The sequence below is a fragment of the Meriones unguiculatus genome, chromosome 17 (genome assembly GCF_030254825.1).
Source record: "Meriones unguiculatus strain TT.TT164.6M chromosome 17, Bangor_MerUng_6.1, whole genome shotgun sequence".
NCBI classification, from domain to species: Eukaryota; Metazoa; Chordata; class Mammalia; order Rodentia; family Muridae; genus Meriones; species Meriones unguiculatus.
The window spans coordinates 71,423,821-71,567,999 of NC_083364.1; positions in this window are offsets into that span (position 1 = coordinate 71,423,821).

Here is a 144,179-nt window from a genome sequence, read left to right on the forward strand (position 1 = left end):
GGAACTGAGGAAAACATGATATTTAAAGATATCTGAAAGGTAAGTTTTCATCTGACTTTTCAGTTTTCCAACTTGAACACATGAACTAACCTAGGGGCAATTAGGAAGAAAGGCATTCACAATCTTGTTGTCCACACTGCTATGAAGGTAACATTATGAATTAATGGAGTACTTTTCTAAACGAAGGGAGAGGTACCTTTCTTTGCTCATTTGAGCACCCTTATGTCCCAGCACAGTATCTAGCAATGGGAATGGAGTCCACGATGTTTGATGGGTGAATGGATGAATAAATAATTAAAGGAAAATGGTGAAGACTCACCTTATCTGTTCATAATTGGACACTAAACATAATGTTTCATAATTACAAGGAGGCAGATTTAATTTCTTTGTAAATATTACCAGTTAACTGGAAGAGTCTGTCTTGAAAATATCTTCAGCAGAAAATAAGAAAGGTGTCTAATTTTAAAACAAATTTGGAAATTAACTCATGCAGAAATATTAATTTTTCTAACTTCCACTTAATCCCTCTTTAAGTACAGAGTACCTTTTATTATCCATATCTTTTAAACAAAGATGTTTTATTTCCTCTTAGTTAAGTTACTGAACTTACATTAAAAAATGTCTTCAAAATGTGAAGAAAATTTAAATAATTTCTTTGTTCTTCAGACAAATAAAATCTAAGAGTACAGTTTTCAACCTGTGCTCATAGTTCTTATCCTTGAGGGGAAAGGAAAGGGGAGAAGCATGTATTTGACCTACCCACACATATTTCTACTTTCTCACTTTATACCATGTAACACAGCCGTGAGATGGAGTTTTCCTGGGGAAGGAAGACGAGGTAGGAGTTAACTTGTCTACTTTGGTTTAGCACATCCTCTTTAACGAGGCTCCTACCTGTGTGCCACAGTGAGTTGGTCCAAAACTTTGTAAATGCCAACTGACTCAGAGAAGGTGATAAGGCAAATGGAAAAACAGCTCTAGTGAAACGGCAGAAATGACACATCCCCTTCATTCATTACTAGATTTTCTTCAGAAGTAAAATAATCATAGACAATTCTGCAGGACAGAAAATGCAGTGTATATCCCCAAAACAATGTATTTGTTCATTCCTCCACTATATAGTAAATATCCTTTTTAATTAAGGTAGTAATTTAGATGTGAATGATACTGGAGTTGTCTCCACATAAGCTTTGTGTAATCTAATGAAGAAACATAAAAACAAAACAACAAAAAAAGTGTGATGTTAGTTAAAGACAAATTATTTGAACAATAAGATGATGTCTTGGTGGAAAAAACAAAGAATTTTAGATAAACATTGGTAGAATGGTAAATAAAATATTGGCATGTTCTGATGACATTTTAAACTCGAATAGTTATTGCTTGCTACCATTGTCTTTAACTTTACTGCATGGTGGTCAAGAGGGTTTTTTTTTTAACCAAAACACAGAAACTAAATAATAAATTCAGTGTAAAAACTATGGAAATGGGGAAGAATATGGCTGTAATAACTGAAAATTGTATCTGAAAATCTGCTTGGATGACTACGTATACTAAGACTTAATTACCTGATTTAGAATGTGCTTATTTTTGATACTACATGAATATTTTCTAAGACCAGCAAATTCAATTCCCAAAGGAAGTATTAGAAAGAGAATGTCTTGATTTATATTTAGGAAGCTTTGAGTGGAATGGAACCGACTTTAGGGAATCTATAGGACAACTCACCCTCAACTTCGTGGATCTGACATGCAAAATGGTTTTGTTTTCTACTTTTCTCTAGAATATAAGGCTTTATCTTCACCTAAATTTCCTGACTCATATTTAGAAAACAGACTTACAAGGTCTATGAAATACCATTTTCCCTAATTTAAAGAGAATTGTAAAGAAATCCTTCAGTATTTTTTCCATCACTTTTTATAATTAAATGAAATCAGCATATTCAATAGGTTGAGTATTATTTTTCTACCATTAGTCTGTATATGACTGACTTTTATACATATGCTAATACTTTTTTAAATTTATTTTTAAATTTTGCAATGTTATTAGCTTTCAAATTGAGCAAAATCTTTTAGAATCCAAAAGATGTCTCTGTTTGGTAATTTAAGCCATAAAAATTAAATATATATCAATTATTTAAAAGACACTTGAACGTTATTAGAAAAAGAAATCAATTCTGAATAATAATCTTGGTGATTATTTTTTGTTAATTTTTTAAATTCTAATTATTATTGTTTATTATAATTTATTCGTTTTGTATCCCTGCAGCCTCCTTTGTCTCCTCCTAGTCCCTCCTTCCCTCTTCTCCCTCTATTCCCCTCCCCTAGTCCACTGATAGGGGAGGACCTCCTGCTCTTCTATCTGACCCTAGCCTATCAGGTCTCATCAGGAATGGCTGCATTGTCTTCCTCTGTGGCCTGGTAAGGCTGCACCTTTCAGAGCCTACCACTGAGTTCATGCCAGAGACAGCCCATGCTCCCCTTACTAGAAACCCCCTGGGAGACTGAGTCAATAGGCTACATTTGAGCAGGGATTCTATGTCCTTTCCATGCATAATCCTTGGTTGGGCTATCAGTCCCTGCAGGGCCCCCAGTGCCCAGTTATTTTGGCTCTGTTGGTCTCATTTTGGAGTTCCTGTCCCCTCCAGGTCTTTCTATCTCCCCATTCTTTCATAAAATTCCATACATTCTGCCCAAAGTTTGGCTATGAGTTTCAGCCTCTGCCTTAATACCTCAATCAGTAGAGTCTTTCAGAGGTCTTCTGTGGTAGGTTCCTGTCCTGTTCCCTGTCTTCTCCTGCTTCTGATGTCTATCCCATTTTCCCTTTTGAATAAGAATTGAGCATCATTCCTAGGGTCTTCCTTATTGTGTAACTTCTGTAGGAGTATAGATTTTAGTATGTTTATCCTATATTATATGTGTAATAACCACTTATGAGTGAGTATATGTCATATGTGTCTTTCTGCTTCTGGGTTACCTCACTCAAGGTGATCTTTTCCAGTTCCCAACATTTGCCTGCAAATTTAATTATTTTCTTGTTTTTAATAGATGTGTAGTATTCCACAGAATGGCTAAGATAAAAAACTCAAGTGACAAAACATGCTGGAGGGGATGTGGAGAAAGGGGAACTCTCCTTCATTGCTGGTGAGAATGTAACCTTGTTCAATCACTTTGGAAATCAATCTGGCATGATCTCAGAAAATCAGAAATAGTGTTAACGAAGGCTCCAACTATACCACTCCTAGGTATATATCTGAAATATGCTCAACTACATAACAAGGACATTTTCTCAGCTATGTTTGTAATAGCCAGAATCTGGAAACAAATACAGAAATTGTGGTAAATTTACACATGGGTGATTAATTGTTTACTGCAATTATTTTTATTTTCTAAAATTAGTACCCTCCTTGCCTTTCTTGGTATTTCTTTAAAAAAAAAAAAAAACTACTTTCTTAGATAGTTCGCGATATCATTTTGATATATAGAGTAAGATAACAACAGGGGAGAAGAAGAGAGAGGAAGGACAGAATTGGGAGGGGACAAGGTAGTGGGGTGCAGCTGGGATACAAAGTGAATAAACTGTAATAAATTTAAAAAATAAAAATTAAATGTTGGGGAAACACGATAAAAATTCAGGCTATGTAATTTTTTTAAGTAAGATAACAAATTTCAAAAGTACATGTTTAAAATCTTTCTGAACACCAGTGCTGTTTCCTCCTTCTAGTGAGGTCCAGTAACACATACATGCTATCCTGTCTGCTTGCAAAGCTGAGACAGAAAGACCAGGAATAAATACAGTGTCTGCCTAGGTCAAGAATAAATACAAGGACAGCCTGAGCAACTGCGTGATGATGGATCTCAAGATAAAAAGTAAAAGGAGCACAAAGGTACAGCTTAACAACTGGACGTCTTTCTAGTATGTGTAAGGCCAAATAGGGTTCATATGCCAGGCCCATTAAAAATGTAAAAGAGAAGTAAAGAAGAGGAAAGGAATAAGGGAAGGGAGAGATTTAGAGAAAAGGCTAGAGGAAGAAATAAAACAGCATGAATTCAAGTAAGGAGATTTGTTTAATATGAATAAGGTAGAAACAATGGTCGTGATAATAAATATTGACTCATCCTTAGGAAGTAATCAATTCCAGTTTCTTAGACTCTGATAAAGTATAGGTAACCTGGGAAGCTGAATTAGAACAGTATTCAGTATAAATTCTGTTTGCTATTTTATGCTTCCTCATTCCTCCTGTGCATCTCCAGGTGTAGAACATAAGCTGTGTGGTAAAGTTAAAGCAAACAATGTAATAACAATCAGTCAAGAGTTCAGAAACTCATAAGGTCATCTGCAAAATCTTACATACAAGTAATATTATATAGACTTAATGGGTTATATCTGGAAACATATACAAAATAAATATATGCATACAATAACAATTAGTGAAGACAGAGGTCATGAATTTGAAAGAGAGTGCAGATGGATATAAGAGGACTTTACGGGAAGAAAGGAAGAGGGAAAAAGGTGTAATTATTATATGATCTCAAAAATAATTCAGGATCTTTGCTTAATTCTGTACTGTGTCATTATTATTATTATTATTATTACTATTATTTAGCAAACCTTTCAAATGTCTAGAGAACCCCTTTGCTCTCTGCTGTGGAGTAGAGTTTTGGACTAGGATGTTCATACTTCCATATAGATTTTCTCTAATGTACAAAGGTTCAACCGAAAAGTTGTTCAGATTTACAGAGTTGGAAAACTGATGCATGCAGCTAAACACTGATTACTGACAATTTCCTGTGCTCATAATATACGGTATTAAAGACTCCTTTAATGATGCACAGTGGTACTCAGCCATCTCTCCCACTCAGCCATGTGATGTGATGCACTGAGCTTCTCAGGGCTTTATTATAAGATCCATTCTGTGTTAGATTATTTCACTCAAATGTAAGCAACTGTAAGTGATCTGAGAATGTTGATGCTGTTTTAAAATAAATCATACTGTTCAGTAGGTAAGGACACTAAGAGTATTTTTAGTTTCTATTTTCAGTTATGATTAATTTATCAGAACATAGTCCCATCATAAGATGAAGAGCATCTACCCAAGATTCTGAATTTGTTATGGTATAAATTTTGTCCATCTAAAAAGTCCATGTTTTGATACCCTAACTTCCAAATGTCCATAATGCAACAGCAACAGTTTTAGTGTGTCACCCAGAAAACTGTGTGTCAAAAAGACTCTGTACAATCTCGAGTGTGATTAGCAGGTAGTAAAACCTTTAATATGTTATGACTAATAGAAGTAAGGTCTTTAGTGACATGACTGTGAAGAAAATATTAGAATCCCTGGTCCCTCTCTCTCTCACACACGTATTTCCATAGCAGTGTTAAGAATGACCTTTCCCCATCAAGTGTTCAAAACTAGAAGAGCCCTCCAGTAACAGGCCAAAGGAAGGAAACATCTAAGACTAACCCATGGTAATTCCTTCCTTTAACATAATTGTCTCATGTATTTAGCTACAGTAACAGAGAGTTGACAGAGAAAACGTATTTATACAAAGGAGCTTCAAAAAGGTAATGAAATAATTTAAGGTTACTAAAATGGATTGTTAATACGGTTAGAATCTGTCCTCAGAAAAAGACATTTGTACAATCAAAAATATAGCTGGAACATGCACACACAGAGACAAAAGCAAGCGAGGGACACAGCAAGGTTGTGTCTGTCTCCAGAACAAAAATAGACCTCAAAAGAAACCAGATGAGAAAACTCCTCAATCATGCTCTTGTAGCCTCCCTTTCTAGAACAGTAAGGTATTTGTTTCTCTTTGAACTTCTATTCTCTGGCAGTTTGTTATAAACCTGTATAGAATAGAATCTGAAAATAAGTTATTAAAGCCTAAAAATTATCCTGCTGAAATGACTCAGAGAATGCACAGCCCTTTCACAGTGTACTTATTATTCTGAAATAATGTTGTGTTGTTTATGCAGTTATAGTATTATTATCTCATTTTCCTGATACCTTTTCCACTGGTTTACATAGTTTCACAAATTAACATTCTTAATTTGTTCATCATTGGTGTCTTTTGGCCTTGTCCTTCTTAGCTACGAAATGAACTCAGTAAAGCAAAAGAGCATTCCAACCAGTCTGTCTAATCTCTGCTAAGGCAAGAACAGCCTAAGTATAGAAAAGTTATTATGAAACCATAAGAATTTATAATTGGAACTATCTAACATGGGCAATCAGTGCATAAGACAAATATATGTACATAGTGTTTTGATTTATGTTAAACTTGTTTTAGGACTAAAGCTTTTGGAGTATTTGGCATCCTCAGTTCTGACTTGAATACCTAATAATTTAGATGTTCTGGTACCACATAAATTCAATTTTTATTTTCTCTGCAGAGATTTATGAAGACTATTATACATGTATATTGTATAGCTAACTATCTTCCGAGAACCCTTCATTAGCCTTCAATCTGTTTCATTTCCAAGCCAGATCGCGTCTAACACGTAGAACTGATGGCATTGTTTATATTCAGACTAAATTCAGACCTCCTACTAACCCATCCTTCTAGCTCATGGATGATTTTTTTTTTTTAACTAATAACTGGAAAATTGTGGTTTTAAGATCCAAATGAGCTTTGGGTTCAATTTGTTGGCATTCGAGAAAAGCGTATAATGGGTTAAAAACTCTTCTTGATATTAATCATGTTAATAAGCTTTCACATAGATTCTACCATCTACAACTTAAAAATTTGCCCTATATCAGCAGACATAGAACCCGGCAAGGCAATTGTTGCTGGAAAAATGCCCCAGAGAACAGCTGAAAAATTTCTATGCCGTGTGGAAAAGATGATGTGCTAGAATCATTTAATTTGTTTGATTTATGCCTCTGATTTTAAGTTTTACATTAAGTGGGGCCATTTGAGGAGATGTTATTTAAAATTAATATCATTTGTATAAAATCATTGTTGTTTGATATAGTAAGTCCTTCTATTAAAAAAATTTCCAAATACCATAAAAAAACAACTAACGGCTCCTAGAAACTCAGAATCATAGATGACACCTCATATTATGTGAAGCAATTTTTTTATTTTAATTAGTGTCTCACGTAGTCTGCCTGCACCACCGAGATAGAGATATACTGAACAACAGATTTACACACTGCCTTTAGTATATATGAAAATTTGTTCAAATACAAACATAATGGTAAAGCCATTTAAAGAAGGTTTAAAGTAGCACTAAGGCTGAGGGTATAGGTCAAAAGCTGAGCACTTCACAGTGCACAAGAGGCCCTGAGTTATAACCCCAGTAATATACACAAGCCTGTTCCCCCCCCCCCCGTCTCAGTACTAAAGGGAAAGAAAATAAATACTGATTTTCAACACAGTGAAGTGGTTTAGGACTGACCTGAAAACAAATATATACAAGTAGCAATACACAGAGTGATCACATTGCATTTATGTATATTTATACATATATATCTATTAAAATTAATAATAAAAAAGATCATGAATCTTATAAAAAGCAAGGAAGGGCATACAGGAGAGTTTAGAGAGAACAGAGAAAAGGAGGGAATGACGTTACTAAAATATCAAGAGAAAAATAAATATTTTTCAAAAGGTGGTTGTCACATGAGCCTAGCAACATAAGTTCAAATCCAGGAACCTGTGCATAGGTGGAAGACGAGAATCACCTCCATAAAACAATGCTATGGCCTGCTGACCCTGATACACATGCTACTAAAAACTTGTAAATACTAATATTTTGAAAACATGTATTTTAAAACAAATAGTATAAATTTGTAATAATCAATGCTTTGTTCAGTTATAATAAGATATTAAAAGATTTTTTTATAAACTGAAGCAAAACTGAAATAAATTCTCTCTCTCTTTCACATACACAAATATACTATGTCTCTATATTGGCCTATACTCTCTCCTGACATACTTGAACAACTATCCCTTTATGACATTAAACCCAAAGTCTTTTTTAAATGTGTCATAAATTTAAAAATGTGATATATCCATTATAGCTATATTTATCACAGTACTTTTCCTTTCTCCTTTCAGAACTGACATATTATAAGTTAATATCCAGAACATTTTTCAGCTTTGCAGGTATGAGAAGGGAGGTGAAATGGGTTAGAGTTACTATTTATACTAAAAATGAATGAACATTCTGTGTCATTTTTCCTAGAAAGTCAAAAGCCTCATAAAAAAATGGCTGTATTTTTGTCTTGAATTTATTTGCTTCTCTTACAATAAAAAGAAAATTTTAAATATTTTCAATCATATAAATTTCTCTGTATAATACATGTATGTATATGAATATATATAAAGATATATATTACATTCATATTTCACAAAAATATGAGCAAAACCTATAATGTGTAATTTCAATTGAATTTAGACTCCCAAGGAAGCAAACTGAGATATTTATAAGTAATAATTAATATTAATATAAAAATAAAGCAAAAACAAACATTAATATAAAAATACATTGACTTCTTTAATTGTAAGTATGTTGTATGTCTACTCTCTCAAATTTTGGAGTTTAATAAACAACCTTGCATGCCATCTTGTCATCAGGAACCTGCAGGGGAAACAAGAGCCAAGGTAACTCAAGCAAAAGAGAAATTAACAGAGAACCAAGTACAGCTAGGATTGGGCAACAAGCTAAGTGGCTGATTATACATTGTCTTTCTATTTAAACTTAGGAGAAATCAAGGAAAGAGTAAGTAGAAACACTATAAAAATTAGTAAACAGACTGATTTTTAAAATGAGCTGTATTTTGCATCTATGCTTCTTCTCTTGAAGTGGCTGCATGATAAACTGGCTGATCTGAATGTGATAGTAATGAAGAATAACTTGGCACATGAGAGCCTCATACTATGATGTTTTATGATGATTAAAGATGCTCTCATACTGGTTATCCTTCAAAATTTGGTTGTTGTAAGATCCTGCTAAGGAAGATACCTTCCCAATTATAACAAAGAAGAACATGAATAAATTGGCCTTGTATCCAACTAGGAGCACCAGGACATCTGGCTAGTGTTCATAGTCTCAGAAAGTGTTATACACACTATCAGAAGAACATAGAATCAACAGTCTCAGCCTGTGAACCAAAATGATTATCTGCCTGTAGTGTATGTCCATGGATACAATAAAAGCATAAACGTTCTTCAAGATCCAGCTATACCACTCCTAAGCATATATCCAAAAGGTGCTCAAGTACACAACAAGGACATTTGCTCAACCATGTTTGTAGCAGCTTTATTCGTAATAGCCAGAACCTGGAAACAACCCAGATGTCCATCAACGGAGGAATGGATACAGAAATTGTGGTACTTTTACACAATGGAATACTACTCAGCAATCAAAAACAAGGAAATCATGAAATTTGCAGGCAAATGGTGGGATCTAGAAAAGATCATCCTAAGTAAAGTATCCCAGGAGCAGAAAGACACACACAGTATATACTCACTTATAAGTGGGTATTAGACCTATAAGATAGAATAAACATACTAAAATATATAGGCCTAAAGAAGATAAACAAGAAAGAGGACCTGGGGTAAGATGATCAGCCCTCACTTAGAAAGACAAATGGGATGGACATTGGAAGTAGGAGAAAACACATAACAGTACAGAAGCCTACCACACAGGGCCTCTGAAAGACTCTACCTAGCAGTGTATCAAAGCTGATGCTGAGACGCATAACCAAACCTTGGGCAGAGTGCAGGGAATCATATGAAAGAAGGGGGAGTTACTATGACCTGGAGAGGACAGGAGCTCCACAAGGACCAAATATATCTGTGCACAGGGGTCTTTTATGAGACTGTTTCTCCAACCAAGGACCATGTATGGATATATCCTAGAACCCCTGCTCAGATATAACCCATGGTAGCTCAGTAACCAAGTGGTTTCCTTAGTAAGGGGAACAGAGACTATTTCTGACATGAACTCAATGGCTGGCTCTTTGACCTTTTCCCCCCACCCCGAAGGAGGAGCAGCCCTGCTAGGCCACAGAGGAGGACATTGCAGCTAGTCCTGATAAGCTAGGGTCAGATGAAAGGAGAGGAGGACCTCCTCTATCAGTGGACTTCGAGAGGGGCAAGGAGTCGATGAGGGAGGGAGAGTGGGATTGGGAGGGTACGATGGAGGGGGCTATGGCTGAGATACAAAGTAAATAACCTGTGATTAACATAAAGAATAAAAATTATAAAATAAACAAATAAATATGTTAAAAAAAACAAACACAAAAGTTATGGAAGTAACCAACCACTTTAAATGGGTTTTATGGTCCATTCCCAGAGATGAAATCCATCCCTGTCCCTGTTAAATGAGACCAAGAACCTAAGAATAGATAGGGTCCTGGGCACTAGAGAAAAAAAAAAAACTTTTATAATTTTGCTATATTATTATAACAATAAAATGACATATCACAATATCAGCACATCAATTTATCATTTGGTGTTTATCAGAGAAGCTTAGTTTTACTTTAATGTTGTAATAAACACAGAGACTGACAGCTGGACAAGATAAAGACAATGTAAAGAGCAAGAGACTCTAGGGACTGATCCTGAAGTGAAAATCTGTATCACACCCTCCATTTCAAGGATCAGCAATCTAGGAAGAAGAGTGAGTAGAGAGAATGAAAAGCCACATGTAGTGGGTGAATTCAAAGAAACAGCAGTTTCCAGATATAACATGGTAGAATTACATACAAACTTGTAAATAATTTGTCAACATGCTGAGGATATGAACAAGAACAAGCCAGACAAAATTCCAGCATAGAGGAAAAGAATGGATATAAAGTCCTACTCCTGCAAAGAAGGATTTCAAAACTGACAACTTCTAGAAGTGAGAAAATCAGTTTCTTTAATTGAGTGATGCTTGGTATATGAACCACAACCCAAGAAAGACCAGCATGTTCAGGACTTGGGGTCAAACACTAACTTGAGTCATGATTGTGGTGCATGTGTGTGTGCACACGTATGTGTACTTTTAAGAGAGAGAGAATAAAAAATGAATTTGGATAAGTAAGGAAGTTGTGGGGGGGGACTATGGAGGAGTTGGAGTAGAGACAGAATATGATCAAAATACATTTTATAACATTATCTTTCTTTGTTCAGTCTTTGTGTGGTTTAGATATCAGAGTAACTATGGCCTCACAGAATGAGTTTGGCGATGTTCCTTCTGTTTATTTCTTGTGGAATAATTTGAGGAGTGTGGTATTAGCTCTTCTTTGACAGTCTGGTAGAATTCTGCATTAAAACTATCTGGCTTTGGGCTTTTTATTTCTGTTTTTTTTTTTTCTTTTTTTTTTTTTTTTTTTGGTTGGGAATACTTTCATGACCCTTTCTACTTCCTTAGGGGTTATAAGTCTATTTAAATTGTTTGTCTGGTCTTGATTTAACTTTGTTAAGCAGTATCTGTCAATAAAATAATCTATTTTGTTTAGATTTTCCAATTTTGTGGAGTACAGCTTTTGAAATAAGACCTAATGATTCTTTAGATGTTTTCAGTGTCTGTTGTTATGGCCCCTTTTTTACTTCTGATTTTCTTTTTTTTTTTTTCATTCAAATCATATTTATTTTTAACTGCTGCATAAAAACGAACATTTTACATATCAATGGCATAAAATGTGACATTTTCATATGGTTGTACATTGTGTAATATAAATCAGGTTAAATACTTTTCCTCAGCATTAATCATTTCTTTTTTTTTTTTTTTTTAATTTTTTATTTTAGAGGAGGGCTTTGCAGCCAGTCCTGAAGATACCTGATAAAACAGGATCAGATGAATGGGGAGGAGGTCCCCCCCCCCATCAGTGGACTTGGAAAGGGGCATGGTGGAGATGAGGGAGGGAGGGAGGGAGGGACTGGGAGGGAATGAGGGATCTGGACACGGCTGGGATACAGAGTTAATAAAATGTAACTGATAAAATAAAAAACTTCTGATTTTCTTAATTTGGATACTGTCTCTTTGCCTTTTAGTTGGTTTGGCTAAGAGTTTGTCTATCTTTAGTTTTTGTTCTCTTCACTAAGACACACACACACACACACACAAATATACTAAGATTTTACATTGGCCCATACTCTTTCCTGGAATATTTGAACAATTCTCCCTCTTTGACATTAAACCCAAAGTCTTTTGAAAATGTGTCATAAATTTAAAAATATGGTATATCAATTATAACTGTATTTATCACAGTGCTTTTCCTTTCTACTTTCAGAACTGGCATATTATAAGTTAATATCCAGAATGTTTTTCAACATTGCAGGTATGAGAAAGGAGGTGAAATGGATTAGAGTTACTCTTTATACTAAAAAATGAATGAACGTTCTATGTCATTTTCTACCCACAAGAACTGTAGGAATAAAGATGGAGGCGAGATTGAGGAAATGGCAAAGCAATGAGTGGCCCAACCTGAGTCCCACCCCATTAGAAAGAGCCAACTCCTGACACTATTAATGATACTCTACTATGCTTGCCAACAGGAGACTAGCATAACTGTCTTAGGAGAGGCTTCACCAAGCCTAAAAACAGATGCATAGACCCACAGCCAAATAAGAGGAAGAACTCAGGTCCTCTTGTAGAAGAGTGGGAGAAAAGATTGAAGGAGTCAGAGGGGTCAAGGTTACCAAGAGAAAACCAAAGAGGAAACTAACCTAGGCCCAGGGGAGCTCAAAGAGACTAAGACACCAACCAAAGAGCATGCATGGTCTGGACACAGACTCCCTACATACATGTAGCAGATGTTCAGCTTGGTGTTCATAGGATCCCCTAGAAATTGGAATGGGGGGGCTCTCTCTGACTCTGTTGCCTGCCTCTGAATCTCTTTGTTATAATTGAGATTATAAGAAATAATCTCTGGCTTCAGTTGGAGAGAAAGTTTAGTACTGCTTTGACTTGAAGTGCTATAGGGAGCTGATACCCTCTCTGAGGATAATGGGGGTTTTTGAGGAGGTGGCTACGAGGGTGCGACTTGGAAGATAGAAGGACAGTGTCAGCAATCATCAAGCTGTAAAGTGATTAAAAAAGTTGGGGAAGAAAAAAGAATAAAAAAAACATTGTATGAAATTCTAAAAACACTAAATATATACACTAAATAGAATCATATCCTGCACATCATTTCTTTCAAAGTTACCCATGGATAACAGTATATACTTGTTTAAATTTCAATTATTTAATAAGGAGGTTCCCCTAAAAAAGAAGAAACCCTTTTAATATAGCTGTAAACTCTATGTTGCCTCTTCACTATGTTCTTACTCCCACAAAATATTTTAAATAATGAGCAATAAATTTATTTAATTTTGAAGAGGATTTTTAATCCAGCAACATGGCTACTCTGGCAAGGAATCAAATCCAAATATGTTCTAGGTCAATGGATAGTGCTGGAATTCAGGGCACACCACAAATCTTTAATCACTCTGGCTGGAATACAGAGACACACCTTTAGAACACACCTTTAATCCTAAATAATGACCTTTAATGAAGAGCAAAAAATGTAAGATTTGACAAAATGAGTCAGAGATATGATACTTCTGACCCTCCTGAGAACAGATAGGAAATAGAAGCCGTTTAAGGAGCAGAGGGTACAGAGAGAAGAGGAGAGTACAGTACAGACCTCATGGAGACTGAACAGACATTTCATGGAGACCATACTGGAGAATTCAGCACAGTACAGTTGGGTGCAGTTCAGTTGAGTGCAGCTGAGTTAGTTCAGTTCGGTTTCTAGAGTTCAGAAGTAGTTTTTCCAAGCAGAGCAATTTAATGAGAAACCAGTTTGAACCAATCAGCTTGGAAAAGAGTTCTGAACCAAAATATCTCAGTAGAATCAGCCATCCAGAGTTCAGAATAGACCTACACACCTACAGATACTTAATATTTGACAAAGAAGCCAAAACCATACAATGGAAAAAAAAAAAGACACCATCTTCAACAAATGGTGCTGGTCTAACTGGAAGTCTACATGTAGAAAAATGCAAATAGATCCATATTTATTATCCTGCACAAAACTAAAGTCCAAGTGGATCAAAGACCTCAACAAAAAATCAGACACACTAAACCTGTTAGAAGAAAAAGTGGAAAAGAGCCTTGAACTCATTGGCACAGGAGACAACTTCCTGAACAGAACACCAACAGCACAGGCTCTAAGAGAAATAATCAATAAATGGTACCTCATGAAACTGAAAATCGTCTGTAAAGCAAAGGACACTGTCATCAGAACAAAACAACTGCCTACAGACTGGGAAAGGATCTTTCATCTATATCTGACAGAGGGCTAATATCCAGAATATATGAAGAACTCAAGAAATTAAAAAGCAACAAATCAAGTAATCTGATTAAAAATTCTCAAAAAATGAATATCAAATATCGAATGGCAGAGAAACGCTTAAAGAAATGTTCACAGTCCTTAGCTTCAGGGAAATGCAAATTAAAACAACCCAATATTTCAGCTAACACCCATAAGAATGGCTAAGATCAAAAACTCAAGTGTCAAAAACAAACAACAAAAACAAACTTAAGTGTCAATACATGCTGGAGAGGATGTGGAGAAAGGGAACCCTTTCATTCATTGCTGGTGGGAATGTAAACTTGTACTACCACTTTGGAAATCCATCATCTACTTCTTCCACATGCTGCCTGAGGTTTATTTATGTGTAGTCGTTTTGTCAATATATCCGTTGGGACTGGACTTAACAACTTTGTATGTTGGTTGGTTGTGGTTTTCTCTAATGGTATCTGTTCTTTGCAAGGAGAGGTTTCCTTGATGAGGAATATGCTTATATCCTGGTATAAAAATATACTTAGAATGTAGTTAGGAATTATGCTGGATTAGTAGACTAATGGTTGTAACTTAACCCTCTATTATCCATGACTTCACTAGCCCTACATAGATTGGCTAGATTTCCAGTACTATGCTTGATTTCTTTCTTGTTGCATGAGTTTTAAGTGTAGTCAGAGAACTGATGGTTTCCACCAATGTATGCTTGTCACTACAGCACCTTTAAGGTTAACATGTCATACTGGCCATTATTGTAGTTCATAGACATCATAGCTAGGCAGAATCGTTAGTTGCTTTCCTCTTTTGGAAGCATGCATGTCTTCTAGTACCACAAAACTAGTTCCCAGTAAGGAAGCTTTCAGATCTTTGCCAGCTCAGGAGTTACTAGGTGGTATATCTGAAGTGCACAGGATCTTTAGCAATAGGCCTTCGTCTTCTGCGGGGCCACTAAGAATGATATGGGAGTCCTCACCATATGTCAAAAGGGTGGTATAGCTGAGTCATTAATATTTGGCTTTTTGAGATGTCTTCACACTGGATTTCATAGTGGTTTTAGCAGTTTACAATTTCAGTAACAAAGAGGATTCCCTCCTTCCTATAACCACCCCAGCATTTGCTGTCAGTTGTTTGTTGATTTTGTATTCTGACCAATGTAAGATGAATTTTTAAATTGGGTTTGATTGCATTTTCCTAATAGTTATTGATCATTAATATTTTTTAGATATTTCCTATCCTTTCTTTTTCTTCTTTTGCAAACTCTGTTCAGGTCTCAGGCCTAAACATTTTGGAAAGGATCATTAGTTAATTTGGTTCTTTGTTGTTAGAATTCTTTATATATTCTGGATATGAGTCCTTTGTTAGATATATCGCTGGCAAAGATTCTATCCCATTCTATGGACTTCCTATTTTTCATTTAATTATTTTTTGTGCTATGAGGAAGACGTTTAGTTTGATAAAGTTCCCCTTGATAATTCTTGGCCTTAACTCATAGGCAAATAGAGTTTTATTCACAAAGTCATTTTTAATTATTATTTGCTTACAAATCTTCCTCATTTAATGAACTATGAGTTAAATAAATAAATATAAATAAATAAAGCTTCCCCAGTTTAAATGTTGTTTTATTTCCTCAGAAGAGTGAATGATATGAGAACCATTCCTAAACCTTCTAGCTCTTTCTGAACTCATGTTCGATGGTTCAGCTCAGCTGTTCTGGCCTTCATTCCTCTCCAAGCTGACTGTCTCAAACTGGCTTCTTTTGGGTTCTGACTGAATTGCTCTGCTCAGCCTCAAACTAATTCTCAAAATATGTTTTAATTTTCTGGAACCTTCTCATGCTCTAGCTTGTTCTGTCTTCACCTGTGTCTAGCTTGCTCTCTCTGCAACCTGTCTCTGTAAGACTGTCTCAGTAAATATTTCTCCCCTCTCTTCCTGTGCTTCTTTGTGTTTCCTGTGCCTCTTTTTCCTGTCCCATTATTGTGAGAGTTGGGCTTAGCCTATATCTGACTCACTCTGTCAAATCTTTGATTCATCACTCTGTCTGCCACTCAACTAGATGTTACTTTCAAACATAGCAGCTTTCTTCTATAAATTACCTTCATTGTTTGGGATTAAATGTGTATACTAAGAGCATGTCTGTGTTCCAGATTATACTGTAATCCAGAGCATGTCTGCATTCCAGCTGGATCTCCCAGACCTAGAATGTATTTGGATGTGATCCCTTGCCAGAGAAGCCATTTTGCTGGATTAAAATTCCTCTAGACCCAGGTGGAGAATGTATTAATTTTCCTTGACAAATGTAGAATGTATGACTGAGAGTAACTAAGGCAGATGTATTTTATAAGATGTTACATTTTAACTACCAGATTAAGTATGCAAACAGCCATTTCCTTGGGAGCTAAATACAATGCTGTCTCATATATTAAGCTGCCACCTCATTCCTGTATATAAGAAAATGTACCATCATTCGTAGAAGTGGAAAAGTCATCATTGATCGTTTCACTGACCACTCCTTTCAATCTTTCAATACGTATTCTGTCACATGCCTTTTACAGACATGTAGACATTTAGTATTAACGATTATACAAAACTATAGGGCAAAGTATCTTGCCACCACAAATTACACCAGACTCCAGACTAATAGCTGTTAATGCACACAAAGGCATTAGGAGAGGAGTTGTCAATCTACAGACTGAAAGCCAAATTTAGCCAGATATCTGCTTTTGTTAATAACTGCATTTTACAGTTGATCTTAATGAGTGGCTCTTTTGGTGCTGTAACACCCAAATTTAGTAGTCACTGGAGATATCATGATTTGATAAATAGCCTGAAATATTTACTGTCGGAATTTTCAGGGCAATTTCTACTAACCTCAGCATCAGATATTTTATAATCAGAAGAAGAAATTGGTTCCTTACAACAATCCACGTATTATATTAGGTGATACAATTTTTTCTACAAAAACATTTTTACCTGTTCTTGCTGCATACAAGAATCACAAGCAGTTAACACTTACAGCTCAGAAAACGCATCAATAAATGAGTTATTTTTAAATATTTTCAAAAATTTTAAATAAATAGGTATCTTTGTCAATATTTAATCAACTTGTTTTTTATGCAATTTATTATACCCTTTATAATCCAAATATCCATCTGCATGCTTCTACCGTTTCTTCCTTTACTATTATGGCATAAGAATTTTTCCATAGAAATAAATTTGCTTGGTTATTACGCTGTTGTGTTCTGAGTTATTTTATATGAAAAGATTTATTATTTTTTTTGCTAAAAATAGAAACTCTGGAGTACTTCTAGTTTTGTCCACTTTACACTATATATATATATTTTTTTTTTCTAAAAGCAGCAAGTACCAGAATGTGAAAGCAACTTCCTAAAATCTATCATAAAGGTTGAAAGCAACCGTCTATGTTTATGGGTTGATAAACGATGATGTTTGTTGTCTGGGTCAGTTGGGTTCATTTGGAGCCAGTGACTTACCCTTCTGCTAAACTCTGTTAACAATTTCTTACAGTACCCATTTCTTCTCAATGTGATGTTTTCTACACTGTTCAATAACGTGAAGCCCACAGACACACACATACAAATGACAGTCTGAATACTCACAGGTAGGAAGCTAACAATCACATACTCACAGCTCATACATCAGACAGAAGCACATAGGGACAGACACACAGAGACATAGAGACAAACATTCAGAATCATAAAACAGACAGACAGATGATGAAAGACACAAGATTGTAAAGTAAAGAATTCAAATCTGGACTCACTTTTGATTAAACAACTCCAAGGGGATATGCATTCATTACTTTTCTTTCTTTAATGAGACTCTGATACATTATTGGTAACTCAGACTTAATCATCAGTACACCATAATCCTCAAGCAGTAGCTTGTACATGCCAGGTAAATAACAACTATTATGAATCACGTTATATTCTTTACTGTAGAAAGGATTCAGGTTTGTGGAGTGGCAGAGATATTAAAATGCTGACCTATTCAAACAAAACGCATTCATTACCTGGAGAAAAAAAGAAATTGCAACACTCAAAGAAAAAACATTACTGCTCATTTTCCAGTTTTCATCTACATCAAGCATTGCTCACCCCCTGCATTCATTCTTTTATCTAATGAGTATAGATAAAGTCATTCACATTTTCCTCTGTCACATGAACAATATTATCCCTTCTTGATTTACCCAGGAAATGTAGATAAAGATACCCAAGTTAGACATACACATTCCCAGTTGGAAACTATCATGGTTTCTAATATCATCAGAAACAACAAATATTTGAAATAAACAATGACAAAGACAGCAGTGAAGAACAGCAGCTCAGCAGTGAGAGAAGAGGGACTGACATTAGGCTGTACTGTGGACCCCCAAACCCCAACATCTGTGTTCCCAGGTGAAAGAAGAGCCTACTGGGAAACTCCAGGGACCAATTTCAGGTCACCTGGCTAATCTGGAAAAAGTACCCAGGCTCCTGCCCAGCACAGCCACAGCCCTAGGACACCCACACAACCCCAGTGTCTGTGAACACCTTCTCATACCTACAACCTCAGGCATTCACTATCACCATCACGTGGAATGGTTACCTTCTGGTTCCTGAGATGTGTGGCTCCAACCTTGGGCGCCCACTCTCACTGTCCCATGAAGAAGATACCTTCTGGGTACCAATGGAGCACAACTCCAACCTGGGCTTTCTGACCCAGGGAAGCAGCCCCAGATGCTGCTCCAAAGCTCAACCCAATCTCTCTAAGGAGAGCAGCAATACCTCTGAGTTCACAGGTTTTCTAAAAAGACTGCGCCCTGCAATCACAATGTCTGAGCACAGTGTCTGGGCTTAAGAAACTCAGAGCAAGAAAATGAGTAGCAGGGCATCTGACTCCAGGACTTCCCTTGGAAAAAGGAGGATCCCCAAGCTCCTGAGGAATCTACTTCATCTCCCAGGATCATACAACTGAAGAAAACCTCAGGCAAGCTGCTGAGATGTACCCACCAGTCCAAGATCATTCCCACCAATCAGAGGAGCACTCCTACAGGTACATCAATCTTCCTGACCAGGGCTCTTCCTGCACTACTGAGAAGTCCAGTAGGCAACAGGATTTAATAGCCAACTCCAGAGACAAACTATAGCTAAAGGTCAGCAAAAAACACTATCAACAAAAGCTAGAACAATATGATATCCCCAGAAAAAAGTTATCCTATGACAAGCAACACTGGATACACTAACACACCTGAAACACAAGAAAATGAAATTAAATCTATTCTTTTGAAAAATATAATGGAGGAAAGGAATAAAATCATTAAAGAAATACAGGAAGGTACTTTCAAACAGTTTGAGATCTTTAGAGAGGAAATAAATCACTGAAAGAAATACAGAAAGTACTAACAAACAGGTGAAGCAATTGAACAAATCAATTAATGAAAGGCAAAAATGCAAACAAATAAAAAATCAGCAAAATAGTTCAAGATATAAAGTTGAAAATAGAAATAATAAAGAAAGCACACACTAAAGAAATCCTGGAGAGGGAGAACTTAGGAAAGAAAAGAGAAAATACAGAGGTAAGAATCACCACTGGTATACAAGAGACAGAGGAAAGAATTTCAGGTGTAGAAGATGCAATGGAAGAAATTGATACATCCATCAAAGAAAATGTTTGGACACTGAAGAAAAAGAAGGACGCTGAAGTAGCCATTCTAATATATAATAAAATAGACTTCCTACCAATATTTTTCAAAAAAGATGAGAAAGGATACTTCGTGGTCAATCAAAGAAAGAATCCACCAAGATGACATTTCAATTCTGAACATCTATGCCCAAATACAGGATTACACACATTTGTAAAAGAAACATTACTGAAGCTTGAACCACACATTGATCCCCACACATTACTATGGGGAGACTTCAACTGCCCACTCTTACAAAGGGCAGGTCAATGAAACAGAAGTTAACAGAAAAATAATGACACTAACAGATGTCATGAATCAAATAGACCAAATAGGCATCAACAGAACTTTTCACCCCAAAACAAAAGAATACACTGTCTTCTCAGCATGTTACAGAACCTTGTCCAAAACTGACCAGATAGTCAGTCACAAAGCAAGCCTCAAAAGATACAAGATGATTGAAATAATCCCTTGTTTCCTATCAGACCACCATAGACTAAAGCTGGATATCAACAACAACAAAAAATAACAAAAAGCCTGTACTCAATGACAACTGGGTCAGGAAAGAAATTAAAGACTTGGATATCTTATAGGAATAGAAAAAAAAGGTAGATTATTGAATCTACTCAATTTAGGGTTTTATTTCTTATTCCCAAATAAGTTTAATTTTAACTCTGGTTTCAATCCGGATATTGCATTGCGATACTTATTCTAAGTATCCTGTCTCAACTTTCTGTAAACAGGCCAAAATAAAGCAACTAGCCACAATGTTGTGCAATGGGAGGAGCCAGAGGACCAGAAAGAGGAGAGTTGCAGAGGGCAGGAAATCAGTGGGAGGAGAAAGGGCAAGAGGAGAGCTAGGAGAGAGAGTTAGAGGAAAGATCTTGGAATGATGTGGAGATGGACTGGACATAATATATCACTAAAAACAAGCATAATATGGAAAATCTAAATGTTAGGAAACTATGAGGGCTTGGAAGTTTAAGAGGGAATAACTACTGCCCAGCATTGTGTTCTAGGTTAACTAAATAAACCCAGTCTCTGTGTGGTCTTTTGGTTATACAGCTGTTTAGGAGAACAGCAAGCATTACTAAAAGATAAAACAACAGTAAATATTAAACACCACTATAACAGCACAATATAACCAAACATAGGGGACACAATGAAAGCAGTGCAAAGAGGCAAGATCATAGCATTAAGTGGGCAGAGTGCCAGAGATCTTATGAAAGAAGAGGGGATAGAAAGACATGGAAGGGACAGGAGCTCCAAAAGGAGACCAACACAGCCATAAAAAATGAGCCCTGGGGGTCTTGAAGGGAATGATACCCCAACCAAAGAAATTGCATAAAGAGGTCCCAAGTGGGTCCTTAGTAATGGGAGCAGGGACTCTCTCTGACATGACTCAGTGTCAGGCCCTCTGTTCACCTCCCCCTGGTGGGGGGTGATGTAGCCTTGCCAGTTCACAGAGGAAGACAATACAACCAGTCCTGATAAGACCTGATAGGCTATGGTCAAATAGAAGGGGAGGAGGACATCCCCTATGTGGACAAGGGGAGGGGCATAGGGGGAGAAGAGCAAGGAAGGGTGGGAGAGGGAGATGAGGGAAGGGGCCACAGCCAGGATAGAAACTGAATAAGTTGTAATAATTGATAATAGAAAAAAATAATAAAAAATTAAAAGACCTAAACAGAGGATTCTCAACAGAGGAATAACAAATAGTGGAGAAACATTTAAAGAAATGCTCAGTGTTCTTAGTCATCAGAGAAATGAAAATCAAAGTGACTTTGAGATTCTATCTTACACCCGTCAGAATATCTAAGATCAAAAATTCAAGTCATGACACATGCTGGCAAGGATATGGAGAAAGGGGAACACTCCTCCATTGCTGGTGGGAGTGCAAACATGCACAACCACTTTGGAAGTCAATCTGGGGCTTTCTCAGAAAATTGGGAATAGCGCTACCTCAAGACTCCTCAAGCGCTACCATTCCTGTGCATATAGCTTAAAGATGCCCCACCATACAAGAAGGACATTTGCTCAGCTATATTCATAGCAGCTTTATTTGTAATAGCCAGAATCTGGAAACAACTTAGATGTCCCCCAGCAGAAAAATGGTTAAAGAAATTGTGGTACATTTACACAGTGGAATACTACTCAGCTATTAAAAACAAGGAAATCATGAAATTTTCAGGCAAATGGAGGGAACTAGAAAAGCTCATCCTGTGTGAGGTAACCCAGGAACAGAAAGACACACACGGTATATGGTCTATTATATTTGGATATTTCCCATGTAATGTAGGATAACCATACTACAATCCATGGGCCTAAAGAAGAAAAATAATAATAAGATCCCTGAAGAGTGTGCCTAATTTTCATTCAGAAGGGTAAATAAATTAGGCACTGGAAGAGTTTGAAGAAAAGGAACATGACTGAAGCCTACCATAGCGGTCTTCTGCAGGGGACTGAAGCAGTTGCTGAGACTCACAGCCAAACTTTGGGAATAGTGCAGGGAAACTTATGGAAGGCAGGGAAAGTAGGGTGGGGAACAGAAGGATAAAGAGGTACAAAAACTTCAAAAGCAGACCAACAAAGCCAACAAATTTTGGCTCATTGGGCCCTGCAGAGACTGATGAACCAACCAAGGATCATGCATGGAGAGGACCTAGGGGCCCTGCTCAGATGTAGCCCATAGGCATCTCAATCTTCATATGGGTCCACTAGTAAGGATAGCAAGGGGTTGTCACTGACATGGACACTTGCCAGCAATTTGATCACTTCCTCATGGCAGGGTGGCCTTGCCAGCCACAGAGGAAGAGAATGCTGGCTTGATAGGCCTGAGTCAGATGGTAGGGGAGGAAGGCTCCCCTTTCTGAAGACTAGGGGAGGGACATAGCAAGGAAGAGGTTGTGTGTGGGACTGGGAGGAGACATGGGAGGAGGCTACAATTGGGATGTAAAGTGAATAAAATATAAAAAATAAATTTTAAAAATATAGAATGACAAAGTAGGGTCTTTTAGACTTGTACTGTAAAGTAGTTAATATCTCTGCTGTTTCAGTAATATCATTGCTTATTCATAAAATAATATTTAAAGTTTTGTATTATCTACAATCAAATGAATATCATTTCTTGGGAGGTGCACAAGTCAAGTTTTTGAGTCTTTAATTTGTTTTTCATTAACAATGTCTTGTGTTCTATCATACATTATACCATTCCATATTAAAATAGTTAAACTTATTATTTTACGCTTGTATATTCTATAATTTAAGTAGTACATAGCATTCTGGGAAATCACAAGCCAATGTTTATTTTTAGGAAATATATCCAAATTTACATACTGCTCTGGGAGAATAAAGTATAAGTGTTGTTTCGTAAATTCAGATAAAAAACAAAAAAAAAAAAAAACACTTTTTTTTCTAAAATGTTCAAGGTGAACTGTAATGTTAAGAATAAGATATTTGGAGACTGAGCTGCCATGGGCTACATGTATGCAGGGGTTCTAGGTTAACTCCATGCATGGTCCTTGGTTGGAGTATCAGTCTCAGAAAAGACCGCTGTGCCCAGATATTGAGATCTGCTGTTCTCCTTGTAGAGCTCCAGTCCTCTCCAGGTCTTCCTATCCAAGTAAGTTCCTTAGCAATGGGTACAGGGACTGTCTCTGACAGGAACTGATTGACCTACTTTTTGATCACCTCCCCCTGTGTGGGGAAACAGCCTTATCATGCCACACGAAGACAATGAAGTCAGTCCTGATGAGACCTGATAGGCTAGGGTCAGAGGGAAGAGGAGGAGGACCTCCACTATCAGTGGACTTGGAGAGAAGCATAGGAATAGATGAGAGAGGGGCCGAGGGAGTGGGCTACAGCTGGGAATCACAGTGAATAAATTGTAATAAATAGTAATTAAAAATAACTTGAAGAAAATAAAAAAGATTAAAATATTCCATAATTGTATGGTAGAATACATGCATTTTTCTATAGAATTGCTCGGTATGTTTATTTCACTCCTAATTTGAGATATGTTATATTATTTATTGATATTTTGCAACATGTAGACAATAAACTTTATTTACACATCTTTAAATTTATAAAACAAATTTTGGTTTACTGTTCAAAAGTACCTCAGCTTTCCATTGTTTTGCTGTGATTACCTTACACATCACATAAAGAGTCCAACATCTGATAGTTACAATCACAATAACATATAAAATGTCATTAGCTAATGATTTTAATTAGTAATTCTTAAATATATTTTATATTCTGACACCTAATCTATCCTTTTCACCCATATTTATCCCATTACTTAATAGTTTGCCATTTTAGTTTATTAAGTTGCTTAATGAATCCAACAATAAGCCAGTAACATTTTTTTTTTTAGACAGGCTTGCAGTGAATAAAAATAACAAATTTATTTTTCACTCTATAATCAAATACCTCAGGCTGAGTGACTTATATACAAGGAAGGTTTATTTTCATCACATTCTGGAAGCTGAAAGATAAAATGAAGGTACCGCATGTGTTGGCTTTTATTGAGGGACTCATGGTGGAAGATGCCACAGTGCTAGAAAACAGACTTACAAGAAGACCAGTGAATCATGACAGATTTTTGTGGCCAATGTTCATTTTTTTTTGTAACATCACAGTCTTGGGAAAACTGTCTTATTCTGTATGAAACACAGTAAATAATTCTTAGAATAAAAGTCCAACTACCTTTCTAGCTACTCTTGGGATGAAGTTTGAAAACATGAAATTATTGGGAACAAAAAATATAAACATCATAGCAATAAGTTTGCCATGTTTGAAAAAGCTTAACAGTCTATAGTACAACAGTATATCTTATGCAATTAAGTTGTAGATGTAATTGAAAAATACCACATATTTAAACCATTCTACAATTTGATGCAATGATTCTTTCTATATACATATATAATATATAGATAAAAATTTAGAAAAATATGAGTTATATTACATGGTGGCCACATGGCTACCACATTTGGGAAATGGAGCGAATGTGAATATGATACATTCAGTAGGAAACTTACAATGCTTGCAATGCTTTCTATTCTGAAGCACTTGATGTGAAGAGCAGAGACATTGCTCTTGCAGTCTATGACTTCACATGGGGTCATATGCCATCCCTCTAAAAGGCAAAAATCTCAGACAAATGTTGGCTTTCCAATTTTAACAACTATGTTTAAAAAGTCTTATTTTCAAAGTCTTGAGGTTAATTAAAAATAAAACACAGTAGTTCTCTAGAAAGAAGAAGTGTCCATTATTGAATATTTGGATATCAACAAAGAAAGAACTACCCAAAGAATCAAAATTGGGATAGAGGAGTCCTGCTACAAACACAAAAGTCATAAAGTCATAAAGAGTTATGATTTTAATATTCTTACTCTTCGAGTTATTCTCAACTGCACTCCAGATAATAATTCTTTTTTCACTATGTATTTGCATATCTTATTTTTACATCTTAGAGGCATCCTAAATTAACATATAAAATCAGTGTTTTGTATACAAAGTTTGTGCTTTTCCTTCACTGTAGTCTCAATGCACACTGAATTTGTACTAGGGCACAATGACTAGATTGCAACAGTAACAGAAGGAATACATTTGATTTCTTCGATAATGTTGGATAATGTGAATGTATCTTCTCTACCCTTTCTTTCTCTGTCAGATAACTAATTACTAACTAATAATAGTTAGTTTAACACACACACTTACACACAGAGACACACACAAAGAGAGAGTGAGACTAAATATATCCACATTTCACTCCAGGCAAAAGAATACTTAAATTGCTCCAAACTACTAAATAAAACACTATCACCATAATAATGTCTAAAATAATCTATATGTTTGTATCATTCCACAGATTATGAATATAATCAAACACAGTAGCAAAATACTACAAAATGTGTCTAAAATCTAAACCTTTCTCCCCCAAATATCATCAGTAACTATTCCCTTGAATGAATAAATGTTCTACTAACACAACTTTTCACTTTTAGTCCTCCCTTATTTCATCTTTTATTTATCCAGGAGCTAAAGACTACATACATACATAAATATATGACTATTTATATAAAGACTATTTATACATATATGTATAAATACATATGTATAAACTGTTACATATATACACAATACACACATAAATATATAAAACTTTACTCACATAATTCCCCATGTTGAAATAACTCAATGGGTTTTAAATATAATGAGAATTAAGCAAAATAATGAGATACAAGATAGAGGCCAATTTATCAGTGAAAAATGTATATATAAAAAATAAAAAATTAAAAGATGTTTAATCTTAGCCAGCATTTGGGCATTGCAAATTAAAATAAAATTAGATGTGACTACCCCAATGTAGTAGAATGGATAAAATCCAGAATATTGGTAACACCAAGTTACCAGTTCTCAAGACAAGAATTGAGAGCAACATGAGCACTCATGAATGGACTTATTGGTGCTGTAAGAGTACACATTTTGAAATATACTTTGACAGTTTCATATTGTCATGAGTTTTTTGTTTCCTTAAAAACCCACTTATGACAATGGCCACTCTCAGCTGCTCCATCGTAGTATCGAATTCTCCAGTCCAATTACCTAAAATATAGCTCGACAATTGTTTAGACAGATTTGCAGCACAGGAAAAATTCTCATGTTATATGCTAGTGACTCAAAGTCCAGCATATTTTCATTGACAGCCAAGTTGAGCGATTTGCCATAGGGTATCAATTTGCTCCTGCACGAGGTCACTCTACCAGAGTGGACGCAGGACTAGCCACAGGATTATCATCATGGATTGCTGCAGCCATGAATCATCTGAAGGAATGGGCGGGCATGGGAGCATTAGCAGGCCTTCTGGTGTTGGTCTCCTTGGTTTGCCTGTGGTATATATGCAAGATTAGAGTCTCACAACAGTGTGATGCAGCCATGATCATTCAGGCCTTTACAGCCATGGAAGCAGGACATTCTCCCCAAGCATGGTTGGATACCATAAAAAGCTAAAATGTTACGCTCAGGATGCGAGGCTAAGCACTGCACTCAGGGTCAGCCGCTTTGGACCCAGAGAAGAGCATGTCTGGTTGCATGCGGGTTGATGCCCCAGGTCCCGCCTCTGAGAAAAAGGTATCGGACGGGTCTGATGCTCTTTGGGTGGATGACACCTAAATGAACATCGGTACAAAGTCCCAATTTATTTCTAATATCAGAGATCAGACCTCTACTCTTGCCTGATGCATCTAAAACAAAAAGGGGGAACTGTAGAGAGCTGCGGAATGCTATGCCTTAAAGATGGAGCTGGTTTCCGCCTTCCACCTTCCCGATGGTGAGTGCTCTCTGTCACGAACAATTCCACATTTGGCTAAGGCTGAGGATCTGGCTTGCTTCCATGTATGTGGACCTATCTACATTGCCCACGTGGCACGCCTGGGTTGGCTACCCAGAGGCTATTTAAGCTGTGGGCTGGCTTTCCCCAGGGTCCGAGGATTGTTCAAGGTTCCTGAATAAACTGCATTGAAAAAAAAAAAAAAAAAAAAAAAAACCACTTATGTTATATGAATACTTTTTTCTTTTAATCCCAGGCATGAGATAAGAGTCTGCTCCTCAGAAGATGGTTAAGATTTGCCTTTAGAACTAGCAAGGTCATGGCTTTGTCAGCTACAAATAGACCCAAAAGAGGGACAGGAGTGTTCTGAAGAAGGAGTATGCCCTGGCTGCTTTTGTTGTGGTTTCATGAGAAGTTGAAGAAATTCTAACAAAGAAGATTAGAATTGCCCCTAGGAAACCAATGCCCCTAATCTGTAGGAAGCAGTTGAACGAGGTCTATGCCCCCTTTCTGCTCTAACCATCTTTCTATGCTACCTAGTGTTGGGGAAGTGGATGGGAATAAAGTTTGGAAGGATGATAGAACACAAACAAAATAGATTTTTTTTAGAAGTACACCAACATTGCATACTGCTGGTTTCTTAAAATCCAGAAGCTTTGCTTTTTTGCTTGTTTACATAAAAATGAGTTGACAATGTGTGCCCACACAAAGATCTGCCTCCAGATATTTATAACAGGTTTTTTGTAATTTGCAAAACTTGGAAGCAAAGTAAAGTTCCTTCAATGAGGGAAAGAAGAAAGAATCCAATATAGTCTACAATGCTATATTCTTCGCATTGAAAGAAATGAGCCATCAAGATATTAAGCTTCACTGAAGAATGTCAAATAGATAGTACTGTGTCCAAGGTTTCTGTCTGAATAGAATGCCTAATATGTGTTCTCTACTGCAAGACATTCAGAAAAAAAATAAAAGAAAATCAGAGCTTAATGTTTGACAGATACAATGAAAAGAAGCAAGATGCAAAACTGCAGTGAAGTATTTTCCATGTGGAAAGCCATATTTTTATGATACTACAATGTAGAAAAATGTCATCATATGTCAAAATACACAACTCTGGACTGAAATCTTGAAATCTAGTACAAATTGCTTTAGTTTATTCTGATTTATCTATAAAGTAGAAGTCCTAGCATCCAAAATTGCCCAATGTACAAGACTTGATGTCTCAGCTGGTCTTCAGTACACACTGGAATGCCAAAGTGAGCATAGCAAGGAAGGAATGGATTCCCTACCAAGGCAAGAGCAAACAGGTAAAGATCAAAAGCTTCCATTTTCCATCTTTATGTAGACTTCCAGTGGAAGGTGTGACCCACATTAGATCTGGATTAAAGATATGGATTAAAGATGTGTCTCCCTGCCTCAAAAATCTAGATTAAAAGTAAATCTTCCCACTTCAAATTGTCACTTTGTCAAGGTCAAGTGTGAAGGAAGAAAAGATTGTGTGGAAGCAATTCTGGTCTTAGTGTAGTTCTGAGGGAGTCACATGCAGTCCAGAAGATATCAGCAGTGTACAGAAGGTCTTGCAGATCTATCATGTGGCAGACAAGAAATCACCTGCTGTACAACTGCTAGGATCCAATTTTGCAAGTAGTTAAGGAGATGGTAAGTTTAAACACAAAGAGCTAAGGAAACAGATTCAGATATTTTCCTTGTGCACCATACTGTGACCACAGCTTCTTATAGGAAGTTACTGGAAAACTTTTGACACATCAAACTTTTTTGATAAAGCCACCATACTTAATTCTTTTCAAATATTTTATTCTGTTGATGGTGTCAACCCCGTAATACTTCTAGCGTCACTTTCTATATGAACCAAGGAAACTTGGCATCAAAATGTAACAAGATTAATTTAAAACAGTCTTGACTAAATGAAATAGCACACTTCACAGAGAGATGAGAAATCATTTTGATGCATGTGTTAAATTGTTATTTTGAGTTGTATTTTTGCAGAATTACTAATTTTTGATGTAGAAAATTATAATCCTCTAGTAAATTTGTTGAGATTCATTTGGGGACAAGTTAAATCATCATCAATGATTTCTTACACTTAAATTTCACAGACTCACATTCACTTTGTGTTTAATACCTATATAGTGAGATGTGGTTAGTTGTCACATAAATACCCATGCTAAATATTAAAGCTAGGAGTAATACAATCATACATCTCTAGTATGAGCAATTGGAATATTCTTAGTGAAGGCATAACAAAACCTATCAGTCTCTCTTATTGATGCTACAGAAAAGGCTGGAGGATTATTAGAAATAGCTCACAGAACCATCTCATCCTCTTTTTATTATATTGTTTAAAAATGAAAAGCTCAGGACTATTTAGAGGTATGTTAATTTTTTTCCTTTTTTATTAATTACACTTAATTCAGTTTGTATCCCCCCATAACCCCTCCCTCCTCCCCTCTCCACCTTTCCTCCCCCTTCTTCTCGTCAGCCCTTCCCCAAGTCCACTGATAGGGGAGGTCCCCCTCTCCTTCCTTCTGATCTTAGTCTATCAGATCTCATCAGGAGTGGTTGCATTGTCATCCTCTGTGGCCTGGTAAAGCTGCTCCCCGCTCAGGGGGAAATGATCAAAGAGCAGGCCAATCAGTTCATGTCAGAGGCAGTCCCTCTTCCCATTACTATGGAAGCCATATGGACACTGAACTGCGATGGGCTACATCTGTGCAGGGGTTCAAGGTTATCTCCATGCATGGTACTTGTTGGAGTATGAGACACTGGAAAGACCCCTGTGTTCAAATTTTCAGGTTCTGTTGCTCTCCTTGTGGTATGTTAGTTTTTAATACTACATGTTGTTCTTCCAGAGAACCAAGTTCAGTGCTCAGTGACCACAACTGCGTGTAACTACACTGGCAAGGAATATTATGCCCTCTTCTGGCCTCTGAAGGCAATACAGTCATGTAAGGTCTATTCTCACACAGAAATATAAGTAAAAAAAAATTTAAAGTTTTAAAAATATTATCAAATATGACATTTTCTCAGAAAATTGGCAATAGTTCTTCCTTAAGACTCAGCTATACCACTCCTGGGCATATACCCAAAAGATACTCTACCAAACAACAAGGAAATTTACTCAACTATGCACATAGCTTGTCTGCAATAGCCAGAAACTGGAAACAACCTAGACATCACTCAAACAAAGAATAGATAAAGAAATTGTGATACATTTATATAATAGAATTCTACTCAGCTACTGAAAATAAGGAAACCATGAAATTTGTAGGCAAATGGATAGAACTGGAAAAGATCATTTTGAGTGAGGTAACACAGACCCAGAAAGACACACATGGTATTTACTCATTTATAAGCAGATGTTAGACCTATAGTGCAGGATATTCATACTACAATCCACAGACCCAAAGAAGTTAAGTAACAAGGTGTGCCCAAGGGAAGTTTCTGGAATGTCACTCAGAAGGGGAAATAGAATAGACAGCACAAATGAATGAAGGGAGGGAACTGGGCAGGAGTCAGATGGGGAAGAAAACAAGGGTGGGGATCAGATGCTGGGAGAACGTGGTGGGGAGGTTAGAGGGCTGAAAACAAAAAGGGAAATTGAGGGGGCTTCTCTTTGTCAAGCAGATGGTAGGCTCCTGGGAGGATATGGGTGTGACTCTAGCTGAGACTCCTAACAGGAGTGAAGGGTCACGAAGACTGAAGTGACCACTTTCTAGCCAGGCAGGACTAGTGGAAGGAGTAGAACAACAAGCCACAGATAAAACCTGTGATCCTGAAAACTACCCTGCCTACAAAAAGTGCAGGAATAAAAAGGGAACAGAGATTGAGGAAATGTCCAACCAATAATTGGCCCAACCTGAGATACACCCCATGGTAGAGAGCCAGCCCCTGACACTATTATTGATGCTCTACTGTGCTTGCAGACAGGAGCCTAACATGCCTGTTTTCTGGGAAGCTAAGGCTTAATATTCTGAGAGGCCATTAGTGAAGGTGAAGTCTCAGTGGCAATTGAAGGCCTAGGACTGAAGCAGTCATACAAAGAAGTTGAGGATTAGCACCAACAAGAGAACCTATGAGAGGTTGTTGGTGAAAGTAAAGTCCAGTGGCAGCAAGAGATCCAAGTAGTTTTAAAGATGCCACTGCCATGAGATGGCCACAGAGAACTGCAGCAACAGTGGAGTGGAGCTAGCTAGAAGTAAGAAGACAAGCTGTGTTTGCTACAGTGGGTAAAGCTCGAGAAATGTCCCAGACCCTTTAGGGGTGTCCAGAAGATTGAATGGATCCCAGACATTGGACAGTTGGACTTTGATTTTGATTGTGTTTGTACCCTGTAATTTCCCTCTTGAAGTAAGAAAGAATTTGGTTTAATTTTTTCTTTTACTGGAGCCCTCCTGTTGGCAGTTATATTTACTCAACTGTATTCATTTCTCAGTTTCTTTTGTTGTTGTTGCATGAAATCAGAATTTAATCTATAGCCAGAACTATTAAATATTCTTATCACAAATGTGTTACCAGTATAGACTTAATAGCAAAGCTAACCAGTCAGCACCTCTCTCAGCCAGTTATCATCAGACATGGTCACAGATTGTTTCAGCCTTCCCCCTTTGGTCCTTTCATTAGAAAATAAGCTCCATAAGCATTATCCATGCTTTGTCTTGGTCAATTCTATGTCTGTGTCCAGAAAAGTGTTCAGTCTCTAATACTCAGTAAGCACATGGGTTCATGTGTTCATAAAATGTCTCTATTTTCTTTGCCAGAAAGTCTTCTAGAAAAAGCCATGGTTACGCCCCTCATAAGACTTGCTGGAGTCCCAATATTACATCTCACGATGGGATAGAAATAAAGTATCTGTTACTGGTTGCACAGCATAATACAGATATTTGAATGAGGGAAGGATTGAGCTTTACTGTTTGTCTCTGGAAAAACATGGTGTTAAAGGTGGAAAATTGCAAGGCATGCTACTAGTGTTATCTAGTAGAAGAGAGAAGCCAAGGGTAAGGAAGTAGGCTAGTGGGTAGCTAGGCTTAATAAACATTGCTGATTTCTTAGCTGTTCTGGCAGGGATGAGAGTCAGAAGCAGGGGGTTAAATCCTGGATTGGAGGTCGTTTAGAAGTTGCCATGAATTTTAGGGGCCTTAGATCCCACCCAAGTTCAAGCATATTACTTTTTTTTTTTACTTTCTTTTTCCTACTCTTCCAATTACAAGTAGATTAAGGGGCCGGGAAGATAGTTCAATAGGGAAAAGCATTTGTTGCCAATCTTGATGACTTGAGCTCAGATTCCTGCAACCCATGTAAAAGCTGGATGCAGATTCCTGCAACCCATGTAAAAGCTGGTATGTGTCTATCCTACGAGCACCCCTAGTGCAAATCAGGAGACAGGCCAGTTAGCCTGGAGTGCACAAGACAGCAGTATACTAGAGAGACTCTGACTCAAAACCAAAGTAAAAGGTGAGGGCCAATCCCTGAGATTATCTTCTGACCTCCATACAAGTGCTTTGGCATATGCAGACCCTTACACAAGCAGAGATATCATATGTACACACAATATAAATAAGTTAATATTGTATGTGAACCATGTCCTCATTCTTGAGATAACTGCTTATGAAAGCAAGCTTCTGCCTTCCTCTTTGGCTGAGTTTATATAAGCTCATCTACACTCACAGTTTCAGATACTACCATTTCTCAATTTCTTAACCTGGTTATCATACTATAATATTTGTTTGATAATAAGCTTCACAGCACAAGAACTGAGCAGTTATTACTCTATTCTTAACCTCTAAACCCCAACGTACATCCCAGGATATTTGAACTTTATAGTTTTCCTGCTGAACTCTCTCTCCTGTTGTCTCTTGGACCTCTCCCAAGGCTGAATCCCCTACTTCCTCTTCTAACTCCTCTTCCTGGTTAGCAGAATGTACAGCCCCATTTTCTCCCCTGCTTGGCGGTTGGCTGTAAGCTACTTTATTGACATATCAGGAGAGCATTAGGGAGCAAAGTTTATACAACAATAAGGCAGGAGATTCTCAGAAAAAGGCTTACAACCGGGTGTAGGGGATATAGAAATCAGCTTTTGTATTGTACAATACAATATGCTTATAAAGTCCACAAGTGGGTAACTGATTTTTTTAATTAACTAATTTACTTATTCACTTTAGAGTATTTAAATTATTCACTTTAAATTAATTAACTGGGGGTGGGACAGGCAGGAGAGGAGGAAAGGGACTGAGACTTTGAATTTTTAAAGAATTTGGATTCTAAGATAAATTGGCTATTTTAAAGGGACTGAAATTTAATGCATTTGAATTTGTAAAGACTATAAGCTTTTTAAAGTTATTTATGTTTTTAATGTGAGATCTTGGGGATGGAAGAAAAAGGAAGGGTTGTGACTTAATAGTGATAATTTTGTATGTGAAGTTTAGGGGTCAGTTGTAGTGGCTGGTTTTTGTCAACTTGACACAAACTAAAGTTATCTGAAAGGAGGAAACCTTATTTGAGAAAATAGGTTCGTAAGATCTTGCCGTAAGCCATTTTCTTAATTAGTGATTGATGGAGGAAGACCCTGCCTAATGTGGGAGGTTCCATCCCTGGACCAGAGATCCTGGGTTTTATAAGAAAGCAGATGGAACAAGCCAGTAAACTGCTCCAATGACCCCTGCATCAGCTCCTACCTTCAGGATCCTGCCCTGTTTGAGTTCCTGATCTGGCTTCCTCCCATGATCAACAGCAATATGAAAATGTAAGCTTAATAAACCCTTTCCTCTTCAACTTGCTTTTCAGCTGTGGTGTCTTGTGACAGTGATAGGAACCCTGACTATAACAGTTGGTATCATATAGCTCTTAGTAAACCTTGTCTGTGTGAACATCTTCCTTCTCTGATAATGATGCCACGTACTTCCCATGGCAGAACCTCATATAAACTTCATAACAGAAACAGCAGACAGGAATACAACTTGGAATTTGCGATGAAACCATCGGGTAAACTGGAATGTATCAAATAAGGAACAGAGAGTATAAATGTGGACTTCAAAGTAAAACCCCATAAGTTTATGTCCATTTTTGCTTAGAAACACCAGAAGGATTGAATGGTGCTGGGCTTGTATGATCCCTTTTTCTGTGTCAAGTAGGAACTTGCCTTATAAAATTAGGAAATATAAATGGAACATCTCTGTATTTCTATTGAAGGGTTAATGAAGGCACTGTTTCTCAACATTTTCATATTATTGCCTTCATAAAATTAATTTCATCATCTCTCTTATTTCTCCTCTCCTTTGAAGTTAGACACTAACCAACAATATTTTTTCTACTACAGTTAAATATTGGAAGGCTAGATGAAATGGCCTGAGAAGATTATACATCTTTTCCTGAAACAAGGTCTTTCTTCTTTGGGTGTGGAAACACCTTTACTGCTCTGGAATCAGCTGACTTTGCTCTCCAAACAGGGTCAAATGAGTATTACCCACTAAGGTGGCTTTTCCTTTGACCCTGGGTCAGCACTCAACTTTAGTTCTGTCACCCACGGCTACCATTACTCCATCACAATTCACAAACCTTGAGTCAAATGTACAGACAGCTTTGCTGATGAGGGACATTCTCCTGTCCTGACGTCTCTCACGTATCATGTCTGTTATCAAAGTAGTGGGATAAAAGTATGCTTACTGTCACTTCTCCCATCAGCCTTTTAGTCAACTCCCCCAAACTCCCCCAAATGCCATTGCATTCCTCTGATTCTTTACAAATATTTTTACTTTTTATGTGTTTATAAACACTCGCGTTCTTACATATGTATATTGGCATGTGTTACCTGGCACCCACACAGACGTCAAAGGATCAACTCAGATTTCATTCCCCACTTGTCACTTTCTTTGATACAAGGTACCTGTATTATTTTACCACCGTGTACTTCTGGCTATCTAGAACACATGGTTCTAGGCATTCTCCTATCTCTCCATAGGAGATCCAGGAATATAGACTGTTGCACTACCTTTTGGGGTTTGTGTAGGTTATACGGATTCTGCTCTTTATGTTTGTTTGACAAGAATTTTTGTACTCTGAGTTTTTGCTACAGGCTCATGTCTATCTTTTGTCATTGCTTATCTTGCTTACTTCAAGACTTGGATTCTCTCTCTCTCTCACTCATGCACACACATACACACAACACACAGAAAGAGGGAGTGGTGGTCTCTTAATTTCTCGGTATTCTTCCATTTTCTCCTAGGATGAAATTTTCAAAATAATCTGAAATGTTCTATCATTTTTCTGGGTGAAGAGGTTTTTTGGTAATATATCATTTCCAAAAACAAAACAAAACAAAACATGCTTTTAGAAAATTTGTCTTTAAGGATAATTTCTATATGTTCCTAATAATAACACCATATTTCAAAACCTTGTCTCTAGAACATTTACACTCAGAGCTTTATTGTAATAATATGCAAAAGGAAGCCTTAAAGTCAAGGCTTATTCGATTATTGTCCTTTGGATGGTAAGATTTTTCAGCCACCATGACATAAAATTATTAAAACATTTAGCGAAAAATTACAGCACACAGGCTCTTATCAAAAAAAGAAAGCATTTGTTGTAATTGATATTTGATTCATCATTACAAAAGACATTTCTATTAGCATATTGCCAAAGAGAATCACATTTGTGGGAAAAGAAAATAAAGTTAAAAAACCACTGAGACTGGCTATAAGCAGTAAAAGAAGCTTAAATTGCAAATTATTTCAAAATGCAACTGAATAATTACAGGATTTCTCTCTATGATCCAATCCTAAAATTATAGTAATGTAAATTTCTTTTATACTTCCTCCTTAGTGATCAAACATTTAAATTTAGTAAATCTTTTTACTCATAATTTCTTATACACAAATAAAATCACTTATCAATTATGAACTGAGAGGACGCCCAACTTTATGCATTCCTTACCACTCTTGCACAGAAAAAATAATATAAATGGAATTTGGTTTTTGTGAGTATATATCTCAGGAATCACTTCTCATAGACAACCCACATGGCTTAAACAAGTTCAGAGGGCAGGTCAATTCTTTTCATTATGAAAAAGATTGGCTTACTGAAGACCAAGATCCAAAGCACATGACATCCTGTAATTTGGACAAAGAAAAACATGGTAATGTTCAAATATTCTAAATTACATAGAAATAATTTCACACACATAGATACATGAGAGTGAGAGAGAGACAAAGAAACAGAAACTAAGGGGAGATAAAGAGGAAGGAGGGAAGGGAAGATAGAGAGAAGATTTTTGTCATGTTTTATTTTGCTAAGGGGAAAGTAATATATGCACACATCATGAAATAAAAGGGTTTTACAAGTGGTTTTAATTGAATATTTACAAAATATGAGTCTAAAATACGCATGTGATTTCACTCTCATCATGGCTTCTTATGCTTTATTCATTTAAGTGGAAGCAAATGTTCCAGCAATTATGGCTGTGTGGCAAACTACCCAATAATCCATTAGCATAGAACAATAAGTCATTGTACTAAAATCTAACATCTAGGGATTCAGACAGGACATAAGAGTAGTGGTTTATTTTAAGTTTCCTGGGGCTTCAACAAAGGGATTTAAAACCTGAGCCTGGAATAATATTAAGATACATTCACTCATCTGCTCGGTAGATGATGGTGGTAATTAGCTAGTGGACTTGGTTTCTCTCTGTGACATTTCTTTTTGAGCAAGTTTGGACTTCCTTTTTGGAAATGTCACTTTCAATTCCCAATGCCCCCACATCCAAAAAAGAATTTTACAAAAAGGGAATCAATCCTGTGGATCTTTGTAAGATATTTAGTTATACTCTTTTCATCAGTTCAGTCAGAAGCTTCCATTCACGGGCAAGGAATTGGCATGTGGACTTCATTGGCCATCTTATTTAGAATAAAACAACTTGTGAGACAGATTACAGAAGACTCAACTCTGGGCACAGGGACAGCTTTTGTGTTTTCTCAAAATTCTGAGTCCATGGCTTACTGGTCTTTCCTGGGATTATCTGTAAATTCTTGTTGTCTTTTGCTTCTGGAAAGGGTTCTATCTTCTTTATATTTGTGTTTGCACAATAACTGGTTTGAGTTACAGGCATTCTTTTAAAAAAATAAAGCTTTCAAAATTATCTATCTGTGCAGAGACAGCTACATAGATAATAGGATGTGTTGTACAAGTGATAACGGAAAGTCTCCGTTGTGCCCTATGCAAGGAATGGAGGAGTCAGAAGGCTGTTACATGTATCAAACTTCTGTTACGCTGTTTCAGAGAGTTGCTCAGCTGCCACAACACAGTTGCTTAAGAAGCAGAGATGGTGACAGCTCTTACAAATCATGAATGTGTACAAATAGACTTAAATACTACAGAAAGGAAAAGGAAAAAAAATAAAGGATAGGGAAGTATATCAATATTTGTGACTTGTGTACTAAAGTACACTGTCTCATAATATCAGATAATCTTAGTTCAAAATAGAATACTTGAGTCTAAAGAACCTCTGATATGCAGAAAACCCTGACTAACTCCCCATTTGAAATCAACTGTAAATTTTATATAATTTCTTGTTGGCTTCTTATTTATTTCCGGAAAAGGGGTAAAAATGAATAAGCACACACCAAATTTTCATGTGTCACTATTCTCCTCTGATTGTGAAAATGAAGATATTTACGATCAAGTTTTATTAAACTATACACTGTTGGAATATGCTAATGTATATTTAGTTTTTATGTAATCTAATATCACTCAAATGAACTATGCAAAATTTAGTTTTAAAAGTAAATCTAATGTAGGCTCTTTATTTAAATGATTTAATTTTCTCCACTGATTTCTCTTTACTGAAAAGAAATAAGTAAATGGGGGTGGGGAGCCAAGACATTGCTTTTATCTCCAGGTTTTCTTCTGTTTCCACCTTGGCTAAACAAAAACAAACCAGAGACTTAAGACAATACTCAGTAAATAATAACAGCAACAATCATAGGAAAGAGCGTGAAGGGGCCACCACCCGACCAATGTCCGCATTCTCTCCTAAGTAACATTAGGCTACTTAAACCACCAGAAGACACTTCCATTCAGAACGGAATTCCTGGTGGTCAGGGTTATCTCTAAAAGGAAAAATATGGTGTGTTCCATTGCAACAGCACTTTATCAGCACTCTTTACAGCATTCCTTAAGGACACATCCCCAGTATAGTTAAAAATAATTGCTGGTATTAGGCCAGAAAAACAAAGCCATATAGATTAACACCCCTCATGTCTATTCTAATGTCCAGCCAGCAACAGAAACTGGTTATGTTAACATTTTAATATTTTGCTTAAATTTTAATTACATATTATATGACTATATAAAAGACTGACAGATTAAACAAACAAAGAAATGATTAATGACAAATAAGTGACATATAGATGATAGACAAATAGGTAAGTAGATTAATAATAATAAATAGATGAAAAACAGGAGGTAACAGAAACAATGCTTAAGTCTGATTTATAAAACCATATGGAACTAGAGTGTGTTTCAAATAAGCACACTTCAGTTCAATTTGTACTTAGGTATTCACTTCCAGAAGTAAATCATAAAGCTATCTGAGGACTTTATAAGGTCAAATTTACGCACTTGGAGAACACCCATATTTAAAACTACAGATGATATTTTTATTTTTGCTACAAAGTGCTGTAGCAGTCAGCAAAGCAAATATGTACTACTTACTAAATAATGAATTGCTTTTCCAAAAAGCATTAATATAAGGGACAAAGTCAAGAAAACCTTTGAAAATAAGTTTTCAAATTCATTTGAAGGGCTTTTTAGTCTTATTCTAAAGGAAACAGTGTCTCGGTGAGAAGGAAGGATGGAAGTTGCTTTTAAAACTAATATCATTATTATTATGCCTATGATTAAAAACATTTTCAGTGAGGAAGGTCTGTACGTGATCTGAAAAAATATGCCTCAGTAAACTAACTGCAAGAAATTGAGGGTAGAGCTGTGACTGAATATATTCTCAAAGGTGTAAACACTCTTCTGCAACCAATAACTTGGAAAGAAGGTAGTGGTAGTGATAAGAAAAAGAACATATGATAGTTTCTTTTTCTCACACCATGTTATGACTGGTGTGGTCTTTTTTATTTCCCAGCTTTATTATTATTATTACAATGTATTCACTTTGTATCCCAGGGGAGGGGCAGGGGAGGAGAAGGAGGGAGGGTAGGATTGGGAGGGGCCAAGGCAGGAGGCTACAGCTGGGATACAAAGTGGATAAATTGTAATACATAGGACTGGTGCATCTTTCTCAGCCTTTTGCAGCTGTCACCTCACCGTTTATCCTTGTGATTCTCTACCTTGTCTTTTCATTCCTTCATTATGACAGTTCCTCCTATGCTATAGGATTAGGCAAGCAAAGAGAAGAGGGAAAGGAAAACACTCGGCTTCTGAGCATTAGTTAGCACTCCCTAAATTGGCAGGTGTTGGGCAATTAACAAGCTTGTTTTAAAATACAGACTTTCAAATGTTTAGCTATGGGGTTTAATGATATTGTTTGAATCGTTCCTGGGAGAGGAAATTTTGGATTGTTTAGATGTTCACAGCACTGGAGGAGGGAGATCTGGGAGTTATAAGGTAAAAGTCATAATGGAAACAGCCAAGCTCAAGTGTGTTCTGTGCCTATTCTGCTTTTTTAAAGGATGATTTAAACTCCATTTTAACCTGGGTTTCTCTATTGTAGTTGTTCAATATTGTAGTTGACAAAGGGATCAAGGGGAAGAGAGAAGGAGGGTGGGACAAGCAGGATATGAGGGAGGGGAATACAATCAGGATATAAAATGAATAAATTATAAAGAAAAATAAATAAATAAGAATAAAAGACACCCATGTTTACTTTCTTAGTGTGTGTACAGAGCAAACAAACAGAACAGCTCAATGGTCAATACCCTAAATCCATTAGGCAAATGCCTTGAAATGTATAGAAAGCAAGCAGAAGAAGTGTCAATAAGTACAGAACTCCATCAATGGGTGTCCATTTTGACCTTCAGTTTCAATAAACACAATTAGTATTTCAAATAGTTTGGTTATATTCAAATTACTGCGGTTCAAAATTATTTCTTAAAATTGACTGAAAATATAGATATTCCTCTTTGTTCTCTAAAGAAAATTATGTAATTGCCCTGTATTAGAAAGCAACGATCTGGAGGCAATTTAATGTGTAATGTAGAATGTGCATAGGTTCTGTGTTAATATGGCATTGTAGACAAGAGATTGGAGTATCTGCATACTTGGGTATCTGAAATGGGTCCTGGCCCTAGTACCCTACAGATATTTAGAGAATTTTAATATCAGGATACATGAGATACATATAGGATACTGAAAACCAAATTTTCATCTAAAGGTAAACAGGAATCCATCAGATTGAACTTTTGAAGCCTGATTACTTATTATTAAAGAATTCAATAATTACATTTATGACAACATTCAGGCACTCAACATGTGCGTTAAAATAGAGTAAAAACCAGTATTTTGTTTTTCAAATTTTTTTCTATTCATATCAGTTGCAATCATCATTTAACAATGAATTTTTAGCCTCTCCTTGCTTTTAAAAACAATCAGCTTTTTTCTTCAAACTGTGCCTATATGGTATTGATTATCTTTGACACATTCAGTTACCAAGCTGATTATATCCCTACTCACATAAACTTCTATTACTTTTACATTTCCTCGCCGTTTCAAAATTTTCATGACTTAAAGACTTATGAGTATTTTTTCACTACTTCGAAAGATAATATCAACATAGAGATAAAATTTGATAATGTGTGGAGTTATTTCCTATTTGGGGAGCCAGGTACTAAAAACTCCTTGTGTTGGAGTTTACCTTCTGTAGAGTTGACTTTGTGGGTAGATATTATTTAACTTTGGTTTCGTCATAAAATATCTTGTTTTCTCCAACTATGGTGTTAAAGAGTATTGCTGGTTATAGTATTCTGGGTTGACACCTGTCATTTCTTAGATTCTGCAAGTCTTCTGGCTGTCACTCTGCTAAGAAGTCGAGTGTAATTCAGATAGGTCTCCCATTGTAAATTATTTGGCCTTTCTTCCTTGCAGCTTTTAATATTCTTTCTTTGTTCTGTACATTTACTGTTTTGATTATTATGTGGCAAGAGGATTTTCTTTTCTGGTGCAATGTATTTGGTGTTCTGTGAGCTTCTTGAATGACTTGTGCAGGCATCTCTTTCTTTAGGTTGGGGAAGTTTTCTTCTGTGATTTTGTTGAAATTATTTTCTGGGCGTTGGAGCTGGGAGTTTTCTTCTTCTATTCTTATCACTCTTACGTATGGCCTTTTTATAGTGTCCCAGGTTTCCTGGGTGATTTGTATTAGGAGTATTTTAGATTTAACATTTTCTTTGGTCAGTGTATTGATTTCCTCAATCAGCTCTTCTATGTCTGAGAGTCTTCTATCTCTTGTATTCTATTGGTGATGCTTCTGTCTAAAGTTTGCATTTTTTAATGTTTTCCAAACACAGGATTCCCTCAATTTGTGTGTGTGTGTGTGTGTGTGTTATTGCTTCTATTTATATTTTCAGGTTTTGAACAGTTTTATTCATTTCCTTCACCTGTTTGATTATAATTTTCTGTATTTCTTTACAAGATTTATTCATTTCCACTTTAAAGGTCTTCATCATCTTTATAAGATTAGATTTAAGGTCATCTACTTGTGCTTTACCTGTGTTAGATTATCCAGGGATTTCTGTAGTAGGATATCTGGCCACTGGTGATGCCATATTGCCCTGGCTTTTGTTATTGTGTTCTTAGACTGTCCATTAGTGCTTTGGTTGTCCATGGAGCTGGATGACCACTGAGAATGAAGGCAGAGTTGCAGGCTAGAAAATGGAGCACAGGGAAGTGGGTGTAGTTTACCACTGTTTAAGGGGAGCTTAAAGGCAGAGTGTTGGCAGGAAAGGGTCTAATCTGGATATTCCTGGGGCCAGGAGTACTCCTTGGGAAGGCACACAGACCCTCATGCTGAACAGTGTAGTTCAGAGGACAAGATAGAACTCACCTCTACTAACTGTTCCCCTGGTAGACCCAGCAGGCAAGAGATTGAAAGGAAGAGGTTCCTAAGGAACACTTTTCCATTGTTGTTGCAAACTTATACAATTACTTTGGAAATCAATTGGGTGGTTTGTCAGAAAATACCTCAAGACCCAGCTACATCACTGTCCCTATGACAAGAAAACTTGTTCAACTATGTTCATTATAGCTTTATGTATAATAGCCAGAATCTGGAAACAAGCTATATGTGCCTCAAATGAAGAATGAATAAAGAAAATGTGGTACATTTACATAATGAAATACTACTCAGGTATAAAATCAAGGACAGTATAAAATTTGCAGGCAAATGGATGGAACTAGAAAATATTGTTCTGAGTGAAGTAACCTGGAGAGATACCCATGGTATATACTCAATTATACATGGATATTAGCCATAAAGTACTAGATAACCATGCTATAATCCATAGACCAAAAGAAGGTGAGTAACAAGGAAGGCCCAAGGGAGCATGCTTCAGTCTCACTCAGAAGGGGAAATAGACATCAGAGGTGAATGGAGGGAGGGAACTGAGTGATGGTGGAAGTTGGGAGGGGAGCAGGGTGATCAAGTACAGGGAGAGAGGGAGAAGGAGCTGGGAAAGAAAACAGAAATTAGAGACCTGGGATGGGAGGGAGGCTCCTGGGGGTATATAAGAGTTTCCCTGGCTGATACTCCTTACAGTGGGGTAAGTGGAACCTGAAGTGGCCACTTCTTCTAGCCAGGTGGGACTCTGAGTAGAGAGATGAGAATTCCAACTCACCCACAAAATCTTCCACCCAAAATTTGTCCTACTCACAAGATAGAGCACAGACTGAGGAAATGAGCAATTCATTGACTGGCCCAATTTGAGACCCACCCCTTGGGAGTGAGTCAATCCCTGACATTATTAATGATACTCCATTATGCTTTCAGACAGGAGCTTAGCATAACTGTCCTCCGAGGTGCTTCATCCAGCAGCTGATGGAAACAGATGCAGAGACCCGCAGTCAAACAATAGGTGGAGCTCAGGGGGTTTTAAGGAAGAGTTGAAAGAGGGACTGAGGGAGCCTGAAGCATCAAGGGCACCATAAAAAGACCTACAGAGTCAACTAATGTGGGCCCATGGGGCTCACAGAGACTGAAACACCTAAAGAGCATTCATGATCTGGAACTAGGCCCCCTGTACATCTGTAGCAGATGTGCAGCTTGGTCTTCATGTGGGTCTCCTAAAAACTTGAGCAGGGACTGTCTCTGACTTTGTTGTCTGCCTTTGGATATCTATCCCCTAACTGGCCTGCCTTGTTTGGCCTCAATGGGAGAGGATGGGTCTAGTCCTGCTGTGACTTTATGTGTCAGGGCAGGTTGCTACCCATGAGGGACACCAACCTCAGAGAAAGGAAGGGACCTCTGAGAGGGAGGAGAGAAGGGGGGCTGGGATTAGGATGTAAAGTGAATAAACAAATGAATGAAAAATCAATAATTTATTAATTTCTATATACTATGATTTTACAAAACTTATTTACTGTCTCACTTATATGCCTATTCATTCTTTTTTTATTTTTTTAATTTTTTATTTAACTTTTATTAATTACACTTTATTCCTTTTGTATCCCCCCATAAGCCCCTCCCTCTTCCCCTGCTTGTCCCACCCTCCCCCCCTTTCTGCATGCATGCCTCTCCCCAAGTCCACTGATAGGGGAGGTCCTCCTCTCCTTCTTTCTAATCTGTTTGTTTTGTTTTGTTTTTGTTTTTGTTTTCTGTTCTTCTCAATGCAGTTTATTCAGGAACCTTGAACAATCTTCTGACCCTGGGGAAAGCCAGACCACAGCTTAAAATAGCCTATGGGTAGCCAACCCCAGCGTGCCATGTGGGCAATGCAGATAGGTCCACATACATGGAAGCAAGCCAGATCCTCAGCCTTAGCCAAATATGGAGTTGTTTGTGACAGAGATTCATTCTTTAAGATCACTTTAAGAAATTTTTATCCCCAGTTCATAGGCAAAGAATGGGAGATTAAGTAACAGGCAGAATACCACACATAAGAAACTCATGATCCCATGAGAATATATCTGTAAAGGCTCTATCTTAAAAATGAATGTACCAATGCAATTATAATCTGGAAGACAATGCCAACTTTAAATAAATTGGTATGGTGGTTGGAATAAGAATGGATCCTATAACCTCCTGTGGTTTAATGCTTACTAACCAGGGAGTAAAACTCTTAACTCTTTGAAAGGATTAGAAAGATTAAGAGATTTGGTCTTGTTGGAGAAAGTGTGTCACTGGGAGTGGGTTTTAATGTCTTTCTCTCTCTCTCTCTCTCTCTCTCTCTCTCTCTCTCTCTCTCTCTCTCTTCCTGTGGATCAGAATTTAGCTCTGCCTCTGGCAAATGGCATCCCGTATTACTGATTAGCGTTTCTACATTTTATCACATGCTTTGTCTCTAAATATGCCTGGCCTGGGCAGATGCTTCCTTTCAGTTTCTGTATACTCAGGCTCTGCAAAGATCCACGATCCTCTTTGAACCTTCCTGTGGAACCTATCATTATGTTTAAGTGAGTATGTGGATGAATTTTCTCATTTTAGCAATGGAATATGGAGATGCACACAAGGTTACACACCTCTCCGAGAAGTAGTTGCTAGTTCATATTTCATGGAGGAGGGAATAGAAGTAGCCATACTCAAATTAATAAGCTCATTTATTTGCTTACTGTAATATTTTACCCAAGTATATGCAAGGAATACAATTTAAATTCAGTTGTATACACACGCACATACACACAAACAAGCAAGCAAACATATTTACGGACACAAACCTCAAATAGACAGCAGAGTTGGAGGAAGACTCTTTTGGAAAAAAGGATTTCCGTGGAATAAAGAATGTGGATGATAGGGAAGAGGGAATACACACTTGACCTCTGAGTTCTATCTTCTCTCTCTTGAAGTCCCTCCACCATGGTCCCTTTTCCTGATTTCTCTGCGTATTATCAATGGAACGTACATCTTTGAAAATGCAAACACAAACAAATGAAAGAAAATAAGGTATTTTGTCTTTCTGGCTTTAGGTTACCTCTATCTGAGTGATTGTCACCAGCCCTGCCAAATATCTGCAAATAGCAATTATTTTGCCTTTCCTAACAGCTAAAAAGTATTACCTTATAAAAATGTACCATAGTTTTACTACTCACAAATCAGTTAATCAGTTTTACTACTCACCAATCAGTTACTACTCACCAATCAGTTACTACTCACCAATCAGGGATCTAGACTCTCCTGATTTTATGGTTTTGTAAATAGAATGGGCCAAGAACCTACGGATCAACAGGCTACAGGCACTAGGGGAGAACCTACTACCATCCCTCTGATAAATTGACATAATATTAAGATGACTCCTAAGGACTTATTACTATACCCACAGATTAGTGCATACCTGAGCTCTCATCAAAGAAACTCCTTTTTACAGTAGATGATGATTAAAATAGAGAACCACGATTGGTCCATATGCAGAGAATAAAAGACTTCAAAGTGCTCACTAATAAGAAATTCACAACCCTTTCTTCCTAGGCTCAGCGATTACTGTGGAACAGAGGAGATGGGAGCTGTAAGAGCCAGAAGTGGTACATGACTGCAAGGAAACAAATATTTTCAGAACACATCAGGGCAGGTGTAGATATGAATTTACGACTGTTGTAACAGCATGCATAATAACTTTGTAAACTCAAGCCAGACAAAATCCAAGCACAGAGAAAAGGGATGGACCCAAGTTGTTACCCGTAGCTAAGGAGTTGTGGACAGTTAATAACTACTGGGAGAGTCAGATTTTATGAAGGCGTGTAACTTAATATTTCAACCATGCTGCAGTAATAACAGCCTTAGATGTGTTAGAAATAAATAAAATTACACATTGCTGGGTGTGAAGGGAAGAAGGATAGTTGTAGAAGATGTTGGAGTGAGGTATGTATGAGATCAAATATGCTAATGAAATTTTCAAAGAAATAATAAAAGTGATAAAAATACAAATTAATTTTTTTTCAGGACTGGCTGCATTGTCCTCCTCTGTGGTCTGGAAAGGCTGCTCCCCCTCAAGAGTGGGGGTGATCAAAGAGCCCAACACTGAGTTAATATCAGACACTGTCTCTGAAGTAAGTCTTGGATTTACAAAGCATTTACTTGAGATTGAGACATGCTCCTGTGTGTCTGCGGTAAGTTTCACTTTGTAGATTTTCAAATTTGAGAGTATTTATCTAGATGGGGAAATGGCCAAGTACTTCTACATAAACAACGACATGCATTGGAAAGGAACAAGTTATAATTGCATTACCACAATGACTATGCATATGATGAGTGTCTACGCAAATTGTAAGAAGTTTAACAGGGTAAGCACCGTAGAAGGATGTACCAACATTCTTTGTGATCATTAATCTTACAAGTGGTACCATTTTGAGCTTGAGTATGAAATGTCCCCGTGGGTTCATGTGACAAAAATATCTTCTCCTCAGATAGGGACACCATATTGGGAAGGAGAAAGGACCAAGACAGAGGAAGTAGGTCAGAGGGCAGACCTTTGAATCCCTTCATTATTGGATGCTGCATGTTATTCTCTCCCCTTCCTTTCTGCCATAATGTGAACAGTGTTTTCCTCCACATGCTTCCACCACAATAATGTTTTGCCAAAGGACAACGAGACAAGTGAATAAAGAGTGATCCCCTTGAAATGGAAATTCAGAATAAATATTTCTTCACTTAAGATTATTTCCTCATGTATTATTTATTATTTTATCACATTGTCAGAAAAATTACCCAATAGTGGTACAGAGAATATAGACCCCCAACATTTTAGATTAATTTTTCACACTTTGTAAGGATAAAATGTAATCCTGGGTTATTCCTTCTTACAGCCAGCATCATTTGATGAGACTGATAAGTGTTCTTTTATGCAGGTTTGGTTCCTTTGATTCATCATTTCAAAGATTCCCATTATTTGAATGCAATTAATCATTATTTCTGAACAGGTAAAAATATTACTACATAGTAGTAAAAATGTCTTGGACTATATAATTTTTGAAAGAAATGAATGTATTATGTTTTCTTAACTACACAATTATAAGAAAGTAGTCACATTTTTGCTCTTTCTACTTTTACTTAAAACAATGGGTTTTAATATGACCACTTAGCATGGATGTTGTATATTTTACTCATTGTCTAGTTTTTTTTCCCCCTTTGCTATTGCTGTGATAAAAGACCATAACCAAAAGCAACTTGGAGAGGAAAGTGTTTACTTCAGTTTATACTTTATATTCCATCATCAAAAGAGATAAGGTAGGAATTCAAGATAAGAACCTGGAGAGAAGAACTGAGAAAGAGGCCACATTTGCACCTTGCTTCCTAGCTTGTTCCCCACAAATTGTTCAGGATACTTTCTTAACCTAGGACCACCTACCCTGTGTTGAAACCTCTTACAATTAAATAGAAGTTTCTGGTGTCTTTGAAGACTCAGTTTTATCATGTGATGTTTTGTGGCAAACTGGGAACGTGATGTTTTGCTGATAACTCTCTCATGAAAGGAGTGTGACTTTGGCCAGCTAAGAACATCCATGGGTGGACTCTGAGGAGAGGACATAAATAAAGGCTCAATCACAGTGAGTCATCATTATTTGAATTGACATCGCTGTGCTTGTCTTCATGCATTGACATTGACTTTACAGAGAGAGAAACATTCCAGAGAACTCCTGGGGCAATCCAACTGAGTCTTGTGGCTTTTGCTGATTTGTCCTGGGAGAGAAAAAGGAAACCCAGGGTGGAGGAAATTTCTGAGATAAGCTGGAGACCTGCCACAGAGTAGGCTCCTGGGAGGATATTGGGGTGACTCTAGCTGAGACTCTTAGCTGAGGGAGTACATGGAGACTGAAGAGACCACCTCCTTAGCCAGGCAGACTTCCAGTGGAGGGAGATGGATACCAACCCACCCACAAAACTTTGAACCCAAAATTTACCCTGCCTACAGGATGTGCAGGGATAAAGCTGGAACAGAAAACTAAGAAATGACCAACCAATGACTGGCCTAGCCTAAGACCAACCCCATAGGAGAAAGCCCCAACACTATTAATGATACTCTGCAATGCTTGTAGGCAGGAGCTTAGCATGATGATACTCTGAGCAGCTCCACCCAGCTGCAGAATGAAACATATTCTGAGACCCACAGCCAGACATTAAGCAGAGCTAAGAGAGTCTTGTGGAGAAGTGTGGAGAAGGATAGAAAGTTGCAGAGGGGACAAGAACACCCCCAAAAGACCAATAGTATCAACTAACATAGGTCTATAGGGGCTTACAGAGACTGAAGCACCAAGATTGGTGGTGCTTGGACTAGGCCTAGGCCCATAATACATATGTGTCTATGTGTCTATGTTGTTGTAAAAAAAAAAAAAAAAAGAGTGTTGGTCTATATAATGTTTATTATCGGTCCTGAGATTATAACAGTGATATTATTTAATTCGGTATTATAAATAATAAGACACCTGTTAGATTTTATAATTGCCTTATTTACTTTGGGCCAGGCAGATACTTCACCTAAGCTGGCTCAATAACCTCACCATTCATCTCCGAGCCCTGAGCCAATGCCGTCCACCTTGATCCTCCTCATCTGGTCTACCCTCCATCCATAACCCCATGGTACTTCCTTGGGTTTTTCATCTGGACCTTTTTAAGTCATTATTAGTGTCCTTCCTCTCAGCGCTGTGTTTTCTCTACACTAACCCATCGTGGTGTCTGTCAGTCTGTTACCCATCATTCTCCTGTCTTGGAAGCCCGGGAACCTAAGCCGTACCTACCTCATTCTGCCCTGCCCAGGTATAGGCGGTTGAATCAACCAATCAGGAATATCTTAGGCAGGTTTACAAAACAAGGAAACAAGGATAGGTATAACCAAATCTCTCCAACATAAAGGATAAACAGCTTGGTTTTCATGTGAGTCCTCTAGCAACAAGGGGATACGGTTCATATCTGACATAGACTAGATTGCTTGCTTTTGGTTCACTTTCCCCTAGCTGGGCTACCTTGTCTGGCCTCATTAGAAGAGGATGTACTAAGTCTTCATGTGACTTGATGGGCCAAAGTGAGGTGGTAAAGGGAGGGGGTCCCTTTTCTGAGGAGAAGGGTAGGGGGGAAAGGTGGAAGAGGGAGAGAGGGTGGGACTAGGAGGAGAGGAGGGAAAGGGCCTGTGATTGGGATGTAAAATGAATAAATTTGTAAAAAGAAAAAGGAAAAGTAGCAAGAGGAGGAGAAAGAGGAGGAGGGGGAGGAGGAGAGGATGGCCCAGCATTCATTAGATCCGGCAAGAATATTGGATATCTACAACATACTTGTGAATGTGTTTCCCTTTCAAACAGATCATTATAAAGAAAACGGAAAAATGGTGTTTGTAAGTCAATGATAACATCTGTCACAAGATTATGCAGGCTGCAAATGTGATTATTTACAGGTTTTTGTACACTTGAATTATCTCACATGCAATTTGTCATAATTTGAAAAGTGTTCATGATCATGATTATAAGGGCTACACATCTGCTTAATCATTCATTTATTCATCTCATTGTAGAAAAGGCATTCAGGGACACTTTTTCTTTTCTGTTGATAGTCACACATCTTGATATTCAATATATTTACAGCTAATGGTGTTTGTTAGAAGCAAGATTTCAATTAACAGGTCAATATTTTTTACTGGTAGATTTTAGCTTACATTCTGCCCTTGTTACAATAACATAAAGTGCATTGTCTGTAAGCAGATTTTCTAGCACTAGTTTTATCATTAGTTACCAAGAAATTTTTGTAAATAATTATCTTAGCTGATGTTCTTCAAAATTGTTTTGGGTTTAAGTTTCTAAAGGATTCTAGTTTATACTTTACAAAATCAAAATATAACATCCATATATGAAATATTTACACATTATTTAAAACACAGTACCAGTTGAAAATCTCATCAGAATCACTGCATTTAAATAAAAGAAGTAGTACAATAAAAGCCAATCTCCTATTTTAGATAAAAATTAGGGATCTTAAATTTGAGTTTTCATCCATTTTAATGAGTTATATTTGAGAATGTTTGAGCCAGCTTTTTAACTACTCATTTAGGGATTGGATATTAAATCAAATATTAAAACCAACCATAATTCTCTACCTTTAGTTAATTCTGGTTCCAGACAACCTTTCTTACTCATGTGTTAAACAAGATTGTACCAAGAAAGAGAATTTGTCTTTTTGCACTATGAAATATCTGCTACCATGACTCTGTTCATTTTCATATTAAGTCATTAGAATATTTATCCACCTTGCTATAACAATCCATCCAAAGTTATTATTATGCACCAAACTTTAACCAACTTTTACAATTCCTCTGCCTTGAAAAGTCTATTTAAAATTGCATGGCCCTGGCAAGGCTGCTCCCCCATCTCGGGGCGGGGGGGGGAGGTGAAAGAGCTAGTCACTGAGTTCAGAGACAGAGTCCCTGTTCCCATTACTAGGGAACCCACTTGGATACTGAGCTGCCATGGGCTACATCTGAGCAGGGGTTCTAGGTTATCTCCATGCATGGTCCTGGGTTAGAGTATCAGTCTCAGAAAAGACCTCTGTGCTCAGACAGGAGGACAATGCAGCCAATTCTGATGAAACCAGATAAGCTAGTGTCAGATGGAAGGAGAGGAGAACCTCCCCTATCCGTGGACTTGGAGAGGGGCATAGGAGGAAATGAGGAAGCGAGAGTGGGATTGGGAGGGGAGGAGGGCAGGGCTACAGCTGGGATACAAAGTGAATAAACTGTAATTAATATAAAAATAAAAAATATAATTAAAAAAGAAATAAACAAGTAAACAGAAAAAAGAACTGCACAGTCCTAACCATAAGCACTAGAATATCTGGCCCCTGTTTCCCATCCCATTATTTTGCTCAGATGCTGTTCTCACTCAGTGACCATCCGTTACGGATAGCTTTGCTAGATCCACAATTTTTGTCATGCTTATATAGAATCTCCAAAGAAATAGAAACAACTGTGTGTGTGTGTATGTGTGTGTGTGTGTGTAGTTTTGCCAGTAGAGACGTATCTTAAAATCATGAGATTTCCCAGCAATTGTCACATTTTTTTCTTTCAAAAATGATATCAAAATGAATATAAACTTCCATGTATATCATATCACTAAGGTCTAAACTATTGTGCACAGCTGTATTTGACTATGTTTGAAGAGAATGGTTAGTCATAGGAACTGGCCTCTAGGATAAGGGGATCAATGTGTCCCACAAGGCATGCCATCTACACGAGAGAGATTTAAAACCTAGCAACATAAATTTCAGTCCAATTTGAAACTGTTGAGAACCATGCGTATTAACACTGTAAATCTCTATTCAGGAGCAGAGGAGAAAGACAAGGCCTCTGCTCAGTGAGACCAGAAGGGGGTTCTACCTTAGAGCTTTGTTTTTCTCCCCTACTTCTTAGAAAAGGAGAGTTTTCCAACTAAATTAGATTTAGCCTTTCAAAATGCCAATTCAGCTATGCATTTCTTCCCAAAATACACTAACAGAGATACTCAGAAAATAGTGGTTAATCACATACCTGGGTACAGCATGACTCAATCTATGTAACATGTGAAACTCACCATTACAGTGATTTGTGGGAGGTCAACAGTAAGTGCAGAATACTTTTATGAGTATACATAAAAAAAATCCAGGATTACATGTAGTAGACTATCTTTCACCTTTAAATCTAGAGCATACCATTTAGAAACTGTGTTACAGCATCTAAAAAAAAATTTTAAAGTGAAGTGAATTTTATCTAATTTGAAGACAGTTTACAAAGACGTCTTTCAATTTGCTCAGTAACACAAAGAAACAATATTCTATTACTTCATGAGTATCTTAAAGACTCAGAAAATAATCTTGGTTACTGAAAGGAATGATGCCCAAGCTAGATTTCTGTGGCCATTGTTGCTGTTTGAAACATGATTTCATTATATAACCCAGGTTGTCTGAGAACTCAGAAACTTGCTTCCTGGGCATCCGAAGTACAGGGTTGACAGTATATACTGAAAACTCCAACTCTCTGGTTTATATTTCAAACTGAAAATCAAGCACTAACAGTCAAAAATAGTGAAAACTCAATATCACGTATTTCTGAATGGATAGATCACTACAAATAATTTAGAAGTTAGAGATATAATATTTCTATTTTGGGGTTTAAGAGTGAAAAGTTTAACTATTGGTAGCTTTCCTTGCTTGACAGGACATCTCTTATAAGTAAAGTTTGTTTCTGCAATTGAGGACGGATTTAGCACACCCCTTCCTTACAACTCTACTGCTCTTATAGCTAACAATCATCCCTACCAGAAATGTGAGCTATACGCCACATTAAACTCTTGGCTTCATGTTGTCTCAGGAGCTGAATTTTCTTTCACTATGGCATCAGAAAGTGATTGAATTAATCTCTGGAAATCTCCTTCCAGGGGTGTACATAGGACAGTTTTGTCAGGACAATGTTTTTATTGAGATAGAAATGGTAAAAAAAAAAAAAAAAAAAAAAAAAAAAAAAAAAAACCAGAAAGAAAGGAAAGAATGAAGGAATGACAGAACAAGAAGCCTTAAGTGTAATGTTCCAAGGTAAGATAAAAGAAATCAGGGACTACCTTCACTGTGCTCACAGAGATTTCACCATCTCCTCCCTTGACACCATTGCTCCACAATTTACTCTTATTTAAAACATTGGAACTTAAGTCAGAATTGCTTTTAAAAAGGTTAATTTATTTTAACTCAATTACAAAACTTCTATATAACTTGAATTTTACTAATAAGACAGTCTTTAACCTCCCAACCTCTCCTCCAGACTAACAAATTCAAGTTCTTTCCTTTGTTGTTTCTGTCTCTGTCCCTAGACTTTTCAGTACTATCCAAATCCATCAAACTCTGTAGCTCGAAGTCAGAAACCAGGTTTAGCCTCACATGCTTGCTTCTCTTTACCACAATGTGAGTTTCCAGGGAAAGTATCATTGCCCAGAACAGCAAGGATTTCTTCCTGCCTCCTGACCAAGACCACACAATATGTGGGTGGAACAGACACAGACTGTATGATACAAAGGGTGGGGGCAGGAGTTTGCCTTCCTGAGATAACTGTGAGCAGCACTTCTCCAAAACACCCAAATATTCATCTGAAGGGAAAACTCTAGTTTAGATAGGCCACATACTAAGGAGACAATCTGATTAAGTGGGTACTTGAAAACATGCTGCTTTGTTGTTAAAACAAATATTAGCATAACTCATAAAACATAAAACAAGTGTTTTAAAAAATCACCACCCTTTCCTGCAGATGATTGAGATTTATTTAGACACAGCATAGGAAAGTAGGAGATAAGAATAGTATAACACAATGAATACTAGTGGCATAAATCTAATTTTATTCCTAAAGAGTTTGACAAGAAGAGAAAGTATTAAGAAAATTAGGTAACAGATTTCTCTAGAAGTGAGCTACAGGGAAGCTTGATTGTCATCAGATGAATGAAAGCTTGCCTTCCCTTGGAAAAACAATTAACACAGTTTTACAGCTAGCCTACAATGTAAAGTATTTTTAAATTCTAAGTGTGTAGTGGGCTTGTCTAATGTATATAAACAAGATGACTAAATGCATTGTCACTATGTTCTTCCCTCTTTTCAACATTAAAGAATGTGCTAAAAGCAAAAGTTACATGCACATGAGAGTTACCCCGTACAGCTGTCAAGAATATTGTGATTAGGTATCATGTCTCAGTCGTGGAAAACTCCATCTCATAAGTAATATCTGAACAAACTACCTATGATATATTTGCCTTTGTTGTCTTTTTTAATACCCTGAGGGGCAAATTTATTCCGAGTAAGATTTTTTCGTTTTTTTGTTTGGTTGTTGTTTGTTTTTTTTTTTAATGGATTATTTTCTTACATACTATATTCTAATTACAGTCTCCCCTCCCCTGCTTCTACCAGTTCCTCCCACTTCTCTCTCATCCAGTTCAACTCCCTTTCAGGCTTCTCAGAGATAATATTAAAATATAACAAAATAAAAGGTAAAAAAATACTGTTACAATAAAGTTGATATGAAAATCCAATAGAGGAAAAAGAAGGCACAAGAATCAGAGGCCCACTTGTTTGCACACTTAGGAATCCAGTAATGACAGAAAACCGGAAGCTACCATATATATGTGAAGTGTAGCATGAAAAAAGGGATTGTGCAAACAGATGACGCAGCTTACCTCTCCAATGAAATGAGGTGTGCAGCTGGTCTTCCTGGGATGCTAGGAATGCTGTCTTAAACAACCTGGTGATCCTTTGCTGATTGGTAGGATGAGCTCTACCTGTAATTGCAAGAATTAATGTTTCTATGTACCCCAGACCTATTCCCTAAGTCTGGAGCACTGCTTTTAGGCCTTAAAACCCATTCTTACAAGTGATGTCACTTAAGCTTTACAATAACCTAAGTGATGTCTATGTTTTCTTAGCACCAGGCCAATCCTCACATTCACATGTGATATGTTTACCTCAGTCAAGCTCCCTAAATCTTGGACACTATCTCTGAGTCAACAATACCGGTTCCTGTGAAAGAAGCCAGAACAGATCTACTTTCTAAAGAATATCAGTGTAAACATCTATTAAGTTGTTGTGCATTTGGGACTGAGTTAATTGTTATCTGAGTACTTCTCTCTAAAATTGTGCTGTGCTTAAATATAGCCAGAGTAAAATAATCTGGGCCAGACTCTAGAAATCTTGGTCCAGCACCAGTAACAATAAAAGCAATGGGGCTGAGGCAAGTTTCATTTTTACCTCACCCTAATCCTTTTTTTTCTTTTATATTTTTTAATATTAGTTACAGGTTATTTACTTTTTATCCCAGCTGTAACTCCCTCTCTCATTCCCTCCCAATGCCATCCTCCTTCCCTCATTTCCTCCCTGCACCTTTCCAAGTCCACTGATAGGGAAGATCCTCCTCCCCTTCCATCTGACCCTAGCCTATCAGGTAGCTCACCCTAATCCTTTTTTTTATTATAATATTTTTTTAATTTTTGTTTTTTTTTTAATATTAATCACAGGTTGTTTATTTGTATCCCAGCATAGCCCCCTCCTTCATTCCCTCTCAATCCCACCCTCCCTTCTTCATCTTCTCCCTGTCCCTTTCCAAGTCCACTGCTAGGGGAGTTGTTATGACCAGGAGAGGATAAGAGCTCCACAAGGACAAAAATTATCTGGGCACAGGGGTCCTCTATGAGACTGTTTCTCCAACCAAGGACCATGTATGGATATAACCTAGAACCCATGCTCGGATGTAGCCCATGGTAGCTCAGTATCCAAGTGGGTTTCCCTAGTAAGGGAAACAGGAACTATTTCTGACATGAACTCAGTGACTGGCTCCTTTACCTCCCCCTCCCCACTGAGGGAGGAGCAGCCTTGTTAGGCCACAGAGGAGGACATTGCAGCCAGTCCTGAAGATACCTGATAATCTTAATCCTTTTTATCTCTGCCTACTATAAAACTCAGCGGGGATCACCACAGCCAAGGAGCAAGTGTAGAGCCACAAAGGCCCTGTGCATACTGCTTCAGTCTTTGTGAGTTCGTCTGAGCTTTGTTCATTTTCATTCGGAGGGCCTTGTTCTCTTGGGTGCCTCACCCCCTTTTAGCTCTTACACTCTTTCTGCCTCCTCTTCTGGCACGGGGAGGTCTTGAACTATGAAGGGAGGGTTTTGATAGAGATATCCCATTTAGGTCAGTGTCCTAAGATCTCTCATGCTCTGTGTAGCTAATGTTTGGCATTGGGTCTCTGAATATGTTCCCATCTGCTTCATGCAGAGCAAGTGTCCTTGATGATGGTTAAACAAGTCACTGATCTGTGAGTAGAGCAGAATATCATGAACAGTAATTTTTTTTTTTTTTTTTTGAGCTGATGTTCTTTTTTTTTTTTTTTTTTTCTCAATGCAGTTTATTCAGGAACCTTGAACAATCTTCTGACCCTGGGGAAAGCCAGCCCACAGCTTAAATAGCCTCTGGGTAGCCAACCCAGGCATGCCACGGGGGCAATGCAGATAGGTCCACATACATGGAAGCAAGCCAGATCCTCAGCCTTAGCCAAATGTGGAATTGTTCGTGACAGAGAGCACTCACCATCGGGAAGGTGGAAGGCGGAAACCAGCTCCATCTTTAAAGCATAGCATTCCGCAGCTCTCTACAGTTCCCCCTTTTTGTTGTAGACGCATCAGGCAAGAGTAGAGGTCTGATCTCTGATATTAGAAATAAATTGGGACTTTGTACCGATGTTCATTTAGGTGTCATCCACCCAAAGAGCATCAGACCAGTCCGATACCTTTTTCTCAGAGGCGGGACCTGGGGCATCAACCTGCATGCAATCAGACATGCTCTTCTCTGGGTCTAAAGCTGCTGACCCTGAGTGCAGTGCTTAGCCTCGCATCCTGAGGGTAACATTTTAGCTTTTTATGGTAGCCAACCATGCTTGGGGAGACTGTCCTGCAGTAATTTTATCACTACCATTTTTTCTTTTTATAGACTACTAATATTTATAGTCTCTGGACTATCTAGTCTCCGGTTCTTGGTCAGTGTGAGGTATGGGTTTCATCTCATGGAGTGAGTTTTAAGTCTAACCAGCTATAGGTTAGATACTCCCACAAGCTCTGTGCCATCATTGCACTGGTATATTTTGCTGTCAAGACACCATTACAGATGGAAGGGTTTGTGGCAAGCCTGATGCGTACACTTTTGTTGTTGTTGTTGTTGTTTTGTTGCTTTTGGCAGTGCGCAGAATATCTTCCTATATCAGATAGTAGAAGGTAGAGATGAAGGCTCTATGTTGGTAGCAGTTTGACCTCTCCATATTCAGTGAGTTGTTTCACTTAGATTGCCTTCATATAGTTCTATATTTTAAGAAGTTTCTACTGTATTAGGTTTTTATACTATCCCTCAAATACCCCTTAATTTTAGCTGTTTATCCCTGTATTCCTTTACTGAATCCTCTCCTACCTTCCTCTTCCCACTTTAGCCTCCCACTCCAGTGCCCCACCATCCATTCAAAATTATCTATTTCCCCCCTTTTCTAAAGAATTCTATTTGTCCCCTAGCTTTTTACTGTATACCTACCCTCTGTGGGTCTATGGATTGTAGTTGATTATTCTTGACTTAACAGATAATATACACATAAGCGAATATATACCATATTTGTCTTTCTGTGACTGGGATATCTCACTCAGGATGATTTTTTTTCAAGTTTCATCAGATACTTTATCAAAATTTTTGCAGCATAAATAGACTTGGAAATTTATAAGAAAGTAAATACAACATAGAAATCAATAGAATGAGAAAAAAATCAATTTGCTGCAATTAAAGGAATTCATGAAACAATAATGTTTTTTTGCATTATTATATATGATATCACCTAAAGCTATACTTGGGGATATAAATTCAGTGATACATATTGAGTTGTAAATATGCTCACAATATTTATATTTAAAAGATATTTTTATATGCCAGGTCAAAAATCTATTGCCAAGATTCATTCCAGGAAAAGCTATGCATTTCCAGGAAATTGGTTTGGTTTTACTTTACAGCTCAGGGAGTTGCCTGAACAAATAGGACTCCATGTTAATCAAGACTCCCTCTCTGCAAGTTTGTACTGAAATTTCAAAATCTGATTAGTTGTTTATCTCTAATGAATATGTAAAACATTACCTCATGCTTTCCTATTTTCACAGTCTATTTTCACTCTGTTTTCCCCCTATTTTCCCTGTTCTCTCCTGTGTTATTTTGTGACTATTTTATTGAACGGTTTTGGTGATGATGGAAGATATATATAAAGTATGTGTTCATCACAAGAGATACTGTGTAGAAACCAATTTTGTAAACATTTGGACAACATTTAGGCTGTAACAGAATGTGTGTTTACATGTACTTAAAAAAATGAAAATATGAGTCAAAGATAATTGTTAATGTAACAATTGAATGCTAACAAATAATTTAAAATGCATCCTGTTCTACTATCACATCTTGCCTAAGATCTTTTCTCCTCCATCCTTTGAATGTCACCTTTCAAGTTTCCTGGATTCTACGGAAAATACAGAAATCTAAAAACTCAAAGCCTGTCTCTTTTAAGGTTATGAGGGAACATGTGATATTTTCATTTATCAAGGTTACTTCTCTCAGTATAATTTTATCCATGTCTATCCATTTATCGGAAAATTGTATAATTTCATTTTTTTTGGCTGTACATACATATAATTTTTCTTAGCCATTCCTTAATTTATAGCAATTTAGTATGGTATAGGTTACTTCAGATATACACCCAAAAGTCGTATGCCTGGCACTCATGGTATTGCTATTTTCATTGCTTTGAAGAAACTTCATATATCTTTGTTGAATCTTTGCGTGGTTTTGGTATCACATTGAATTGTGCCTCATAGAATGAGTTTAGTAATATCCCTTCTGTTGCTAATTTGTCGAATATTTTGAAGATTGGTGTTAGCTCTTCTTTGAAAGTTTGGTAGAATTCTGAACTAAAACCATCTGGCCCTGTGCTTTGTTGTTGTTGTTGCTGTGGGAGACTTTTGATGACTGCTTCTATTTCCATAGGGGATATAGGACTGTTTAAACTGTTTACCTGACCTTGATTTAACTTTGGCAAGTGAAATCTATCAAGGAAAGCATAGGGAGTGTAGCAGAAAAGTTGGGGGGAAGGATAAAGGTCCTAGAGGTGACAAGAGCTCCACAAGAAGACCAACAGAGCCAACAGGGTCCAGAGGGCCTATAGAGTCTGAAGCCAACCAACCAAGGACCATGCATGGACTAGACCTAGATCCTCTACATATATGTAGCCAACACATGGACAGCTCAGGATTCATGTGGGTTCACTAATAAAGGGAACACTAACTATCTCTGACATGGATTCTGTTGCCTGCTTTTTATCGCTTCCCACTGACAAATTGCCTTACCAGGCCACAAGGAAAGAATACAGATTCAGTCTTCATTCGACTGAATCAGCTGTGGTAGGTGGGGAGTGGGGGTGCCCCTTTTCTGAGTAATAAGGGAGGGGGAGAGGGAAAGAGATGAGGTAGGGTGGAACTGGGAGGAAAGGAGGGAGGGGGCTACAAAAAGAATGTAAACTTAATGAATTAATTAATTAAAATTGAAAGAAAATAAAAAGAAACTTCATATTGATTTTCATAATGAATGCAGCCCCACCAAATGTGAGTAAGAATTCCTTTTATCCATAGGAGCTCAGCATTTATTGAATTTGTTTTCTTCATCTTAGCTCTTCAGACTGAGGTAAGATGAAATTGCAAAGCAACTTTTTTTTTTTTATTTCCTTAATGGCTACTGATGTTAAACACTTTTAAAAACACAGCATAGCCATTTTTTGGAAAATCACTGTGTAGTTTGATACCCCCTTTTTATTGACTTGTTTTCTTGATTTTAGGGTTTTTGTTTATTTGCTTTATTTACACTAATCCTTTGTTTATTTGCTTTATTTAACAAAGATTTTCTCCATTTTGAGTCTCCTCTTTTTTTTTTGTTTTTGTTTTTGTTTTTGTTTTTTTGTTTTTGGCTTTTCTTTTTGTGTGTGTGAGACTTTCTTTTTATTTATTTAATTAATTAAGTCACTTTACAACTCAATTTTAGCCCCCTCCCTTCTCTCTTCCAGGTCCCCCTGCCCCTCCCCTTTTTCCCTCCCCTCCCTTATTTCTCTGATAAGGGGATACCCTACAGTTCCCATCTCATTAAGTCTTATCAGGACTGAGCATGTGTCCTTCCCCCATGGCCAGTGGAGTCAGTGCCACCAGAGGGGAGTGGTTGGAATGCAGGCAACAAAGTCTATGTCAGAGACAGTCCCCATTCTCCTTACTAGGGAACCCACATGAAGCCTGACCTGCCCATCTGATACATCTGTACAAAGGGCCTAGGTGCAGTCTGTGCATTTGTCCTTGGTTGGTGCTTCAGTTTGTAGGCCTTCCTTTGGCCTTCTTGTGGAGCTCCTAGCATCTCCATGTCCTTCTTTCAATCTCTCCACTTTTTCACAAGACTTCCTATGCTTTGCTCAGTATTGATCCTCTGCTGGATGGAGCCTCTCTGAAGCCTCTCTTTGCTTGGCTCCTGTCTTGATCACTCTCTTTAGCCAACTTTGCTGTGTGTTCCGTTTCCTCTTCTCTGTGAAATGTAAGCATCCTCTCTTGGGTGTTCCATGTTACTTATCTTCTTTGGGTCAGTGAATTATAGTATGTTTATGCTGTATTATATGGCAAAAATCCACTTAAAAGTGAGTACGTACCATGAGTGTCTTTCTTAGTCTGTGTTACATCTCTCAGGATGATATTTCTAGTTTCATCTTTGTTTACAAATTTCAAATTGTCCTTGTTCTTAATAGCTGAGTGGTATTTCACTGTGTAAATGCACCACAATTTCTAAATCTTCAGCTGAGGGACATCTTTATTGTTTCCAGATTCTGGCTATTGTGGAAAAAGCTGCTGTGAACATAGTTGAGCATATGTTCCTTGTTGTATGGTAGAGCATCTTATGGGCAAGAGTGGAAAAACTGGGTCTTGAGGTAGAGCTACTCCCAATTTTCTGAGAAACCACAGATTGATTTCCGAAGTGATTGTATAAACTCACACTCCCACCAGCAATGGAGGCGGGCTCCCCTTTCTCCCCATATTGGCAGCATGTGCTGTCTCTTGAGTTTTCAATCTTAGATATCCTGACAGGCAGAAGATAAGAATCTCAGAGTCGTTTTGATTTACATTTCCCTGATGACTGAGGGTGTAAAACATTCCTTTAAGTGCTTCTCTACCATTCGAGATTTCTCTGTTGATGATTCTCTGTTTAGCTCTGTAGGCATTTTTAAAATGTTATTATTTGATTTGTTCTTTTTAATTTCTATTTTTTTTAAATGCAGTTTATTCAGGAACCTTGAACAATCTTCTGACCCTGGGGAAAGCCAGCCCACAGCTTAAATAGCCTCTGGGTAGCCAACCCAGGCGTGCCACGGGGGCAATGCAGATAGGTCCACATACATGGAAGCAAGCCAGATCCTCAGCCTTAGCCAAATGTGGAATTGTTCGTGACAGAGAGCACTCACCATCGGGAAGGTGGAAGGCGGAAACCAGCTCCATCTTTAAGACATAGCATTCCGCAGCTCTCTACAATTCCCTCTTTTTGTTTTAGACGCATCAGGCAAGAGTAGAGGTCTGATCTCTGATATTAGAAATAAATTGGGACTTTGTACCGATGTTCATTTAGGTGTCATCCACCCAAAGAGCATCAGACCAGTCTGATACCTTTTTCTCAGAGGCGGGACCTGGTGCATCAACCTGCATGCAATCAGACATGCTCTTCTCTGGGTCCAAAGTGGCTGACCCTGAGTGCAGTGCTTAGCCTCGCATCCTGAGGGTAACATTTTAGCTTTTTATGGTATCCAACCATGCTTGGGGAGAATGTCCTGCTTCAATGGCTGTAAAGGCCTGAATGATCATGGCTGCATCACACTGTTGTGAGACTCTCATCTTGCATATATACCACAGGCAAACCAAGGAGACCAACACCAGAAGGCCTGCTAATGCTCCCATGCCTGCCCATTCCTTCAGATGATTCATGGCTGCAGCAATCCATGATGATAATCCTGTGGCTAGTCCTGTGTCCACTCTGGTAGAATTTACTGTGACAATGGCCACTCTCAGCTGCTCCATCGTAGTATCGAATTCTCCAGTCCAATTACCTAAAATATAGCTCGACAATTGTTTAGACAGATTTGCAGCACAGGAAAATTTCTCATGTTGTATGCTAGTGACTCAAAGTCTAGCATATTTTCATTGACAGCCAAGTTGAGCGATTTGCCATAGGGTATCAATTTGCTCCTTCATGAGGTCAATCCTCTGATTGAACACCATCAAGCTTCCTTTTAGTTGAGCATTAATTCCTTTATGTACAACTAAGGCATGAGCTACATTGGCTAAATGATTATTCAGGGTCTGAGCAGTCTGCCCAGTATGACTCATGGCTAATGCCCCGGTGGTAGCTCCAACAGCCGCCAATGAGATGGTAGTAACAATGGTGGCTGTAGTTCCAAGATCCCTTTTCTGTCTGAAGAGAGTCATAGCATGAGGGGCTTCAACGGGCACAGGCACCCAGTGAGGCATGCGAGTAACCAGGGCATACCTAAATTTACTAGCATTCCAGCATTGGGCAAAAAAGCAAGTATCATCTTAAGCTCATTAACAGTTTCCTTTCAGTAGAGAACATTTTTCTTTTCACTGTATTTTAACTTCATTGAATGCAACAAAATTATTCATTGTATAGATTTATTTCGTGAGCCACAAAATTCTATTCAGAAAATTCGTATCTGAGCTTACATTTTGGAAGGTACTCTCTTTCTAGAAGTTTCAGAACTTGAGCTCTAACACTGAAGTTTGTGATTCATTTGAAATTGATTTTTATTCATTGTGAAACATTAGGATCAGGTTCTATTCCTCCACATGTAGATTATTGAATTTTCCCAGCCAACACCACTTATTGAAGATGTTGGCTTTCTCTGGTGTGTATTTTTAACATTTCTTTCAAAAGTAAGAAGTTATAGGTTTATGGACTTACATCTGGGTCCTCAATTCTATTTCAGAACTTACTGTGATATATTTGTGGCAATACCAATGTTTTTTATTATGATGGCTCTGTACTATAACTTGAAGTCAAGTATGTTCTGCAGCAGTGATCCAGCTTCAATATATAATGTAAAAAACAATCAAGGAAGACATTTTTATTCACCTTGTATCTCCATACGCACACATAAGTATCTACACATGTGAAAAAATGCATATACGCACCACATACAAATTTAGATAAAAGATAAAATATAGATAAAAGAAATATTTACTATGTCAGTAATCACATTAAAACACCTTCATTTTAAATCTTTTCAAATCATTTTTCACATTCCCACATTATGGACAAACATAAAATGTGATTATCTTATTAGCGATAAGTCAAGTTTTGTTAAATATTTTTACATGGATTGTAAAATAAAATGGATTTAACTTCAATTTTTACTTAAGTATGTAGTTTGTAAACAGATGAATTCTACAATTTATATTTCATTACTATGATGTATAAGATATTACTTAGGTGCAGAAGAGATTGGTAAACAGCTAAGAGCACTGGGTGCTCTTTCAGAGGACCTGGGTTTAGTTACAGCAGCCATGTAGCAGTTCATAAACATCTGTAACTTCAGTTCCAGGGGATCCAACACTCTTCTCTAACCTCAGCCAGCGCCAGGCTCACAGCTGTTGAATAGAAGCACATATAGGCAAAATAACAATGCACATAAAAATGAATAAATGAAGCTAAAAATTATGGTTTGTCATTTTTATTCCTAAGGCCAGACATACTGATAAAGTTGGGAGGAATAAGAATTCTAATTCCCATGCATATTTTAGTTTCTACTGGTAATTTCTCTGCTGGTATTATACTACCTATCTCTTGTTATACTTGTCTTCTAGGCCTGCTTATAGATAAGCATTTTTAATACTTATTTCATAAAATCCAAATTACTTTGAAGCCTTGTTGACCAACATAGTCAAGTAAATCTCAAGGAAGCATTTTATTCATTTCCTCCTCCTCTGAGGGAAATTTCATTTCCCTTTAGAGAAGAATATGAGCAGAGTCCAAGAAGATGGACAGCCCTAATTCTTTGTGCAATTCAACAATCAGGCATTCCTAGGCATTTGGGACATGTTACAGAATCCCCAAGCTTTGAACAGAAACAGAAGGCAACACACACGGACAAGGGCAGGAGTGAAGAGTGATGTCGGGCTGCCATCATAAATGTAAGAGGAATCTGTTAACGTCAGTGCTCAGGCTGAAGGCAGCTGGACGATGACAGGGGAGCCGCCAGGGTCACTGCTCACACAGCACTTGTGCTGTTACTGAAGGAGCTATGGGCCAGCAGCTGAGGAAGCAGCTGGACTGTGAGGTGGATGCAAATGCTGAGGCAGAAAGCAGGTGGCCACAGGAGGAGGAAAAGATGAGTTTCGTGTTCAGAAGCATCTGCCCCATACATTGGCTCCTGTGGAAAGGGTCTACAAAGATTAAAATGCAGGAAAAAAAAGCAATTATTTGGACTAATCTTCCTCAAAAACAATTTTGACACATAGAGTGCTGAAAGGAATGAAGTACTATAGTCAACAAAGCACAAATTGTGCATCTCCATAGGGCCCAGGTGTATAGGGAAGAGCCTTAGAATAAGAAATGTACTAAGCAATGATACATTTCCAGCAGAGCTAGGTGGTCAGTGCAGAATGCTCACCTACATAGGACTTTCCATTCGACTAATGCATAGTTCAAGCAAATTGCTAAAGTTCTGAATCTACATTCCTACTGGGGAAAAAACTGGGTATCCTGCTATGAAACATATAACTCCTTCTAAAGAGCAGAAGTTTCGTGGAGGAGGGGCAAGATGGCGGCACCGGGAGGACTCTCATTCTGAGCAGCAACAGGATCAGCACAGTGACCAGCAATCAGAACTCTCGGCCATAAAACACAGTCATTGTGTTTCCCAGGTGAGAGGATACCCCACGGTGGGGGATTCAATCAGCTTTTAACTCACCCGGCTAAACCGCGGAAGAGATCCCGGTTCCACCAGACACTTGGCTGCCGGGCACCAGCCCCAGCCCCAGCCCAGAGCCACAAGCCAGTGTCTCTGGTCATGGTCCCAGACTGAACCGTGCGCACCACACTATCAGAGACTGAAATTTTCAGTCGAGAGATAACCCCAGGGTACAGGAAACGACTGGGACCGACATTAGGTCACCCAGACATCCCCTGGAAAAGACTCGGGGTCCACGGGCACCCCAGGACCCAGCCCGGAGCCAGAGCCCGAGACCCAGGCTCCGGCACAGAGCCCTGCCTGCCTGCGTGCCTGACTCGCCGCCTGAGATAGAACTGTGGGCACCAGGGCACCAGCGAATGAGTTTCACTGTCCAGTGCAAACACACAGGGAGGGAAACGGCTGGTCTGATCTCAGAGCACTCAGCCGACACCCCCAACCTGAAAAGGTCCCCGGAAAATTACCCAGCTTAGAGAGGCACCCAAATTCCCAAAGGCTGCAAAAGCAGACACAGGCAGTTTCTGTGCACCAGACAGCTGGCAGAGACTGAGCCGCCATCACTCAGCTGTGCTCCAGGCACAGGCAGTTTCTGCAGCCAGCCAGCAGGCGGACACTGAGCAGTGTGCACCAGGGCAAAAAAAGACACTGGGAGTCCGTGTCTCCAGAGAATCCACAGGGAAGGAAGGAAACTGTACTGACCTAAATCACCCAATCCTTCCCTAGAAAAAGTCTAGCAGACTAGACTTTTTAGAGGCACCAGCACTCAGCTGTGCTCCAGACACAGGCACAAGCAGTTGATGCGCGCCTGATGTCCAACTGGGTCACAGCAGCTGATCATTAAATTTACAACAAGAAACCCAGAAACAGGGCAGCTGCCCTCAGGACTTCCCTGGGTGAGAGGAGAACCCTTTCGACTAACAGACCACAGTTACCACTCAGGTCTATATCCCAGAGGTGAGCAACTCCTGAAAAAACACCAGCCATCCAGGGACTATACCCAAAAAGCTGAGAAGAAATCCTTCAGGAAAAACCAGCTTTCTGCAAAGGGGATTGTCTCCACCACAGGATCCCCAGGAACCACCAGAAAATGACCCCAAACACCTAAGATAGCACAATGGGTAGAGGCCAGTGTAAAAGCTCAAGCAACAAAAGACAGAGCAATATGGCATCTCCAGAACCCAGTTACCCAGGGTCAAGTAGCCCTGGACACCCCACCATAACTGAAATCCAAGAAGATGACCTAACAAGTATGTTCATGAAGATGATAACAGAGGAAACAAATAAGATTCATAAAGACATAGAGGAAGATAAACTCAAACAGAATATTGCTATCCGTAAAGAAATAGACGAAGCTGTAGCCAAACAGTTTATGGCCGTTAGAAAGGAAATGCTTAAAGCACTGAATGAAATAAAAGAAACAGAGCTGAAGGAACTAAAAGAAAAACAGGAAAGTACAATCAGACAGGTGAAGGAAGTAAACAAAACAACTCAAGACCTGAAGATAGAATTGGAAAAATTAAAGAAAACACAAATGGAGGAAATAATGGAAAGGAAGAATCTAGGGAAGAAAACAGGAACTACAGAGGTAAGCATAACCAACAGACTACAAGAGATGGAAGAAAGAATCTCAGGTGTAGAAGATACAATGGAAGAAATCGATGTATCTGTCAAAGAAAATGTTAAACCCGAAAAATTCCTGACACAGACCGTCCAAGAAATGCAAGACAATATGAAAAGACAAAACCTAAGAATAATAGGTATAGAGGAAAAAGAAGACTCCCTTCTCCAAGGCCCAGAAAATATTTTCAACAAAATCATTGAAGAAAATTTCCCCAAGCTAAAGGAGAGGCCAATTAGAATACATGAGGCCTACAGAACACCCAACAAATTTGACCAGAAAAGAAAATCCTCCCGCCACATAATAATCAAAACAGTAAGTATACAGAACAAAGAAAAAATACTAAAAGCTACAAGGGAAAAAGGCCAAGTAACATATAATGGCAAACCCATTAGAATCACACCTGACTTTTCAACAGAGACTGTGAAAGCCATAAGGGCCTGGACAGATATCATGCAGACCCTAAGAGAACACAGATGTCATCCTGGGCTACTATACCCCGCAAAACTCTCAGTCCTCATAGATGGAGAAAACAAGATATTCAATGACAAAAACAAATTTCAACAATACCTACAAACAAATCCAGCATTACAGAAGACACTGGAAGGGAAAATACGACCCAAGAAAGCTAGCTACATTCAAGAAAACACAGGAAATAAATAACCTCACTGCAGTAAAACAAAAAGCAACCAAGCACACAACCTGATGACCACAGCCAACATCAAAGTCAGAGGATCTAACAGCCACTGGTCATTAATCTCTCTCAACATCAATGGACTCAACTCTCCAATAAAAAGACACAGATTAACAGAATGGATACGTAAACAAAACCCAGCAATCTGTTGCATACAAGAAACACACCTAAGACTCAAAGATAGACATTACCTGAGGGTAAAGGGTTGGAAGACGACTTTCCAAGCAAACAGACCCAAGAAGCAAGCAGGAGTAGCCATTCTAATATCTAATAAAATAGACTTTCAACCAAAATTAATAAAAAGACATGGGGAAGGACACTTCTTACGCATCAAGGGAAAATTCCACCAGGAAGACATCACAATCCTGAACATCTAAGCCCCAAATACAAGGGCACTCACATTTGTGAAAGAAACATTGATAAAATTTAAAGCACATATAGATCCCCACACATTAATAGTGGGAGACTTCAACACCCCACTCTCAAAAAAGGACAGGTCAACAAAACAGAAATTAAACAAAGAAACATTGTTTCTGACAGAGGTCACGAATCAAATGGACCTAACAGACATTTACAGAACTTTACACCCAAACACAAAAGAATTTACCTTCTTCTCAGCACCTCATGGAACCTTCTCCAAAATAGACCATATAGTGGGTCACAAAGCAAGCCTCAACAGATACAAGAAGATTGAAATAATCCCATGTATCTTGTCTGATCACCATGGAATAAAGCTGGAGCAACAGAAATAACAAAAAACCTACACACACATGGAAACTGAACAACTTGTTACTAAATGACAGCTGGGTCAGGGAAGAAATAAAGAAATTAAAGTCTTTCTAGAAATCAATGAAAATGAAGACACAACATACCCGAACTTGTGGGACACAATGAAATCAGTGCTAAGAGGAAAGTTCATAGCACTAAGTGCCTTCAAGAAGGAATTCGAGACAGCTAATTCAAGCACCCTAATGGCTCACTTAAAAACCCTAGAAAAAGAAGAAGCAGACACACCAAGAAGGAGGAGACGGCTGGAAATAATCAAACTCAGGGCTGAAATCAATCAATTGGAAACAAATAAAACAATTCAAAGAATCAATGAAACCAAGAGCTGGTTCTTTGAGAAAATCAACAAGATCGACAAATCCTTAGCCAGGCTAACTAAAAGGCAGAGAGACACCACCCAAATCAACAAAATCAGAAATGAAAAGGGGGATATAACTACAGACACTGAGGAAATCCAAACAATCATTAGGACTTACTTCAAAAGAATATATGCCACAAAATTTGAAAATCTAAATGAAATGGACAATTTTCTTGATTGATTTGACTTACCAAAGCTGAATCAGGACCAGGTAAATCAACTAAATAGTCCTATATCCTCCAAAGAAATAGAAGCAGTCATCAAAAGTCTCCCATCCAAAAAAAGCCCAGGACCAGATGGCTTCAGCGCAGAATTCTACCAGACCTTCAAAGAAGAGCTAACACCAATTCTCTTTAAACTATTCCACACAATAGAAACAGAAGGAATATTACCAAATTCATTCTATGAAGCCACAGTCACCTTGGTACCTAAACCTCACAAAGACTCAACAAAGAAAGAGAATTTCCGGCCAATCTCCCTTATGAACATTGATGCAAAAATACTTAATAAAATACTTGCAAACCGAATCCAAGAACACATCAAAGATATTATCCACTATGACCAAGTAGGCTTCATCCCAGGTATGCAGGGGTGGTTCAATATATGGAAATCCATCAATGTGATCCACCATATTAACAAACTGAAAGAAAAAAAACACATGATAATCTCCCTAGATGCTGAAAAAGCATTTGACAAAATCCAACATCCATTCATGTTCAAAGTATTGGAGAGATCAGGGATACAAGGCACATCTCTAAACATAGTAAAGGCGATATACAGCAAGCCTATAGCCAACATCAAACTGAACGGAGAGAAACTTAAAGCAATCCCACTGAAATCAGGGACAAGACAAGGCTGCCCACTCTCTCCATACCTCTTCAACATAGTGCTGGAAGTCCTTGCTAGAGCAATAAGACAGTTGAAGGAGATCAAGGGGATACAAATTGGAAAGGAAGAGGTCAAATTATCACTATTTGCAGATGATATGATACTATACGTGAATGACCCCAAAAACTCTACCAGGGAACTCCTACAGCTGATAAACACCTTCAGCAAAGTGGCAGGATACAAAATTAACTCAAAAAAATCAGTAGCCCTCCTGTATACAAAAGACAAAAGGGCTGAGAAAGAAATTAGGGAAACAACACCCTTCACAATAGCCACAAATGACATAAGGTACCTCGGAGTAACCCTAACCAAGGAAGTCAAAGACTTGTATGAAAAAAATTTCAAATCTCTGAATAAAGAACTAGAAGAAGATATGAGAAGATGGAAAGATCTCCCATGCTCATGGTTTGGCAAGATTAGCATAGTAAAAATGGCCATCTTACCAAAAGCAATCTACAGATTCAATGCAATGCCCATCAAATTACCAACACAATTCTTTACAGACCTGGAAAGAAAATTTCTCAACTTCACATGGAATAAGAAGGAACCCAGAATTGCTAAAACAATCCTGTATAATAAAAGATCTTCTGGAGGTATCTCCATCCCTGATCTTAAGCTGTACTATAGAGCAACAGTTTTAAAAACTGCATGGTACTGGCATAGAAACAGAATGGTGGATCAATGGAACCGAACAGAGGACCCAGAAATAAACCCACACACTTATGGACACCTGATCTTTGACAAAGACGCCAAAACCATACAATGGAAAAAAGATAGCATTTTCAACAAATGGTGCTGGTCTAACTGGATGTCTACATGTAGAAAAATGAAAATAGATCCATACTTGTTACCCTGCAAAAAACTGAAGTCCAAGTGGATCAAAGACCTCAACATAAAACCAGACACATTAAATCGGCTTGAAAAAAAAGTGGGAAATACCCTAGAACTCATTGGTTCAGGGGAAAACTTCCTGAACAGAACACCAACACCACAGGCTCTAAGAGCAACAATCAATAAATGGGACCTCATGAAACTGAAAAGCTTCTGTAAAGCAAAGGACACCGTCATCAAAACAAAGCGACCACCTACAGATTGGGAAAGAATCTTCACCAACCCTTTATCTGACAGAGGACTCATATCCAGTATATATAAAGAACTAAAGAAGCTGAAAAGCAGCAAACCAAGTAATCCACTTAAAAAAATGGGGAACAGAGCTAAACAGAGAATTCTCTGTAGAGGAATACTGAATGGCAGAGAAGCACTTAAAGAAATGCTCAACCTCACTAGCCATTAAGTAAATGCAAATCAAAACAACCCTGAGATTTCACCTTATACCCATGAGAATGGCCAAGATCAAAAACTCAAGTGACAACACATGCTGGAGAGGTTGTGGAGAAAGGGGAACCCTTCTCCACTGCTGGTGGGAATGTAAACTTGTACAACCACTCTGGAAATCAATCTGGCGTTTTCTCAGACAACTAGGAATAGCGCTTCCTCAAGATCCAGCCATACCACTACTGGGCATATATCCAAAAGAGGCTCAAGTACACAAAAAGGACATTTGCTCAACCATGTTTGTAACAGCTTTATTTGTAATAGCCAGAAGCTGGAAATAACCCAGATGCCCCTCAACTGAAGAATGGATGCAGAAATTGTGGTACATCTACACAATGGAATATTACTCAGCAATGAAAAATAAGGAAATCATGAAATTTGCAGGTAAATGGTGGGACCTGGAAAGGATCATCCTGAGTGAGTTGTCCCAGAAGCAAAAAGACACACATGGTATATACTCACTCATATAGACATACAACATAGGACAAACCCACTAAAACCTGTACTTCTAAAGAAACTAAGCAAGAGAGAGGACCCTAACAAAAATGTCCAATCCCCATCTGGAAAGGCAAAGAGGATGGACATCAGAAGAAGAAGAAAACAGAAAACAACCTAGGAACCCACCACAGAGGGCCTCTGAAAGCCTCTGCCCTCCAGACTATCAAAGTAGATGCTGAGCCTGATGGGCAACTGTTGGCCAGAGTTAATGGAATTTTAGGTAAGAACTGGGAAATAGTAAGAGCTGGAGAGGACAGGGTCTCCACAAGGAGAGCAACAGAACAAGAAAATTTCAACACAGGGGTCTTCCCAGAGATTCATACTCCAACCAAGGTCTATTCATGGAGATAACCCAGAACCCTTGCACAGATGTAGCCCAGGGCAGTTCAGAGTCCAATTGGGTTACATAGTAATGTGAAGAGGGACTGCCTCTGACATAATCTGATTGGCCTGCTCTTTGTTCACCTCCCTCGGGGGGGGGGGGGAGCAGCCTTACCAGGCCATAGTAGAGGACAATGCAGCCACTTTTGATGTGAACTGATAGATTAAGATCAGAAAGGAGAGGAGAACCTCCCCTATCAGTGGACTTGGGGAGTGGCATGCATGCAGAGGGAGGAGGGAGGGTGAGATTGGGAGGGGAGGAGGGAGGGGCTTATGGAGGGATGCAGAATGAATAAAGTGTAATTGATGAAAAATTTTAAAAAAAAGGGAAAAAATAATTTAAGAACCTTAAATGACTTTCAAAAGTGGAGGAAAACATGGAGTTAGTCAATTGGCATGGATCACGTCTGGCCCCTGGGGGCAATGGTCTCCTGAACCTACTCAGACCTCGGACACCACCACTGCTAGTTCTAGAACTGATGCAGGATGTTCCAAGGAGGGGGTTAAGGCTTCTCATAATATTTCCTACAAGCCCACACCTGTTTGTTTATATCCCCCATTTTTATTCATTATTAGCCAGATAGAGCCAAGTAATTGTGGTAATGATACTTGCTTTTTTGCCCAATGCTGGAATGCTAGTAAATTTAGGTATGCCCTGGTTACTCGCATGCCTCGCTGGGTGCCTGTGCCCGTTGATGCCCCTCACGTTATGACTCTCTTCAGACAGAAAAGGGATCTTGGAACTACAGCCACTATTGTTACTGCCATCTCATTGGCGGCTGTTGGAGCTACCACCTGGGCATTAGCCATGAATCATACTGGGCAGACTGCTCAGACCCTGAATAATCATTTAGCCAATGTAGCTCATGCCTTAGTTGTACATAAAGGAATTAATGCTCAACTAAAAGGAAGCTTGATGGTGTTCAATCAGAGGATTGACCTCATGCAGGAACAAATTGATACCCTATGGCAAATCGCTCAACTTGGCTGTCAATGAAAATATGCTGGACTTTGAGTCACTAGCATATAACATGAGAATTTTTTCCTGTGCTGCAAATCTGTCTAAACAATTGTCGAGCTATATTTTAGGTAATTGGACTGGAGAATTCGATACTACGATGGAGCAGCTGAGAGTGGCCATTGTCACAGTAAATTCTACCAGAGTGGACGCAGGACTAGCCACAGGATTATCATCATGGATTGCTGCAGCCATGAATCATCTGAAGGAATGGGCAGGCATGGGAGTGTTAGCAGGCCTTCTGGTGTTGGTCTCCTTGGTTTGCCTGTGGTATGTATGCAAGATTAGAGTCTCACAACAGCGTAATGCAGCCATGATCATTCAGGCCTTTACAGCCATTGAAGCAGGACATTCTCCCCAAGCATGGTTGGATACCATAAAAAGCTAAAATGTTACGCTCAGGATGCGAGGCTAAGCACTGCACTCAGGGTCAGCCACTTTGGACCCAGAGAAGAGCATGTCTGATTACATGCAGGTTGATGCCCCAGGTCCCGCCTCTGAGAAAAAGGTATCGGACGGGTCTGATGCTCTTTGGGTGGATGACACCTAAATGAACATCTGTACAAAGTCCCAATTTATTTCTAATATCAGAGATCAGACCTCTACTCTTGCCTGATGCGTCTAAAACAAAAAGGGGGAACTGTAGAGAGCTGCGGAATGCTATGCCTTAAAGATGGAGCTGGTTTCCGCCTTCCACCTTCCCGATGGTGAGTGTTCTCTGTCAGGAACAACTCCACATTTGGCTAAGGCCGAGGATCTGGCTTGCTTCCATGTATGTGGACCTATCTGCATTGCCCCCGTGGCACGCCTGTGTTGGCTACCCAAAGGCTATTTAAGCTGTGGGCTGGCTTTCCCCGGGGTCCGAGGATTGTTCAATGTTCCTGAATAAACTGCATTGAAAAAAAAAAAAAAAAAAAAAAGAAAATAGCAAAAAAAAAGGAGCAGAAGTTTCCAAAAATGTCCCAATCTCCAAGAAAAATTCATGGGGGTAATTGTCATACATATAATTAAATTAAAATCCTCTGTCCTAAGTGTTATCTACAAGAACACATTGTGAAATTATTTAATGGAACTTGCTGGGTTGACTATTGTTGTTGCTTTAAACAATTTTCTATTATACTTACCGAAAATCAGACGTGTAATTCTATTAACATCAGACATTTTAAAGAGATAAGTTATAGTAATATAATTTAAATTAGCATTTTTATAAATAATAAAAATAAAATAGATGAAAATTTGAGCTTGTTTATTTATGTAAAAATGTTCTGATATTCTCTGGTTAGTTTTTACAAAGATTTTGATTTCACTCTAGTCTTCCATCCTCAAAAAAGAAAATTTGAAAAATAAGGTAAGAACCAACTTAAATTTATTGGTAAAACAGTATAAAGCTTTTAAATATTATTCTATGCATAATAATAATAAAAAACAGATATACCCAGGTTCCTTCTCAACAAATTCTTATTCAATAGACCTCACTTTGTTCTGAGTAATCTGTACCAAAGATCCTAAAGAATAAAAAAAAAAATTAAGAAAATCAGCTCCAGGAAAATACTTGGTAGTATTGCACTTAAATAAAAAATTCACCTTAATTCTGTTTTATGATAGAGTATCTGTAACAACACTAATAAATTGGGCATAAAATTGATTTCATTTATATTGGACACATAATCTGTCCTGTAGTGTGTCCTGTTTTTTATTGTCTATTTCATTTTACTTGTTTGTGCTCTGACTTCCTGTCTAAGACCTCATTTGCAAGAATTATTTTTAATTTCTTCATTATATACTTTGTAGTTTTCTTTCCTTTCAGTCTATTGCATTTTTAATGCAGAAATCTTAAGTCTTAGAATTCAGTTTATTCTAACTGATTTCACTCCATTGGTAAAAGACTAATGCCAAACAAAGCTCACACAAACAAGCAATGAGCCAAAAAGAAGTTTTAAAATTAAACTTTTTAAATCCTATTTTTTTTCATGTTTTCTGTTTTTTTACTTATTGTAAATTAAGATTGATATCTCAGTGGAGTTAAGACATGAATAATGTGGTTCCAGTCCTAATTATTTTAGCCATCATGTTTATTGGTACTTTAAGATAATAAGGTCAACCCCAAACAAATAAAAACAGCACATGAGTTTGTTTCCTTGTTTTATAACTTTTTTACATTCTACCTTCTTAGCATAAAAAGCTTAGCGGATCAGGTTGACTAGTATACTGAATTTCTTCACTTCCTATGTCCTTGAGACAGATGTGAACTAAAAAGAAAAATAATCCTAGATAATCAAAAAAATTATCCAAAAAACTGTGTTAAAATGGATATTGTGAAATAACAACCATGCTCAAAGGTATCTGAGTGAGGTACCAAGAATAAGCTATATAATTTAAGAAACTGTCATTAATGTCTTGTATTTATGTGCTACATGGTGACTACATAAGGTAACAAGAGAAAGAAGTTACACTGTATTGACAGCTTCTGTGAACTCATCAGACATGCGCGCTGTGCTTTTATGATTCTCTGTTATCTAGAGGAGCGAAGAAACAACATATTGTATGTTCAAATAACCAAATTTTAATATTTTAAGAAGTACCATTTGATAGTAAATGTCACAGCTTTTACAACAGAAAACGTAGTCCCTTCTACTTGGATATCTACAATATTAAAAGATACCAGTAATATTTCAACAAACTAGACTATCACAATAAAAAATGTAAAGCTGAAACTAATAGCACTTTCACGTCTCCAACTATGCATGAAAGATGACAGGGAAAAGCTACAACTTGAAATCCTCATCTTTTCCCGCAAATGCCCTAGACAAAAATAATTTTTAAATCTAAAACTAAATAATATTTAAGGATATATTTCTTAAATAAATTATAAGCATGTACTTATAGTTTCCTACAAAGTAGCTAAAGGAGCCACAGTTAACATTATTTCTTCTTTTCTCTGGGGGGTCTACAGAGTACGTGTTATTTTGTAATCATCTGATACCACCAAAATTGCTTATGTGAATTGTCAGGCTAAATTTTAAAATTATAATAAAGACTAAATGTCAACAGTAGTTAATACATTTTATAAAAAACAATAAAGAGAGGGGACATACTTTCTCAGATATTAGGTGTTCTCATGGACATGAATCATTTTTTACCAGATATAATAGAGAGAGCACGGGATGGAGTTTTGGAAAATCACTGATTGTGTAATGAAGAATTAAGAGAACCATATGCATTAACATGTGATGGCCAGTACTGATTGTCATTTTGACTTGACTGAGAGGTGCAGAGGAGATTAGCAACACACCATTGATCAGGCTGTGATATCTCCAGAGAAGATTAACTAAAGAGAGGAAAACCTTCCTTGAACATGGATGACACCATCCTACAGGAAGCTAGAGGGAATAAAACGCAATACAGGAATACACCATGCAGCTTTCATTCTCACTTGTTTCTTGGCTGCTCCTATGTGAGCTGCTCTACTTCACCACACACATTCTTCCAAGATGGACTGAAACTGGAATTACAAGTAAATCCTTTATCCTTGTGTCAGCTATGTTGTTACAGTGGGGGTAAGTTCAGCTAAAGTGTGTTAAGACATGAGTTCAAGGTCAGTTCAAAAGCAAAAGGAAAAGACAGCCAATGAAAATGATCATCTCTACAGATAACATTATAAGAAATTATTATCCTAGCTAATTCTTTACATAAAAGAAATGTCAAGGATTAAAAGCCTAAATATCAAAACCAAAGATTTAATCATTGAGAACATAATGTGAATTAGTACCTTTATGACTTTCAAATGAATTATTTTCAAAAACAAGGCAGAGAAAAGTTATCCGTTTCACATGAGACAGAAAATAAAACTATTTAAAATATCAGAATTTCAAAGAGGATTTGCAGTAAGAGAAAAGTATGTAAAATAGGTAGTAGGCATTTGTAATACTATCACTGAACAGATTCAGTAACAAGAATTTACAAAGGAACTTCCCTATAAACACTAGATAGAAAACCGAGGTATAATGTCCCACACCTTTAAGGTGAGGCAAAGGCAGGCAGATCTTTGTGAATTTGAAGCCAGCCTGGTCTACATTGTGGGTTCCAGGACAGCCAGAACTACAATGTAGGCCCTGTCTTGGCAAAATAATAAAAATAAAAGAAAAAAGAAAAACCTGTTAGAAAGAGTTTGAAGCAATTAAAAAAAAAAAAAAGAAGGGCTTAAATTCATCTGGGTGGAAAAGATGTGGTAGAATAGAGCAGTTCACATAGAAGACTGTATGAATGTAATGACCAAGCACTTAGTCATTCAGGAGCATTTGCTGCTCTTTCAACTACTAGTGTTCAGTTCTCAGCACCCTCTTTGTCCAGCTAACAACTGCCTATACCAGCTCCAGCTGAATCATACACCATCTTCTGTTCCCCACAAACTCTCTCTCTCTCTCTCTCTCTCTCTCTCTCTCTCTCTCAAAGATTAACTAAGCTTCATCATAATAAGACTCTGTCAATACAAAACAGCCATCATCCTAAAGTTTATTCTGAAGCCATTTTGAGTGACCATGAACCAAGAACACAGATTTAAATTACCCCAATTTCCATGTTTCAAAGTGGGAGCAGTTCCATGAGTTGTGTATAGATTTACATAACAAAGAAAGTCATAAATTAAGGGCAATTTAAAATACATTCATAAGTTCATCATAGAGGCAAAAACAGTGAGATGTAGGAAGTTTTTTTACAGGTTCAAGATGCTACCTGATGACATTCTTAGCTTTTGCATTGGTGGAAGCTAGTTGTCTATTAGCCGATTCCAAAAGGTTTGTATTAGTCACAGATATTAATTCTGAGCCAGAGGTGAGCAAGAAGCTGCCATTCCTAAGCATTAGAACTAATTAGTCAATCAGTCTCTACAGACACAGTTTGTTTCATGACTTTGTATACACTTCTATGTGGCAGGACTCAGTGATGCTAAACTCCAGAGATGTTCCATACCTTAGACTCAAGGTTAAAATAACTCACCATGTTGGTGAAACTGCTAATCTAAAGAGATACAGTCTAATAGCATATTCTCTGTTCCTCTAGCTCTTTTGTTCCAGCCCCTCTTCTGAAATGAGCCCTGAACTTTAGCTTCATATCTAGTATTGTAGATGACTTCTTTAGTGCTGAGCTCCACAATTATTATTCATGTTGCTTAGGGTTTTTTTTGTTTTTTTTTTTGTTTGTTTTTTTGTTTTTTTTTTTTTTTGTGTGTGTGTGTGTGTGTTAGTGGTGGCTTTCACCTTTTCTTTTATAATTAAATTTTTATTTTTTTAATATTAGTTACAGTTTATTAATTTTGTATCACAGCTGTACTGCCTCCCTCATTTTCTCCCAATCCTGCCCTCCCTTCCTCATATCCTCCCTGCCCCTCTCCAAGTCCACTGATAGGGGAGGTCCTTCTCCCCTTCCATCTGACACTAGCTTATCAGGTATCTTCAGGTCTGGCTGCAATATCTTCCTCTGTGGCCTAACAAGGCTGCTCCTTCCTCGGTGGGAGAGGGGGTCAAAGAGCCAGCCATTGAGTTCATGTCAGAAACAGTCCCTGTTCCCCTTATTAGGGTATCTACTTAGATACTGAGCTGCCATGTTCTACATCCGAGCAGGGGTTCTAGGTTATATCCACGCATGGTTCTTGGTGGGAGATACAGCCTCATAAAAGACCCCTGTGCCCATATATATTTGGTCCTTGTGGACTTGTCCTCTCCAGGTCATACCAACTACCCCTTCTTTCATATGATTCCCTGCACTCTGCTAAATGTTTGGTTATGAGTCCCAGCATCTGCTTTGATTCCCTGCTAGGTAGAGTCTTTCAGAGACCCTCTGTAGTAGGCTCTTGTACTGTTACTTGTTTTCTCCTACTTCCAATGTCCATCCCATTTGTCTTTCTAAGTGAGGATTGATCATCTTACCCCGGGTCCTCTTTCCTGTTTATCTTCTTTTGCTGTACATTTTAGTATGTTTATCCTATCTTATAGGTCTAGTACCCACTTTTCAGTGAGTATATACTGTGTGTGTCTTTCTGCTTCTGGGATCCCTCACTCAGGATTATCTTTGCTAGATCCTACCATTTGCATGCAAATTTCATAATTTCCTTGTTTGTAATTGCTGAGCAGCATTTTTTTGTGTAAATGTGCCACAATTTCTGTATCCATTCCCCAGTTGATGGACATCTGGGTTGTTTCCAGGTTCTGGCTATTATGAATAAAGCTGCAACAAACATGTTTGAACAAAAGTCCTTGTTGTGTACTTGGGTGTCTTTTGGATATATGCCTAGGAGTGGTATAGCTGGACCTTGATGAAACACTATTCCTAATTGTCGGAGAAAGCACCAGATTGATTTCCAATGTGGTTGTACAAGATTACATTTCCACCAGCCATGGAGGAAGGTTTCCCTTTCTCCACAACCTCTCCAGCATGTGTTGTCACATGAGCCTTTGATCTTAGCCATTCTGATGGGTGTAAGGTGAAATCTCAGGGTCATTTTGATTTGCATCTCCCTGATGGCTAATGAGGTTGAGCAGTTCTTTAAGTGTTTCTCTGCCATTCTATATTCCTCTACAGAGAATTCTCTGTTTTGCTCCATACCCCATTTTTTAATTGGATTGCTTGCTTTGTTGCTTTTTAACTTCTTTAGTTCTTTAGATATTCTGTATTAGCCCTCTGTCAGATATAGGGTTGGTGAAGATCCAGTTTACACCTTTTCAAAAAGAAATTCTTTTAATGTGAGATGAGGACTACAATTATATATGGGCATAAGAACAAATATTTAGAATCTAGTTGGAGATTTTGATGGTTTTGTAAAGTATCAGTTGTACATTCTCCTACAAATCTATGACTTCAGCAGCCATTGGCATTTAGCTTTCCAGTACCCAGCATTATTTCCTCCTTATTAAGTAGGTCTTATTTATGTCTAACTAAAAAGCTGCTGGTTACTGCTAATGTATGCTTGCTACTATTGCACCCTTAGAGTTATTGTGCCATGCTGGTCATTGTTGTGGTTCATGGGTGTCATAACTAGGTAGAACTGTTAGTTGCTTCCCTTCTGGAGAAGCTTGCTTGGTGTCTTCTGGTACCCTGAAAGCTGGTGTTCAAGGCATTCACATAAATTCCATCTTCTGAGCATTATTTTCTGAAGTGCATGGTATCTTCATCAAGAGGGGACTTGTTTTTCATCTCTGGAGGCATTCAGAAGTAATAGTAATAGCCTGTAATATTTTCTTAGTCTCTTGGCTATAGGAAGCAGAGGAATCCCTTAGTGAACAATTGTCTAAGTGTGTATTGTGACCTAAGCATAGCATTTTGAGGACTCTGAAACAAATGGGATCATGGAAAATTGGCAAAATCATCACCCATATGGGACAAGTGCAAGAGAGATGGAAAAATCATTCTCCAGAGTATGAATGTTTATGTCTGCAGCTTCCTTTTCCCAGATATGTAGATCATTCGATTGCCTGCAAGAGAGGCCTCCTACAGAGACTAACTAACCCATTCTCCTAAGCTGCACCTGGTACCAGCTTCAGTGAATGTGTATGTATCCTTTCTCATTTCAGCAATACCCCTAGTCAGGGTGCTGTATTCGCAGAGGCACTTAACTGCCTAAACCTGACTGGAAAAAAAAAAAAAAAAGACAGATAAACACACTATTGTGAAATGAGAAAGGCCCAGGAGATTTCAGCCCTACACAGAGAATTATAAGCAAGAAATGCTGAGAGCAGGAGAAATAGTCTTACCCAGAGAAGAGCCCACCATTTATTTGTCCAATGTTGACAGAAAGAGAGAGAGAAAGAAGGAAAGAAAGAAGGAAAGAAAGAAGGAAATATAAAGCACAACAAATGAGTCAACTCTCAGCTTTTAAAAATATGTTGTCATCAAATATGCTCTAGAAATAGAATTTTTACAAGACAATAAAAACGTAAACATTTTCTGTGACAATTCTACCTACACTGCACCTATATGGTTCATGAATTCAAGCCAAAGTAGAAAAGAATCAGAAACTCACAAGAAACACAGGTACTAACTGAGAAAGAGTGAGCAACTCCACACTCATTTATTTAAGTGAACAAGGTATTCTAGCACTAAATATTAACTTATTTGCCTGCTTTCAAGCACAAGTCTGATCCTACATTATCTCATAACCTCAATAACAATATAAAAAAGTCAAAGGTTTGAGGCCAAGAAGAGGGGTTGAGGAAGGACTGAAAGCAAAGTGGGTGGGGCAGGACACACTGTAGGTTACAGAAATGTAAATATAAAGTAATTACTTAAAGGACTATAAAAGCAATTTTCTCCTTAATATTTCATATTTTGGAAAACTAATTTTTATCTTGATAAACCAAACCTTATCCCACAGAGCAAAAATTATATTGACAAAAGAAAATCAACATGAAAATCTTATATTTGATTTGGTGATAATCACAACCACTATAAAATTACTTCCTCATTCTGTAGAAATGAAATGGAATAAACGTAATGACCAGTGATTAAATTGCAATATTTCTCCAGATATAATTAGGTAAAGATATACATACATGTCTATATATTTTTATTCAAGTATCCACAGGTATGTAGTTATTTTGACTTATGTAGTTCTTAAATGGTACTATTCCTGAATTATAGATGAAAAATATTATAAATCTATAAGAATCTTATTAATTAATTAAAAATCTATAACTCTAACTACATAATAGGAATAACTAAGAAATTATTTTATTAAGAAAATAATCTGTTTTTCTCTGATAAAAATTAATTTCTAATTTTATACGTTATTCTGTGTGACTTCTGGGAAAAAAAATCCTATTCATATAGAAACGTCACTCTATCCTTGATGCTTCCACTATTCTGAAATATTGAACAATTGAAGAATGCCGAGACAGGTATGGGGAGTCCAAATAGGTTCCTCAAAATTTAGCAGCTTCAAACTCAAGACCAACTAAATGTTTTTAGAAATTAAAGTATAAAGTGTACACTATCAAACCGTGTATTATTACAGAGTCAACACGTAGCTTTAAAAAAACTGACAAGTGGATATTTTTATCACAGAATGCATTTATTAGCCAATGAGTAGGTGAAGAAAATTGAGGAATGATGAACAAGAAAGAACTGGCAATTGCTAATTGAAACCATAACCAAAGGTCAATCATGATAAATGATTGCGATTTTCCCAAATATTGGTAAAATTGCTATACCAGGGCACTACTAATTAATTTTCACACTAGTGGGAGAGTTAAGATGACTATGACTTTGTAATTCATAGTTTAGTTTCACCAAATCAGGGCATGTCTCAGAGGAGGCCTCTAAGGAAAGTTCGAAATGATAGAAGAAATAGAAGCATGGGGTTGGATTTCTCCATTAATTTCCGAAACAACCTAGGGTTCTGATTCCATTCCCTGCATGTTAAGGCAAATATGAAAGGATTGGGATTGATCAAGTAAGGTAGGACCCTTCTCTTCCTGTCAATCTTGCAGGCTAATTTGATGAGCCTCTTTCCTCCTAAATTCCCAACTGATTTCTGAGTATAAGGACTTTGCTGTTGATTTACAAATGGGAATGGTCAATATGCCTTTGTTATTGACTGACATATTGCAATATGCCTTTGCAGTTTGTAGCAGCAAATGCTCTTGATTGCACTCAGTTCTTTGGAAGAAGAGATACTTTATAAATAATTTCATTATCTGAAGAAAAAGTAGTGAAGAAAGCACTAGGAATAGCTAAGGTGAATTAAGCATATTCAAAGTCATAGACATAAGTATCCTATGAGAGGAATTACCTTTAAGAACACATCTTGATCTCTGTTCACTTCTAATCATAAATAATTAAATTGAAGAATCAGTAAAATGACAGCTTCCACTTAGCTTCTATTAATCACTGTTACTGAGTAGTGGAAAAGTGGCATGTGGTTTTAAAATCTTGATGTGATTTTGCTTTATAAATATTTATAACTAACATGATTTGGCTTCAGTAGTTTTCTGGTAAGTGTGTGAGAGCAGAAAATACCACATTCTAAGGTAATAATTAATGATAATATTATTTTATATTATTATATTATATGTTATAATATAATAATAATAATATCTTATTTTATAAATAATAAATAATTTTCTTTGCACATTTTGGCAACATCTGAGAAAATTAAAACTACCATTTTTCAATATAATCAACAATTTAAATGAAATCATATATACAGAAAAGGACATACATACATGCTTATACATTCATGTATAAGAGGGCATGCATGTTTGTTTAGCTTGTGGGATTCTTCTTCCATTACAGATATATACATTTTGTTGTCATTGTTTATTCAGTATATGAGGAAAGGCATATAACTAAAAAACAATGACAACAACAAAAACCAAACAAACTTCTTGAAGGAAGTTGAGAGGGAGCGTGAAGGAAAGAACAACACCTATAAAAAAAAAATCAAAGTTTCCCATGTAAATATTTGATGGTATAAATAAGAAATACATGATAAAGTGTGATAAAGCTCTGTTCTATTATTCAGATTAGCATATGCATGTCTGCTACTTATATTGAGTAAGACAAGCATCTAATTATATGAACAGTAATGTCTCTTTACCTAAGAGTTGCCAGCAGTTAATATGAATGTATTGGGGGCATGGATAAGTTATCTTAGGTTTTATGTCTATTTAACTGCATATATCACATATTTATTACAAATAGGTATCTTTATCTTGTCCTTTCATTTGTATGTTTAATTATACTCAAAAGACTCAATGTTATAATTTGCTTGCTTTCTCTTTTTAAACATTTTTATTAGTTCTTTGAAATTTTTCTATGCTGTATTTTGATTCCCCCCACTCATCCAAGATCTATCTGATCTTCCCTACCCACCCAATTTTGTGGTATCTTTTTTTTAAGTAAACCATCAAGTTTAGTTTATGATACCCAATACTTTTATGTGTATGACCTTAGTAGAGTATGGTCAATCCATCAGGGCTGCACCTTAAAGAGAACTGCTCTTCTTCTGGTAGCAATCAATTGCACATAACTCGTTTTTTATTTTTTATATTAATTACAGTTTATTCACTTTGTATCCTAGATGTAGCCCCCTCCATCATTCCCTCCCAATATCACCCTTCCTCCCTTATGTCCTCCCATTCCCCTCTCCAAGTTCATGTAACTCTTTAGAAAGGGATAGGACTTTGTGCCTGCTACATGCTAGAATTTTGTGCGGCCTGAGCCTCTGAATGTCTTATGCATGCTGTCTCTATTGGTGTGACTTCATATGTGCAACAGGTTTGATGTATCTAGAAAATACTGTCCACATGTAGTTGTCCCCCAACTATGGCTGTAGAGAGAATCTCTTGTGTACTGTATGGAAGCATCCCCTGTCGGTAAAAAGCTAGGAGCCTATTAACTGAGGCAGGACATAGAAGGTTCTATCAGAGAGAGAAAGGTGAACTCTGGGATAGCATCATAGGGGAGATTCATCGCAGACTCTGAGGAAGACAGACACATGAAAATAAAGAGAGATAAGGAGCCATGTGGCACACATATAATAGAATAAATGTGCAAAATATGTCATGAGTTAACTGAGGAATGAGCCAAAGCTTGTGGCCTAGGTGTTGACTCATAAATAATAACGTCTCAGTCTTTATTTCAAGAACTGAAGTGTGAGTGGAAAGCCCCAGTTACATATGGCTCCTGCAATCTTTCTATGCCTTGTTCATAATGATCACTGGGTCTTGACAGGAGCTGTGTAAGAGAAGTGTCTCAATTAGGCTGAGTCACCCACAGTCTCTCATTCTCTATAGCTGGGCCAGCTGTGGGTGTATGCGCTACACAGTATTTGCAGTAACAAGAAGCTTCATGAATGATTGTTGAGAAATGCATTAATCAGTATAATGAGAAGCAGCTATTTTAAAATATATCTATTTAGCAGGAAAATAGGCTTTTCCTGTAGGTCTTACCACCTGTCTTGCCACTGGTTCTATACGAAGTAATGGTGCCTGGTATGGTTTTCAACTTGTGGAGTGGAGCTTAAACCCAATCCAAACTCTTGTGATATTTGTGCCATTCTTATACCAGCATGACTTGCCGTGCGAATTATTGTTGCAACTCACAAGTTTCAGTTTCACAGATGGGTATGACTGCTGATTGTCTCCTCTGGAAAGGTTGCAAATTTTGTTTTATTTCTTCAGAAGAGGGGATGAGATGAGAGCCATACCCAAACTTTACAAATGCATAGCTTGGGCTGAGCCCAGATAATTTCTATCTAACTCTCCCTAGGCCTAGGTCTGGAAGCTTCTAGCCTCTATGCAAATCTGGACTTCTGCAAGCCCAGACCTTAAAAACTTCAGATCTGTCCTCCATCTGCTAACCTAGGCCTAGAATGTTTTCAGCCTCTGAGGCTTACTGCTGAATAAGCTCACCCTTTCTACCTCTTTCTGAACTCTGGCTAGGTGGCTGTTCAACTCAGCTGTTCTGGCTCAAAACTCCTCTGCGAGCTCAGTGATTCAAACTGGCTTTTCTCTGCTTCTCACTGAATTGCTCTGCTTGGAAAACTGCCTCTGAACTTTACAAACTAAACTGCGTAAACACAACTGCACTCGATTGAACTGTACCTGACTGTACTCCACTCCCAAACTCCACTGTACTGTCTCCACAAACTCTTCATAGAACTCCACAGATCTTCATAAGTATATTTAGACTGTTAAGTTTATGGGATCTATAATTGTTTCTGTTAATAGTTAAGCCATGTTGCTAAATTAAAATTTCTGTACATCTTCCCCATTTCTGTTTTTGATAAAATTGTACACAGTTTAACTATTAACAGAAAAAATTAAAGATTCCATAATTTTAACAGACTAAACATACTTACCAGCTGTTGATGAGATGACTCCTCTTAACTGCAGTCTTGATAATCTGTCCTTCAGCAAATGTCCATTTCTGCAACAAGGTTTTCCAGTGTGCAAGTCTGATGAACAATCTGTCCTTCTTAACATAGTTGGTTGCACTGTCCCGATGCGGGGGGATCAGTTTTCTGCATCTTGCTATTTTCTGAATCTCTTTCTTCCTTGAATCATTCCTTTCATGTGGAAGCTTTTCTTATTCAGATAGGGTATTTATCAGTTTTAAAGGAACCCATAGTCTTTTGTAACCTGTGGAAATACAAGCAAAACCTCTTCCCAAATGCAATACAGTTGCTGGCTTCCATTCTAATGTTAAAACATCTTTTAAAAATAGAGGTAAATCTAATACAGTAGTTTTAATTTCTATAATCCAGTATCATTCAGCTGCTGTTTTCCCTGCCTCATTGCAATTCAAAATATTTAAAATTAATAAAACATTATTCAGTCTATTTCTAGTTCTTATTCCCCCTTACTCTTTATTAAACATCTTATTTAATGTACAGTTAGATCTTTCTAAAATTGATTAACTTGTTGGATTGTATGTTATGCTTGTAATATGTTTATAATATGCAAAAAATGTTTCATTTTAATGGAAACGTGTGGGGGCATTATCACTCTTAATTTGTAAGGATATTCACATGATAGCCATCATTTCCACCAACTGCGTGATTGTATAATCAGCCTTTTCAGAATTCAAAGAAGAAGCCCATTGAAATCCTGAATATGTATCAGTGATGTGGTGTACAAATTTATTTTTAATTTAACATTTTTTATTACTTACACTTTATTTTATATCCCAGCTATAGCCTCCTCCCTTTCCCCACATAATCCCACCTTTCATCCCTCATTTCTTCCCATACCCACTTATAGAGGAGGTCTTCCTCTCCTTCCATCTGATGATAGACTATCAGGTCTCATCAGGACTAGCTGCATTGTTTTCTTCTGTGGCCTGGTAAGGTTGTTGTGCCCCATTTTCTAATTGGATTATTTTGTTAAGCATAATACATTGCATAGAAGACAAATAACAAGGAGGATCCAAGGGAGGATGCACAAATCTCACTCAGAAGGAAATATAGAATAGCAGAGGTAGTGGCTAAAGAGAGGGAACAAGGTAAGAAAGGGGGTGATGGGAGTTAAGAGGGTGGAGAACAGACCTGGGGAGTGTGAAAGGGAGAGGACAAAAGACCTGTAGAGAAAAGAGAAATGGAGGGTGGAAGTATCTCTCTGAAAAGCTGAAGATCTAAGTCAGGGTATGTCCCTGGGAGGATAAGAGGGAGATTCAAGGACAGACCTAGAAGCAGAGACCATAGAGACTGAAGAGGGCACTTTTAACTGGACTAGCCTCCAACCCACCCACAAAAACTTCAGCCCCAAATTTACCCTGCCTAGAAGATGAACAGAGATAAAGATGGAGCAGATAGAGGAGAGATTGAAGGAAGACCTACCCTATGGAAGGGTGCCAACCCCTGATGCTATGAATGATACTCTGATAAGCTTGCAGACAGGAACATGACAGAATTGTCCTCTGAGAGACTCTCCCCAGCAGTGCCTCAAAACAGATACTGAGAATAATGACCAAACATTGGGTGATGCTTAGGGATTCTTATGAAAAAGTGGGAGGAAAGAGAGAAAAAGACATGGTAGTGACAGGAGCTCCACAAGAAGATCAACAGAGTCAAGTAACCAAGGCCCAGAGGGGTTGGGTGAGACTGAAACATCAACCAAGGACCATGAATTGACCTAGGCCCCCTACAAAGATGTAGCAGATGGACATTTTAGGATTCATGTGAGTCCTCTAGTAAGGGAAGTAGGGACTGCATTGGATGCAACCTCACTTGCCAAATTTTTGATCACTTCCCCATAACAGGACTGCCTTACCAGGCCACAGGAGAAGAGGACATGTTCAGTCCTGATGTAACTTGATGAGCTGGGTTGGATGGGAAAGGGAGCCCCTCTTTTCTGAGGAGGAGGCAAGGGTAAAAGGGGAAGGGAAAGAGGGACTGGGAAGGGAGGAGAGATGGGGCTCCTTTTAGGATGTAAAGTGGATAGAAAATAAATTAATTGATTAAAAAATCATTTACATAAATTACATGGCACCTTGAAAAAAGTTAGTCTGTAGAGATGAAGCTTTTTTTTTTTTTTCAATGCAGTTTATTCAGGAACCTTGAACAATCATCTGACCCTGGGGAAAGCCAGCCCACTTTAAATAGCCTCTGGGTAGCCAACCTCAGCATGCCACGTGGGCAATGCAGATAGGTCCACATACATGGAAGCAAGCCAGATCCTCAGCCTTAGCCAAATGTGGAGTTGTTCCTGACAGAGAGCACTCACCATCGGGAAGGTGGAAGGCGGAAACCAGCTCCATCTTTCAGGTGCGGCATTACGCAGCTCTCTACAGTTCCCCCTTTTTGTTTTAGACGCATCAGGCAAGAGTAGAGGTCTGATCTCTGATATTAGAAATAAATTGGGACTTTGTACCGATGTTCATTTAGGTGTCATCCACCCAAAGAGCATCAGACCAGTCTGATACCTTTTTCTCAGAGGCGGGACCTGGGGCATCAACCCGCATGCAATCAGACATGCTCTTCTCTGGGTCCAAAGCGGCTGACCCTGAGTGCAGTGCTTAGCCTCGCTCGCATCCTGAGCGTAACATTTTGGCTTTTTATGGTAGCCAACCATGCTTGGGGAGACTGTCCTGCTTCAATGGCTGTAAAGGCCTGAATGGTCATGGCTGCATTACGCTGTTGTGAGACTCTAATCTTGCATATATACCACAGGCAAACCAAGGAGACCAACACCAGAAGGCCTGCTAACGCTCCCATGCCCGCCCATTCCTTCAGATGATTCATGGCTGCAGCAATCCATAATGATAATCCTGTTCTGATGACAGTATTCTTTCCTTTACAGAAGCTTTTCAGTTTCATGAGGTCCCATTTATTGATTTTTGCTCTTAGAGCCTATGCTGTTGGTGTTCTGTTCAGGAAGTTTTCTCCTGTGCCAATGAGGCCAAGGCTCTTTCTCACTTTTTCCTTTTTATTTTTTTAAATTAAATTTTTATTTTTATATATTAATTACAGTTTATTCATTTCCACTTTTTCTTTTAACAGATTTGGTGTGTCTGGTTTTTGTTGAGGTCTTTGTTCCACTTGGACTTTAGTTTTCTGCAGGGTGATAAATATGGATCTATTTGCATTTTTCTACATGTAGACATCCAGTTGGACCAGCACCATTTGTTGAAGATGCTGTCTTTTTTCCATTGAATGGAATTGGCTTCTTTGTCGAATATCGAGTATTCATAGGTGTGTGGATTTATTTCTGGGTCTTCTATTTGATCCCATTGTTCCACCATTCTGTTTCTATGCCAGTACCATGCAGTTTTTATTATTATTATTATTATTATTATTTTATTATTATTGTTCTGTAGTAGAGCTTGAGATCAAGGATGGAGATACCTCCAGATGATCATTTTGTACAAGATCATTTTGGCAATTCTGTTTTTTTTGTTTGTTTGTTTTTTCCATAGAAAGTTGAGAATTGTTCTTTCAAGGTCTGTAAAGAATTGTGCTGGTATTTTGATGGGGATTGCATTGAATCTCTAGATTGTATTTGGCAGGATGTCCATTTTCACTATGTTAATCCTACCAATCCATGAGCATGGGAGATCTTTCCATCTTCTGATATCTTCTTCAATTTCTTTCTTCAGAGACTTGAAATTTTGTTGATCAGGTCTTTCACTTGCTTGTTTAGAGTCACACCAAGGTACTTTATGTTATTAGTGGCTATTGTGAAGGGTGTTGTTTCCCTAATTTCTTTCTCATCCTCATTAGCCATCCTGCTCTCATCCTCCCCTCCCCCTTCTTCACCCATGCTCCTCCCCAAGTCCACTGATAGGGGAGGTCCTCCTCTCCTTCCTTCTGATCTTAGTCTATCAGATCACATCAGGAATGGCTGCATTGTCTTTTTCTGTAGCCTGGTAAGGCTGCTCCCCCCTCAGGGGGAGGTGATCAAAGAGCAGGCCAATTTATGTCAGAGGCAGTCCCTCGTCCCATCACTATGTAACCCACTTGGACACTAAACTGCCATGGGCTACATCTGTGCAGGGGTTCTAGGTTATCTCCATGAATAGTCCTTGGTTGGAGTATAAGTCTCTGGGAAGTTCCCTGTATTCAAATTTTCTTGTTCTGTTGCTCTCCTTGTGGAGTTCCTGTCCTCTCCAGCTCTTGCTATTTCCCGCTTCTTACATAAAATTCCATTCACTCTGTCCGACAGTTGGCCATCAGGCTCAGCATCTGCTTTGACAGTCTGCCAGGCAGAGGCTTTCAGAGGCTCTCTGTGGCAAGTTCCTAGGTTGTTTCCTGTTTTCTTCTTCTGGTTTTCAGAGGCCCTCTGTAGCAGGTTCCTAGGTTGTTTCCTGTTTTCTTCTTCTTCTGATGTCCATCCTCTTTGCCTTTCAGGATGGGGATTGAGCGTTTTAGTTAGGGTCCTCTCTTTTGCTTAGTTTGTTTAGATGTACAGATTTTAGTGGGTTTATCCTATGTTGTATGTTTATATGAGTGAGTATATACCATGTGTGTCTTTTTGCTTCTGGGACAACTCACTCAGGATGATCCTTTCCAGGTCCCACCATTTAGGAAGGGAGACTTTTGATGACTGCTTCTATTTACTTGGGAGATATAGGACTATTTAATCTATGCTTAACTTTGTGGTTCCTGATCTTTTCTCAAAGTTCTCCAGCTCCAGGGTTTTTTCTGTTTATGTTTTCTTTATTGATTCTAATTCTCTTTTCAGGTCTTGCACCATTTTTTCATATGTTTGAATGTGGATTCCTGTCTTTCCATCATGGCCCTTACTTTTTTTTTTTTTTTCGCTTCCTCTCTATATGCCACTACTTGTGCCTCTACCTGTGCCTCTATTTGTTTGTCTGTATTTCTTTGAGAGCTTTGTTCATTTCCTCTTTATGTGCCTCTAAAAACTGGATAAGCATAGCTTTAAAATAATTTTCCTGTGTTTCTGATGAATTAAAATATCCATTGATATTGGAGGTTGCTGGTGAAGCCATAATGTTCTGATTTTTGTTGGATGTGTTCTTATCCTGATCTCTATCCATCTGCTTATCTGTAATCTTTGTTGTTTGTTCCTGGAGTCTGTACTACTGGGTCTGTCTGTCTCCGGTGTGTGGAGTATTCTTCAAGAAGATGAAAGAAGTTCACCAGTTTGACAGTGGATATTGGTGTTTCAGCTGTACCTAAGGGAGGAAGGTTGCAGGAGTAAATGTGCAAGTGCAGGCATGTGCATGTAAATGTGTGTTGAAGGAGAGGGTGATAGAGCATGTAGATTCCTGGAAGGGAGGATCTTAAGCATGGGAGGAGGTGTGAATGCCCACACTCCTCACAGGCACAATGCACATGCACAGGTACCCTGAATACCTCAATAGCCTACAGGTCTCCCATAATGTCCTCCTGGTATTCAGACCTGTCTGGGCTTTAGGAATTGTTTGCCTGGACTTCACTGGTAGCCTTCAATGTTGAGAACACTATCCCAAGGATCCCTCTGTTGCCCACAGAGTGTGGGGGGGATGGATCTGATCCCTGGCTGCTAGTGTAGAGGGACTCTGGATCTAGGGTTCTGCATGTACTCACTTGAATGCGCACCCACTCGCTCACATGCCTAACTGTAAAGCACAGGGGTTCCCCCTGTTCTCCACTCTCAGATTTGGAACTGCCGGGGCAAATGAGAGTGTAGGAGAATCATCAGCTCAGTGGTGCCCACTGTTTGTCCGCCGGGCAGGGAGGTCTGTACTTGGTGTAGCTGCCTTCACAGTCTCAGGCACAGAGCAGGGAGGTTCTTGCTTGGGCTAGCAGCTTCCCTGCTGCAGCCACCGCCCTGAGAGGCTCTGGGAGGCCCTGAGAGGCCGGCCTGTTCTCTTTCAGTCAGTGAGGAAGCACCTGCTTGGGGCAACCACTGAGGAATCAGTGGAGCAGAGAGGCCCATACTTGGGGTAGAAGTCACTGCCAGCAGCCCCCACCAAACAGTGAGACCCATACTTGAGGAAAAGGGAAGTGCAGGATGTTTGAATATTCCCCATTCTCAGTCCCTGGAGATGTTCACAGGTGACCCTGATCCAAACTGTCCCAGCTCAGGGGTTGTCCCCTCTCGCCCAGGAAGCCTCAATGTGGATGTTCTGGCTTCAGCTGCCCCTCCACTCACCAATTTCAGAGTTTTGGATCATACGCCCCTCAGATATGGTGTGTGCTGGTCACCGCCATCTTGGACCTCCAATATGTATATATTTCTTAAACTTCACACAGCTTAATTAAAACACAGAGAAGTATCAAATACTACTACTTCTTTGTGATTTTTCTTTGCAACACTAATCTTTTCTTTTTCCTGACCTAATGTAGAGAATAATAGAATTCCACCAGTAGGTTAATCCTCTTAGCTCAAAGTAATAAGCCTAAGAAAAAAGACACAAAAAATGTATTTGTTACACAGAAGGGAGTTTCATAATTGCGGAATGGACAGTGTGGTTTGACAAATACCTAAAGAACTATTTCATGCAGACTGAAAAATGTACGCTGTTTCTCTTGCAACAAAAATTAGAAATATGTAGTTTTCAATACTCCATTTGGCAAAGAAAGCAATATTTTATAGGATTTTCCCCCATAAATAAAGAAGTCTTATTAGAAATAATAATATATTATAAATGAAATTTAATAAAGTATTTATTATAAGTAATAAAGTATTATTCAAAAACAAAACACAAGTACACTCACCCTTGTGCGGTGGTGACAAGTCTGTATATCATAAATATACCTTATGCTTTAATTTAATTTTAAAAATTATACTTTTGATGTGGTGAAGTATTTATGGACCTGTAAACAGGAGAGGGTATTAATTTTAGGATTCTAAAACTGACCGACACAATTCTTTGAGGCTTCTTCCACAGCACTCTCCATGGCTAATTTGTGAGGTAACTGAAGATTGGCAGCAGTGATGTTGCTGCTGCTGCTGATGTGTGCTCCATGCTGGAGATGGCATGATAGCACAGTGAACACAATTAGGGAGAAAAAAAAAACTGTCACTGTTATTGCCATTCAAAAAACTCTAAAGTGAACATAACAAAATAACAGCAGCCAAGCAGATAACTTTCACGTGACTTATATATGTTTCACCTTAAAGAAACAGAAAAAACCTGAGAACAAGCCACAAAACGGAGTCAGTTGCATTAGATGTTCACTTTGTTCTCAGGCTGTAGAACTGTAGCCACATATAAGACTGTTGATGACACTCAACATCAGAAAACAAAATGTTTTAAAGTCTAAGTAGTTTATTCTAAAATGGCGATAAAGAGATAATACAGTGAATGTATCTTTGAAGCAATAAAGCCTTTTATTTTGTGTTCTTGGATTATTTCGTGAGCTGAGCACACATATCAGTGTGCAAGTGTAGGTGCCTATGTGGATGACTGAAGAGGCCAGAGGAAGGTGTTGGGTGTTTTTCTATTGCACTTCTCATTAATTTTAAGATGGGGTATCTCACAGAACCGAAACTCATCATTCCGGTTACATGCATGCATGGTTTTCCTTGAGTATGTGCTGGAGAATTTGAACTCAGGAGCTCTTGCTATCATAGCAGATGCTGAGACATCTCCTCGGAATCTCTTGGGTTTGTTTGTTTGTTTGCCCCAAAACATTTAGCCTTCTGTATTGGGAAGCAACCATCTTGCTTATCCATTAATCTGTTAAATTAATTTCTATATATTTAAATAATGGGAGATGCATACATAAACATTGATCCAGGATGGATTTTGTGGAACCTAGGGAAGCATTTTCATGGTTGGAGGAAAATAGCTACCTTAATTACAGAATAGGGAAGGGTGGACTTTTGAGTTCTATATGACACAGCCTTAAACTCAGCCATTGGGCAGGCTCTCTTAATAAAATCTTATCCTTGGCAAAAGTACTGCAGGGAACTCCAAAAATGGACTAATATGAAGTATAGCACCTATTAGAGTCTTTGAAGATGAAAGCTGAGTTTTTCTCATTACATGAATTTTGTTACTTTTTTATTTATGTCTATTTACATACCAAGGATTTTCCTCCCACCTCTCCTCTCAGTTAACCCTCCCCTTCCTTTCCTCTTCTCTCTGTCTCCCACCCCAAAAAGGGAGCCCCCCTACCCTTACCAGCCTTCCCCAGCACATTAAGTCACATCAGGAATGAACATATCCTCATCCACTGAGGCCAAATCCACTTTAGTAAATACCGTAGTTAATATTTATTGTCAATTTTGCAAGATCTAAAATTTCTCATGATATAAAACATTGGACAGAGTTGTGCTTGGTTATCTAAATAATATTAACCTGTTGCCCTTCTTGTGAGGAATTTTCTTTATTTAGATCATTCAAATGTGAGGACCCACATTAAGTGTGGGTAGAACCTTCCAGTAGTGGTCTAGCTATAAGAAAGAAAGACGTAAGAAACAAAGCTTTTGCCTTTTTTGCCTGATGGCTGTTGCCTCTTCTGCTGAGTGCATCTACTATGTTGCTTCCATTGTACTTCTGTTACAATTGCTGCTGACATTTTCTGCTGACATCAGAGCCCAACTTCTTCAGCCTTCCAGTGTGTATTCAAAATGAATTCCCTTTTCAGATATCCTCAAGGCCTTCAGGATCTGAAGCATACAGCCTTGTGTAGTGGAAAGCTATTGTGTTCTCAGTATCTCCAGTGTGAATACAGTCATTTTTGTGATTCCAAACCTATCATCGAGGCCAAACAAATTCTGGTTGAATACATGCTTTCCTTCTGCCCATTCTGCTCCTTTATAGAATTTCACCAATAAACTAAAGTTTATTCTAGATAGTACCTTACTATATGTACCTAGAAGATATTTTCACTAATGATGCTTACATTAAAATGAGAAGACATAGAATACAAATATGCTCCTAAAAATATCTGTGACACTTGAAAGGTACTGTTATCTGTAGAAATCAATATTATAATAAAATATATGAAAAAACATATTAGAATGGATTTTTAGGAATTGACAAAGATAGCTCACTTGGTAAACTGCTTTGAGCTCAATTCATAGCACAGATGTAAAAGTCCAGGTTTGGAGGAGCATCCTTGTAATCCAAGTGCTAAGGAAGCAGAGGCAATGGCTTGCTGGCCATTCAGCATAGCCTAGCCAGTATGTTCACATACACACACACAAACACACACACACATACACACACACACACATGCACCTCCAGTATAATCTGGTGAAAGAAAATGTTCAGGATAAACAATATTATCTGTTTCTAAAAGAGGGGATAGGTGGGGCTTCAGTGAAGATCACTGCAAAACAATGAGGCAGAATTGGTGAAAGAATCTGGAGCCCAGCTGCACTGCTCTGCTTCACAGACAGCTGTGAGCCATGTGTGGGGGCACGGGGTAAAAGTCCATGGTTACTTCCAGGAGGTGCTCTGTTTCCTCCCAGTAGGTGCACTGCAGGGAGAAAACTGAAGAAAGACTTGAAATGTAGAGATGAAACCATCGGTGCTCAGGGCAGGATCTTATTAGACTGTGGAAACAGGCAGAATTGTGAACTGTGAACATGAAACAGCAATTCACCATCGTGACTGCCTGGGTGAGTGGCAGTGCAGCAAATGAGAAGTTCACTGTTGAACTCAAGCTCAGGTGTGAGATCCATGACAGGAGTGGCCTGATAGGAAACTAGGTGGAGACTGAAAAAGCAGGCATAGAACAAGACACAGCCATGGATCGACAGAAGCTTCTAATCTAAGAGTTTCTCAATAAAGCTGAAAATTGTGTCTCTCTCATCACACTCTTCCCCACAGCATCACAGATAAGGGAGGAATTAAAAGTATATCCCACCAGGGAAGATATGGTAACTGGTGCTGTATTTTAATCCACTTTATTTCACCGTGTCTCTCGTTTTTTAATATCCTCTCTTGTGCAGTTTATCTAAATGGTTTTACATTTATTTTTATATTACTCAATTAGATTTTATTATTCCTCTGCAAGGTTCTGCACCCATTCTATTATGTGTTCTCTTCTTTCCTCCCGATACAGTTCCCATATTCTTTCCTCCTAATTCTACGCTGTTGCCCACGTCTCTTTTGCTTCCTCAGCCTCAACAGGTTTTGCTTCTTAGCTCTAACTTTCTGTTATCATTACTGTTATAAAAACTGTGCAAATTCTAACAATATCCCAGGTTCTTCTATCTGTACTAACCCAATTTTTCTTTCAGATGGTTTGACCATTTATTTACTCAGTCTACTTCCTTTCCATTTATAATTTGAGTAGTTATTGCATCAGCACCACATTCCCTTGTTTCTTTATCTCCAAATAGTGAAGTTTAATAGATGACTTTTTAACTGATCACCATGACATTTGCATAGTGAATGTAGCCAGTAACTGGGGAAGTTTATGACGTTAATACCCCATTATTATGGTGATGTTGGAGTTGTCTGGTCCTCTTGATAATTAAGGTACTGACTATTACCTTAGTACACTCAGGCTACTACAAAACATCAAATTACTACAATCTAGTTCCATTGGCACTTTGGAAATACTTCAACTGAAAGACAGCAGTTGATATGCAAACAAAAACTGAAAACAAACCACAGAAACTTAGCCCAGAAAATGCAAATACCAACATATAAATTTAAGGAATGTGAAAACACTAGCAGTAAGACCCATTTGAAGAACACCAATTCCACAGTAATGTCTTTTTTAAATAATAATAATATAATTACAATTCCCATTGCTTCCTCCAAATTCTCCCATATCCTCCCTACTCTCCCTCAAATTCATTACCTCTCTTTTTTCCTTTTTTTGTTTTTAAATGTTTAATTTATTACAATTTATTCACTTTGTATCACAGCTGTATCCCCCTCCCTTATCCCTTCCCAGTCCCACTTTCCCTCCCTCATCTCCTCCCATGCCACTCCCCTGGTCCACTAATAGGGAAAGTCCTCCTTCTCTTCCATCTGACCCTAGCCTATGAGGTCTCATCAGGACTGGCTGCATTGTCTTCCTCTGTGGCCTGCATTATCCCTTTTTTTTCACTAATTATTCCTTGCATATATGTATAAACATGCATATTATTAAATACAACATGTTGAGTATGTACAATGTTACCTGTATATATGTTTTGTGGCTGTTAGCACTATAATATCTTTTTATTTTTTATTTTTAATAAGGGTTTTTCTGTGTAGCACTGGCTGTTCTGAAACTCATTCTGTAGACCAGGCTGTCCTCAAGCCACCACAGCTACTATAATTTTAATGAAAGAGAATTAAAGTGCAATCTAAAGTAAATAAAACGAATAATTATAACTTTTAAAAAAGCAAAGAGGATAACAAAGTTATAAAATAATTCAAAGAGAAGACTGCAAAGATTGTTCAATAGATAAAGTCTCTTCTGTGTGAGCTTGGTAACTTAAGTTTGATTCCCCAGAAGTAAAGAACCAACTCCATGAAGTTTTCCTTGGATTTCTATTAAAAAGTCAATGTCATGGACACACACACACACAGAGAGAGAGAGAGAGAGAGAGAGAGAGAGAGAGAGAGAGAGAGAGACCATCATGCACATACACAATAATGTATTTTAAAATTTTAGAAAAGATATCAAAAATAATAGAAATATACCAACAAATAAACATACACTGTAGAAAAGACAATATCTGCAACAAAAAGTGCTTGGGAACCTGAATATATACATGTAGAAAAGAATGAAACAACATTCCTATCTCCTAGCCAGTACAAAAAGCAAGTACAAATGGATCAAAGACTTGTATGAGACTAGAAATTCTGCAAGTGCCAGAGAAAAAAATACAGGGAAAACACTTCAATATGTAGTCATATTTGAAGACTTTCTGAAAAGTGTGCTACAAGTGCTCAGAAAATAATGCCAAAAATTGACAAAAGAATTTCATGTGATTAAGAGTCTTGTTTCTAGCAAAGCAAACAATTAATTGAAGTAAAGAGACAATTTACAAAATTAAGAGAAACTATTTAGTGACTATACATCTGATGGAGGAGTAACATATAAATAAATTTGTGAGAGAGCTAGTGAAATAACACACTATTCTTAAGTGAAGTACAAATTGCCAATAAACATACAAAGGAAACCTCACCATCAGTAGCAATTGGACAATTGTAAATTAGAACGGCTTTGTGATCCCATCTCCCTTAAATCATTAAGACAACAAATAAGAACAAGTATTGCAAAGATGCTATTTTCTGTGGCTATTTGAGGTAATACACTCACTCTAAAGATTATAAACCAAGATCCACCAAAAAGCAAGACCATATGGTGTTTGTCTTTCTGGGTTCTGGGTTACCTTACTCAGTGTGATTATTTTCTAGTTTCATCCAATTACCTACAAATTTCATTATTCATTAGAGCTGAATTGAATTCCATTGTGTATATGTAGCACATTTTCATCATCCATTTATCAGTTAGAACATACCTCAGACATTACAATTTCTTACCTTTTGTGAACAGAGTGACAATGAAAATAACTGAGGAAGAATCTGTGGAGTAAAATGTCAAATCTTCTGGGCATATTCCAAGGAGTGGTAGAGCTGGGTCATATGGTAAATCGACTTTAATCTTTTTGAGAATTTTCCACAAAGATCTCCATAATGGCTGTACTAGTTTGCAATTCCAACAACAATGAACAGGGGTTTTCTCACACCCTCACTAGCATTTGGTAGCAATTGTTTTCCCAATTTTGGCCCTTCTTACTGGGTAACATAAGACCTCAAAACAATTTGAGAAGGACAACCTGCCAAAGGAGAAAAAACAATTAATATTCTTATCCAGATGCAAAACCTATAAACCACATGAAAAGAGGAGGAGAGAGGGAAGAAGCAGAAGAAGCCAGGGGAAGTATCCTAATAAAATGGAGTACTAAGTGCAATGATCATATGCACACAAAAATTCCCAAAGGGAGAAAAAAATTAACAATAATATTGTATTTGAATCAGGGTTTTTTTTTTTTTTTTTTGCGAAAATACAAATTATAGCATATGATCGTTATCAGCGTGGTGGTTTCAATAAAGATGGACATTTGCAACAAGAGGTCATAGAAAACACAGTAAAGCAACCATCTCAAAACCCAGTGTGCTTTTCGGGTTTCTTTCTGCTTCACACAATCTAAAAAGTCAAATCACCAGCAGAAAATTGATAACTGATTTTAGTGCATATTTAATAATCCCAGGATATTTTAATAAAGTAAGGCTGGCAAGAGAGAATTTTTAGCTCAGAGAAAACAATGTATCCCATAGTTTCTAGCTGTTAAAACCTAGCAAGCAGTTTTGAAAGTAATGTTGATTTTATTACGATCTCTAACGGAAATATACATAAAAATGAAAATTGGATTAGAAATATGCAGAATCTCTGAAGCACACAGCCCCAGAGAAAATAATTTGAAAATTATTATTCTAGAGTATAGTATGAGATCCATAGCAATAACTTTTCTAACTTACTCATGTTAAAATGAGTGGAAGACTCTTGAATAGCAATTTACATCTGAAGGAAACTGATGAAATGAGAAGTCAGTGAGGTTTTCAGTGTATGCTGGGCTGCACTGTATCTCTTAAGCATTGTTTTTTAAAATTTAGCAGCCTAGATTTTGAAAAGCAAGGATGTTACAAAAGATAAACAGAGGAAAGGGTCATCACTTATATTCATCCCTTTTCATTCTAAACTTGCCACCTGATTTTCATTTAGCATTATTCTGTTTTGAATTCAAAGTATTATAGCGAAAGCATGGTATCAATGCTAATATGACATTAACATGGACTCATAATAGATGCTGTGCTTCTCTTTATTTTCTGCTGTATCAAATGAGGATGTTGTACTGTTCCTTCCAATTACTGTTTCCACATTTGGGGGATTCCTATGCTACTTTTTCCCTGGAAACTCCTTTCACTAATAAACAAAGGGTCATAAGCTCTTGTATAATTATATAAGACAGAATTTTTGACAGAACTTTATATGCTGGATATTCTTAGAAATTATTGAAAAATGATTAATACCTTATCAAGCCTACAAATCATTACTTAAATAACCAGTAGCTGAATGTTTATTTTTAACTTAATTTTTATATTATAATGTAATAAAATATCGCTTCTATCCTTTCCTCACTCAAAATTTTTCCACAGACCAACCCTCTTGCTTTTGAATTCATTGATATTTTTTCTTTAACAGTATGTATATATATATATATATATATATATATATATATGTGTGTGTGTGTGTGTGTGTGTGTGTGTGTATCCTGTTAAGTCCAAAAAAAATGTTACTTGTCTGTACATGTTTTCAGGCCTTAACATTTGTTATAGGATAACTACTTGGTATGCTCTTCCCTGGGGAGGACTATCTATCCAGCTCTCAGCATTCCTCAGATATCTGTAGTCCTTTGTATAAGGTTTAGGCCTCAAGAGTTTTCCTGTTTCCAAGTAAGCATGTCTGTTGGTGTTGTTTTTTCAGCTAGTGTTTATGAGGCCATAAACTCCATGGTGTAGTTTCTGACATTCCTTGGAGAAACAATATTACAGCAAATATCATGCTCCTCTACACTTACAATTTCTCCCCACCTTCCTTTTTCCATAAACCCTGAGCCTTAGGTGTAGTAGCTGTATCCACTAAAACTGGTTCAAAAACTCTGACTTTGATTGGTTGTGTTTTCTGTAATGGTCTAAAAATTGCAAAAAGGTTTTCTTGATGAGGGGTAAACCACTTCCTTGTAGGTAATTATTCTGGTTTAGTGAACTGAGTATTGTAGGTTCCACTACAATGTCCATGATTTTACTAGCTTTATATAAAGCTAGATTTCCATTTCTAGATGTAAAAGTATCTTTTATTTCCCAGATGTAATTGTCTCAGAGGTTTCCTGTTGAATAAGTTCACTCGTTCTATCTCTTTCTGAATTTTGGCTAGCTGGTTCAACTCAGCTAGCTCAAAACTCCTTTCTAAACTTACTGATTCAGACTGGCTTCTCAGCCTATCTTGAATTTCTCTCCTTATGAACTCCAGAACTCAACTTCACTGAACTAAACTGTGCCTAACTGCCTGTAGTATATTATACTGAACTCAACTCCTACTGTACTCAATTCTACTCTAGTCTCTACTGTACTGTCTTCTCTACTGAAATATTTACTACACCTCTACCCTACTGTATTAGCTTCTCACTCGCTTCTGTACCCTTCTTTACTGTGCTCAACTCTACGGCACTGCTCATAAACACCTTCTCTTTCCTCTCTATTCTGTGAATTGGGCATATGCTATTCTGTCAAATCTTTCTATCATTTATCACTTGTCTGCCTCTCAGACAATACTTTCAAACATGGCTGCTTCCTTCTACCAACTAGCCTTACCTACATTGTTTGGGGGTAAAGATGCATAATAAAGGCATCTATGCATTCCAGCCAGATCACAGAGGCCCAGAAGGACTTTGGATGTGATAAGAGCAGCTTGGTTACTGCACTAAATTTTCTTTACAACCAGACATGATTTTCTTTCTGTTCAGTGTGTTATAGTCAAATTAGTGAGCTAATGGTTACCAGGAAGATGTGTGTGCCACAACTGTCCACTTACAGTTATCATGCCTCTTCGAGGCTTTAAGCCATGCATCGTACATATTTTGCAGGCTGAAGGTTTGTGAGTCTATCTATAATTGTTTATGAAAACATCTAGAGAGTTAAATGAGAATGGAGATAAAAGATAATTTGATAATTTTCTGCAACCCTCATTTCACTCAGTTGCAGTGCAGGTATTTTGACAATTCTACCTCTCTATTGCTCTCATTCTTTTTCTTCCTCTCAAAATTTGCACACACACACACACACACACACACACACACACACTATTTCTACTCACACTTTCCCCTCAGATGAACCTCCCTTCTTTATTATTCTTCTTTCTTAGTCTGGGTTTTAAAGTAGACCTTTGCAGGTTTCCAGTAGCAGTTTCTTACTTCTTATAGCAGCGAGGACTCCAAGGACAGACCACAGCAACACTGGCATGGACCACTGTCCCAGTCCTGTCTTCCCAGCCTGTCCCATAAGTGCATCCTCCACCACGTACCATAATATACCAAACATTTCCAAGTCATATTTGTGTTACGTGTTGACAGGTCTTCAAAACACTGGAGACCACCAGCTGTGTTGTGTGTTTTTTGTTTTTACAGCTTATGTCTTTCAGTGTGTCACATCAATAACAGGAGATTTCATATAGGTCTAAAGTCTTTATAGTGTGTCACATCAATAACAGGAGATTTCATATAGGTCTAAAGTCTTTCTATGAATATTTGCTAATTGTGTATTACCATGCAAATTACAAAATTAAATTCTAGAATGAGCCATTCATCAGTCACTTTCTGGGTATTAACCTGAATGCTTCTTCTCACATGAACTAAAACTTCACCACTTTACAGCTTATGTTCCTTCTTTTAAAAACACTAAGAAAACTTATATTTTCATAACATAAAATTTCAAATTAAAATTTTATCAATTTGAAATTGTATGAATTTGAAAATATAACACAGAATTAATAATCATTGGGCTAAATAAGTAAATAAATTACTATTCATCATCAACACAGTTACTTTCAATTCTGTGCTATGATAATTTTCTTTGAATATGCATTTTCATAAAACTGTCATTGTATTAATACACGTTTAGATATTGTTTGGTCCCAAGCAGCATTGTTTATAGACTTTTATGTGTTCCTATCGCCTCTTTCTCAATAGCTCTATCAATGGTTATGAAAGGGTTCATCAAGTTGATAGGTTATTTATGAATTTTCAAATTATCTGTCAAGTTGATCAGCAACTTAATATTCATATCAAGTTGATATGTCATTGTATTACTTATTCGATGAATAAACCTAAATCAGTAGGTATTTAATTGGCTTCGGTTTTCTAGTTTATAACAAAATTTATAACTTTGGGAGTATGTGAATAACTGGATGTGTGTTAATGGCATTGTATATGCATCAAAACATATGAACATAAATATACCTCTTATTGTCTTTGGTCAAAAATATTCCCAATTGCAGTTAAACTCACTGCCACTGGTGATGCTCACCACGTATAAGTAGAATAGTAAAATGGATTTTACTATTTGTTCTTAAGTAGTGTCTAGTTTTAAAATGGGTGTTGAATATTTAACTCTTGTTTCTTTTCTCATAACTTATACTCAGAGTTGCCATCAGCATGGCCTCCGACTCTTCATCATAACAGGAGCAGCAAAAGCAACCAGTCTTCTGTACCAACATTTTATCTCCTTGTGAAATTGTACTTTTCCTTTCAGACTTTTCTAAAAAGATAGACTAATGTTGCCTGGACTTTGTGACTGCTCAGCCACTGAAGACACTAGGGAAGCCCCAACCATGCACAGCAATGCCTTCTCAGGTGAGTTTCTGCTCTTCCAGAATTTACCCATTTTGCTTCTGAAGCTCAGAGAGTCACCAATGCCGTGTGCTGTTTTCCTGAGTTAGAAAACATAGCCATTTTCTCTTCCAAAATGATAAATTTAAAAACATAAAATAAAACTTTATCTTGCCATATGTATTATATTTTCTGCCTGGATAGTGTATAGTTTTGAACCATAGGAATTCCAAAGGGGAGGAGACATTGGTAAAACTGAGCAACTTACTGTATGTGCTCCTACATAAAAGAATTTCTCTCAAATTAAACATCCTTATATGAGATAATTATGCTAAATCATGGGAGCTAAGATAGAAGGAAGAGAATAAAATCAGATTTTCTTATTGAAAATAGAGAGCCTAAAAAATAATGTCAATGGGCTAGATAATAAATTACTTTATCTTTAATCGCCAATAAAATGCTAAATGTTTGATTTCCATGCCCACATCCCAAAGCTGGGAACTGAATTTAGTACCTCACTAGGCAAGCAAGTATTGTGCCACTAAGCTAGATGTTTTAAAGTATTAATACAATTTCCCAACCTTTTCTTTTGTGTTTACTTACTCATAGATTGTTTGCATTAATGCTTTTAAGGTTATTTTCCACTTTCCTTTGTTATTGATGTTTTTCAAGTGACTGTTAACTATAAAAAACTACATTATGTACATGTTGCTATGGCTGGATATGGTAGCATTCTACACACAAAGTATGAAATTCAATCCTTTATGATATACCGGGAAGGTAAAAACATCACACTCTGGTGTTTAGAGGTGGAGCCTCTGAAAGGATTAGGGTTGAAATCTTTAGTGTGAAGAACTCATGACCCAATACCCTAGGTTTTACAAAGAGAAGGATATATGCAAATGCTATGCATGCACTATACACTCCCTGTCTCTTAAGAGGTGATGCCAAATCCCAAGTTGGGTCCAATTAGCAGGAAAGCCATCATCAATACAGAACCAAGAACCAGAACAAACTGCTTTTGTTTCAAATTTACCCAGCCTTTAGGAAGGTACTACTAAGAGAAAAATAATTAGTACATATAACTTGCTGAAAAGCCTGCAAATACAGAAAAGTGCTAGCAACCACCGCCCTCCAAATCAACTAAAAGTGAAACAAATATCATTAGGCATGTTGTATTGGAATCAAATGACTATGGGCGAGAATCTGGGCTCTGTTCACAGCTTTGCCTTGTGTATTTGAGGGATGGTGGCATTTTCTCACTTTTAGTAATTCTTCCTCAACTGCATCTAATCCACTAACAGCTCATCAAAGAAATTCTCTGTGTATGTTATAAAGGTTGTGATTATTTTATAAAGCTTTTACTGTTCCATAAATTTTCCGTCTTTCTGCTTATATACCCTATCGGCTTATGGAAGCTATCTGATGTTTCCATTAGCACTCAACACATTGAGTATAGTCTTTTAATGTTTATTGCTTTACTTACTTACTTATTGTTGCTAGTTGGTATTTATTAAATGTTGTCTCACTCTGCTTCCTTTCCTAGTGAGGAACTCACTCTACACCCTAGACTGACATGGAATTGTACCAAGATCCTGCCAAATGCTGGAACCTACAGGTCTGGACCACAACATGTGGCCTGATACTTGTCATTTTAAAACTCAATAGTGATTAATTCCAACATGCCTGTCACTTCCTAGTCTGGCTTATGGGCTTACTCTTTTTCTTCATACCAGATTTCTGCCTTTCAATAAGCATGCAAGACTCCATAAAACACTGAATATGGTTTGTATGAGTTTAGTTGATGCATTTATACATTTGAATATTTTTGTTTGATACCATGACATGTATGTTTGTAAAATGAATCCCTTCCACTCTCCACCTTGTTAATTGACTTTAGGATTTTTTTATTTAGTTTTCAAAATTTAGTGTGTAAAATGAGCAGTGTAACCAGCATACAGTAATGAAGTGTTGAATAGAAAACTTCTAGTCCTGTACCAAGTCTCCCACTTTCAGCGAGCATGTGTCACAATCCTATGAAGCTCATGCCGACTGTAACAAATACTCCCCAGAATTTTTTTTTCACTTGTACACACTGACTACAGGAAGCTTCAGTCAGATATTTCTGTTTGCCCCAAATGTTAGGTTGATAAAACCCCAGTAGTTTGGGGTCCAATTAAACAGTTTCCTTCATAAGGAAGCCTCATTAAGAGAAGCAAGATACATTGTATATTTTTCAAATGGACATTAGTCCACACTGACTCACCACCAATTCACTAATGACATTTTAGGTTTACTCTCTGCACTGTTTCTTATGAGGCTTCATGTGTAGAAGTTCCAGTATGATTTATTCTCTTTTTTATCTGTTTATTATTATTTTTTTGACATTCTTGTTGTGGTAGTTGTTTTATTTTCTTTGGTTTGGTTATTGATGAACTTTTACTTCATGACTTCAATAATCAGACTCATTTAAGAGTTGTTAAATTTCTACTTTGACCATAACTTTACTCATTTTTTTGGGGGGGTTGACTTCCATATAAAGGTGCTCCTTATATGAAGAAAGAGAAGCCAGAAGAATCCCAGGATATGAAGGTTTCAAATAATGAAAGGAAATTTTCAAGAAAAATTTCTATTCCCCAGAAATATGCCATTTTCAAAAATATGAAAATTTATATTTTTAAATTGCTGTTACTTTTTATCCATAATTTGAAGATCAGTAACTATACAAGAGGATGTTTTCAGAAGTAAAATTATTCAGTGTATTCCTCAGTCTTTTAGTTTATTTATGTTGAAATAGCAATTATGTTAAAATAACATTCAGTTCAAATTTATTTCTCTTCAAATCTGAATTATATGAGTTTAGTTGACGCATTTATACATTTGAATATTTTGATTGATATCACGACATGTATGTTTGTAAAATGAATCCCTTCCACTTTCCACCTTGTTAATTGACTTTAGGATTTTTTTATTTAGTTTTCAATGTTCAGACATTAGAATGGAACATACAACCATTTCATAATTCAGGCACCAATCTGAAAGGTACTGTTTATTTAAAATTATATCTAATGGAAAGAAGGGGTTTAACAGCAAATAGTGGTAAGGATCTTTCTTATATTACTGATCAGCTTAATTTGATCATAAAAGAGCCAGTTTAGCCCCTAGTATTTCTAAAAGGTTTCTCTTGAAGAAACAGTTTTTACTGTGAGCTGTTTTCATTTCTTCTTGATACACAATGAATTCCAAATCATGAGCGTAAATGTGAAATTCATGCAGTAAATAAATAATAAATCCTCACTCCAAATGTGGGGAAGTACTTAGCCAAGTCTACCATCAAAATTGAGAACTTTTTCTTGTTGTTTCTCAGTAATAAAAATGGGATAGGGGTTTTGTTCTTTAATGAAAGAACGAAAAGGGGGCAGTCAGAGAAAAAGGGACAGATGTGAAGACAGAGAGAGAGAAGGGAAGAAAGTGGGGTGAGTTATTTGCTCTTCACACAGTAGACAATCTGTACAATTCATAGACTTAATTTCTTTTATCTAATAACCTCTGCCCCTTTATTCTCTTTCTGCTGTACTCTCTGATTGGTGAGTCCAAGGTACAGTGGACTAATCTCACTTGAGTTCCCTTTGAGACTCTATAGGAAAGCATCTTTTGAAGATTCTGGAACCTTGCCTGAACTGCCGGTTGAGACTTTCATATTCAGAACTCTCTATTACTAAGCTGCATTAAAATCTTTTGACTAAAGAAATGACTGAAAAAGAGAGACGTTCAAACAGAACCAGAAAATTTGAACACAGGGGTCTTCCCAGAGACTCATACTCCAACCAAGTACCATGCATGGAGATAACCTAGAACCTCTGCACAGATGTAGCCCATGGCAGTTCAGTGTCCAAGTGGGTTCCATTGTAATGGGAACTGATTGCCTCTGACATGAACTGATTGGTCTGCTCTTTGATCACCTCCCCCTGAGGGGATAACAACCTTACCAGGCCACAGAAGATGACAATGCAGTCACTCCTGATGAGATCTGATAGACTAAGATCAGAAGGAAGGAGAAGAGGACCTCCCCTATCAGTGGACTTGGGGAGGGGCATGTGTGAAGAAAGGGGGAGGGGAGTGGGGTTGAGAGGGGAGGAGGGAGGGGCTTATGGGGGGATACAAAGTGAATAAAGTGTAATTAATAAAAGTTAAAAAAATGTTTCCTCTGTAGAAACATGCTGTCTCAGATCTAAGATGACCCTTTAATTCATTATGAAGATTAAGAGATTTATTCAACTTACCCAGGGTCCTCCTTCTTGCTTAGCTTCTTTAGATATACAGATTTTAGTATGTTTATCCTATATTATATGTTTAATATCCATTTATAAGTGAGTATATACCGTGTGTGTCATCCTCACTAGGGATGATCTTTTTAGATCCCACAGTTTGCCTGCAAATTTCATGATTTCTTTGTTTGTCATTGCTGAGTAGTATTCCATTATTTAGATGTACCACAATTTCTGTATCCATGCCTCTGCTGAGGGTTGTTTCCAGGTTCTGGCTATTACAAATAAAGCTGCTACAAACATGGTTGAGCAAATGTCCTTGTTATGTAACCTGAGCATATTTTGGATATATGCCTAGGAGTGGTATAGCTGGATCTTGAGGAAGTGCTATTCTTAATTGTCTGAGAAAGTGCCGGATTGTTTTCCAAAGTGCTTGTATAAATTTATATTCCCACCAGCAATGGAGGATGACAGGAGCCAACCACAGCGGACCACTGAAAGACTCTACCCAGCAGTGTATCAAGGCAGATGCTGAGACTCATAACCAAACCTTGGGTATGGTGCAGGGAATCTTGTGGAAGAAGGGGGAGATAGTAAGACCAGGAAAAGAAGGAGCTTCACAAGGAGAGGATCAGAACCAAAAATTCTGGGCACAGGGGTCTTTTCCTGAGACTGATACTCCAAACAGGGACCATTCATGGATATAAGCTATATCGCCTGTTCAGATTTGGCCCTTGGCAGCTCAGTATCCACATGTGTTCCAGAGTAAGGGGAACAGGGACTGCCTCTGACATGAACTTAGTGGCTGGCTCTTTGATCACTTCCCCCTGAGGAACCTTGACAGTCCACAGAGGAGGAGAATGCAGCCAGTCCTGATGAGAACTGATAAGCTAGGGTCAGAAGGAAGGACAGGAGGATCTCCCTTATCAGTGGACTCGGAGAGCGGCATGGGAGGAGATGAGGGAGGGAGGGTGAGATTAGGAGGGAATAAGGAAGGGGGCTGCATCTGGGATTCAAAGCTAATAAACTGTAACTAATATAAAAAATAAATATTTAATTTAAAAATGATTTAATCAAGGCTATGTGATGAGTACACTGGAAATTCTGATTGCATGATATTGTGCTTGTCGGATTTATTTCTTTATCCCATACTATTTTAAGTCTTTTGCACACATCACAGGTTCTTTTGGGAATTATTACACTGAAGGATATCAAAAAATTATTTACTAGAAACAGAAATATCTCATATAATATGGTACTTTCTGTGATGTTTTGTATTTTAATTCTAGGTTGTTTACAGGAAGATACTTGGCTTCTGTTTAAATCAAATCAGTTATTCTATCTAAGCAAAATTTCATTATATGTTTCAAAGTTGCTGTTATAAACTACTCTTACTAGTACAGATTAATGAGAGAAAGAGAGAGAGAAAGGCTGATAATGTAGTCCAAGCTGCCCTGAAACTTGCTCTATCCCAAAGGATAACCCTGAACTTCTGATCCTCCTACCTTTATTTCCCCCAGGGTGAAAATTAGAAATATGTACCACAATGCCATTTACACAGTATTGGTGCAGAAAAATAGTGCATTTAGGTCTAAAATTAGGTAGAAAATCAGTGAACTTCAACCATTTGCCTCATCTTTCATACTTTACTATGATTAATTGAAAGTCTCTTTATTTTATATCCCAATGAAATATTTCATCTTTTATTTTAATTACAGCTATAAACTAAATGTCACCTAGCTTCACCTGGATGTGGATAAAAAATGGACCTAGCTTGCCATTCATACATATCACCATTTCTGTCCCCACCCCCCCATTTCCCACAAGCTGTCACCAGCCATTTCAGGGAGTTCCCAGGAACCTCTCTTGGGTTCAGCCTTCTCAAATGCTGATAGCAATCCAAATTACTTCCTTCCTCAAGCTTTTTGTCTCCCCAAGTCCTTTCTCAGTGAAGCTGCTGAAAAGAACCTCATGGATTTTTAGCGTCACTGAAAACCGATGTCTGTACTCATTCTCTTTGTTAAAGTTTCACAACCTCAGAGATGCCTGCGTGCACATTTAGAGAAAAATAGCAATCCACACTACACAATAAATTTCATAAGACTCCAAACAGTTTATGTCCCCGGGCCACAGATCTCATAAAATTACTTTATCTGGCCTTATGTTACAATCATTTAATAGTTACCATAAAGATATTTTCACATCCAAATCCTACGTACTATGCATATGATCTTATTTGGAAACAGAAATATAAATTACAGAATATAAAGCAGCAACAGTTAACCTAAAGGTTTCAAAATGAGCCATTTTACATTTAAATATATTGAGAAGTTAATCTTATGTCGTTGAGATACAGATATTCAAGGGAGAAAGCCAAAGACTGTTTTTTTTTTTCCTTTTTCATGCCCTGTGTGTTCTTTTGCTCAAGTCCCATCCTTCCTTGTTAATTATTTTTACCCTTTCTGAGAAATCTGAAAAACTAAAAAATAATTTCTTAAGGAATTTCAAGGTGCTTGTTTTTACTGTTTAACACAGTAGCAAAGGGTCTTTAAGACTATACAAGTCTTTTGTATTCAAGAGGGCTACTGATTTTTTTTTTTTTTTTTTTTTTTTTTTTTTTAGCTAATTTTGTATCCAGCCACTTTGCTGAAGGTGTTAATCAGCTGTAGGAAGCTGTAGGAGTTCCCTGGTAGAATTTTTGGGGCCACTCAGGTATACTATCATATCATCTGGAAATACTGCTACTTTGACTTTTTCCTTTCCAATTTGTATCTCCTTGATCTCCTTCAATTGTCTTATTGCTCTAGCAAGGACTTCCAGCACTATGTTGAAGCGATATGGAGAGAGTGGGCAGCCTTGCCTTGTCCCTGATTTCAGTGGGAATGATTTAAGTTTCTCTTCATTGAGTTTGATAATGGCTATAGGCTTGCTGTATATCGCCTTTACTATGTTCAGGTATGTGCCATGTATCCCTGAACTCTCCAAGTCTTTAAGCATGAATGAATGTTGGATTTTGTCAAATGTCTCTTCAGCATCTAAGGAGATGATCATCTGGTTTTTCTCCTTCAGTTTGTTTCTGTGGTGGATCACACTGATGGACTGCTCTTTAATTACCTCTCTATGAGGGGGAAGCAGCATTACCAGGCCACAGAAAAATACAATGCAGCCACTCCTGATGAGACCTAATTGACTAGGAAGAGAAGGAAGGAAAAGAATACCTCCCCTATCAGGGGACTTGGGGAGGGGCATGCATGCAGAGGGTGGAGGAAGGGAGGGATTGGGATGGGAGGAGGGAGGGAACCACAGGGGGGATACAAAGTGAATAAAGTGTAATTAATAAAGAATTAAAAAAATAAAAATAACAACAAAAAAAAGAATTTTAATTTGGAGGTCTGGAGAGATGGTCTTTAAGTGAACTCAAATTCAATCTCCAGTGCCTACGTGTGGTGGCTTCAATTATTTGTAACTCTAAACACATAATTAAAAATATAAAAATTAAAAACAAAACAAAACAAAACAAAAAGACTATACAAGTATAATTACCTATCCTTGACATATCTTGCAATGCACCTTAAAGAATAAAAGACACATCTCAAAAGTGTGGGAGTCTGCATTAATTTCCTAGGACTGACATTCAAAATGCCACAAACAGTCTGCTTAAAACAAATGAAAGGTATTATCAAAATTCTGTGGCAAGAATTCCAAGATCAAAGAACTGGTAAGATCTTCTTCTCTGTGTGTGTGTTAAGAAATAGATTGTTCTAGCTTTTGGCAGCCCTGGTGTTCTTGTCCAATATTTTATCTTCATGCTTGTGCTTTCTCTGTGTCTTCACATTCTGTCTCTCTATGTGACTCTCTCTGTGTCTCTCTGTCTCTCTGTCTCTACTCCTCTTTGTGTGTGCTTCTGAGTCTAGCTTTCTGCTAGGTGTAAGAATACCAGACATACTAAGTAATAGGTTTTTGTGCTCACTTTAACTCTACTTTCTCTGAAATGACTCTATTTCTAGATAACTTGTATTTTTAGGTACAGAATTTAGCACTTTAACATATCGTTTCTTAGATGACACTCCTGTATAAATAAAAGAAATCTGTAACTGAGAAAAAAAATGGTTATCAAAAGATGTTAACCTGTAAGGCAGTGCAATATATACTCAAAAAATGTCAGGAATGCCCAGGAAAGATTCTTGGAGGCTATACACCTTAGTCTTCTCATATTACAGTGGTGCCACACAGTTAATATACAAGTTTACCTTACAGTCAATGCTCTGGCTTTTGAGTAAAGTATATATGTATTTTCTTCCCAAATGACAAACCAGCCCTTCTTCACAAATAGGCCATGAGAAAAGAAGTGAAAATGGATGTTTTCTCTGCTGCAGGCTGCTCCCTGAGTCTAGATCAGAACCTCTCGATGAGCTGTTCTCCATGTATATATAATATTAAATAAGATTTTGAGAAGCATGTTTCTTTATAGTTTATAAATAAAACTCTTTCCAAAAGTCTAAATATGTCTTTAGCTAATAGCCTTTTAAAAGCACAATCTTAACATCTTAAACCAGGACTACAGTTGATTATAGCTAAGGCAAACCAACCCCCCTTATGATTTTGTTACTTAAAAGAGTTTATAATGCAAGGATCATCTTCCTTGAGGTGGGATAAATTTCATATTCATGTCAGGGCACTCTCCATTCAATTCAACATAATAAAATGTCCGTTTTCTGTTTGTATCACATGTGTCTGCGAACTAGAGGATATTACACTATTCGAGGAGTAGACACAAATGCACAACCATGTTAGGGAGGTGTCCAATTCATAGGAAGATAATGAAATGTATGTTTTATGAAGGGCAAGTGAATTTTCTCAAGTCTCATTCTTAAGGGAATCGTGTCTGCTTGAAAGAGTGCACTCAGAAAGCAAAATCTATACCGTTCTACAGCAGACACTATAAAAATGCAAATTAAGGTGGAAGCATGCTTTATTCATGAATTTCTTAAAGTATTGAATTTGAATCTTTTAAAAATACAAAGCTAAAGATGGTTTTCATTTAAAAAGCCAAAAAATAAAATATGTATTTAAAGGGATAAATTATACATAAGCATGATTTATAATTTATTGCCCATAAAACTTTTATCAAAGAAACAAGGAGAGTGGAATGTATGCAAATACAGAGATGCAAAACAAATATATTTCTATAAGCTGTGCACAGCAAAGAAAGGGCACATGATTTATGTTGGCTTTCTCTTTGAAATGTGGTAACAATCCAAACAATTTTTAAATACTAAGGCTTAAGGTGTTGCTAACACTAGGGATGTGCTTTTCTGTGCTTGGTATTAAATCACAATATTTTCACTGAGTGAGGATACCTTCTGTTCTGTCTCACATCATCTAGTTAGTGGTAGCAACACGTGCATGTAGATGACTTTAAAGACCATTTATTTTTGGTTCCTTAGGCTGTTGTCAGGCACTGTTCCTTAGGCTGTTGTCATGGTTTATTTCCATAAGTGCTTTGTGCTGGAGAGTCTCCCATATTTAATAGTTAAGGAGGAGATCAGAGCCATAAAGTGGGTTTAGATTTTCTAATCCACTACTTCTTGCTTTTCACAGGAACCTTTGTATGAACTATGTAAACCTCTATCTTTTTCCACTTTTAGTCTCTTCTGCAGGCTTATGATAATGAAAAAATATAGCCTGTATCTGGGTGTCTTAAAGAAAATTATAACTATAGTTCAAAACTTAATGGGCTATAGCATCGGTTCGGATTCACTCAAGATTAGTTATTAGCTTCAAGAAATTGGTTACATTTATTACACTACCACACATCCACTTTGACAATATACAGAAAATAGGAAAGAAAAAAAAAGCTATTTTTAAACTTATATATTCTGCTATCACAACAAGAGTCTATCTTCAGGATTTTCAAACTAATATAATGAGCATTTTAAAAAATCATTTTTTGTATATTCTCCCAAACTGTCTTGTCTTTAAAAAAATTTTTATATAGTACATACTCCATACAAAAAAAAGACCAAATAAAAAAAAAAACCCACAAAATTAACTGTTTACTCAGTCAGTTCAAAAAATTACAGAAAACAACAACAAATTTATCTCCCGTGGAGTATACTAAGAATGAATAAGAAAAGAAGGCAAAGAGCCTTTATAATTGTAGGGTTTCAACTTTATCCATTTAAAGACACAATCTAACTTTCTCTAGTCTTGCTATAGTCAAGAATCCAATATAATATACCAGTATCAGGTTGATATTCTAGTTTGGTTGAAGATGACATTTGAAGGATGTGTCTGTTCTCAGATTCTCTTTTTCCACCATCACTAGTTCCTGAATTTACTTCACCATACTGTTTGGATTTTACTCACTCATAAAAGTTTCATCTCATAGCATCATAACCCTTGGTTATGTTATATATTAGTAGGTTATATATTAGTAGGTCATTTAAGCAGTCCCTTGAAATCAAAGTATGGAAGGAGTGAAGAATGTGACAAAAATAGCCAGTAAGATAATTTATAAGGTAATTAGTAGCCAGGGGCATGGAGATAGAATTAAGCTTGGGGAAGGCTGACTACAACATTTTGTTTTGGATTTTTAATGCCCCCCCCAAAAAAAAAACAAAACAAAACATGACCTGTTAAAAGCTTGTTTGCCATCCTGTGGCACTACTAGGAGATGTATAGCCTTTAGGAGACAGACTTATTTAAAGGAAGATCAGTTACTGCCAGTGTACCCTCGAATTAGATTCTGGGACCCTGTCTCACTCTCCTCTTGACCATATGGTATAAACAGTCTCTTTTATCCATCAAGCATTCTGCACTATGATATCCTTCCTCTCCATAAACATCCAGGACTAAAACCTCTACAACTACAAGACGGTAAGTTTTTCTTCTTTAGATTTTATCACGTCAGGTGTTTTCTCATGGAAGCAGAAAGCTGACTAGAACATGTTGAGTAAGCACATAGCGGAGCAGAAGAATGACAGTAACTATCTTTAGTTTGAATGTCTGTGTCCACCTAAAGTACCTGTGTTGAAATCTATACCTCTTGGGGTAATATTAAAATGGAAAACTATTAGAGTCTCCACTAATAAATTGGTACCTTTATAAAAATAAACCCAATGAGTTTTTATTCCTTTGACCATATTGCCCAGTTAGCCAGCCAAGGTTCTTGTCCATTATGAACCAGATAGTAGACCTTTACCAGACAAGTCTCTGCCACTGCCTTGATCTCAAACTCCCAAGCATAGAGAGTATGAGAAATAAAATGGGCTTTTTTACTAAGTTACGGGCTTAAGGTCTTTTGTTAATGCCTTATAAGCAAATTTAAAACACCATAAGAATGTTAGGATCTAGAGGAAGCCATACAAACCAATCAGACACCAATCTCAGTTATATATGAATAGTTTATTGAATGCACTGATCATGATTAGGGACACAGAGTGGGCTCAGGCACCAAACTGTGACACTGAGTATTTCTCAGAGTTAGCTTACAATGGCAAAAACTGAGATTAGCTCACACTGGGAGTGGGAAGGAGTAAAGGGAGGACAGTGGAATACAGTAGCGACCTCTGACTTAAGTTATTTTTGCTAACTAGACAAAGCAGTTCTAGCTGACCTTTAATTTGATTGGAACCAAGTAGAATTTATACATAAGGCCAGCTGTGCTTATGATTGGGGAATTTCTAGGAGTAGCAAAGCCATAGAGTATGCTGATCATAAACATAGTTTTTGCTTATCCTGACCTTGCACAGAGAGCTTTCTCTATATCAGCAACAAGCTGAGATGATATGGCTGTTAGGCCTGAAACAAAAAATGGCTATAGTTATGTCAAAAGGAACAGGCCTCAACAGAGATAACAATGCTCAGTACAAATATTACCTTTCCTTCTGTACCATCTCTCACTCTCTCCATTATTGTTTCTTTGAATTACTTTGAGAAACATGTGGTTAGTTGTAGAGAAATTTTAATTCAGATCATGGCTGCTCTGGCAAGCAATTACATCCAAAGACATTCTAGATCTATGCGATCTGGCTGGAATTCAAACACCCCTTTAATAGCAGGAGACAAAGGCAAGCAGAGCTCTGATTTCAAGGCCAGCCTGGTACAGAACAAGTTTCAGATAAAGAAAAGCTTAGCTTCAATTGAGCTGGTACATGTCTTTAGTCCCAGCACTCAGGAGACAGAGACATACAGATCTCTGAGTTCTACTCAGGCACTTCGGCTGAGTCAGTAAGTTGAGAGGCAGTGCAGTGGACCTGAGTTAGTGGCAGTTCAGTTTGTGGAATCCAGAGGCATTTTTTTTTAACCAGGAGAATTTTATAAAGACAGGTTGAAAAGAGAACAAGCTAGTCACAGGTGAAGGCAGAATGAGTCAGAGAATGAGAAGGAACCTGAAGATTAGAAGAGATTGCTAAAGTTAGTTTGAGGCCAAGCAGGACAGTTCAGTGAGAAACTGAGAGAAGCCTGATTCATCAGTCTGGTTGAAGAGGAGTTTCAGCTAGAATAACTTAGTTGAACCAGCCAGCCAGAGTTCAGAAAAAACAGGAAAGTATGAACTTCTTCAGCAATGAGTCAGAGGCTGAAAAAATTCTAGGCCTAGATTAGATTGTATGGAAGCTAGGGCTAAGTTAGCAGACTGAGGCAATAAGCCTCTGAGAGGACAGTTAAGCAGGCAAATAAAGGATACTGTTACAGTTAGTTTCAATTTAAATTTCTATGAAAAACACTTTGAAGTTTTCCAAGTTTTTTTTTTGTAGAGTCATTTGTTTGCCTTCACATTGTTATCAAATTTTGTATTATTAATCAACCTGCTATTGCCTTCAACTTTTATTCACAAATCATTATGTGAATGATGATCCTGAGAATACTTGAATGAGTGACAAATATGCATTAAATCTTTTTGTCATCAATATACTTTACAGTGAGCTAACAGATAGTGTTTTAAACACTTCTTAATTGCTTAATTTCCATGACTATGTAATTGCCTATTCCCAAAGGAAATCTCACAGGTAGGAAGAAATGGCTGCTACCTACAAATTACAGTTTGGTTGAAAAAAAATCATTTCATTTGTATTTGCACATAGGGTAGTCATTTCTTTGATCCAGCGTTGTTATTAAGATACAATCTGCTTTTAGAGCATTGTTATCCACAGTGAGGGGAGAAAAAGGGTGCAGATAAGGAAGATAATGGTGGACTAGAGACATAGCTCAGTGGATGAAGTGTTTGCTACATGAGCATGAGGAACTGAGATTACATCCCCAGGACCCACATAAAGACAAGCAAGGCACCAGGCATCTGTAATCTCACTACTGCTATGTCAAAAAAGAAAAAAAAAAAAAGAAAAAGAGGGAGAAACAGGAGAATCTGCAGATGCTTGTGGGCCAAATACTCTAGTATATGCAATACTGAGTAACTGGAGAGCCGATCTTTCGAAACTTGAAAGCAATGACTGGCACCCTGTCTTACCCTCTGACCTCCACACGCACTCCTTGGGATATGCATGCTCACCTTCACACAGAAACAGGCAACATACACACACATGTGCACACATACACACCCACATTCATCATACACATCGAAAACACACACACAAAAGAGTACATTAACTGTCTACATTTCTGTATATCTGAAGGGGAGCGGTGGAATGTGGGCTGACCTGGAAAAAAGGGACTGGCTCTTTCAAGAAGGCCTCCTTGCTCTCAGAGTTGCCCACTGGAACCTCACCTTACAAGATTGCAATGGTTACAAAATGATCAATGGAGAGAAACGAGCCCATCAAAGGAACAAGACCAGGTTGGAACAATCAGGGGAAAAAGGAGTCCAGAGTCAGGGTCTTGTAAACAGTCTGACATAGACCCCTGGGGTCCCTCCAGTCTCCAGATGGGAACTGTTTGTGTGTTATTTTCACCCTGTCAGACTCCATCAGGATCTGTAACTGTTACTGCTTTGTGTCCAAGATCCATACTTTCACTCTGGGGTTCAACCACTAGCAGTTGCTTTAGCATCCATCTTAGAACTATAACTGTTTCTGTCTGAGACCCTCTGGTTCTCCTTTACCTTCACTCTCAGGCAGCTGCCTGCTTTTGGGTCTCTCCAGACCTCTCACTGTCACAGCCTGTCATTGTCTCCTTACTCTGAAACTATCAGTTCTCTTTTCTGCATTGATCTTTTTTTCCATGGTGTACAGCCCTTTGTCTGTCCCATAGAAGGAACTTGGCAATACCCCCTAGACAACCACCTCTCACCCAAGGCCTCTTAACACCTATATATGCTATATAAACTTCAAAATATATTATTTCACTTCATTCTTATGTTCCTGTGAAACACACAGGAGAAGTCTTAGTATAATAAAGTAATAAGAAATGTTAGTAAGATTAAAATAGTCTGGTCTCTGACCCCAGAAAAAAATATCGAGGTAAAGTTAACCAAAGAGTGGGCCAATTGCTTGATATAGGAATATATCCTTTAAGTTTCTCACTAACCTGATGCTGTTTCCCAATCTCTCATACAAAGTAGAGAGAAGAAGAGGAGGAGGAGGAGGAGGAGGAGGAGGAGGAGGAGGAGGAGGAGGAGGAGGAGGAATAAGAAGAAGAAGAAGAAGAAGAAGAAGAAGAAGAAGAAGAAGAAGAAGAAGAAGAAGAAGAAGAAGAAGAAACTTTGTGTTTAATGTTTGCTAGTAACTGAAAAACAGGAACGAGCAGAGAGAAGAGACAAAGTTCACCCCCTAGCCTACATTTCACATAGACTTTTACAAAGACATGGAAGATGTGTCAGACACATGAAGTACTGTTTCCTTGAGTCCTTCAGCACAATGCTTTGCTGCTCAGTTTCTTCTCCCCAATATGCCAGAAAGAAATGGTCACTGCATGTCTACACGGCATCACGTTTCCAAAGAATCCTGTGCTGATCAAAATAAGAGGTGGTTTACTTAAATTGAGAGTGTGCCTGATGTGTTAGTCCCAGCATCATTTTCTGAAGGCAGCTAAACATGCACGCTTAGACCGTGTAGCTGTTTGCACTATGCTCTTTACCTTTGACCCTTGACAGGGTTCCAGCGTCCCTAGCCTTTTGTTTAAGCTGAACCACCCAAGCAGTTCCGTGGAACATTAACGTGGCCTTGGCAAGTGCCACATCAGTCCACTGGAGCAGCTGCTCCCCCAGGTCTGTGTAATAATGTCAAGTAGTTTTCATATAGGGCATCAGTCATGAACAACTGGTTTTTAGTGGTTTGCAATGATGAAGATTTATTTCTCCCTCCAATTGCACTTCAGCTGCTCACCTGTAGCAAGATGTGGGGTCTTCAGCTATGTTCACTCTGCCTAGCCACCGAAGATGGTAGTTCTAGGCTATGGCAGAAGCAGCAGATAGGCGTAGCACCTCCCCGTGTCCTGAAACATTTTTTCAGGTTCTTATTTTATCACATCCACTTGTATTTCATTGGCTGAAGGCAGTCACACAACCAAGCCTAAAGAAAGCACATTCTTCTCAAAACAAAACACTGCAAACCATAGGTTCCCTTCTCCCCACAGATTACATATATCTGTCAACGGACATAGAACCAAATTGCCTTTCTGTGAGAGATGTACCTTAAATGTCAGAGATGATTTTTCTGATAATTGAGAATAATATGCAACCCACCACTGTTAGACATTGTCAGAAAAATCACTTCTGACATTTAAGATATGTTATTGATAATTCCTGGTTTCCCTGCAGCGATTCACCTATTGTCATTTTCATTAGCTTGTTCCCTCTGGGCAGTCTAGTCTCAACTGATAACATCTGTGACTAAAAGGCACTTTCCGGAAAGTTGTCATTTTATAAGCTCAGGTTTCAAGTATGTAGTGCTTGCTCCTAGCATCTTATTTTGCTCAAGTCCCTGTGAGCCATCAGCTGTGCCCTCTTCACTAATCCCCCAGGCCTTACCTTTGATACTTGACACTCTCTCCACACCTAACCATTAGCAGGTGCTTCAGCTGCAAATTTACATGCACCTGTCTTTCATCATTGTAAGAATTTTTATGATATCTGCTGCTCCCTTAAAATATTATTCATAAACTTCACACACAGCTGAAAAAGTAAATTTATTTTTATTTTTTGTACTATATAGTGCATTTCCAGAAAAAAACAAATCCCAAAGTCACAATTTGCTATCACAGCCCGTTGCAGCTTGGATCTCTATACTATGGATGCAACAGTACATCCTACTTCAACTGTGGCAGTCATGATCTTGTTGATTTGTGTTGATATTGGAATTATCCAAGGTTTCATAACCATTTTTATACAAAGGGAGTACAACTTTTGTTTCATTGTTTGGTTTGGGATTTTTTGTTTGTTTGTTTGCTTGTTTGTTTGTTTTTGTCCTTTACTGTTACTATGAGATTAGATCTTTACATTACCCCTAAAATTCTTTCAGTCTGAGACAAGGGATACTTCACAAGGTCTTTAGAATCCATCTTTGCATACAATGTACTCACTGCCAATCTAGATTTGTGTTATTCCCAAATAAAATTATTGAGATTTCTATGTGTTCAAAAAGCTATTGATAAAACTGCTGAATGGGACTTTTTTTTTTTTTAAGGAATGAAGCTCTAAAACACATTGTTCAAGATCTTATCATTGTGGACAATGATCCTTTAATCAGCAATTACCTGTCCCTCAATTCACTGTCCTTTACCAGCTCTCGGTATGTTTCTGCATCTTATCCCCAAAAATATCATGACAGGCCTATAAGCGCTGTCAGGCTGCGACTATCCTATCTGTTGCTAGAATCAGTTCTGTTCAACTAACAGACACCACAGACACTCCCTCTCCCTTCTAGGCTTTGTGTGAGTTCTTTCCAAAGCTGCGTGTGCACTCAGAAGAGGACAATCATTCAAATGCTTATAAATTCCTATGTGAAATGCATGGCTCACATTCATATTTATTATGTATAACTTCCCTTCACCTACCAATCAGAAATGAAAATGAGATTAGTCTGTAATGTATTCACAAACTATCTCTTTAATAATGACTGAATGGTCCTTTGATTTCCACCCTCCTACTGATTACAAATTTGAATGTTACTGTATATTAACATTCCTGGATCCTTGTGAACTTCACGGCATTTTTTGTTTTAATTTCACAATTTTATTTATTAACTGGATTTTTTTTAACTGCTTGATTGGGAGCCAAACCAACACATCACATTTCCTTCACCAAACTGGTAATTACTTTTTCAATTTACTAGAATTATGTGTGATGGAATATAATTTGTTTCATCTAGGTTTTCTCAAAAATATTAGCTACTTCTGTCCTAGTTTTAAAATTATGTTTATTGGGTACATATAGTATATGTGCTATATACTCAGAATCCAAGAAAATATATGAGAATCCAGGAGATGCTACTGAAAGCTAGACCTAAGTCTGGAGAGTAAGCTCTAAGCACGCTAGTGAGCTCTGTCAATACACTGGCTGTGAGGCATGGCCAGGGCCAGTGAGCAGAGTGGTCACACTGGCAAAAGATGAAAGAAACAGCAAACAAAAATACCTAAAGGACTGAAACAAAGGAGCACCAGGGTAAGTGACAAGCTACTGCTGAGCTTTAGTCCAATAGCTACCGAACTCTAAGACTGAATGTCCTCTTAATAAAACAACAACAACAACAACAAAGAAAACCTATTCAGCCTTAGTAGGGTTCTGTTTTCTGCTAAATGCAAGCTGTAATTATTTATGCAAAGCATGTTTGTTTCTTTATAGAAAATGATCTTTTTTTTTCCTGGACTAAATGCAAGTTATCTGTTTATTCCTAGCGTCTGTGGATTTGATAAGTGTAGAATCATTCTGCCACTCTGTCTTTTTCTCCCTCTCATGGCATCCCCTTTGCACTCTCTTCTCTCTCATAATTTTGTTACTTAGACCTCCTGTTATGTCTGTGTCCTGACTGGGACTCATACCCTGAAAGATTGGTTATGGCGACATGATGTAATAAATGTGCACTTTTCCCAATTTCAGAAGATGGCATTCTATTGCTATGAGGTTTATATGATGATTTTAGTTCCAATTCGCTATGTTTGCACATACATAGATATAGGTAAATATATAGATTTTTCATTTAACACAAAATATATAATAAAGGAGTATAAATGTCCATTAATGTAACAACATCTTTAGAGTAGAACTAATGACATTGATACTCAGAGAACTCTCAATGTATCTAGTGCCTTTTTGCTAGTACCTGTGTGAGGTCTAATGTACAGGGGCTATTCAACTTAGCAAAAGCTTCCCAAATCATTAGAGTTAAAATGTTTCACACATTTACAGTCTGCCGATGGAACTATGCAACAGTTATGGAAGTGTGTTAAGGTGTTTGTCAAACAATTCTGAGACCGTGTTGTAACTATGACCTAGGTATAGAAATGGTTGAAAATCCTGAGAAGTAAACTTAAAAGATGCTATTAAAGTAGCCAGTATAGACTATATTTTCAAACTCTTACAGAAAAAAAATGCAAAAGAGATCAAATGAAATAACTGAGTCTGTCTGACTACCCAGAGAGTGCTGAAGTTAGCTAGAATTAACCTGTAAAACATTTGAAGGTGATTTGGAGAAATTCTGAAGGACTATGACCCACTTCTTCCATGTCCCAGACTTTCATCTACAATAGCAAACCTATGTAACAGGTGCAAAATGTGCTATAATGAATAAATAAAAGAGTTAATGGCATTTGTAAATAGCAGTCAGTGACCTGTTACTTCCAGTTAGACATGTTGCTAACTACCTGAACAGAATTATCTAATGAATTCTCACACAGACACACATGCATACACAGTGCTTAATAATGAGAGCAAAATCTAAATTCCACAAATTGACCATTACCCTCATTTTAGAAAACAGCTTCACCAAGTTCAAATGGGAGGCAAATGAAGAACTGAGATTTGTATCCAAGTATATCCCATGCGAAAAGGTGGCTCGCTATGCTATAAATGATTGCTTATTAATCATGATTAATCTTCTATTAATCTAAAAGCTGAACTTATAGCTTTTAATTTTATGATTGGCTGATCATAAAAAAGAAATAGTTCCACAGGGGACAAGCAAGATGTCTCAGCAGGTAAAGGCCTTTGCCATAAAGCATGACAAATTGAGTTTGATACATACAACCCATATAGTAGAAGGACATGCATACTGTAGTATGAATGTACATACACATAAATTCATAACATAAGTAAATAATGTAATTGTTTCAATCACTCCACAAAACACCTTTAAAATTAAAAAAAGGACCTAAGAATGTCTTTTTATTAAAACACATTCTTTTAAGTGTGTATATGATTATATTACAATACAAGATTTGACTGGAAACTGTTGTTTCATTTTAACTATTACTCATAAAATGACAAAAATGATTTCTTCATAATTATGAACACATGCATATGCTCTAATACAAAAAAAACATGTAACTGTATTAAATCCACAGGATTATTTAAATGCCCTTCTTTTATTTGAATTTTTGTCACATTAATAAGTGTGTCCAAAACTGACTGACCTATATAGTAATGAAGTATTCAAAAGATATGCAAATGGAGGCATTCAATTAATACCAGTGCTTTTACACAACTCAGTTTTAAGTTGGTTTTTAACATGAAAAACAAGCTGCTCACATGTTTCCAAACAGAAAAATTAAGGCTTTCTTTACCATTGTCATTCTCACCTCACCAGCATTAAGGCAAAAAAAAAGCTTCCTTCCACCTTGCATTTTTCTGAGTTCTTCCCTTGGTTATTAACCAAATTAAGTCTTGCCCAATTCACAGTGTTTCTAGAGCTTATGCTCCACTTAAGGGGCATTTAACAAGAATCACCTCACTTCTTAAGTATTGATGATGATGGTGATGATGATGATGGCAATTTCAACTATAGGCTAATCCTTTTGAAGTAATTACTAAGCACTTATGGGAGCAATAACTCAAATCCCATGGAAACACTTGAGAATTTCTGCAATTACTACCTGCAATTCTTCTTCCAATATTGCTATTCATAGCAGTCTATCGCTGGCCATCCAATTTAGATATTGTGAGACAGAAAAAGTGGACAAATTACTGGACACAAAAAAAAATCAAAATAAAATTTTAGCTAGATTGGTATTTATTTTAAACTTCTTAGAGTCACCTTTGTTATCCCCCAATACTGTTGGATCAAACATTAGCAGAATTCTATGTGCTTTGATGTTTTTTAATCCGCACAGTAATTTTATTCACAATAATAAATTTACTAATATTCCTAACTTAACATTTAGTAGACTTTGTTTATATTTTCAAATATTATATATATTTTTGGTTAATAAAGAACTCATAAATTATTATTTTTTGTTCCTGTCAACAACTCCCTATGGCACTCCCTGGAAACTCACTGCCCATGCTTGCCAGGGAATCAGGAAGTGAAGCTTCACTTTCTATCCATCAATTCCAATTCCCCATTCTTATCAGTAGCTTTGTAGCAGAACACCTGGAGCTGTCTCTTATTTCTCTGGGTCCTGCTCCTTCTCTAAAAGAACTGTGCATATCCCCTGGTACAGCCAGGTTTCCTCCCTGCTGGGGACTCTTTCAGACCCCAGCCCTTTCCAGCCTACTCCCATTTCTTCCTGGCATCTTCCAATACTTTAAAACACATTCTATCTTGGAAGCCCATAAGAAGGGTTTAAAAGCCTGACAGGGTCTCAGAAGTATTCCCTACCAAGAAACCCACAGCCACAGCACTTTCCTAAGACCCATAAAGGGTGACAGAAACCAAAAAAGCAGAACACCCACTCAATTAGACCAGATATCAACAACTAAAATTACAATCATCACAAACTTAGATGCCTAGATGCAAGTGTAAAACACAATAACAGCCGAGACAGTATTTTTTCACAAGAGTCCAACATCCCTGCTATAGTAAAGGCCCTGAGAAATGCAATAGAGCCAAAGCACAAGACAAGGACTTCAAAATACCTATTTTGAATATGTGCAAGGTACTTTAAGGGAATATAAATAAATCTATTAAAGAATCTCTGAAAACACAAACAATCAGTGGAATGGACTGAATAGAACAGTTCAACATGAAAGTAAAATGGAATTTTAAAGAAAGCCCATATGGAGATAAAACTGGAAATGAACTCCAACAGAAACCCGAGAGGCCAGGCTCCACCAATCAAATACAAGAAATGGAAAAGAGAATCTGAGGCAAGATAGAAGAAATGTTTACATCAGACAAAGAAAATGTTAACTCAAAATAAAACAAAAACTAAGGCACAAAATATCCACTAAATCTGGGAAAGCATGAGAAGAACAAATCTACTAATAACAAGGATAGAGGAAGGTGAAGAAATGCAGGTCAAAGACACAGAAAATATTTTGAGCAAAATTACAGAAGAAATTGTCCATAACCTAGGGAAAAAGGTGCCTATCAAGCTATGTGTCATATAGTTTTATGTCATCTGAGATGAGGGTACCACAATTAAGAAAATGCCTCCATAAGACTGGGCTGTAGGCAAGCCTGTAGGATATTTTCTTAATTAGTGATTGATGGGGAAGGGCCCTGCCCAATGTTACTGGTGCTGTCCTTGGGCTGGTAGTCCTGAGTTCTAAAAGAAATTTTTATAATAAATAAGCAGGATTAATAAGCCAGTGAGCAGTTCCCATCCATTGCCTATGCATCACCTCCTGCTTCCTAGTAACCGTCTTTCTTCTATGATGAACAAAGATATGGGAATGTAAGACAAAGAAAATCTTTCCTCACCAAGTTGTGTTAGTCATGGTTTGTTCATTACAGTAATAAAAAATAAACCTAAGACAAGATATAAGAAGCATACAGAAAACCAAATAGATTAGAGCATAAAAGAAATTCCTCACAAAATGTAATCAAAAACTAAAGAAACATAGGAAAAAAGAATAGTAAAAGTTGTAAGGGAATAAACACCAAAGAACATATAATGGCACATGTATTAAAATGACATCTAACTTTTTAATAGAAACTCTAAAAGGCAGAAGGGCTGGACTGATGTTCTACAAACTTTAAGAGACCACAGATGCAGGCTGGACTACTCTATCCACCAAAACTTTCAATCACAATAGATGGAGAAAGATATTCCACAACTCCCCTATCAGTGGGCTAGTGGAGGAGCATAGGTGAAGGAAAGGGAGAGAGAGTGAGACTGGAAGAAGATGAAGGAGAGGGCTACAACCTGGATACAAAGTGGATAAATTGAAATAAATAATAAATTAATTAATCAATTAATTTTAGAAAAGGTTTAAGCAATATCTATCTACAGATACAGATATGCAGAAATCATTAAAAGGAAATAGCAACCTGAAGAAGTTAGGCATGCCCAAGAAAACACAATGAAGAGCAGCAAATCAAAACAAAGAAGGAAAATCACAGCACAACAACAAATAACAGGAATTGGGAAACATTGTTTTCATTGATAACTCTTAGCATCCATGGTCTCAATTCCCAAGTAAAAAGACACAGACTAACAGGCTGTATCAAGAAAAGTGTTCATCCTTCTTCTGAATGCAAGAAAGACACTTTCGTAAAAAGGATAAATCACTTCAAGGTAAAAGAATAGAAAAAATATATTACAAACAAATGAACCCAAGAAGCAAGCATATGTAGCTATTTTAATATCCAACAAAATAGAGTTCAAATATTAGTTATTAGTTTATAACTATTAGTTCAAATAGATAGTTGAAAACTAACCCAAAGATATAGGGAAGGACACTACAAACACATCAAAGAAAAAAAAATCCAGTAAGACAATATGACAGTTTTAACCATCTATTTATTAAACAAATAAAATAAAAACTATTACAGCTTGACTCACATATTGAACCTAATAAAGTAATAGTCAATGACTTCAGTACCCTACTCTTACTAATTAGCAGGTCATCCAGACAAAAGATTAATTGGGAAATTAAGAAAATTAACAATGTGTCAATACAAATGAATCTAAAATATATTTGCAAGGCATTTAATACCCTCCCACATACACACAAAAAAAAATTAACCCTCTTCTTAGTAGCTCTTGGAAGTTTCTCCAAAACTGACCATGTATGTGAACACAAAGGAAACATAAACAAATACAAGAAAATTGAAACAACACACTGTGTCCTATCTGACCACTACCAGTTAAATCTGGATATCAACAACAGAAACAACAGCAAGCTTACAGACTCATAGAAATTGAACAACTCACTACTGAATAAAAGAATGAGTCAAGACAGAAATTAAGAATGAAGTCAAAACCGTTTTAGACTATAAATAATATAAAAATAAAACATTTCCAAATTCATCGAACACAATAAAGTCAGTTCTAAGAGGCAAGTTAATAGTACTAAGTGCCTACATAAAACAATTGGAAGGATTTAAAATTAGTAATTTAAAAGCATGAACTCCCTAGAACAAAAAGGACAAATAACACCTAAAAAGAGTAGACAGCATGAAATAATCAAACTCAGGGATGAAATCGATAAAATACAAACATTAAAAAAGTATAAGGAGAGGAGGGGCAAGATGGCGGCGCCTGGAGGACTCTCATTCTGAGCAGCAGCACAGCAAGATCAGCACAGTGAACAGCAATCAGAACTCTCGGCCATAAAACACAGTCATTGTGTTTCGCAGGTGAGAGGATACCCCACGGTGGGGGATTCAATCAGCTTTTAACTCACCCGGCTAAACCGAGGAAGAGATCCCGGTTCCGCCAGAGGCTTGGCTGCCTGACACCAGCCCCAGCCCCAGCCCAGAGCCACAAGCCAGTGTCTCTGGTCATGGTCCCAGACTGAACCTTGGGCACCACACTATCAGAGACTGGAATTTTCAGTTGAGAGATAACCCCAGGGTACAGAAAACGATTGGGACCGGCCTTAGGTCACCCAGACATCCCCTGGAAAAAGACTCGGGCAGGTTCCACGGGCACCCCAGGAGCCAGCCCGGAGCCAGAGCCGGGGACCCAGGCTCCACACAGAGCCCTGCCTGCCTGCACGCCTGATTCGCCGCCAGAGATAGAAACGGCGGGTCTGATCTCAGAGCACTCAGCTCACCCCCAACCTGAAAAGGTCCCCGGAAAATTACCCAGTTTAGGGAGCCACTCGGGCTCCCAAAAGCCGCAAAGGCAGACACAGGCAATTTCTGCGCACCAGACAGCTGGCAGAGACTGAGCCGCCATCACACAGCTGTGCTCCAGGCACAGGCAAATTTCTGTGGCCAGCCAGCTGGCGGACACTGAGCAGTGTGCACCAGGGCAAAAAAAGACACTAGGAGTCCGTGTCTCCAGAGAATCCACGGGGAAGGAAAGAAACTGTACTGATCTAAATCACCCAATCCTTCCCTAGAAAAAGGCTAGCAGTCTAGTGGGGCCGAGGCGCCAGCACTCAGCTGTGCTCCAGACACAAGCACAAACAGTTGAGGCATGCCTGATGTCCAACTGGGTCACAGCAGCCGAACATTAAATTTGCAACAAGAAACCCAGAAACAGGGCAGCTGCCCTCAGGACTTCCCTGGGTGAGAGGAGAACCCTCTCGACTAACAAAGACCACAGTTACCACTCAGGTCTATATCCCTGAGGTGAGCGACTCCTGAAAAAACACCAGCCATCCAGGGACTATACCCAAAAAGCTGAGAAGACATCCTTCAGGAAAAAACAGCTTTCTGCAAAGGGGATTCTCTCCACCACAGGATCCCCAGGAACCACCAGAAAATAACCCCAAACTCCTAAGATAACACAATGGGTAGAGGCCAGCGTAAAAGCTCAAGCAACAAAAGACAGAGCAATATGGCATCTCCAGAACCCAGTTACCCAGGGGCAAGTAGCCCTGGACACCCCACCATAACTGAAATCCAAGAAGATGACCTAACAAGTATGCTCATGAAGATGATAACAGAGGAAACAAATAAGATTCGTAAAGACATAGAGGAAGATAAACTCAAACAGAATATTGCCATCCATAAAGAAATAGAAGAAGCTGCAGCCAAACAGTTTATGGCCTTTAGAAAGGAAATGCTTAAAACACTGAATGAAATGATAGAAACAGAGTTGAAGGAACTAAAAGAAAAACAGGAAAGTACAATCAGACAGGTGAAGGAAGTAAACAAAACAACTCAAGACCTGAAGATAGAATTGGAAAAATTAAAGAAAACACAAATGGAGGAAATAATGGAAAGGAAGAATCTAGGGAAGAAAACAGGAACTACAGAGGTAAGCATAACCAACAGACTACAAGAGATGGAAGAAAGAATCTCAGGTGTAGAAGATACAATGGAAGAAATCGATGTATCTGTCAAAGAAAATGTTAAATCCGAAAAATTCCTGACACAGACCGTCCAAGAAATGCAAGACAATATGAAAAGACAAAACCTAAGAATAATAGGTATAGAGGAAAAAGAAGACTCCCTTGTCCAAGGCCCAGAAAATATTTTCAACAAAATCATTGAAGAAAATTTCCCCAAGCTAAAGGAGAGGCCAATTAGAATACATGAGGCCTACAGAACACCCAACAAAATTGACCAGAAAAGAAAATCCTCCCGCCACATAATAATCAAAACAGTAAGTATACAGAACAAAGAAAAAATACTAAAAGCTGCAAGGGAAAAAGGCCAAGTAACTTATAATGGCAAACCCATTAGAATCACACCTGACTTTTCAACAGAGACTATGAAAGCCAGAAGGGCCTGGACGGATATCATGCAGACCCTAAGAGAACACAGATGTCAGCCCAGACTACTATACCCAGCAAAACTCTCAGTCCTCATAGATGGAGAAAACAAGATATTCAATGACAAAAACAAATTTCAACAATACCTACAAACAAATCCAGCATTACAGAAGACACTGGAAGGGAAAATATGACCCAAGAAAGCTAGCTACATTCAAGAAAACACAGGAAATAAATAACCTCACTTCAGTAAAACAAAAAGCAACCAAGCACACAACCTGATGACCACAGCCAACATCAAAATCAAGAGATCTAACAGCCACTGGTCATTAATCTCTCTCAACATCAATAGACTCAACTCTCCAATAAAAAGACACAGATTAACAGAATGGATACGTAAACAAAACCCAGCAATCTGTTGCATACAAGAAACACACCTAAGACACAAAGATAGACATTACCTGAGGGTAAAGGGTTGGAAGACGACTTTCCAAACAAATGGACCCAAGAAGCAAGCAGGAGTAGCCATTCTAATATCTGATAAAATTGACTTTCAACCAAAATTAATCAAAAGAGATGGGGAAGGACACTTAATACTCATCAAGGGAAAATTCCACCAGGAAGACATCACAATCCTGAACATCTATGCCCCAAATACAAGGGCACCCACATTTGTGAAAGAAACATTGATAAAATTTAAAGCACATATAGATCCACACACATTAATAGTGGGAGACTTCAACACCCCACTCTCAACAAAGGACAGGTCAAACAAACAGAAATTAAACAAAGAAACAATGTCTCTGACAGAGGTCACGAATCAAATGGACCTAACAGACATTTACAGAACTTTACACCCAAACACAAAAGAATTTACCTTCTTCTCAGCACCTCATGGAACCTTCTCCAAAATAGACCACATAGTGGGTCACAAAGCGAGCCTCAACAGATATAAGAAGATTGAAATAATCCCATGTATCTTGTCTGATCACCATAGATTAAAGCTGGACCTCAGCAATAACAGAAATAGCAAAAAGCCTACACACACATGGAAACTGAACAACTTGTTACTAAATGACAGCTGGGTCAGGGAAGAAATAAAGAAAGAAATTAAAGTCTTTCTAGAAATCAATGAAAATGAAGACACAACATACCCGAACTTGTGGGACACAATGAAAGCAGTGCTAAGAGGAAAGTTCATAGCACTAAGAGCCTTCAAGAAGAAATTCGAGACAGCTAATTCAAGCACCCTAATGGCTCACTTAAAAACCCTAGAAAAAGAAGAAGCAGACACACCAAGAAGGAGTAGACGGCTGGAAATAATCAAACTCAGGGCTGAAATCAATCAATTGGAAACAAATAAAACAATTCAAAGAATCAATGTAAACAAGAGCTGGTTCTTTGAGAAAATCAACAAGATCGACAAACCCTTAGCCAGGCTAACTAAAAGGCAGAGAGACACCACCCAAATCAACAAAATCAGAAATGAAAAGGGGGATATAACTACAGACACTGAGAAAATCCAAACAATCATTAGGACTTACTTCAAAAGTCTATATGCCACAAAATTTGAAAATCTAAATGAAATGGACAATTTTCTTGATCGATTTGACTTACCAAAGCTGAACCAGGACCAGGTAAATCAACTAAATAAACCTATATCCCCCAAAGAAATAGAAGCAGTCATCAAGTCTCCCATCCAAAAAAAGCCCAGGACCAGATGGCTTCAGCACAGAATTCTACCAGACCTTCAAAGAAGAGCTAACACCAATTCTCTTCAAACTATTCCACAAAATAGAAACAGAAGGAATATTACCAAATTCATTCTATGAAGCCACAGTCACCTTGGTACCTAAACCTCACAAAGACTCAACAAAGAAAGAGAATTTCCGGCCAATCTCCCTTATGAACATTGATGCAAAAATACTTAATAAAATACTTGCAAACCGAATCCAAGAACACATCAAAGATATTATCCACTATGACCAAGTAGGCTCCATCCCAGGTATGCAGGGGTGGTTCAATATACGGAAATCCATCAATGTGATCCACCATATTAACAAACTGAAAGAAAAAAAACACATGATAATCTCCCTAGATGCTGAAAAAGCCTTTGACAAAATCCAACATCCATTCATGTTCAAAGTATTAGAGAGATCAGGGATACAAGGCACATATCTAAACATAGTAAAGGCGATATACAGCAAGCCTATAGCCAACATCAAACTGAATGGAGAGAAACTTAAAGCAATCCCACTGAAATCAGGGACAAGACAAGGCTGCCCACTCTCTCCATATCTCTTCAACATAGTGTTGGAAGTCCTTGCTAGAGCAATAAGACAGTTGAAGGAGATCAAGGGGATACAAATTGGAAAGGAAGTAGTCAAATTATCACTATTTGCAGATGATATGATAGTATACGTGAGTGACCCCAAAAACTCTACCAGGGAACTCCTACAGCTGATAAACACCTTCAGCAAAGTGGCAGGATACAAAATTAACTAAAAAAAAATCAGTAGTCCTCCTGTATACAAAAGACAAGGGCTGAGAAAGAAATTAAGGAAACAACACCCTTCACAATAGCCACAAATGACATAAGTTACCTCGGAGTAACCCTAACCAAGGAAGTCAAAGACTTGTATGAAAAAAATTTCAAATCTCTGAAGAAAGAATTAGAAGAAGATATGAGAAGATGGAAAGATCTCCCATGCTCATGGCTTGGTAGGATTAACATAGTAAAAATGGCCATCTTACCAAAAGCAATCTACAGATTCAATGCAATGCCCATCAAATTACCAACACAATTCTTTACAGACCTGGAAAGGAAAATTCTCAACTTCATATGGAATAACAAGAAACCCAGAATTGCTAAAACAATCCTCTACAATAAAAGATCTTCTGGAGGTATCTCCATCCCTGATCTTAAGTTGTACTATAGAGCAACAGTTTTAAAAACTGCATGGTACTGGCATAGAAACAGAATGGTGGATCAATGGAACCGAACAGAGGACCCAGAAATAAACCCACACACTTATGGACACCTGATCTTTGACAAAGACGCTAAAACCATACAATGGAAAAAAGATAGCATCTTCAACAAATGGTGCTGGTCTAACTGGATGTCTACATGTAGAAAAATGAAAATAGATCCATACTTGTCACCCTGCACAAAACTGAAGTCCAAGTGGATCAAAGACCTCAACATAAAACCAGACACATTAAATCAGCTTGAAAAAAAAGTGGGAAATACCCTAGAACTCATTGGTACAGGGGGAAACTTCCTGAACAGAACACCAACAGCACAGGCTCTAAGAGCAACAACCAATAAATGGGACCTCATGAAACTGAAAAGCTTCTGTAAAGCAAAGGACACCGTCATCAAAACAAAGCGACCACCTACAGATTGGGAAAGAATCTTCACCAACCCTTTATCTGACAGAGGACTCATATCCAGTATATATAAAGAACTAAAGAAGCTGAAAAGCAACAAACCAAGTAATCCACTTAAAAAATGGGGAACAGAGCTAAACAGAGAATTCTCTGTAGAGGAATACCGAATGGCAGAGAAGCACTTAAAGAAATGCTCAACCTCACTAGCCATTAGGGAAATGCAAATCAAAACAACCCTGAGATTTCACCTTACACCCATGAGAATGGCCAAGATCAAAAACTCAAGTGACAACACATGCTGGAGAGGTTGTGGAGAAAGGGGAACCCTTCTCCACTGCTGGTGGGAATGTAAACTTGTACAACCACTCTGGAAATCAATCTGGCGCTTTCTCAGACAACTAGGAATAGCGCTTCCTCAAGATCCAGCCATACCACTACTGGGCATATATCCAAAAGAGGCTCAAGTACACAAAAAAGACATTTGCTCAACCATGTTTGTAGCAGCTTTATTTGTAATAGCCAGAAGCTGGAAACAACCCAGATGCCCTTCAACTGAAGAATGGATGCAGAAATTGTGGTACATCTACACAATGGAATATTACTCAGCAATGAAAAATAAGGAAATCATGAAATTTGCAGGTAAATGTTGGGATCTGGAAAGGATCATCCTGAGTGAGTTGTCCCAGAAGCAAAAAGACACACATGGTATATACTCACTCATATAGACATACAACATAGGACAAACCCACTAAAACCTGTGCATCTAAAGAAACTAAGCAAGAGAGAGGACCCTAACTAAAACGTCCAATCCCCATCCAGAAAGGCAAAGAGGATGGACATCAGAAGAAGAAGAAAACAGGAAACAACCTAGGAACCTACCACAGAGGGCCTCTGAAAGCCTCTGCCCTTCAGACTATCAAAGCAGATGCTGAGCCGGATGGGCAACTGTTGGGCAGGTGAACGGAATTTTAGGTAAGAACTGGGAAATAGTAAGAGCTGGAGAGGACAGGGTCTCCACAAGGAGAGCAACAGAACAAGAAAATTTGAACATAGGGAACTTCCCAGAGCCTCATACTCCAACCAAGGACTATTCATGGAGATAACCCAGAACCCCTGCACAGATGTAGCCCAGGGCAGTTCAGAGTCTAATTGGGTTACATAGTAATGTGAAGAGGGACTGCCTCTGACATAATCTGATTGGCCTGCTCTTTGATCACCTCCCTCTGGGGGGGGGGAGCAGCCTTACCAGGCCACAGTAGAGGACAATACAGCCACTTTTGATGTGAACTGACAGACTAAGATCAGAAAGGAGAGGAGAACCTCCCCTATTAGTGGACTTGGGGAGTGGCATGCAAGCAGAGGGAGGAGGGAGGGTTGGATTGTGAGGAGAGGAGGGAGGGGCTTATGGGGGGATGCAGAAAGAATAAAGTGTAATTGATGAAAAATTTATGAAAAAAGGGAAAAAAATAATTTAAGAACCTTAAATGACTTTCAAAATTGGAGGAAAACATGGAGTTAGTCAATTGGCATGGAGCACGTCTCGCCCCTGGGGGCAATGGTCTCCTGAACCTACTCAGACCTCGAACACCACCACTGCTAGTTCTAGAACTGACATAGGATGTTCCAACGAGGGGCTAAGGCTTCTCATAATATTTCCTATAAGCCCACACCTGTTTGTCTATATCCCCCATTTTTATTCATTATTAGCCAGATAGAGCCAAGTAATTGTGGTAATGATACTTGCTTTTTTGCCCAATGCTGGAATGCTAGTAAATTTAGGTATGCCCTGATTACTCGCATGCCTCATTGGGTGCCTGTGCCCATTGATGCCCCTCACGCTATGACGCTATGACTCTCTTCAGACAGAAAAGGGATCTTGCAACTACAGCCACCATTGTTACTACCATCTCATTGACGGCTGTTGGAGCTACCACCAGGGCATTAGCCATGAGTCATACTGGGCAGACTGCTCAGACCCTGAATAATCATTTAGCCAATGTAGCTCATGCCTTAGTTGTACATAAAGGAATTAATGCTCAACTAAAAGGAAGCTTGATGGTGTTCAATCAGAGGATTGACCTCGTGCAGGAGCAAATTGATACCCTATGGCAAATCGCTCAACCTGGCTGTCAATGAAAGTATGCTGGACTTTGTGTCACTAGCATACAACATGAGAATTTTTCCTGTGCTGCAAATCTGTCTAAACAATTGTCGAGCTATATTTTAGGTAATTGGACTGGAGAATTCGATACTACGATGGAGGAGCTGAGAGTGGCCATTGTCACAGTAAATTCTACCGGAGTGGACGCAGAACTAGCCACAGGATTATCAACATGGATTGCTGCAGCCATGAATCATCTGAAGGAATGGGCGGGCATGGGAGTGTTAGCAGGCCTTCTGGTGTTGGTCTCCTTGGTTTGCCTGTGGTATATATGCAAGATTAGAGTCTCACAACAGTGTGATGCAGCCATGATCATTCAGGCCATTGAAGCAGGACATTCTCCCCAAGCATGGTTGGATACCATAAAAAGCTAAAATGATACGCTCAGGATGCGAGGCTAAGCACTGCACTCAGGGTCAGCCGCTTTGGACCCAGAGAAGAGCATGTCTGATTGCATGCGGGTTGATGCCCCAGGTCCCGCCTCTGAGAAAAAGGTATCGGACGGGTCTGATGCTCTTTGGGTGGATGACACCTAAATGAACATCTGTACAAAGTCCCAATTTATTTCTAATATCAGAGATCAGACCTCTACTCTTGCCTGATGCGTCTAAAACAAAAAGGGGGAACTGTAGAGAGCTGCGGAATGCTATGCCTTAAAGATGGAGCTGGTTTCCGCCTTCCACCTTCCCGATGGTTAGTGTTCTCTGTCACGAACAACTCCACATTTGGCTAAGGCCGAGGATCTGGCTTGCTTCCATGTATGTGGACCTATCTGCATTGCCCCCGTGGCACGCCTGGGTTGGCTACCCAGAGGCTATTTAAGCTGTGGGCTGGCTTTCCCCGGGGTCCGAGGACTGTTCAATGTTCCTGAATAAACTGCATTGAAAAAAAAAAAAAAAGTATAAGGAATCAATGATATAAAGAGTTGGCTTGCCTTAGTTATAGCTTCTATTGCTGTGAAGAGAACATCCATGACCACAACAATTCTTAGAAAAGAAAATATTTATTGCGGCTGGCTTACAGGTTCAGAGGTTTATTCCATTATGATCATGGCAGGAAGTATGAGGTCATACAAGCAGACATGGTACTAGAGAAGAAGCCAGGAGTTCTACATCCAGATCAGCAAGCAACAGGAAGACTGAAACAGGCCTGGCTTGAACACTTGAAACCTCAAAGCCCATACCCAGCGACAGACTCATCCATTAAGGACTCTAACTAGGTCCATACCTCCCAGTAGTGCCATCCCCTATGAACCTCTGATGGATAGTTTTATTCAAATCACCACAGCACTTTGATAATGTCAATAAGACTGACAATCCTTGGCCAAATTAATAAAAAGGCAAAGAGAGATGATTTAAACTAACAAAATTTGAAATAAAAAAGGGGTACATAAAAGCAGATATCAAAGCAATCCAGTGCATAGTAAGGATTGGAATACCTACAGAAACAGTTTTATTTTTTTTTACTACCTATCAAAATTAATGAAGAGCATTAATCAACTTAAAAAGACCTAGAACCCCTAGTGAAATAGACGCAATAATTAAATCCCCCCCCAAAAAAGACCATGGACAGATGGTTTTAGTGCAGAATTCGACCAAACTTTCAAATAAAAATTAATGCCAATAACCCTGCAATAATTCCACATAGAGACAGAAGTAACATTGACCAATTTATTTTACAAGGCTATAGGTACCCTAATACCTAACCCACATCAAGACAAAAAAAAAAAAAAACAGAGAGAGAGAAAAGAAAATTAGAGACCAATGTTTCTTATGCACATACATGCAAAAATTCACAATAAAATACTTGCAAATCAAAGAACACATAAAAAATGTCATTCACCATGAGCAAATAGGCTTCATCCCAGAGTTTCAGGGATGGTTCAACATACTTAAATAGGTGCATTCATTTCATAATATAAACAGACTGAAAGAGAAAAATCACACAAACATCTCATTAGATGCAGAAAAAGCCTTTGACAAAATTCAGCACACTTTGATGGTTAAAATCCTGATGAGACTAAAATTACAAGGGAATACCTCAGCACAATGAAGCTGTTTTCAAGCAAGCCCACAGCCAGCCTAAATGGAGACAATCTCAAAGCATTTCACTTAAAATCAGGAACAAGGTCCACTCTTGACATCCCTATTCAATATTGTACTTGCAGTCTCAGCTAGAGGAATAAGATAGCTGAAGGAGATCAAGGAGTATAAATTGAAAAGGAAGAAGTCAAGCATCTGTATTTGAAAATAAAGGTGATATAATTATTTACATAAGGGACACTGAAAATTTCACCTGTAAACTCCTCCAGCTGATAAACACTTTCAGCAAAGTATCGCAATAAAACAAAACAAAACAAAAAACCTAATACTTAAATATCAGTAGAATTTGAAGAAGCTATTGGAAGATAGAAAGATCTCTCATGCTCATGGAAGTGAAGGATGAATATAGTAAAAATGGTCACCATTCCAAATGCAATCTTCAGATTCAATGCAATCCCTATCAAAATCCCAACAAATCTTGAAAGTACAAGTTTCAGCTTCATATGGAAACAAATGAACAAACACAACACCCAAAATTCCTACAACATTCCTAAACAATAAAAGATCTGTTGTAACAAAACAGCATGGTATTGGCAGAAAATGGACACACTGATCAAGGAAAAATAAATCTGAAGACCCAAACATAAGTCCACACATCTATAGACACCTTTGGACTTTATAAAAACAAACAAACAAACAAAAAACTCCTGACATACACACTTGAGAAAAGATAGCATATTCAACAATGGTGCTAACCAAACTGGGTGATTTCATATAGAAGAATACAAATAGAACTATGCTCATCACACAACACAAAAGTCAACTCCAAATGGATCAAAGACCTCAACATAAAACCAGATACACTGAACCTGATAGACAAGAAAGTAGAGAATATTAGTCTTGAATTAATTAACACAGGAAAAGACTTTCTAAACAAAACGCCCATAGCACAGTCAATAAGAACTACAATTAATAAATGGGAATTCATGAAACTGAAACACTTCTGTATGGCAAAGGGCACCATCATTGAACAAAGCAGCAATCTACAAAATGGAAAAGGGTTTTTGTTTGTATGTTTTTGTTTTTACCAACAACACATTTGCTAGAGGACTAATATCTAAAATATATAATAAACAAAAAAACTAAAAGAAAAATCAAGAAAATGTTCAACATCCTGAGCCATCAGGGAAATACAAGGTAAACTTCAACACAGCTACAAACTCTGGGATCTACAACAATGATGTATCTGCAGGATATAATGGCACAAGGCTTATGCCAAGAAATATCTGATTAGATTTAAGACCATGTCCTCTATAAGACAGAACCCAACCCTGACACTACTCATACTGCCAGGCCAGAAGTGTGAGACTAGATAGGCCAGAGACCTAGAGGAAAACCAAATACTTTAGTTCTGCTAAAGGTCTGTAGCCACAAAATGACTCCTGACATCATTCTGCTATGCTCATAAATAGTGCTTTAACAGCCATCATCAGAGAAGCCTCTTTCTGTAGTAGATGGGAAGAAATACAGAGACCCACAACTGAACGATGCGCAGAGGAGAAACTTTGCAAAACTCAATCCAAAAAGGAATGTCTCCATCAAATGCTTCCCTCAGGCCTCAGGACACCCTGCTAAACAGGATTCAGAACAATTGTAAGAGCCAGCTGACAGAGAACACCAAGAATACAGGCCCTCCAAATACAGCAGGTCCTAGGTAAATGTGAACTCAGAGATAATGTGAACTCAAATAACATGTAAAGAACCTGCATGGACCTGTGCCACATGGACATAGGGTCACAGTGGTGGGAAAAGTGGACCCAAGCCTCTATTCCTAATCCAGAAACCATCTCCAATTGATATGCATTAATGAACTAAAATTAGTTCTCTCTAATGGAGTGTAGACTGTGATAAAACTACTTTTAGGGACATTTCCCATGTCCAACAATGTATGGACAACAAAAGGAACCAAAATGTTCTTTGTCTCAGTGTTTTGCCAGGGCTTTTCTCCCTTTTACACATCCTCCACGTTTATATTATGGCTTCTAGGTTTGTGTTTTTATGGGATCTCTGTGTGTTTGTAGATCTGTATCTCTGTCCCTATATGTGTTTTGCAGCTGAGCTTTTTCTTTGGCTCATTTTGTCTGTTTGTTTTGTCATATCCCAGTTTGTTTGTTTTTGGTTTATCTTAATTGTTTTAGTTATTATTCCTTTGATGCCTGTTTGTTTTCTAAGGAGAGAGGGAAAGGGTGTGGGTTGAGATGAGAAAGGAGGATGTGGGAAGAGGTGGGGAAGGGGAAATATAACTAAAATATATGAAAAAACAAAACATTTGTTTCCTGTGAAAGAACAATAAAGAAAAGGAATTTATAAATGCAAATATTTACATTGCTAACTATAACTTTTTGACAAATGTAAAATGCAATGATTTTGTTTCAGTTTTTTAGTTTCTACATGAAAAAAAAATCACTGAACACATTAAAAAATATTTCTAGATATAAACGTCTTGGAATTCTGGTGCTTAAAAAAGATGTGATTCCAGATTTTAAGCATTAGTAATATGTGGTTGCTTAATCCATGATGCCATCAGATCACTGAAATATTACAGTGCTTATTAGCATATGTGGTTTTTTTTGTATCCAAATCTGTGACTGTAAAAGGATCCCCTGTGCCTTTGTGAATACTTTATAACAGTTCTCATTTTTGATAAAAACTGTACAGTCTTATAATTACAGAATGATATTTAAAAGTAAATTAGTTTGTGTTTATCTATATGTCACAAAAGGTCAAGTTTCATGTGTTTGTGTATTCTACCTTTAAAACTCAGTCTTGTTTCCAGTTCTAAAAGATGTACAGGTGCTGTCAGCATAGGGGAATCTAACCCTTTGTTTTCCAGTGCATTTTGAATGTCTGTTCTCTGAGGCATAGATTTGGAAGACTGAGTGCAGTTTATGGTCACTATCATCACCTCAGAAGTAGATTTAATAAATGGCACACAGTGTTTTATTTCTTGAGATGTGCTCCCTATATTAATGAATGAAAATAAATGTGCAAGCAAAAATGATGTTCCATAACAAAATGCTCCTTCTAGTAATATTTTTTATTATGAACAACATTGCAAATTTGCATAAGAAAATCATTACTCAGTTTTATTTTAGGTATGGAACAGTAGCAGTCTAACAAAAGCCATAGACACAATGAGGAAGAAGCACCACAAAATGTCTACCTATATAAACAAATAATTCTTGCTCATTAAGGGATTTCTCTGAACTCAGCTTCATTTTGGTTGTAAACTCTGGTGCATAGTGGCACTTGTAAACTTGCTAGAAGTTAATTTCATAATATGTGTTACTTCCTTATAGATTACCATCAGTGTGAAAGCCATGGACATAAAAAACAAAACAAAACATGAAATACCATCAGAAAAGTAATACGCCTATAGGACTAAACATGTTTCTCTCTTCTCTTCCATATTGCAGTATCTATCCCCTTGTTATCTTCCCCTGTTCAAATTTACATAGTGTTATCTATTGTTTCTTGGTTTTTAAATGAGACAAGTTATTCATTAACATCACTTACAGATTTCTTCTTATACTGGCCTTTCACAATATATTGCATTTTAACAGTTACTCACATAAAAAGAAGATGCTATAAAAAAATATGGGTCTATCTTAGAAAAAGTTTTCTACTAATGAAGAAAATAAACACAAATTAATGGTTGTTATTTTATTTACTTGATATTCAAACAAATGCCTCCATACACATAACTGCTAAATTTCTGGAATAATTTAATGAGATTAGTGGGAAATTTTATACCGTGGTAACCCTTTCCCATGTAGTACTGGGGTTTGAACCAAAGGCCTCTTGCATGCCAAACCAGCATTTTCCCACTAAGTTATCTCTGATGCTTTTAATGGTGTTTCTTAAACAAGCAGCTGTAAAGGAAAAGTACTCTGTTTACTTCTTCAGAATCCCTACGCATAGGAATTTATTCCTTTTTTATTACGTTGTATTTATTGAATATTGTCTACAAAGCTGACTTTTTTCTATACAATCCTTTAATTGGTAAAATAGTATCTATATAGCTGTCTTTTTACCATACTGTAGATGTAAACTAAGTGTGATACCATTATGGAAGACCTCAAGTTAATTCAGAATAAGAATGATGTATGTATGTGTGTGTGTAAAAATATGTATGTTATAATTGCCTCCCTCATGAACTTTCTTAAAACAGCTTTCGAGTTAAATTATCTCCATTTTATTACCAGTAAATTGAGACATGGAATACTCAAAGACAACCAGAGAATTAGTGGGATGGTCTGATTTCAAATTTTCTGATTCTTACACATACAAAATTATATATTTTGTGGATTATTTCCTGTATTCCATTTCATTTTGCTCATATATATATATATGTATGTATGTATGTATATGGCTAGAGTGTGTATATATATACATATATATATACATATATATACACACTCTAGCCAAAAAAGCCTGGAAATAATTCCAATTTGATCCAGCAATTAAATGAACTCTTGAAAACCAGAGGGCCCAATGGAAATCTATTAGTGCATGCAATTAGTCAAGCAGCCAAATAGCTTTTATTCTCCCTTGGGGGTCCCTTATTCTGTCTGACTGTTTCAAATTCTGCTGATATGTCATTGTATGCCATTTTATATGGTTCCTTTGTTTCTCCTTCAATATATTCGGCTGTTGAATGATTGAAGTACTGACAGAATAAGGCGTAATCATAAGGGCTATGCTTCAAGGTTTTACCTTAACAAATAGCCTTTTCTTGTTAATTAGGGAGAGAAACTGTTTTAAAAATATGATCTTGCAGAAGCAAAAAAATAATTTAGTATGCATATAGCTTTTTATATGACATTCTGGGTGAAAAGTAATTCTAACATCTTTTATCACTACCATAGTGGTTTGGAATTCTGTTCCTTTCAATTCAGAGCTAATACAAAATATTCTTGGCAAACCCATCATGTCTGTATATACTAAGAATATTTTGCATTAGCATCTGTAAAACCTTCTATATTATGAACACAGAACACAGGCAATCGCATTATTAACATTTATGCTGATAAATAGAGCATATTTAGATTTGCTTATAACAGTAGTAATACTTGATATGTATTGGTGGTACTAGAGTGTTAACAATTAATTTTATGAAAGAAAAGGTTCACAAAGAGATCACTATATATATATATATATATGTATGTATGTATATGCTGTAACTTTACATAGCACACATCTTACTATTTTCACTTTTGTTACTGACCAAATAAAATAAATTAATTCTATTTCTTACTTGAAAAAAAAACAGAAATGAAAAAAAAATGAACACAGAAGAATTTGTGCTGTGTTGGGAGGAGTCAGGACAGTTCCATTATTTATTTAACTGGATGTTGAAAGAAAGCATTGATCACAGCATATGAGGTTATATACAAGACCTTGCTAAATGTTGGAAATACAAAATAAAACTTTATCAAACCTAACCTAGTTTATTTTTGTGTATTTTATATTTGTGCATTATTTGCAATCCACATGTTATTTTATAATTAAAAAAACATTTGTTTATGCAAATGAGCACACAAGGTACCCACTAGAATGTCTGAGTAAACCAGAACATAACATTTGTTTCATGTTGGCCCTGCAATACTCTATCAAAATTGTAGGCAATACCTCAGAAAGAAAATACAGATGGTGTCTGGCTTTTGATGGTCTGATGTCAAAGATTTCAACTTTACTGTGATACAAAAGAATATGTACTCAGTTGAAAGTTTACTTTGAATTCTGAATTTTGACCTTTACAGAGGCTGGAAGTGTGTGAGAAGATCGATGTCCTGTCACAGTCCTTGGAAGTGGCAGTCAGTCACCACCCCACATCAGCCGTGTGATCGCAAGGATTAGGTGGAAGGACCCTGTGTTGCAAAGCGAAGATGCAAAGTAGGTAAGGTGTATGGGAAGCATTTTGTACCTATAATAGTTTTATTGCCTTATGAGGCATAGCTCCATTGTAAATAGAAGAATATTTGCAGTTGTATGATCCTCGCTGGGAAAGTGGATACTAAGGGTCCTATTCTGTCATTCCGACCTAGAGACTACACCAGGATGAAGGCAGGAACTGCCTTCTGTAGCGACTGAAAGGAAAAGGAATGCATTTCTGTGTAATCAGGAAAAATATACAATTTAAATAATAAATTCATTCTCCCAACAAAATAAGTGCCAAATATGAGGTAAAATGAATTCTTAACCTGGAATTCTGTAAAATTTGATTGTTAACTATTTAAATTATTTTTGCATGGAAAGTTGTCAACTGGTTTGTTTAGCTCTGTGTTTAAAAAAAAAAAAAACAGCAAGCCACATAACCAAGTTCCAAGTTTAAGAGTCAAACCTTGGCCAATTTTAACAGAAATCCAAATAGCACAGGATTTAAGATCAATCTAAAATCAATAAATGGGATCTCAAGAAAATGAAAAGCATCTGTAAAGCAAAGGATACTGTCATCAGAACAAAAACAACAACCTACATACTGGGAAAGGATCTTTACCAACCCTATCTCTGACAGATGGCTGGTATCCAGAATATACAAAGAACTCAAGAAGTTAAACAGCAACAAATCACGTAATCCAATTAAAACATGGGGTAAAGAGCTAAACCGAGAATTCTCTGTAGAGGAATATTGAATGGCAGAGAAACACTTAAAGAAATGCTCAATGTCCTTAGTCATCAGGAAAATGCAAATCAAAACAACCCTGAGATTTCACCTTATACCCGTCAGAATGGCTAAGATCAAGAACTCAAGTGACAACACATGCTGGAGAGGCTGTGGAGAAAGGGGAGCTGTCTTCCATTGCTTCTGGGAGTATAAACTTGTACAAACACTTTAGAAATAAATCTGGTGCTTTCTCAGAAAATTAGGAATAGTGCTTCCTCAAGACCCAGCTATACCACTGCTGGGCATACACCCAAAATTTTCTCAAGTACACAACAAGGACATTTGCTCAACCATGTTTGTAGCAGCTTTATTCATAATAGCCAGAACCTGGAAACAACCCAGATGTCCATCAACTGAGGAATGGATACAGAAATTGTGGTACATTTACACAATGAAATACTACTCAGCAATTAAAAACAAGGAAATCATGAAATTTGCAGACAAATGGTAGGACCTAGAAAAGATTATCCTGAGTAAGGTATCCAAGAAACAGAAAGATACACATGGTATATACTCACTTATAAGTGGATATTAAACATATAATATAGGATAATGAGACTAAAATCTGTACACCTAAAGAAGCTAAGCAAGAATGAGGACCCTAGGTAATATGACCAATCCTCATTCAGAAAGGCAAATGGGATGGACATCAGAAGACGGAAAAAACAGGGAACAAGACAAGAGCCTACCACAGAGGGCCTCTGAATGATTCTGCCCAGCAGGGTATTGAAGCAGATGCTAAGAATCATAGCCAAACTTTGGGCAGAGTGCAGACAATCTTCTGAAAGAAGGGGTAGATGCAATACCTGGAGAGGACAGGAGTTCCATAAGGAGAGCAATAGAACCAAAAAATCTGGGAACAGGGGTCTTTTTTTTTTTTTTTTCAATGCAGTTTATTCAGGAACATTGAACAATCCTCGGACCCCGGGGAAAGCCAGCCCACAGCTTAAATAGCCTCTGGGTAGCCAACCCAGGCGTGCCACGGGGGCAATGCAGATAGGTCCACATACATGGAAGCAAGCCAGATCCTCGGCCTTAGCCAAATGTGGAGTTGTTCG